Genomic DNA, 144,179 nt, shown 5'->3' with positions numbered 1-144,179 from the left:
AGTGCCTTTTCAGTGATCATATTTCATAGCTTTTCCCATCACTTCTTTATGTTTAACTCTTTGAGTCATGCCCCTAGTCCAGACCTCTCTTCATTCTTAGTGCTGGATTTCCAATTTGCTTTCTAGATGTCCATGCCAGATACCCAGCTGTCACTACAAACTCAATGTTTCTAGGCTAAAATTTACTTTCCCTCCAAATCATCATTACTAGCTCTATAAATACATAATGAGCATCTAATACTCATCTTGTTCATGAAAACCATGCTTGTGTTCATTCAAATTTAATTTCCAGAATCATCTTTCCCTGGCACCTGTGATGTGGGAATCTCACACAGGCTATCCATGGTTCCATGCAGAGCACAGGGTGTAACAGTTAACATTTCCTAGGGGTTTACTAGGTGTCTTAATATTTCCTAAGATGCTCAATTCAGGACAACTTTAATCATTTTTTTTGTTGTTGTTGTTCTTTATTTCTCATTCTACCCCACACACATAGACACCGAACCCGGCAGGATTTTTCTCTAGTCTGGAGGATAAGGTATCCTCCTCTTTCCTAATTTGGTATCTCTCCCTTAAAGGTACAATTTCTAATATGATTTTTTCCTCAAACACTAACATCACTGCTTTGTTTGGAAGATGAAAGTGGAAACAACAGCAAAGGAAAAATTCTGCTAATAATATTACACTCTTCCTAGCTGTATTTTAACTTCCTATGCTTTACTATCTCATTAATAAAACAAGGATAGTTGTACCTAAGTGTCATAGTTATTATAAATATTAAATAAGAAAAATGAGTAAACAGCACTTATTAACCATTATCATTGTTACTCTTCCAATGGTCAAAGACTTCACCTTTACTATCTAGTTAACTGATGGCTATTTGTCACAAAAAGAATCCGGCAGAGAATGTGAATGTTTAGGAGGAAATATCAGTTATGAGTAGAGTTGCTACAAGGATCATCATCTTAATGCAAGTCCTATGATACTAGTTAATAGTACTCCTTGGGGTGGCAGGGGCACAATTGACTCTGGGCAGCTAGATGTCATAAAGCAATCCTGAAGGACTTGTCAGATGTCTTGATTAATTGCCATTTTTGAAGCAGAAGTAAGAGCATCACAAAACCGTGAACAAATACCAGCCTTCCAAATAAGCTCGTATCCAGCCCAGCTCCATGCCAGCCAAGGTACTCAGCTGTAAACCGGCAGTACTTAACTTGCCTTCTAAAGTCATAGAAGAGCTTAGCGGACCAGCAAATGATAACAATAAACAGCTACCCATGCATGAAACAAGAAATCAGAATTTTCTACTAGCATGCATGCTTAAGCTAGGAGAGGTGCCAGTCAATGAGCTTAAAAAGCAGGGGGGGGGGGCGGTTCTCAAGCAACTGCAAGATGGCATTTAGAATCTCCATCAAGACCTAGGGAAATATGCCCAGGATTTTACATAGCGGAGAGAAGCTATGGCTCTTAGAGACTCTGAGAAATGAGCTTCCTGCAATAAAGCAGGGCAATTAACCTAAAGCAGATTCTGGCTGCTAAGTATGGTAGAAATGCCTTTGTCTGATCAGGCAGAGACTTCCCTGGTGTGCTTCTGTTGGGATATTTCACAGAAATTTCAGTTGCATGGTTCAACAGCTCTCCTTGGCAGAAAGGATTCTAAAGGCCTCACTTATGTCCTGCAGAGCACAGAGCTAGGTTGAGAGAACCTGGGGGATTGATGGGAGTGGCTTTGGAAGAGAGACACCCCCCTCACCTGTGGAAAGTAGGGTGTGGCTCTGCTCTTCTCCAGATTCCGCATTGTGCTGACAGTTCAATTATTTACTGAAAGTGAAAAAAATGAAATGATGGTTTTAGCCCTCGATTAATGGGAAGGTAATGTTTTGTTAGAAAAGTCAGCTGCAGAGATTGGGTCTGAACATGGCTTTGGCTACTGCTACGAGGTTTTGATTTGGCTAATCACAGAGGTCTTCCTTGAATATTAACTAAGGATTCCAAGCAGAACAAATTCATTCCTGATGAAGTCTTGCAGCTGACAACGTGGAATAATTTGAATCAAAGACCTGTAAAATTTGATCAGGATGAAATTAAATGACTCTCCTGAAGTGGTTTGGCAAGTCTATTCTCACCAAGGCACTGCAGTGCAAGTGGGGAGGCAATGAAGGGCCATCATCATCTGCCATCTCACTCAGTGTCTTGCTGACAGGAGGGATTCTGAGGGTCTTGCCTTCTCTTTATTGCCATGTATGGCTCCATCATTTACAAGTGTCCAGACCTTTTTAGGATCCTTTAATGCTAAGACCAACTCTTAGGGGTGATGATACACTTACCTGTTTTGCCATCTTTACGGAATACCATTTCTTCTTATCTCTCTTACACTTTACAACTCATACAGTTTAAAGAGTACAAAACACATTGAGGGAAAATTGGAGGCTAGTAGAAAAAACCTCAGCCGCAAATTTGAACTGCACTGACCCCAAGATAGAATTAAGAATATATATATTTATTTATTTTGAGAGAGAGAGAGGGAGAGTGAGTGAGAGAGAGCAGGGGAGGGTCAGAGACAGGGAGAGAGAGAATCCCAAGTAGGCTCTGCACTGTCAGCACAGAGACAAGCCTGGGACTCGATCCCACGAACCATGAGATCATGACAAGAACTGAAATCAAGAGTTGGACACTTAACTGACTGAGCCACCCAGGCGCCCCAAGAGAGACTTTTTTTTTAAGTGGCCTTGGCAAAATATGCACTTCTATTCTCATGGCTTACTAGATAGACAATAATATCAGGCTTGGCCTTCTGAGATTAGGGTGGGGCTGGGGGATGGAGACAAACAAGGGACAAAGACTCCTCAAGTTCCAGTCTAGTGACTGTGAATTCTGCCCTAGAAAAGAAGTAACTTGTACCATGGTGATAAAATAATTTCTTTTGTGTTTGCAAGAATATGTTAGAAATCAATAGTAGAACATTTTATTATAAAAAGGTGGAACACGTGAGAAGTTTTTCTAATGTTATGGTTGGCTACTTTGTCTCTTAGACAAAAGACATGATAAGAGAAGTTTCTGAGAATTAAATAGAGGGCACAGCTAATCAAATTTTAGGGAATGTACATGGTGGTGAGGTGAGGGGTCAGGATGGCAGTTGTTTGCAAAAGAAAGTAAGATGGAAAAGAGGAGTAACCAAGAGAGATAATATAACAAAAAAATTACTGACTTTCAGAGAAATTAGGTGAACAGAAGATTTAATAGAGCTGTAAGGTAAAGGTGACCCAAAAAATCAGCATAAAAATTACTGCTTTTTTACAACAAACATAATATTTATATATATATATATATAAATATTATTAATCTTAAAATTTTTGTTTTCACTCTTATCTGGGTCCTGAGAAACTTAACAGAAGACCATGGGGGAGGGGAAGGAAAAAAAGTTAGAGAGAGAGGGAGCCAAACCATAAGAGACTCTTAAAAACTGAGAACAAACTGAGGGATGATGAGCAGTGGGAGGGAGGGGAGGGTGGGTGATGGGTATTGAGGAGAGCACCTGTTGGGATGAGCACTGGGTGTTGTATGGAAACCAATTTGCCAGTAAATTTCATATTAAAAAAATCTTAAATTTTTCAAAGCGGTTTTTAACAAAGCAAGTAATACTGCAAGATCTAGGAGTCAAATGCTTAGCTATTTATAGCAATGAACCCAAGTACTGAGTTGAAGTCACTTCAAGTAAGTCCTTCAGTAGGATCACTTCCATGTGTTCTTGAAGCATACAGAGTAACAATGTGGGCTAAGGTAGAGGCCACAGGCTGATAAAGTCTGAGGATTTGATACAGTAGTCCCCCCTTATATATGGAGTTTATGTTCTAAGACTCCCAGTAGATGCCTAATAGTATTGAACCTTATATATACTTTATTTGTTCTTATCTATACATACCTATGATGAAGTTTAATTTATAAATTAGGCACAGTAAGATATTAACAGCAATAACTAATAATAGAACAATTATAACAATATACTATAATAAAAGTTATATGCACATCTTCTCTCACACAAAATACTGTACTGTATTCACCCTTCTCTTGTGATGATGTGAGACTATAAGTGATGAAGTGAGATGAGGTGGGGTGAATGATTTAGTTACTATGACATAGCATTAGGATACCATTGACCCTTGGTGATCTGCTTTCACACTGTGGTTAAGCCAGGGTCAAAGAGACTGAGGAAAAGAAACCACAGAGAAGAGGGGACTACTGTATTTACTTACAAATACTTATGAGGATGGACATGTTTAATGTTTGAATCATTCTCTACATTCAGAGAGAATTCTTTTTTTTTAAGTTCATTTATTTTGAGAGAGAGAGAGAGAGAAAGAGAGAGCAAGTGCATGAATGAGTGGGGGAGGAACAGAGAGGAGGGAGAGAAAATCTCAAACACACTCCACACTGTCAGTGCAGAGCCCAACACAGAGCTCAATCTCATGACCACAAGATCACAACGACAAGATCATGACCTGAGCTGATATCAAGAATCAAAAGTCAGATTCTCAACAGATTGAGTCACCCAGGTTCCCCAAACTTCAAAGAGAATTCTTTTTTGGGGTTCCTGGGTGGCTCAGTTGGTTAAGTGTGGGATTGAGCCCCACATCAGGCTCTGCACTGACACTGTGGAGCCTGCTTGGGATCCTATCTCTCTCCCTCTCTCTCTGCCTTTACCCATCTCACGCTCGTTCTCTCTCTCTCAAAATAAATAAACTAAAAAAAAAAAAAAGAAGAGAAAATTCTTTTTAAGCTAGAAGAAGCTTTGTTCTTCTAAAACACTGCAAAAAAATTTCCAGTGTGGAAGAAAATCTTCCTTTTTTTCTTTTTCTTTTTTTTTTTTTAGGCAACTATCCATTCAGAGACAAGCTTAGGAATAAGGAAATTAGGTCAAGTCATGTGACATATTTTCTTTTCATGTTCATACCTTTGTTACTTTTTTTGTAGATGTAGTGGCCTGAGTAATGAAGTACAGGCTTTTCTCTACTACAACTCTACCCTATGGCTTAAATAATTTAAAAAAAAATTCTGCTTGGATACAATTTTATGAATAAATATATATATATATATATATATATATATATATATATATATACACACACATATATATATATATACACATATATACACACATATATATACACATATATAAACATGTATACATATTTCATATATTAAAAAACCTGCATATATACACATCTTTTTATGCACACACATATATATATACATATATATATATTTTAAATATGTATCTGTATATATATCTGTATATATCTGTATATATATTTCACAGCCATGTATATACAGATATATATACATGGCTGTGAAATATAATACTCATATAGGGGATACTGAATGAGAAAGTGTTTGTTCTGAGTCACATAGTACCTGAATACAAAAAAGAATTTTGTCTCTGAATCCTATGTCAGCATTGATTTAAAGGAGAGAAGGATGCTTTTAATAAGTTTGGAAGCAATTTTTTACATGTTATTATACTTAACAAATCACAGTTTTTCTTTCTATAATTTATTTAAAAATAAATTGTGGAAAAATGCTCTAAAAATGAACATGTTCTTTTAGACAAATTAGAAAACATTCCAAGTGCTATTCATGTAAAATGATAGGCCCATTTGTCTCTGATTTACTGGAATGAATATGACAAGTCACTTGATATTCCTTTAGCTTTAGAATATTCAGCCAAAAATTGAGATATTAGTCTTGATGTAATTCAGAGAATTGTTAATATATATCACTAATATCATATAGGTTTATAACATATTTTCCTGTATACATCATAATGGCAAAAATGAAAAAAAATATTTTGTTTTTCTGATGTTCTCATGTTGAATCCAGAAACAAAGAAATATTGACTTTTATAAAGATTCTGGATCCTTCAGAAAACAATCTGAATATTTTTAAGAAATTTCTATAGATTTTAAAAATCCCTAGCAATTTGAATGCAGCCTCCATCATACCTTCAGTCGTGATAAAACTGCCAATTTCACGGGGCATGTCTCTTCTCCTTGGTTTCTCATGTAACTGTTCACAGGCCCTTTCTTAAAACTTTCTTCCTTCAATTCCTGTGAAGTGGTACTTAGTGTTTTCTCCCACTGACTCATGCCTTCTTCATTTCCTGTTTCAGCTCCTCTTTTCCCTTCTGCCACATAAATGGGGCCTTCTGCCAAGTTTCCATTCTCTTTCTATGCTTTCTCCCTCAAGCTTTTCATATACTCTTATGGCTTCAAATATTATGACCAAGTGAAAAAAATTTAACCCATTTTTTTAGCAGCAGACCTTTCTTAGGTTTTAGTTGCTATCTCAGCTCACCATCCATAAACTGCATATATGCTTCCTATGTAATATTTCTGGCATCCAGCACTTTCTGATCACACAGCACTTGGGGAATATCCCTTCTTTGGCTCATTTGCTTCCATATTTTTCTCCTGAATACCAATCACCTCTCTAATTAAAACCTTTAGCTCCTGATCAATACATCCAATACACTCAACAGATTCTTTAATAGCTCCATGTTAATGTCAAAAAGCTGTAGCAATGCAACATTTTGTGCACAGAACTCTTGATTTACCACTCTCCCAATCTGATCCTTTTCTCGTTTTCTTTGCCTCAGTGAATTTGATGACTCTTCATCTTGTTTCACAAACCAGAAACATGGCAGTTATCCTGGATTCACCCCCATATGTAAGATGGTCAGATCCTCACTGTTGATTTATTCAAAGCTGCAGTCAGTCATCTTTCTCCATATTACACAGAGCACCTATTTCTTCCACATAAGCACTTTTCTTCTCGACTCTGTCTTCTTCACTACAGCTAGAATCAAGAGTCAGTTCCAAAAAAAAAAAAAAAAAAGGTTATTTTCTTTTTCTTCATTTATCTTAAATTGTACCATTCTTAAAATCTCAGCTTATAGCCCAATTTTTCTTCAAACCCTTTCATGATTCCCACTAGCCCTCAAATTTTATTTTAGTTTTTAAAGTAGCAGTGTGATGGCAAGTTATAAGCTTTGATTATATCCATCTCACAAATGTGAAATCTAAGGCTCAAAAAGAGAAATGATGTTCCCAAAATCACCTAATTAGTTTCTAATAGAGCAAGGCTTTGAAATCAGGTTATGTGACTTAAAATCCATTCTTATCTGCAGTACCACTTCCTTCAATGTTCAGACTTTTCTTTAACATATTAGTGTTACTAATATGACATTATTGTGTATTTCCATTCTTTCATAATCCTATCTGGTATAGAAACTCCTTGAGATTGGAACGGTTGCTTGATTCATTCATTAACAAATGTTTTTGTTGATTATATACCTGGTAAAACATGAAGACCTAGGAATACAGTGCTGACATACCAGATTTAGCAAATAAATACCTGTCTCCAGCATAAAATATTCTGTTTCAACAGATATTAATAATTATTTTTTTTATTAATTTTTTTAACGTTTATTTATTTTTGAGACAGAGAGATACAGAGCATGAACGGGGGAGGGTCAGAGAGAGGGAGACACAGAATCCGAAACAGGCTCCAGGCTCTGAGCTGTCAGCACAGAGCCCGACGCGGGGCTTGAACTCACGGACCGCGAGATCATGACCTGAGCTGAAGTCGGCCGCTTAACCGACTGAGCCACCCAGGCGCCCCAATATTAATAATTATTAACAAGCTATGAATATACTCTATTTTTTAACATTGTTAATAGTTTTCATTAGATATAGGACTTTATGAGTCTAGTTATTGGAATCTTGAAAATGTAACATAGTTGTTCAAGATATTTAGGTTTTAGAATATATAAATATTTTCTTTCAAAGGAATATCCTTGTAAAATTACCCAAAGCTGCAGCCAGTTTTTATACACCCTTTAAATATTTTTTAAAGGTTTATTTATATATTTTGAGAGAACGAGTGAGCATGAGCAGGGGAGGGGCAAAGAGTGGGATAAAGAGAGAATCCCAAGCAGGCTCCATGCTGTTAGCACAGAGCCCAACATGGGGCTCAGAATTCATGAACTAAGATCATGACCTAGGCTAAAATCAAGAATCGGAGACTTAGGGGCACCTGGGTGGCTCAGTCAATTGAGTGACTGACTTAGGCTCAGATCGTGAACTCACAGGTTTGTGAGTTTGAGCCCCACATTGGGCTCACTGCTGTCAGCAGAGAGTCCACTTCAGATTCTCCGCCCCCCCTCTCTCTGCCCCTCCCCCACTTATTCTCTCTCTCTCTCTCTCTCTCTCTCTCTGTCTCTGTCTCTCTCTCTCAAAAATAAACAAACATTTAAAAAAAGAAAAGAATCGGAGGTTTAACCGACTAAACAACCAAGTGGCTCTCATCCTTTAAATATAAAGTTCAGATAGATGATGTGTTTAGTAGTAGAGGAATTCACAGACTCGGTTTGGAAGTGATTACGTAAATAGGTGTTTATATTTGTGAGGTAATAGACATAGCTTTTCTGAGATTAATTAGAAAGTAGTGGGCTTCGATGGCTCAAATGTTCAAGAAAAACCACAACTGTTTAACTTGGAGAAAATACGAAGGTATGCTATTGCCTCCTAGATATTCTGAATGACCTAAGCTCCTCCTCCTGAACCCATTGCCCATGGGCAGCTGGGACAGAGCGAATGGTGTCAATCTAGGTGCTAAGCCCAGGTAGGGGGTATATACTAGCCCCAAATAGTTGATATATCTGGAACTTTGAATCTGTCTAGGAAGTTCAGCATAGGCTTGATGGCCAAACAATCCATGCTTCAAGACCAGATATTATGTTATATTACAAAAAAAAAAAAAAAAGTAGTCAAAAGTAGTCAGTGTGTCCAAAACAGTTGGTATGCTTATGCTGTCTGTCTGTCATTATTGTCTGTCTGTCCAAAGTGATCTACATTTCTGGGCTATGTATATGCATCACTAATATATCTAAATTGGTCAGTGTATTTGGGAGATATGTTTGCCTGGAGTTGTCAGTAATTCTGTCTTGGTCAGGTGTTATTAATGCATTTATGTTTCTTTTATACTTTAGTTTGCTATTTTGGAGGGAAGCCGCTCAAAGAAGGCCATTTCTTGATTGAAAATGAGTGTCAGGGTGAAGGTTAGGGGGAGTGGACTCCTTGGTGTCTGTAGGGAATCTGGTTCTAGCCATATTAACAATGCCCCTCAGACATGGCCAGTACTGCTGAGAAGTTGCTAAACTCCCATGGCAAAAGTAATGTGTGCTGCTATAACCAATATTAACCCAGGACACCTAAAAGTTGGAATGGGAAGCCAAGGCCACCTCAGAGATCAAGACCCAGTCTGAGCTCCTGGTAACCTAGCAGGCAGGGTTCCCGCTTAATCATCATCTATGAGTTTTTGCTGATTCTCAACCTCCTACAGTTATTTGTCTCTCAGAGTGACCTTGGCTTTTGCAGCCCTAACTACTGTCCTTTCCTTTAAGCTATTTTGTAAGAAGGCTTGTCTGCGTAAGCACAGCTAACTCGTGAACTAGTGTGACCACAGAAGCCAAATTTCCTAACTTTGAGTTCCGGCTTCACTCATCACTAATGTAGCCTGAGATTCCTCATCAGCAAAATGAGATGATATTAACACTAAAGACAAATAATGACTACATAAAGGTGTTTATGTATAATCCTTGGAAGTATACCTAGCACAGAGTAAGAGAAATTATGTTCCTTTATCTTAAAAAATAATGTAAGGATGATTTAAAAGTTGTATTTGGCTATGGTTTTCATAGAAAAAAAAGTGGGTTTTGTGTTAATTGCCTATTATTAGCTCAAAAAATACACTAAAGGCTTATATTATAGGAGATAGAAAGTGAGAGTGATATTTAAAGTGAGTTTTAAAAGGCCAGCATTACCTTGATTCCAAACAGACAAAAACCACACTAAAAAAGAGAATATGGGGTGCATGGGTGGCTCAGTTGGTTAAGCATCCGATTTGACTCAGGTCATGATCTTACAGTTTGTGTGTTCGAGACCCACGCCAGGCTCTGTGCTGACAGCTCAGAACCTGGAGCCTGATTCGGATTCTGTGTTTCCCTCTCTCTCTACCCGTCTACTGCTCATGCTCTGTCTGTCTGTCTCTCTCTCTCTGCAATAAGTAGACACTAATTTTTTTTTTAGAAAAAAAAATATCATCTATAGGCTTATATCCCTTATAAACATGGATGCAAAAATTATCAACAAAATACTATCAAGTGGAATCCAACAGTACATTAAACAGCATGATTAAGTGGGATTTATTCCTGGACTGCATGGGTGGTTCAATATTCACAAATCAATCAAGGTCATATATCACATTAATAAAAGAAAGGATAAGAACCATATCATCCTCTCAATACTTGCAGAAAAAGCACTGGACAAAATACAGTATCCTTTCTTGGCAAAAACTCTCAACAAGTAGGGAAGGAGGGAATGTACTCAAAGTCACAAAAGCCATATACCACAGCTAATATCATCCTCAATGGGAAAAATTGAGAGCTTTCCCTCTATGGTCAGGAACAAGACAAGTGCTGTCCTCTCTCACCATCATTATTTAACATAGTACTGGAAATTCTAATCTCAGCAATCAGACAACAAAGAGAAAAACAAGGCATCTAAAATGTCAAGGAAGAAGTCAAATTTTCATTATTCAAAAATTACATGATACTCTATATAGGAAACCCTAAAGACTTCACCAAAAAAATTCTATAACTGATACACAGATTCAGTAAAGTCATAGGATATAAAATAAATGTACAGAAATCTGTTGCTGTTGTATTTCTGTACACCAATAATGAAGCAGCATAAAGAGAAATCAAGGAATCAATTCCATTTACAATTATATGAAAAATAATGTGATACCTAGGAAAACCTAACCAAAGCTAAGAGGTAAAAGACCTGTATGCTGAAAACTATAGAACACTTATGAAATCAATTGAAAATGACACAAACAAATGGAAAAATATTCCATGCTTATGAATTGGAAGCACAAATATTGTTAAATGTTTATACTACCCAAAGCAATCTACAGATTTAAGACCATCCTTATTAAAATACCACCAGCATTCTTCATGGAACTATAACAAACACTCCTAAAATTTGTATGGAAACACAAAAAAACCATGCTCAGCCAAAGAAATCTTGAAAAAGAAAAACGGCTGGAGTCATTACAATCCCAAACTTCAAGCTATGTTACAAAGTGATAGTCATGAAGACAGTAGAGTACTGGTGCAAAAATAGACACTTGGATCAGTGGAACAGAATAGAAAACCCAGAAATGGACCCACACTACATGATAAATTAATAATCTTCAACAAAGCAAGACAGAATATTCAATGGAGAAAAGACAGTCTTTCAGCAAATGGGTTTGGGAAAACTGAACAGCAACATGCAGAAGAATGAAACTGGACCACTTCCTTACACCCTACTAAAAAATAAATTCAAAATGGATGGAAGACTGAAATGTGAGACAGGAAACTATCAAAATCCTTGAGGAAAACACAGTCAGCAACCTCTTTGACCTCAGCATTAGCAACTTCTTATTAGACACATCTCTGGAGGCAAGGGAAAGACAAGCAAAAATGGACGATTGGAACTTCATCAAGATAAAAAGTTCTGTACAGTAAAAGAAACAATCAACAAAACTAAAAGGCAGCCTACAGAATGGGAGAAGATATTTGTAAATGACATACCTGATAAAGGGTTGGTATCTAAAATCTATAAAGAACTTATCAAACTCAACACCCAAAAAACCAAATAAGCCAGTAAAGTAATGAGCTGAAGACATGAATAGGCATTTTTCCAAAGGAGACATTCAGATCGTTAACAGACACTCAACATCACTCATCCTCAGGGAAATACAAATCAAAATAATGGTGAGATATCACCTCACACCTTTCAGAATGGCTGAGAGTAACAACATAGGCAACAACAGATGTTGGCAAAGATGTGGAGATAGAGGCACCCTCTTAACTCTTGGTGGGAACACAAACTGGTGCAGCCACTCTGGAAGACATGATGGAGTTTCCTCAAAAAATTAAAAATGAAACTATCCCACAATCCAGAAATTTCACTACTAGGTATTTACCTAAAGGATACAAAAATACTGATTCAAAGGGGCACATGCATCCTGATGTTTATAGCAGCACTATCAACAGTAGCTAAAGTATGGAAAGAGCCCAAATGTCTATCAACTGATGAATGGATAAAGAAGAGGTGGGGTGCGTGTGTGTGTGTGTGGGGGGTGTACACACCCCCCACACACACACACAATGGAATATTACTCAGCCATCAAAAGAATGAAGTCTTGCCATTTGCAATGACTTGGATGGAAATGGAGTGTATTATGCTAAGTGAAATAAGTCAGACAGAGAAAGACAGATACCATATGATTTCACTCATATGTGGAATTTAAGGAACAAAACATATGAACGTGGGGTGGGGGAAAAAAGAGAGGGAAGCAAACCATAAGGGACTCTTAACTATAGAGAACAAACAGGGTTGATGGAGGAGAAGTGGGTGAGGGATGAGCTAAATGGGTGATGGGAATTAAGAAGGACACTTGGGGTATTGAGCACTGACTGTTATATGTAAGTGATGAATCAGTAAATTCTATTCTTGAAAGCAATATTACACTATATTTTAACTAAGCAGAATTTAAATAAAAATTGAAAAAAAATAAACTGAGTTTTAAGTGATGAGCAAGACTATGTCAAATTAAGGGGATGAGGGTTGACATGTAGAAAGAAAATAAATAGTATGTGGAAGTGAGACTGAACTTTTGTCTCTGTTTAGGCTTAAATCTCAGAGATTGGTGCATGGATTTCTGAGTGAGATGGGGAAGGTACATGGGACAAAAAAGGGAGGGCTTTGAAACAGAGGTTAAGGAGTCTTGAATTTGTCAGAAGGTTGATGGCTTTACAAACAAGGGGTGGATATCATTGGTTTTGTCTCTGAATCAGCTTCTGTGTGCAAATGGAGTAATAAAGGCATGGAGACCAGTACAAACTACTTTTAGTAGTATTGTAGCATCTCAGAATATTATATCAGCAAAGGGATTGGAAAGAAATCTCTGTATTCAAGAGGTATTTAGCCATTATAAGTAATGATATTTGGTTATTTGTAGGAAATAGATGACTACGTTTTGGCCTTAGTAACTAAGTGGATGATGATACCACTTGTTAAGGTGGGAAACTCGGAAGAGTAAAATGGGTAGAAACGGGGGGAAATGTTTAGCTTAAGTAGGTTAAACTCACCAATAAGCTGCTTGTCTATCTGAATTTGGAAGCAGGAGACAGTCTGGGTTGAAAGCTCGCTGAAAGGTGCTAGTGTAAAGGGACCACTGCCACTATGGGAGTGAGGAGGTGCCTGACAAGGGGAGGGTAATGGCAAGAAAAGAGCTGAGGACTGTGGCCTGCCCACAGTCAGGGCATCCTGCATGTGGCTGATATTCAGCAAGTCTAAAATTGATTCAGATTTGGAAACAAAAAATGAATATAATCCTCTCATCTCAATGGTCTTCTCCATGGAGAGGTAGATTTCTGCAAATTACATTTTTTTAAGTTTTTATTTAAATTCAAGTTAGTTAACACACAGTGTAATATTAGTTTCAGGTGTACGATATAGTGATTCAACACTTCCATACATCACCCTGTGTTCAACACAAGTGTGTTCCCCACTCCTCCAGTAACCATCGGTGTGTGCTCTATAGTTAAAAGTCTGTTTCTTGGCTTGCCTCCCTCTTTTTCCCCCTTTGTTTGTTTATTTCATATCTTAAATTACACATATGAGTGAATCATATGGCATTTGTCTTTCACTGACTGACTTATTTTTCTTAGCATAATACTTTCTAGCTCTATCATGTGGTTGCAAATGGCAAGATTTCATTCTTTTTGATGGCTGAGTAATAGTACAATGTATATTTATATTTGAATAAATACCTAGTAGTGCAATTGCTGGATTGTAGGCTATTTCTATTTTTAACTTTTTCAGGACTGTCCATACTGTTTTCCAGAGTGGCTGCACCAGTTTGCATTGCCACCAACAGGACAAGAGGGTTTGCCTTTTTCCACATCCTCACTAACACCTGTTATTTCTTGTGTGCCATTCTGACAGGTGTGAGGTGATATCTTATAGTAGTTTTGATTTGTATTTCTCTGATGATGAGTGATATGAAGCCTCTTCTCATGTGTCTCTTGGCCATCTGTATATCTCCTTTGGAAAAGATGTCTATTCATGTTTTCTGCTCATTTTTTAATTGGATTATTCATTTTTGGGGTGTTAGTTTGGTAAGTTCTTTATAGATTTTTTATAGGCCTCAGTTTCATTTACTTAATTTTTTATATATAATTTATTGTCAAATTGGTTTCCATACAACACCCAGTGCTCACCCCTTTATCAGATATGTCATTTGCAAATATCTTCTCCCATTCTTTAGGCTGCCTTTTAGTTTTGCTGATTTTTCTCCTTTGCTATACAGAAACTTTTTATCTTAATGAAGTTCCAATAGTTTATTTTTGTCTCAGGAGACATATATAAAGAAGTTGCTATGGCCAGTATCAAAGAAGTTACTGCTTCTGCTCTCCTCTAGTATTTTTATGGTTTCCTGTCTCATATTTAGGTCTTCCATCCATTTTGAATTTATTTTTGTGTATGGTGTAAGAAAGTGGTCCAGTTTCATTCTTCTGCATGTTGCTGTCCAGTTTTCCCAGCACCATTTGTTGAAAAGAGTCTTTTTGGGGCGGATATTTTGTCCAGCTTTGTTGAAGATTAATTGACCGTATAGTAGTAGGTTCACTTCTGAGTTTTCTATTCTATTCCTTTGATCTATGTGTCAGTTTTTGTTCCAGTATCATATTTTTTTGATCACTACAGCTTTGTGATATAGCTTGAGGTCCAGACTTGTGATTCCTCCAGCTTTGTTTTTCTTTTTCACGGTTGCTTTCACTATTCAGGGTCTTTTGTGGTTTCAAACAAATTTTAGGATTGTTTGTTATAGTTCTGTGAAAAATGCTGGTGGTATTTTGATAGAGATGTCATTAAATCTGTATATTGCTTTGGGTAGTATAAACATTTTAACAATATTTGTTCTTCTAATCTATGAGCATAGAATGTCTTTTCATTTCTTTGTGTCATCTTTGGTTTCTGTCATCAGTGTTGTATAGTTCAGAACATAGGTCTTTCACGTCTTTGGATAGGTTTATTCATAGGTATCTTATTGTTTTGGGTGCAATTGTAGATAGAATTGATTCCTTTATTTCTCTTTCTGAAGTTTCATTATTGGTGCATAGAAATACAACAGATTTCTTTATGTTGATTTTATATCGTACAACTCTGCTGAATTCATGTATCTTTTCTGGCATTTTTTTGGTGGAAAATTTAGGGTTTTCTACATACAATATCTTGTCATTTTTGAATGGTAAAAGTTTGACTTCTTCCTTGCCAAATTGGATGCGTTTTATTTCTTTTTGTTGTCTGAATGCTGTTGCTAGGACTTCTAGTACTATGTTGAATAACAGTGGCGAGAGTGGACATCCCTGTATTGTTCCTGATTATAGAGGAAAAGCTCTCAGTTTCCCCATTGAGGGAGCTGTGGGTTTTTTATATATGGCCTTTTTTATACTGAGGTATGTTCCCTGTAAACCTACTTTGTTGAGGGTTTTTACCATGAATGGATGTTGTACTTTGTCAAATGTTTTTTCTGCATCTATTAAAATTATCATATGGTTCTTATCCTTTCTTTTATTAATGTGATGTATTACATTGGTTGATTTGCAAATATTCAACCACCCTTGCATTCCAGCAATAAATCCCACTTGATCATGGTGAATGACTCTTTTAATGTATTTTTGGATCTGGTTTGCTAGTATTTTATTGAGAACTTTTGCATCCATGTTCATCAGGGATACTAGCTGTAGTTCTCTTTCAGTGCAATCTTTATCTAGTTTGGGAATCAAGGTAATGCTGGCCTCATAGAATGAACTTGGAAGTTTTCCTTCCTTTTCTATTTTTTTTTTTTTTTGTAATAATTTGAGAAGAATGAGTGTTAACTCTTCTTTAAATGTTTGGTAGGATTCACCTGTGAAGTCATCTAGCCCTGGACTTTGTTTTTTGGGAGGTTTTTTTTTTTTTTTTCTAATTATTGATTCAATTTCTTTGTTGGTTATTGGTCTTCTCAATTTTTCTATTTCTTGCTATTTCAGTTTTGGTAGTTTATATGCTTGTAAGAACTTATCTATTTCTTCTATGTTATCCAGTTTGTTGGCATGTGGTTTTTCATAATATTCTCTTATAATCATTTTTATTTCTGTGGTGTTGGTCTGTGAAATCACTAACACCGCAGAAATGCTAATTAAATTTTTTTAAATTTGGTATCAGCTATCAATTTGACTTGCTCTGTCCCTGTTGTGTAAGATTTAGCCTGTCATGGCCTCACTTCCTGCCATAGCTTTAATAGAAACACTCTGATGCTCTTCCCTGTGGCCTGGACCACAAGATTCTGGCACTGAGTACCACCAAGAGTGGCCATTTAGAGAAAATCTATCCTCTTAAAAATAATAAGCGTCTAATAGACTTGTTATTTAAAGCTTATTAAGAACTTACTATATAAATGAGTACTGAGAAAATGTCTTTTGCTTTTTGAGTATTGAAGTCGTGGAACAAGGAAAGTGGAAAGGAAAAAATAGTTCAAAATTCGTGGAAAATAGAGGAACATTATGTGAAACCAAAATGACAAGGCAGGTAGGCCCCTTAGGCCTGAAACAAAATGTTAATCACTGCCTTTGAGGCTATCCATATTGAAGAGATATTGATACCATGACCGTAACAACAAAGATTTATTTAATTGGAATCTAATATCTCACTGCACATTATTTTAATCCTCGTTCACATTACCTACATGTTAACATCTTTAAAAATTTTTTTTAGTGTTTATTTATTTTTGAGAGAGACAGACAGAGCGTGAGCTGGGGAGGAGCAGAGAGAGAGAGGGAGACACAGAATCTCAAGCATGCTCCAGGTTCTGAGCTGTCAGCACAGAGCCTGACACAGGGCTTGAACTCATGAACCATGAGATCATGACCTGAACTGAAGTCAGACAATTAACTGAGCCACCCAGGCAACCCATGTCTTTTAAAATTTTAGAAACAAATAATTAAAAAAAAAATTTTTTTTTACTGTTTATTTATTTTTGAGAGAGAGAGACAGAGACACAGACTGTGAGCAGGGGTAGGGCAGAGAGGGGGAGACACAAAATCCTAAGCAGGCTCCAGGCTCTGAGCTGTCAGCACAGAGCCCAACGCAGGGATGAACTCACGAACCATGAGATCATGACCAGAGCAGATGTCAGAAACTTAACCAACTGAGCCACCCAGGCGCCCTGAGAAATAAGTTGTTTTTTAAATCCTGTGAGTTTTTATAGGTGATCCCAGAGGATGGGTGGCCCATTGGTTATCCCAACAGAATCACACCATTCCCATATGATTATATCCTATCTGACCTGACTGCTTGCAGCAGAAAGGCCTCCTGCAAGAACTAGTCTACCCCCCAAAGCATCACTGAACAGTGTGCTCAGAGACACTTCCCCATCAAGGGTAGGTTCTTCTTACTGAATCACCTATTCAGGATCTCAGATCCTCAGGTACAATGAAATATAGCTTTGAAATGGTAGGTGACATTCTGCTGCTTATTGTGTTTTCACACAATGCTGCTCTTGATCATGTTGTCACTTCACATGAAGGGACCCAGATGGAGAATAAGTTGACTTTTGCTGTCTTCTCAGAAATGAACAAAAAATCTCTCTGGGAGAGTTGGATCTTGAATTTTCTATCTCGATTGAGCAATATTTCACCTGCCTGCAAACCTACCACATGCTACACGCTTTCCAATTGCCTTTAGACTTGCTAAATGCATTTATAGACTGAGAATGAGCAGTTGGAAAAATGTGGTAGATAAAATAAAGTCTTTTTCACACTGCCCCTTTTATTATTGTGTTATAAAAACCCAGGCTGAAAATAGATTGAGGTAGATTTATCTTTTAATGAAAATCACCAGGAGGTTGGAAGTCAAATATTCTTATCTTTTTCTCGCGTCTCCGAGGCAGGACTCGTTTGCAGTGCTGACCTCGCAGTACAGTTCTAGAGGGAACTACAATGATATTGTGGACTGACTTCCTTCAGAAGGGACTTTTAAAAGAGACAATGAAGCTAGCATGCCTCCTTTTAGACTCCGTTGTCCAGGCTTGTGCATGTCAGCTTTTCCGAGAGCAAAGGGCAGAAAAGTTCAGGAGCAATTGTCTCCAGCAGAAAGAAGCAAGTTCTCAGGACATTGTCAGGCAGCTGGCCTCAGCCGCTCTGGAGGCCTTCTGCTGCACTTATAGGCTTCAATGCCTACCTGAACTGCAGGTTGGAGGCTGGGCAGGTCCATCCCACTGGGTCCTTTCACACATTCCCGCTGTGGGGTCGCCTCACAGGGCAGCTGCCTAGTTAACTGCCCAGACCCCTTACCACATGGCGATGCACCTGCTGGTTCCTGCTGCCCTTGCGGCTTCCTGACTCCTGAATGGGACTCTCAGAAATCTGTCTAGTGTGAGAGTGATTTCACCAACTTTTTTTTGTCATAGTTTTTCAACTTACATAAGCCAGTGGGGAAATAATTCTGTGCTTCTTTGTGTTTTCACTTTCTTCTTGCATGGATTTCAAAGTTCATAACAGAGAAGAGAGAGGTTGGGTGTTGGTGTTGGGAGAAATGAAAGCAGAGGAAATCAGGAAAAGTAGGCAAGGGAAGAGAAGAGGTTGGGTGTTGGGAATGGGAGAAATGAAAGCAGAGGCAATAAGAAGAAGTAGGCAAGGGAATGGCATTTAAAGGAGATTGTTATCAGTCAGCATTTCAACAAATATCTGTGGAAAAATCACTCTGGGGGAATATAGTAATGAGAATTTAATGTCAAATGATTGTAATTTTATGCCTAAATACACTCAACATGACAAAGAATTCTCTTAATCTTAATTAGGAATAGGTGGGAGCATTTTAATTTTTTTCCACAAACTGCATAGCTCCTGGAACTAATTGCTTCCAAGAGCAATAGATAATAGAAAAACACGATTGCATCGTATGTTCTGAAGAACATAAATAGCATCCCACTGATTTCTTAACTCCCTGAACCGGAGAAGCATCTCAGTCTAGCTGGTAGTAATTAAAATTCCATATATCTATCTATCTAAATGGAAGGTTTTACATTTTATGTAATTACTGCACAATCACCTTACTATGAATGAATTCCATGTGCAAATGGCAAAACAAACTTGAAGAACTGATTTGGTTAAGTACTTTTATATCTATTACTCCTGAATAAAAGTCTCAATGAAATTGTATGCTGCTTAACATTTTAAGGAATTTTGTACTTTGATGAAACAAATATGTTTTCTATATAGATACGCTTGTCTGACCCTTGTGTATTTATAATAAAATCTACTCCTACCCTACTCGTGTCTTCCTTTTTTGTTTTATTTTTTAATGTGTATTTGTTTTTGAGAGAGAGAAAGGGTAGGGGCAGAGAGGGAGACACAGAATCCAAAGCAGGCTCCAGGCTCTGAGCTGTCAGCACAGAGCCCAATGTGGGGCTCAAACCCACAAACTGCAAGACCATGACCTGAGCGGAAGTCGAACACCTAACCAACTGAGCCACCCAGGCAACCTGTATCTTATTTATTTATTTATTTATTTATTTATTTATTTATTTATTATTTTTTTAATGTGAAATTTATTGTCAAATTGGTTTCCATACAACACCCAGTGCTCATCCCAAAAGGTGCCCTCCTCAATACCCATCACCCACCGACCCCCCCCCCACCCCTCATCAACCCTCAGTTTGTTCTCAGTTTTTAAGAGTCTCTTATGCTTTGGCTCTCTCCCTCTCTAACCTCTTTTTTTTTCTTCCCCTCCCCCATAGACTTCTGTTAAGTTTCTCAAGATCCACATAAGAGTGAAAACATATGGTATCTGTCTTTCTCTGTATGGCTTGTTTCACTTAACACTCTCCAGTTCCATCCACGTTGCTACAAAGGGCCATATTTCATTCTTTCTCATTGCCACGTAGTATTCCATTGTGTATATAAACCACAATTTCTTTATCCATTCGTCAGCTGATGGACATTTAGGTTTTTTCCATAATTTGGCTATTGTTGAGAGTGCTGCTATAAACATTGGGGTACACGTGCCCCTATGCATCAGTACTCCTGTATCCCTTGGGTAAATTCCTAGCAGTGCTATTGCTGGGTCATAGGGTAGGTCTATTTTTAATTTTCTGAGGAACCTCCACACTGTTTTCCAGAGTGGCTGCACCACTTTGCATTCCCACCAACAGTGCAAGAGGGTTCCCGTTTCTCCACATCCTCTCCAGCATCTACAGTCTCCTGATTTGTTCATTTTGGCCACTCTGACTGGCGTGAGGTGATATCTGAGTGTGGTTTTGGTTTGTATTTCTCTGATGAGGAGCGACGTTGAGCATCTTTTCATGTGCCTGTTGGCCATCTGGATGTCTTCTTTAGAGAAGTGTCTATTCATTTTCTGCCCATTTCTTCACTGGGTTATTTGTTTTTCGGGTGTGGAGTTTGGTGAGCTCTTTATAGACTTTGGATACTAGCCCTTTGTCCGATATGTCATTTGCAAATATCTTTTTCCATTCTGTTGGTTGCCTTTTAGTTTTGTTGATTGTTTCCTTTGCTGTGCAGAAGCTTTTTATCTTCATGAAGTCCCAATAGTTCATTTTTGCTTTCAATTCCCTTGCCCTTGGGGATGTGTCAAGTAAGAAATTGCTGCGGCTGAGGTTAGAGAGGTTTTTTCCACCAAAAGTCTGCTAGAACTGATACATGAATTCAGCAAAGTCGCAGGATACAAAATCAATGTACAGAAATCAGTTGCATTCTTATACACTAATAATGAAGCAACAGAAAGACAAATAAAGAAACTGATCCCATTCACAATTGCACCAAGAAGCATAAAATTTAATAAACCTAATCAAAGATGTAAAAGATCTGTATGCTGAAAACTATAGAAAGCTTATGAAGGAAATTGAAGAAGATATAAAGAAATGGAAAAACATTCCGTGCTCATGGATTGGAAGAATAAATATTGTTAAAATATCAATACTACCCAAAGCTATCTGCACATTCAATGCAATCCCAATCAAAATTGCACCAGCATTCTTCTTGAAGCTAGAACAAGCAATCCTAAAATTTGTATGGAACCACAAAAGACCCCGAATAGCCAAAGCAATATTGAAGAAGAAGACCAAAGTGGGAGGCATCATAATCCCAGATTTTAGCCCCTACTACAAAGCTGTAGTCATCAAGACAACATGGTATTGGCACAAAAACAGACACAGAGACCAATGGAATAGAACAGAAACCCCAGAACTAGACCCACAAAAGTATGACCAACTAATCTTTGACAAAGCAGGAAAGAACATCCAATAGAAAAAAGACAGTCTCTTTAACAAATGGTGCTGGGAGAACTGGACAGCAACATGCAGAAGAATGAAACTAGACCACTTTCTTATACCATTCACAAAAAGAAACTCAAAATGGATAAAGGACTTGAATGTGAGACAGGAAACCATCAAAACCCTAGAGGAGAAAGCAGGAAAAAACCTGTCTTCCTTTTTTAATGAGCCACAGAACTACTTGACGTCCAGTCAGGGAAACAAACTGTTTAGCCTTGCTAAACAAACTTGATTAAAATTAAACTCCTCTACTCATCTGAAATTGGCAGACCCTCCCTCAAAACATACTGGAGCCTCCCTGAAACCAAGCATTGTGTGAAGAAAGGAGGTTTCTTGGGGTAAAAAATGAAAAAGAAATGTTTCATTTCTTCCTCTTTCTTTAGTTTTCCCTAAGATACACTAACTTTATTCATTTGTGTCATGAAAATTATGTTCATAACTGGATCTGGTTGAAAAAGTTTACTTTAACTGTATTAGTTGAAAATATATGAAGATCTTTTCCTAGTAAAACTTATAATCGAGAATAACAAAATTAAAATTAGAAAAGAAACATAACCAAAACCATTCATGTGGGCACAGGTTTTTACATATGTGTAAATTGATGGGAAGTGCAGCACACTGTCCCCCAGTCTGAGAAGCATACCTATGTTCTTTCTTTAGTAGGAGTCCTATTTAAAAAAAGTTAGAAGACTCCTATGTTTTAGATACACTTGGAAGTGCATATCTAACATTATGAATGAAGATGAAATAGGTACTGCTGTGGTTAACAAACTTTATTTTGTCTTATTTGCATAGCAAAGTTGTGTAACCAAAATGAGAAAGTCTCTCTCTACTGTTTGTTGTTGTTTTGTTTGATAAGGTGACCTATGATAAATCGAAGTGACCAGTGGTACCATGAGATTGTTGAAAATGTTTGACAGAGAGGAGGCACTTTACAACCTTATATTAAAAGAGTGAACAAGTGAATGAATTTATCATTATCATTATGGCATAATAAACTTAGGAAAGTGTGAAAGGTGAGCTCAATATTTTAAAATTTGCAGCTTTTGATACTTTTTAAAAATGAGCATCCAATGTTATACTGAATTCCTATATATAAAGTTATGAATTTTAGTCATAAATAATGAGCTTGTTGAATTAGACATAGGATATTTTCCCACTTCAGTCTCTTTTTTGGCAATCAAAATTATGGACCTGAGTGTCCATGGTAACTCTAAATCTTCAAATATTTTTAAAATGTTTCTTCCCCAGGGCACCTAAGTGGTTCAGTCAGTTAAGCATATAAGCATAGCTCAGGTTATGATCTCACGGCTCTTGTGAGTTTGAGCCCCACGTCAGGGTCTTTGCTGTCAGCACAGAACCTGCTTCAGATCCTCTGTCCCCCTCTGTCTGTCCCTCTCCTGCTCATGTGAGTGCATACTCTCTCTCTTTCAAAAATAAAGAAACATTAAGAACCCCCCCCCCCCTCAAAAACTTCTGTTTGAGCACCTGCTATGTGCCATACAGTTTTAAATGCTGAGAAAAGTGAATAATAGAAGCAGGACCTTCTGCCTTCCCAAACTTAATATTCTAGAAAGAGAAGTAGAGAGTAAGTGAAAAGTAAGTAACATATAGGTATCAAATAGTGAAGAGTGTTGGGGGTAAAAAATAAGGCAGGAAAGTGAAATAGGTATAAATTTAATATAATTTAATAAAAAAGGCCCACTGAGACTGTGATATTTAGGAAAAGAACAGAAGATGAAGAGAAAGTGAGCCATAGAAGTATCCAGGTGTGGAGGGAACACACTTGTAGGACTGACTTTATGTCTAAATGAAATGGGAGGGGATGGGAATTTCCACTACTTGGATACCTGCATTTTATTTTGGCATCAAGATTCATTCGAATGTTAGTCTTCCAGAGCATGCGTTCAAAACAAGGTTAATCCCCATGACTTCCACATTCTCCCTGAGTCAGGAAGGAGGATCTTACTGTATTGTCATGTAACTGTCCATAATGTCAAACCTCTAATCGTATGAATATTTGATACAGGCATTGAGATAAAAGCCACAAAGATCAGGTCTAAATTAGACTCAGGAGGCCGAGATATATTTGTCATACTCATGATCATCCTGAAAATCCCAAAACAGGCTCCTCAGTGAGGTCACCTGATCACAAGGGCAGAGTAAAGAAGAGAGCAGGAGCTAATGTTTATGAGTCCGAACTTTGTTCTTAAAGCCAGAATTAGGACTCAACACCTGGTGTCTGACTGTTCAGAAAAGTCTGGAGGCCAAGGCCAAAGAAGGGAGCGCTAGCTTGGCAGCAGTAGCTCAGAATAAGAAAACCAGACTTCCTGCCCACTGAGCCCTGGAAGTCTAGATTTTAGAACAAGGCATTACTAAGGGCCCTGTGTCCTGGAACATCTACAAAGTCAGTATGGGCAAGTGGTTTTGTACCTAAAAAGTTGTCCATAACACCTCCCCTTGAGATGAAAAGACAGGCATTCTGTGTAATTGGCAGGTGGTTTCTAATTATTTTTTTTACTCATAATTGCAAATAAAGGAGTTTACATTATTTTTGTTTAATTCAAGTTGGTTAAATTCAGTGTCGTCTTGGCTTCAGGAGTAGAACCCAGTGATTCATCTCTCACATATGACACCCAGTGCTCATCTTAGAAAGTGTCCTCCTTAATGCCCATCACCCACTTAACCCATCCCCCACCTCCCTCCAGTAACCCTCAGTTTGTTCTCTGTATTTAAGAGTCTCCTGTGCTTTGCCTCCCTCTGTGTTTATATCTTATTTTTCCTTCCCTTCCCCTATGTTTATCTGTTGTGTTTCTTAAATTCCGCATATGAATGAAATCATATGATACCTTTCTTTCTCTGACTTATTTTTCTTAGCCTAATGCCCTTGAGTTCTATCAATGAATGAATAAAGAACATGTGGTTTATATATACACCACATTATATATATATATATATGTATATATATATATACATATATATATATATATATTAATGGAGTTCTATTTGGTGATGAAAAAGAAGGAGTTTAGATTTAAATACATGGTGGAACATCTTTTGTCCTTTCACTCAGAAAGGACAGGTGTTTGTGGCCTGAAGTTTTTGGCCAATGCTAGATTATTCACTAGGAAAACAGCCAGCATGATAGGAACACAGTTTTTGTTTTGTTTTGTTTTGTTTTGTTTTTTAAGAATTTGATAAGGGGCACCCGGGTGGCTTAGTTGGTTAGCCATCCAACTTCGACTCAGGTCATGATCTCACGGTTCGTGAGTTCAAGCCCCATAATGGGCTTTGTGCTGACATCTCAGAGTCTGGAGCCTGCTTCGGATTCTGTGTCTCCTCCTCTCTCTGCCCCTCCCCTGCTCATGCTCTGTCTCTCTCTGTCTCTCAATAATAAATAAACGTTAAAAAAATTTTAAAAAAAGAATTTGATAATTGATTTTAAAAATGGATAAACCCAAAATTGTTTACTTTGTAACAATTATTTTACTACATACTAGTGTTTCTATTTTTGATTATATATGGAAGCACACTTTACATTTTAAGGGTTAAGCTCTGTAAAGAATGTACTTCTTGCCTGGCTAGAGCTATGAGGTTTCTTTCTCAAGCTGTAAAGATTTCCATTGTGGACAACCAGGTGATATTAATATATAATGCCTATCAACAAGGTATTTTGAGATCCTGCAGATCAAATTTTGCATTGTAGCAATTTGTGGAATAAGAACAAGCTAATGCAGCATGAAGGAAACAGTTAAGCGACTTCTCTTGAGAATACAAATGAGACAGAAAAGATCTGGTCAACACTAATTGATGGCTAATAACTAACTCATTGCACATCTCTAGTACACTTATCATTTATTAAACGTCAAACGCTACATTGAGAAGATAATTTCCAACTCCATGAATTTTCGTCATTAATTACCATCTTTTTGTAAAATCAAATATATCCTCAACTGTAAGACTCTGTTACTTTAGGTGAAATTAAAACAAAACAAATCTTCCAATTACGCTATAAACACTAAATGCTAAGTAGCACTATGACTTTAGACTTGTTAGAATATTAAAATATGTTTGCCTTGGATTTAGTTAAATATAGTAGTTAAATAATTTGTGCATTAAAAGTATCACGGACGTACTATGTGTTGGATACTATGAGAGGCACCCTAGTCATAACAGAACTGGTACAGTACAATCTCTGTCCCCAAGCTGTCATCAGTTTGCAAAAGTAGATATAAAGTTAAATATGTAATAATAATAAAGTTTGGACAGTGCTTTGATATAGGAAATATGAATTGATGTTTGAGCTGGGACCCAAATGATAAATAGATTCTAGCCAGCTAATATGTAGTGGGTGTCAGGAAGGGTGTTCTAGCTAGGAGGAGTAAACCAGAGGAAATAGGAAAATGATGGTGCTAAAAAGTTTTAGTATGGCTAGAACATACTATTTGGGTCATAAAATTTAAGTGTCAAGAAATGTGATTAAAGAAACAAAAAGATACAAGTTCCTGAAGGGTTGATAAGCCAAGAGTAATAGAAAACTACACTGAAATCTGTAATAGCTATCATTTAATACAGTCAGGGTCCTAGCCACCCTGAGTGCATCTTCTCCTTGAAATACCCTGTTTCCTTTGGAGTGAAGTGGAATTAAATGTTTGTTGTAAGGAAAATGTTTACCTGGAGCATCAACCTGTAATTAAGAGAACTTTGTGACCTGAGACGTACAGGTGTGCACATAGAGTGCATCTTGACACATGCAGAGAAGCTTCGGCTCTGCATCTGGGAAGCTGGAGGCAGGATGTTGTCTGAAAATTATTCTTTCATCTGAATATTCCAACAGACGGGATTTTAAAATTTGCGTTCATGTAACAGAATACTAAATAGTAGTGAAAATGAATCAAATAGTGCTATATGTATCAACACCAATTTAGGCCATATCATACTAAGAGAAAAATCCAGTGGTAAAATGATACATAAAAGTATAATTCTACTTTTATTAAGTTTAAACCATGCATAATAAACTATACATTATTTAATAGTATAAATATATAAATTTATATATATTTATACCATGGAAAATCAAGGGTTCTATATTCTGTTTTGCTATGAACATATGTTAATATATATGTTAAGGTTTGTATATTTTGTTATGAGAAAATAGGTCTTTTACAATATTTCTTCCTATCAAGTACCTTCAGTGTATAGTATATCACAAATCCTTCTCCTATTTAATTAATTTTTGTCAGTCATCACATCTTAGCATATCTATGTGTCAGACTCTATGAGGGTATTACACTCTCTAGTTAACAGATAATTTGAAAATTAGAGATTTCAGAGCAAATAAGTGAGAGAGCCAGGACTAGACCAGCCTTTTTGTCTGTAGCCCTGAGCTTCTTCCTGCGTAGACACCACTGATTATTGACTATGAAAGCTCCCTCTGCCCCAAACTGTTAAAGAAGAACAGTCTTGAGCCCTGCTACCCAAGTCAATAGTCATTAGCCTTATGTTGCTATTGAACATTTTGGCAGCTATGAGTTCAGTATTTGGGGATGTGTCACTCTATGTGTCCCTGAAATTTCTTCCCCAAACATGGCTCCCTTTTTGATAAAACAAGCTTCCTTGAGGGGCACCTGGGTGGCTCAGTCAATTAGGTGTCCAACTTTAGCTCAGCTCATGATCTCTCATTTGGTGAGTTCAAGCCCCGTGTCTGGCTCTGTGCTGACAGCTCAGAGCTGGAGCCTGCTTCGGATTCTGTGTCTCCCTCGCTCTGCCCCTCCCCTGCTCATGCTCTGTCTCTCTCTGCCTCAAAAATAAATAAAAACTTTTTAAAAATTAAAAAAAAACAAGCTTCCTTGTTTGAGAGTTTTACCTTCTTTTGGAGCTGGGCTATTCACATAATAAGTTTTGGATTAGTCCTCAGCTTTCTCTTTTTCCCTTCTCAGAGGAAGAATACATCTGTGTGAACTCTCAGGGGGTCCCTTTCTTTATCTTTTTAGTTGACTGTTAATTAGCAATAGCCATTTGTTGTATTTTTCTAGAGTATCAGTTATGATGTTTAACAATAGTCATTTAATCCTATTTTTTCTTAAAACTGCTATTTCCCCTATACCTGTTATATGATACCAGTATACTATTTTGATTCACCAAATGATCCAGGATAGAACCTAAGTCAGTCTAGGGTGCATAAGTTATACTTATGGCACAGAATTCCATATCAATTATTTCTGTTGAACTATTGTTTATCCCTCAGCTCACATCTATGGCTTCCTAGAGGGTTCCCTCGGACCAACTGACAGAGAGGGAAAATTCAGGTCTAATTCTCTGATAAGTCAGCTTTAGTGGATTCTGAAAATGTACATCTGCTGTACTTCAGCACAATCCGAGCGTGGTCCTACAGGACAGTGGTAAGAGGGAACCCTCCCGGTGAGCAGAGTTGGGAGTAGTATGCTTGGTCATTCATTCTGTATCAAAGTGACACATGACTTAACTAGTTGAATAGGAACCTAGAAGGACAAAGATCGGAACATAGAAAAAAAGGAAGTCTGGAGTATTACTTTCAGATAGATTTAGATTATTGTGTATCTCATGTTTGACAGAGACAAAAAACCTCTGTCACAGAAGAATATGTCAACTACTAGGTGGACAAGATGACCCATCCTACTGATGAGCGTCAACTCATTTCTCAGCCAGTACAGTGTTTGTACAATGCACCCATGAACAAGTTGTCTGTGGTGGCTGAGATGGAACTATGCATGGGCCCAACAGTGTGGGTTCCTTCTCACTAAGGCTGAGTAACTATTGCCACTGCTGAATGTACAACCTATCAATTGTAGCAACCATTGTGGGCCCTCAATATGGTACACACTCAAGTTGAGCAATTTGAAGGCATATTGAAATGATACATGGTGAAGTTATTGGACCCTTTCAAATTAGATCCTTCAAGAGGAGACAATAATTTAAACTTAGCAGAATTAACATAATTCTGGGTATGGATTTGCTTTCCTACATTCAGTACTTCACCAACCTTATCATCCAGGGTCTTAAAAAACTCCTAATTCATTAGAATAGGATCATCAAAATTTCCTTGTACTAACAAGCCAATTTTATGGCAAACAAGGTGAGGTAATGCATGCATTTCCATTACCACTGACTCTACTTGTTTTACTCCACACTGTATCACCATAAAGTGTTAATGTGATAATAGAAGGACCTCTTAACTCCTCAGTAAAATGACAGCTCAGAGCTAAGACACCATGCAGTTTTGGTATGCTATCTTTTAAGATGTGTAATATCCATTAAACTAATGGCCAATATATAATGTTGTGTCCCTAACATCTAGACTTCCAGTCTTGTTATCAAGTAATAAAAGAACCATTGGTACTTTTCCTGTTCCTTTTCCTATTACTCCTGTCAGTCTATTTTAGAAATCTTTTTTTCTGGTATTCACAATTCAGACTCTGTTAGATGAGAAGTCTTGATTTCTAATGTGGGAATGTTTCTTCCAGCGGACACAATAAAGATCCCACTGAACCTGAAGCTAAGATTACTACCTCATTGAGTTGGGCTGCTCATGCCAATGCGTTATGATTTTGGCAGGGGAAATTGACCCTAAACTTGACAAAGAGATAGATTTGGTGCTATACAATGGGGAAGGAGGAGGTATGTCTGGGACCCAGATGATTCATGGGGTGTCTCTTGTTGCTTCAGTCCTCAGAAATAAATCTGAGTGGAAAATTGCAGCAATCAGAGTCCACCATGGATAAGTCAACTAAGTGCTCAAACTCCTTGAAGATTTGGGTCACCTCTTAGACAAGAAACCCACATTAGCTGAAGTGAGGGAATTCTAAGGAGATGATGAATACCAATTATGATTTGGAATGGTTTACAGATGATAGGACTAAAGTTGCCAAATTATTCCTCTTCTGTAAAGCTTACAGCCATCTGACAATTTGGATTGGTTATGGATTGGAATTAATGGAGGTTACCAGCCTATACAAGTGGTACATTAGATTAAATACCTTGTGCACTGCCTCATTTCGTCCCTGCCTCATGTCTCATGCTAGTAATTGATTTAGCAAACAATACTGCACAGACTGTGCCTAATATTAAGCATGCATTGCTTCTTGCATACTGCTTGGGTGCTTTTCTGGCACATGCCTTGGGACATCTGTGGGAGCTACCTGAGAATTCACTTATGCTAACCAAAAGTTCAGGAAGTTTATCACTCATGGAGAAACTCAATGGAGGATAGAGTCTGATGCATAATTGCTTCTTCTTTACATTCCTTGAATTTTGAGATGCTTCTAAATTTCCTCAGTCCAGGTGGGACTGAGCACTCAGTCTCCACAGAAACAATTTGAAAACACATCTTTATATAGTTCTCATCTTTCCTGTTATGCTTTCCCTACGTCTTACTCTATTCAGTCTGCTATAACAAAATATAATAGACTATGTGGCTTATGAATAATAAACTTTTCATCTTTACTTTTCATAGTTCTGGAGGGTGAGATATCCAAGAACAAAGCACCGCCAGATTAGGTGTCTGCTGAGGCCCTGCCTCCTGGTTCAAAGGCAGCCATCTTCTTGTTATGTAATCACATGGTGTAGAAGGTCAGGAAGCATTCTGGGGCCCTTCCTCTATAAGGACTAATCCCATTCATGATGGCTCCACCCTCATGATGTAATCACTTCCCAAAGTCCCCACCTCCAAATACCATTACATTGAGGATTAGATTTCAACATATGGATTTTGGAGGGACACAAGCATTCTGTCTCTGGCACCCTGTTTCCTCACTTCCACTCCCTCGGAACATGTGCCCAATACACTATTTGCATTAAAACCACTTTGAACTGTGTTTTAAAGGGAACCTATATTATGAATATGACATGAATATGCATATTTTTTCTCTGAATAGATTCCTTAAATTTGTTATCCCCACATATCCATACATGTGCCAGTTTAGAAAGCATCAGAATAGGTAAGATATCTAGAGGTGTAGAGATAAAAGAAGAGGGAAAAGGGGTGCCTGGGTGGCTCAGTTGGTTACATGAATGAGTCTTGATTTCGGGTCAGGTCATGGTCTCATGGTTGGTGAGTTCAAACCCCACCCCCATCCCCTATATTGGGCTCTGTGCTGACAGTGTGGAGCCTGCTTGGAATTCTCTATCTCTCTATCTCAAAAATAGATAGATAGATAGATAGATAGATAGATAGATAGATAGATAAAAAAAGAAATAGAGAACAGAAGAGTTCTGCCAACCCCCCACCCCCACCCCCCCACCCCCCCGCAGCCTGTATTACAACCACTGCCCTACACCATTGTCTCCTTCCCTATTCATGGGTGCTACAAGGCCATGCCCATGCTGCTGGCTGGCCAGGGCCAGAGCTGGAAGAAAGAAGTGGTGACCAAGGAAGCCTGGCTGCAGGACTCACTCAAGGCCTCCAGTTTGTATGGGCAGCCTCCTGAGTTTCAGGATGGAGATCTTATCCTGAACCAATCTAATGCCATCTGAAAGCTGCTCCCTTGGGCTCTATGAGAAAGACCAGTGGGAGATGACTCTGGTGTATGTGCTGAAAGACATTGTGGAGGATCTTTGCTGCAAATACCTTGTCTTTATCTACACAACTACAAGGCAGGCAAGGAGAAGTATATAAAGGCATGACCAGAGCACATGAAGGTTTTTGAGATCCCACTGTCCCAGAACCAGGGGGCCAGCCAGGCCTTCATCTCGGGCAACCAGATGTCCTTCGCAGACTACAACCTGCTGAACTTGCTGATTCACCAGGTCCTGGCCCCCAGCTGCCTGGACTCCTTCCCCCTGCTCTTGGCCTGTGTGGTGTCTGTCAGTGTCTGGCCCAAGCTCAGGCCTTCCCCTTCTCCTGACACACAAAGCTCCCCATCAACTGCATCAGGAAGAAGTGAGAACATGGGACACTCTCTGTACAGGGTGAGGGCTACCTGCCTTCCTGTCTCCAGGAACAATAAAATTTACAAGTGAGGCGGAAAAACAAATAAAAGAAGAAGACTGAAGAAAAATCCTCAGAAACACATTTTAGATAAGGACATAAAAACAGAAGCCCATGAAGCAAAGTGAGATCACTGAATGAGAGGTAATGAAAGAAGGCTCACATTCTGTATCTTGGAAAGTTTGACCAGGTATATTTTCAAATTCTGTGACCATCCCAAAATCAAACTTTAAAGTCATGATAATTTAGAAATGTATCAAAGTGATAAAAATAAATCATTGTTAAAAATCATTACTTGGAGATAAGTACAAGACTTTTTTTTAATGGTGCATTCCATCTAGCTGGAAACAAAGTAGATATTAATATTAACAGAGATATTTGGAAGTGGAGAATCTTATTCAGTGGATAATTTCAGTAGGTCTGCAGTTATTTGGCCTTGGTAGTAGGTATTTGATTTAGGGAGGACTTCAGTTTTATTTAAACTTATAATTCAAAAATGGTTCTGGTTAGGGGGCACCTAGGTGGCTGAGCTGGTTAAGCATCTGACTTTGGCTCAGGTCATGATCTCACAGTTTGTGGGTTCAAGCCCCCGTCGGGCTCTGTGCTGACAGCTCAGAGCCTGGAGCCTGCTTTGGATTCTGTGTCTCCTTCTCTCTGCCCCTCCCCTGCTCACACACTCTCTTAAAAATATACATTAAAAATTTTTTTTAAATGATTCTGGTTAGGAGTGGGGGTGAAAGTGATATAATGTCCATAAGCAGGAATTGAATTCCATTTTATGGGATAATAGTTTCTCAGACCCTACTGTTCAGATTACTAAAAAAAAAAAAAAAGAAAAGAAAAAAAAAAGAAAAATGCAGCTAGTTTGTGTTCTTTAGTTCTTTGATAGTGGAATATTGCTTGTCTTGATTTTACCACCTGACTATAAACCATGCCCCATGTAGCCTGTGTCCTCTGCCTGGCCTCCTTTTTGCTTCCTGAACTCTGTGGGAACTCTAGAAATAGAATACTTGTTACCGAAGGATCTGATTACTTATTTTCTTGTATGTCTCTTCCAAGGAAACCTCATGTTTAGTAGAGTGCCTAATAAGTAGTATTACTTCATAAATTTTGAATAAGCATAACCATTATAAGATGAAGTATTTTTAGATTTTACCTACCATGAAGATTTGCAAATACATACATATCAAATGAGTTTATAAACTCACATAAGAAAAACATGCCATCAGTGTCTACAAAATTAAATTGCCACATAAATGAATGCCTAGGATATTGATAAAAAGCACTAAGAACTATGAATACAGGCAATTATTATAACAATCCTCAAGATTGCATTACAGTGATGGTCATAGAAAAGCTGAGAATACTTAGTTTTCTTTTACCTAAACCTGTGTTTTAGCTTTGCAGAGCTCAGCAAATAAGGACTTAGAGTGCATTAAAGGCCCATATATATATTTTAATTTGACTTCTTGGCAGAGACTTAAGAAACATTTCTATTTATGTGCACATGGTAAATGCCAAACAGTTGAGCTTGCATCTACCATTATTGTTCTGTATCTGAGAGACAAATGATCTATTTGAACACAATGACCCTATGCCCAATCGTGGAGAAAACTAACATGGAACCCACAGTGAAACAACTCCAGTGTACGATCTTTCCGGGAAAACATCTGCTACCAACTGAGTGTGTTTACATTTTGGCAGCACTGAGAGATGTGCTCATAGACAGCGCATCTGTGTGGTGTTGGGAGGGTAGAGGTAGGGAAGTTGGGCCGGACAGACAGCAGAGAGCTTACTATAATACACTGAGTGTTTCTAGAAAATGCAAATTAGCACCTCATAGCATTTGTTTCTTCTTGTGCTGTTAATGCCTTCATGCTAACTAATTTGTTCCCATTGCCCAGAATGAGCAATAAAGTTAGGTCTGAGACTGCTCTTAAAAAATGTAGCCATGATCTGATTAATATTTTAGGGGAAAAAAAGAATAATTGTTAATGTAAAAATTAATATAGAAACTTTGTAGAATACGTTTCAAATATTTTTATATTTGAAAATATTATTAGATAATATTTTGATCTATGAGAAAAAGAACACTGAATAAATTAATTATCAACCTTTCTGCCTGCTGTTCCATGTTTTCTTCTCTGCACTGTTTGTTATGTTCTGAAGTATTATCCAAAGTGTGTTGTGTAGAACATAATTTCACACTTAATAGAAGTTATATGTAAAATTACCAGTGTCTTTTCACATAGAAATTCCTTTCTTTATTGTAAGATTTCTCAGATCCTTTACTATGTTGATATATTTTCTGAATCTCCAAGGGAGAGATACACAAAATTCTTATCCAAAGACCATATTTTTGTGGAACATGTCCTGGACTAGTATTCTCTGTGTTTACTTGAGAATTTCTGCTTTGGTAATTGAGTCAGAAATCAGCAATCTGGAAACAAAAAAGTAAAGAAAAAAAAAAAGAGAGAGAGAGAGCATGAGCTCTATATTGGCATTCAATTATTTCACATAACTTGTTTATTGAAGTTTCAGAAACTAAGCAACTAAGTAACTGAGATATATGTTTTAAGAATGAATCAAATATTGGGGTTCCTGGGTGACTCAGTGGTTAAGCAGTGACTCTTGACTTTGGCTCAGGTCATGATCTCACGGTTCGTAAGATCCAGCCCTGGGTCTGGCTCTGTGATGACAGCATGGAGCCTGTTTGGGATTCTCTTTCTGCCCCTCCCTCACCCATGCTGTCTGTCTGTCTGTCTCTTTCTCTCTCTCTCAAAATAAAGAAATAAATGTTAAAAATAAAAGAATGAATCAAACAATTTTATTCTTACATCCAAGATTGTTTTTCTTTCATGGGCTTGTGCATATTGAAACTAGTGAATAGGGGAAATCATTAAGCTGCCCCCTTAATTTGGAGTTTAATTACTCCTATGCTTATAAAGAGGACACTAGTAAAAAAGTTTTTAAAATATAGGAAATGCATGAACTTTGCCCTCTGCAGAACTTCAACCTTAAGATATTTCAGTAGTTGGTAATAGAGATGAATGAAACACCCAAATTCAATCAAATGTTTGCATAGGAATCTCATAATGAGAGTTTTATATAGCTGTAATGTACTAGATTTTGTGATACATAAAGTCAGATTCTAACATAAAAGTAATCAAACTTGCATGAAAAAAATATAGGAAGAGTTTGGACCAAGAATTGACAATGTTTATCCAACACCATCCAGGAGAGAGCTACTGACTTGGAAGACACAGAGGATGATTGCTCTATCTTGGGACAGGGATAGTTTATCAGACAGTCCCAACATCTAAATTATATACCCCTCCTATATACTTACTTATGCTTTTGATTTGTGTTCATTAAATAATAATTTCGTTAAATAAAAAGAGGCAGCATCAAATTGTGATGGGTAAGAATGTGGACACTGAAGTCAGACCACTTGGATTCAAATCCTGGTTCTTTCACTTCTAAGCTGTGTGACCCTCAGTGAATCACATAACCTCTCAATCTCATCTGTAAAACTGAAATATTGCCATATCCATCTTACAGCTTCACATCAGGTCTTATTTTATCCCAAGAATCAATAAGGATTACCCACGGTATATGGATCCTTATAAATAAAAAGTAATCATGTAAATACAAATAAGGTCTATATTCATTATCCATTGTTAATGGTTCTCTAGCAAATGCTTTACAAGTGCAGAATGATATAAAAGGGACCTCATGAGGAGCACCTAGGTGGCCCAGTCAGTTAAGCATCCAACTCTTGATTTCAGTTCAGGTCATGATCCCAGGACTGTGGGATTGCACCCACATGTCAGGCTTGCCTCTGGCCGTGGAGCCTATTTGGGATGCACACTCTCTGTCTCTCTGTCTCTCTCTCTCTCCCCCTTTGCCCCCTCCCCCACTCATGCACTTTATTGTATATAAAAATAATAAAAATAAAAACAAAAAACCCCAAAACCCCTGTTCCTTATAATGACAGATAAAGTGGAACCGAGGGCTTAAATGTAAGAGATAAGAGAAAAATTGGAAAAAAAAGGGGGGATTTAATTTATTTTACAATTTTACAAATGATAAAACAATTACACCCAATTGCTATACATAAACAATAGGAAACAGTGTTGAACAGAATGAACTTGACAGAATAAATCTCATCTTTCAATTCCACAAATGATTTAAGAAATACTCAGTAGCAATTATCCTGTGCAGCAGTGCTATCTCTGTAAACTCTTTTTTTTTCTCCTGCTATATACATTTGAAACACTTGTGCTTTTTGCCTACACAAAGAAACAGTATTTATTAAAAGGTGCTACTTAAATGGAGACACAGGGCCCGGAGCCACAATCTGAAAAGTCTAAGTCAAATACATTGCCAGCTTCAAAACTTTTTTTAATTTTTAATTTTTTTTTTCTTTTTTTAAGATTTGGCCATACTAGACCCTTATTGACACTCTAAGTATGAACAATAGAATTCAGTTATAAAGTAGATCCCTCTTCAGGTTAGTAACTGAAGTCTCAAAAGAACTTCTTTATTCTAAAGTGGTCTTATCTCCAGAGTGCTTAACAGCACAGCCTCTGAAGATGTTAGCATAACACAAATCTAGTGCGTGTATATTACAGACTCTGTGTATATAACACAGACACACATATATAACATTGTATATATGCATCACACATGTCTATTTGTACTATATAGATATATCTATAGCACATATATAATAAAATATCTATTTCTAGGTGGGCTTTATTTGGATTTTCTTTTGTCAGATATGCACAATAACCCTCTCTCACTCAATTTTCAAAACATTGGTAACTTGATAAGGTCTAATGAGGAAACTTTCAAACTTGTAGAGGTAACAACTAACAATACGTAACTCTTCCTACACCTCTTCCACAATTATAGATACCCCCAACAATAAGCACGTGAAAACAACTCTTATGAACCAAATACCACATTGTGTGCATTATGACTAACTGGCTCAATTAGAAATAAATTACTTTGTTCACCCTTTTCCTGTGGAGAAGTTTAATAACTAGTTGGTATGTACACTACCCATAGCATTATTTAAATAAATTTCTTATGTAAGCATATATGTAGAAATTCCCATTAGCGATTGATATACATTTCATATGATATACAATGCAGAAAGACATTTGAATGCCCAGCACCTTCTTTGAGACTCAAAAACTTCCACAGTAATTTCATCAGTCCCATGGGCAGAATCACTAGATTTGCCCGGAAAATCTGTTACTGATTCTTTTTTTTTTTTTTTTTTTTATTCGAGCAACATAATATTAAGTATAGAACAGGCTGGGTAATGGTGAAATTGTTTCCATGGCCTATTCGTGTCAACAGCACAGTAACAACCATGTTCTCTAAAGGACAAGCATCTTTCACAATCAGCTGCCTGAGCATTGCCAGGTACAGGGGTAAATTGTGAAAAAGAAACAAAAAATTAAAGCTGTGAACATATGATAGATAGTCTCAAAAGAAAAAAAAACTCAGATGTTTCAAGTACATATGTATAATTTTATTTTATCATGATCCCTTTTGGCCCTTATTGGTTAAACGGAATTCTTCTTCTTGCTATTAGTGATCTCCTTGCCTTATCCCTGTAAGAAGGCCACAGTAGATTGTGGAGGTGGTGGGGTGAATGGAAAGGTATACAATAGGGAATGAAATGGTCTTGTACAGTTTGTTTTCTTTGAACACTAAATACCTTTAATTGAATTCATTCTTGAGTATTGAAAGTTCCCTGAGATGAACAAAAGTAGTCTCAGTCGATACTGAAGCCCTTTTTATATGCTGAACATTTTCAGAACTGGGCAATTTATTTAGAGAACACAAAGTATAGGGTAACAAAGCAATGCAAAGCTAAAAAGGCACTACTCAATGCATCTATGAGATAAACATTAATGCACAAAACGATGAGTGGCTGGATGCTTTTGCTGTGGCCTTAAAATTGTTGAAATACATTTGTTGATAATGCAGTAAAAATGGCAAGGTTCCTTGCTGCTGCTTTGTAAGACAAACTTTTAATGAGCTCTGAGATGGACAGTACCTACCAGAATTTACTTGTGACTTCAAATTTTCTATTGAATTCAAATTAAAGACTACTCCAACAACTTACCCACAAATAGTAAAAATTAAGGTTCTATAAATCACCTACTTTGGATTTGTTACATAAATCAGACTTTTCAACTTTACATTCAAAACATGTGCCTAATTCTTCTAAGATTTCCATTAGGTAATAAGAGGTTAATGATAAAAGTGCATCATGTTCATAGCATTTTTAGATATGTATCTCCTTTATGCATTCTATTTTGTTTTCTTAGAGACACATGAATTCTAAAAAATAGGATTTTGAAACCCAAGGTTCTCTTATATTTTTAAAAATAATACCATGTATTATTAATATATTAAGAACTGTACTACTGTGGACATCCTTTTCTATGATTATATATATATATATATATATATATATATATATATATATAATCTCCATGATATTTATTCTTTTTTCAGACTGTCTTCCCTAAGAAACAAAACATACATGTTCCCCACACTATTTCTTCTCTTCTTACACTGCCTTCCCTAAGAAACAAGAGGTCATCTAAGGGTTTCAATCCAAGAGTAGAAGTGGGAACACAGCACTTCTGCTTTCTAAACAATTCACTGTCAGAATTACCTGCCGCTGAAGTAGAAGTTAACAGAAAACTGGCCCATTGGTCAATTCTATCACATGTTAAAACTTTTTGAATCACTTTATTAATAATTTCATGTGCTTCTTTGAAAACACATTAATGTAGTACTGTGAATAAATTTAACCACAGAGAAAATATTGGTCAATTTCATTCACTTGAAGTGCAAAATGCTGACACAGTTTCATTATTAAACCTCTTAAAAGTAATCATCCCTGTTTTGGAAACAGCATTCTATTAATCATGTTATTTCTGCACTAAGAAAACTTAACAGTAATGTAAAGAGAATGCCAATCTTTCCATTTGAGTAATAAGGGGAATATCAAAGAACTGGAAGTCAGATTTCAGCCCTATCAGTCTGACATTTATCCTAAAGGGCAAAATGCTTCCAGAAAATTATTATGAAATGTAAAAGTTATGGAAGTCTTCTTCAAATAAAAATAAAGTTTGAGTTTGAAAAATTCAACATATTTAAAGACAACTTCTGTATTAGTAGCATCATAATATATTAATATATTATTTTCATGAAAGGAGAATGGTTTGTTGTGTAGAAACATCAGTATAATCTTTGGTACCAAAAGTACTTTTTTTTTCCTGCTAATTTTACCATCTCAGATGACATTGAACATCTTTCCTTTAGAATGGCTCAAGATTACTGAGTGGCACAGTTTAGCTGGTACCTTCTACACCACTGGGAAAAACTCTGGAGGTTTAAAGTTGTGCAAAAAAAAAAACAAAAACGTTTTTACAAAGTCATTGTGTGATTGCTCTTTAAAAATATAAGAACTTTAAAAATGATTTCTTGAAGGTTATTTATCTCATTCATCTTTATCTCAGAAAGGATTTCTAAGCACCCAATACCCAAACCAAAAGAGATTCCAGAAGACAAAAACAAAAACAAAAACATAAAATTCATGATCAGACTCAGAGTCCTGACTGAAGGCATTTACTTGAGTTGTTTAATCTTATGGATTTCACTGCTCCAACTATTTACATCTTGATTTCTTCTGACAAGGATGGTTTAATCCCCAGGGCTGGGTTACTCTTCTAATGTGCTTGGCGTTGCCGTGGCAGCCCAACAGTGATGAACATATTTGCCTCATTAACTAATGACAAGTGCATTGTTGGATCTTGTAAACACTACTGATTATACATTCAAACTGTGTTCTTAGTGGAAGTGGCACTTACTAGGACCCTTGAAGTCGAAATATGTTTTTTAGAGCACTTTGCAGGTATTTCATCAGCTGGTAGCGGATTTCTCATAAATGTCCTTTATCACCTTTCGGATAATTGGTGGATACTGAAACTCAGTCTTGTTCTGGATCCTATTTTCAAATCTTAGGAAGCATCTTCAGAAAAGAAGTGCATATTCAGTTTGTTTGTATGTTTTCAAATGTGCTTTATTGCTTTACACACTTTCCTGTTGTTAGTTTCAGGGCTCCTCTATTATGTAGCACATTCAATGTTTTGAATTCTAATGGCATTCTGTGAGGACTTGCATTGGAAAAGTACCTATATTTTAAGTCATCGTAGTAATGGTATTTGACGGCTTTTCCATTCAAATCCTTAGGGAATGGCCAGAATCCATACAGGTGAATTTCATCACAGAATCTTGTGGCAAGTGTATACATGAGGAGACCTGTGCTGGGTCTTTTGATGGGAACTTTGTTTGTCAGCCAGTAACTGGAAAAGAAAACACACACACACACACACACAGAAGAGAAGAATTTAGAGGAACACACAACATACCCTACAGCAAAGTATACTATGTGGAATTAAAGTAAATCAAATTTGAAAAGTATCCTTATGAATAACAATCAAAAGATTCCTGAAGAAATATTTCTTAAGCATTTAGAAATTTAATCTCTTTATATTATTTTCTCTTATCCTTTATTTCCTTATTTTTGAGGTCATATAAATAAACAGGGGCCCTAGAAAGTATGTAAATATTACTGTAGAATCTCATATTCAAAATGAATTAGCACCAAATACATAATATACAGAATAGAATCTTCTCAGAAAGTGTTAAATACGACTATAAAAGACACAGTAATTGGGCAGAGATTGAGTAATTCTCCTAGAAAAAGAAAATTTGAAACTTTGCCCCTGGGTTTTTCAAAATCTCTGATATTTCAATTAAAAATCCAAACAAATGCTTCACTTGCATTATACTGACTTATTTCATTTCAATTGTCCAAATCCCATTTTACTAAAGCTAATTAAAAATGTTGCCTCAACCCACAGAACAACGACATAAAACAAATAACATATGAACATAAACAGTTCACCACTTATTCAGTTTAACACTTTGTTAAATAGGTAAAATAAATTTAATGCTGATAAGTATTTTATACTGTTCATTTTCAAAGGTGATAAAATACTCCAAAATGTTCAGATCCATCATTGTTGTCAAACTTTGTTCACCTGAAAAGCATGCAAATTCACAAGTTAATTATCACCCCTGGCAAAGAAGGGGGTTTCCAGTATTTCTTGGCATATTCATTATCTCATGTGGAACAGCTAAAAGAGGAAGGGTATAGATTTTCTTTAACTTTCAAAGTTGTCCAATTATAAATAAAATAAAGTTAATAATTCTTTTTTTTAATTTTTGTTTTTACTATTGTCTCTTATTTGGGGAAATATATACCCTGCCATCCAAATGTAAGGGCAAGATTATATAAAATTTTGGTCATTGCTGTGTTTAAACACTTGCCTTGGATTTACACAGTATTCTTTCCTTTGTCTTTTTTTTTTTTTAACTAATTTATGACGTTTTCCAGGGGACATCAAATACATCTAGACTACTGAATGCTGATCAAGAAATATTGGACTTTGAAACCTCCCTACAAACATCCAAAACAGGGAAAAGATACTTATCCATTATTGTTCCTCTTTTTTTCCCCTTCATTTCTCCCTCTCTGAACCAGGATTGACCTTTCACATCTTTTAGTTTTCTACTTGGGTAAAGGCCACGTGCTAAATGTTTTGAGCCATATGAAATGCACTATAGGTCTTTTGTAACAAAAGTTTTTTAAGAAAGCCTATTCTCAGTAAAGAACATTTGGAAGGAGTCTTCAAAGAAGATTATATAAGAACTTTCTCATAACACAAAGGTAGCTAATGAACAAAAACCATAGCGCATGCATTGTTGACATCATGAAGAAACCCAGATATTGATTCTGTGTGAGAAGTTTAGTTAAACTATGGTTTGAAGGTTTTGAAGAGACTGATCGAGACCAAAGCTGCCTCAGCTTTGAGAAAGCAGATGTTCTAGCATAGAATGATTCTTATTGGAAAATTTTGTAATGTGATCTGTGTGTGATTACAGATGTCAGTTGATGAAGTTGGTTAGTTTTAAAAAATGCATTTATTTATAAATTTTTAAAACAGGTGAAGCAAGTTCAAACTCAGTCAAAAAATGATTATTTCCACCAATGAATGTCAATGATTAGGAATAGTCTGACAATATGAAGTTTGTGCTGAACTATGTTATTTCTAAAGTGAGAAAAAAAAAGCTATCAGGAAATAGTATAATGCCATATTATTTATATGGGACTCCAAGGTCACATTATATGTGACTTCAAGAACACATTATAAATAAACACTTTGCATTTTCTAATTCTGGAAAGATTTCCTGAATATTCATTCAACTCTGATCATTCATAGACAAAATACCAAAGCAACTTTTTTATGTAATACAAATAAGCAATTATAGTGTTAGGGAAAAAAAAAAAAAAACGCTGATGGCAAAATTATTGGCCTAAATGTTTTAAAATAGTATCACAGATACATAGTAACTCAACCTTTTTTGATCCAAGGCACCCCATGTGATACCACAACAGAAAATCAGTGAAGTCATCTCCTTACCCTCAAACGCCTGACATCTAAAAGCTAGCAGGCAAAAGAGTATAGTGGAGACATCAGTACATCCAGAAGAAAACAATAGAAACATGTAATTTTGGGGACAATTCTCAAGTACGTGATGTGACTTCAGTGAGGTTTTTATGGAGGAAATAAATTTGTGAATTTTGGAATAGGAAAGATATACCTAGAATATTAATTAATTAATATTAATAAAAATTGTGTTTTGAAAACTAAACTCAGATCACAAAGCATCCTATTTGAAAGTAATGGGTAGAGAGGCTCTAGAAACTTGTTTCTTTAATCCATGCAGTTCAAGCACTGGTGTAAATACACTTTACTTTAGAAATTCTAAAACTGTCTGATGTTTGGCTTGAAACAATTTGAATAATTTCAAAGAAAATTAACTACCCATTTTCAGGATATTTTTGGAGAAAAAGAACAAAATAAATGCCATTTATCAAACAGACCTTACTAAATGGTGTCAACATGTAACAGATAAGTTGAAACAAAACCTTAAAGCAGTTGAGAACTAAGGCCAGAGTTAATAACATTCTGTGAAATTAAAAAACACAGGAGCCGATCCAAATATAGTCAGTAAGAATTTCCTATGCGCTTATTATAAATCTAATGTTGGGCCTGACATTGTATAGGCCAACATAAATTACCGATAATCAGTATTTGCCCAGGAGCACATTCCATATGTGAAGAGGACAAAAATGGATATTCTTTTTAAACTCTATTAGCACAATCAGTTAGATAATATCTGCCAACTTTACAAGCCAAAATCCAGAGAACAATTTTAAAATCCATATCACACAGTATCTACTTATATACAAGCTGACATTTAAAGACCACAAATTTCTTATAAAGAGTTAATCAAAAATAGAATGTTAACTTAAATTTTAAATCCTAATTAGGAAGATATTGAACTGAAAATAATGCATTTATAAAATAATGAACTATTTATATTCTAATTCAGGATAAGCTGTTCTAATTTTTATCTCAAATTCATTTCTCTTGTAATTTCAAATTTGGCAATATTTTCAATTCAGCAAATAATCTAGTTTCTCTGTATGTATTTCTTTTTATAGAAATTGATATTTTTCATCACAAAATCAATGCAGCTTCCCTGTAGAAAATATGAAGAAAAAAATGAGGAATAAAATATTACTTATAAGTCAACTACATGCAGATAACTACTGTTATAATGTGCTGCATCCTCTTGTTTCTCTGACTGTTTTAGTCTTAATATATCATTCATAGACATACATAGAATATTTTTTCACCAGCTAGGCTAAGTTTTATTTCAGATACTATTAATTCCCTCTCTCCTTTCCTCCTTCTCTTCCTTTCTGCTTTAATGTTGTAATACTCTGTCTTGTTGTATGAAACAAACTCACCCTGGATTTTATTGAACATTTCTAAGTTTTTATTTTTTTAAGTTTATTTATTTTGAGAGAGAGAGGGAGAGCAAGTGGGGGAGGGGCAGAGCCAGAGGGGGAAAGAGAGAATCTGAAGCTGACAGAGCAGAGTCCCACATGGGGCTCATTCCCATTAACCATGAAATCATGACCTGAACCAAAACTGAGTCAGATGCTTAACCAACTGAGCCATCCAGGTGCCCTGAACATTTCTAACTTTTTATACATGCAGTAGCCTCCATAGGTCTCACTACTTCCCACCATGGAAGCTCAGTTCTTGCTAAGCCAGGTGTCTTACCTACTCTTCCTCCAACATATCCATTGTTCTTATTTCAAACAAACTTAGCAGTTGCAATGTCTCTATCCACCAAATCTGTGTCACAAGAAGTGCGTATGAATCTGTGATATCATATATCAATGCCTGAGCCCTTGGGCAAGCTACTACTTCTCTTCCTTGGGCCTTGATTAATAATATTAAGCGTGTAAGGTTGTCATGATAATGTAAGAGAGATAGTATGTGTGGAAATCATAGCAGAAAGCTTGACACATAGTAAGTAATACTAGTTGAATTTTAACATCCTCCAGAAAAACCCACTCTTCATTCCAGCTCACACTTCTCTCTTAATGCCTTCTGTCACTATATGTTCCCTGTGGTCATGTCATTTAACCTCAGTGGGCATGTTTCCTTAGTTGAGAAACAAAAGCATTTGATTGTGTGGCTTTGGAGTTTCCTTCATCTGTAAGATTCCATTGGTGTTTCACATCTTCTGTCTCCATGAAACTGCACACTGCCTGAAACTGTGTGAAACACTCTTGGTCCTGCTGTGCTACCTGCTCCTCATTCTGTTCTCTTTCGCTTTTTTCAGGTTTGAATATACTGAAAAGCAAAGAAAGTACTTATAGTAGTTTTGACATTAAAGCCAGCAATAGGTTAGATTTTTATCTCATATTAAAATTGGGTAATGATCACCTGATAAGCCAAAATATATTATTTCAAGCAACCAACATTTTCTAAATAAAAGAAAAAAACCTTATCATCAACAGCATTCCACATTTGATACACTCATGACAGTTCACACTCAACATTTTGGCAAACAAGGAATATTAATTAGTGTTTATATTTAAACAAAAAAGTGTAGAAGTTTAGAAGTAATAGGTATTTTTTCCTCTTAAGAGGAAAAATCAAAAATCAAAAACATGGAAATTTCTATATAAATATACAATAGAATATAAAAATATATAATAAAAATATGCATAAAATATAGATAATATATATTATATATGGTATAATATATATATTAAAATATCCTAGAATATAAAGTATGGAATCCCACTGTTCCAGTTTTAATGTTATATTATATGCAAAGTTTCCATTCATGAGCCCAGTGATTCTTTTATCTGGAATGCAATATTGAAGTATATAGCATGAGGTGCTTGTTCACACTACTTCTCCTCTCATATTTATCTTCCCACAACTGAGCTTTGTGCTTGTTTCCCAGAAAGATTCTGTTAAGTTTAGGTAAATAATATGGCTTCTGGGTCTGAAATGTCTACAGAAATTTGAAGTATTGTTTAAAAATTATCTTTCCAGGGGTGCCTGGGTGGCTCAGTCGATTGAGTGTCTGACTTCGGCTCAGGTCATGATCTCACAGTTGGTGAGCTCGAGCCCTGTGTTGGGCTCTGTGCTGACAGCTCAGAGCCTGGAACCAGCTTCTGATTCTGTGTCTCCCTCTCACTCTGCCCCTCCCCTGCTCATGCTCTCTCTCTCTCAAAAATAAATAAACATTAAAAAAATTTAAAAATTAGCTTTCCATAATTCATCTTTGCAGAAGATGTTGGCATTGCCCCAATTCTGTACTCCATGCCTCCAAACTAATTTTTAATAATATCTGAATATTATATATGAGTTTTTGAATATTCTGTCCTTCATACTTGTTAATATGTTGGTTCATTCTTAGAAAGAGTACATGTGTATAGGCTGGCTAATATAACACTTAAAGCAATCATCCTTGGCATATTGAAATGGCATATCTCTGCTGTTTTGTTTTCAACTGTTCAAATTATCCTTCCATCATATTCCCAGTCTGCAATATGCTCCATCATGTGAATTTACTTTTTAAAGTATAGAAAACTTAATTTTGTTTTAAAGCTGTTTTGGTTAAGTTCATAATACCTCTTAAGATTATGAAATAGCCCATCTTTCTATAAAAGCAGGGTGGATGATCATTTCTTAAAAGAAAAGAAAAACAAAACAACACACAAAAAAAACCCACAAATAACAACAACAAAAAACTTCCAGCACTATACTCACAGAGAATAATTCAGTCCACCATAATTAATCCTTATGTTATTCCATTGAAAGAAAAAGTAATAGATGCTTAACTCTACCTTGATATGAAGCATATTTTAAGTTCTTAGGCAAGCTAGGAATAAAGTCAGGAATATAGACATAAGCAGTGGCATAAAAGGTAGCAATGGTAACACTAATTAATTGAGAGTGTATAAAGGACCAGAGACCATGTTAAGTACTCTACCTATATTGTTTTTCTCCTTTAATCCTCATCACAAACCCATGAATGGATGTTATTTCACAGATGGGGATATCGAGGCTTCACAGGTTAAATAACCAGTTTAAGGTCATGGAGATTGTAGGTGACAGACCGGGTTTTAAACCACCCCTATCTGGCTATGGTGATTTCAATTTAAACTAAAAATGAATGGGATTCTTTAGCTTCTCAAGAGAATTCAGCTTGGAACAGAAATTCCCCAGAACATTTTCAACATAGGGTTCATATGGGAAAAAATAAAGTTCTGTATGGTGTTTTGGTGATTAATAGTCTGGTGTCAATGGTGATGTATTTTACACATGTAGCTTTTTTGGCTTTTTTGTTTCTTTCAAAGGCAAATAAGAGCTGACCAGTATATAGGACCCACTTTTCCCATGAACACTCTCAAAATTGTTCCACGTCAGAAGACGATTTTGTAGTTTCAATATATAACTTACTTAACCACACTGCAAATGTCAAAGGCACTGACATTGTATCAAAGGGTAGGGATTTCCATGCAGATATGAATAAGCTTCTTAAAGTATTTTGACGTGTTATTAAAATGCAGGAATTCATAACCTCAATGGGTCAGTTTGTCAGTATTTTTTCTAGGTGCCCTTTGCATGCAGAGCTCTACATTATTATACTGACCTTCATAAACCTGACTCATCAGAGGCATAGAGTTTTCATGGCATGGAAAAAGGAATAGGGATACTAATTTAGGCCCAATAATCTCTATATTCTATTTGGTACCTATTTATGTTATTTGGTGTCCAACACAAGAATCGGGCTTTGACCTTAATTTTGAATTTCAGCCCTCTTTTTGCCTGGCCACATATGTAGTCTGGTTGAGCACAGATAGTGATATAAAACTCAAGATCTCCTCTTATTATATTGGTTTTGCCAAGTGTCTTATATTTTATCAGTGAACATATAACTCTTGTTATTGTAATGTTAGTTATTATATTTTATACTCAGAGTTTTAAAGTACTTTCACATGCTGCTCATAAAATCCTGTTATATATGCTACAGTATATGTTATCATTTCTACTGCGCAGAAGGTGCAGTGAAAAGCTCAGGAAGTAAATAATTTGTCTGATTTTGTTCAGCCAATATGCTATACATGGTGTGTTGGTAATTGTTTAACAGCCAGCAGTCACTAACCAGGGAGAAAGAGTTGCTGAGAAAGAGTTGCCTTTACCAATTTCTGTGGTGTAAATACTCCCATCACAGTTGATTTCAAGCTACTGACCTGACATCAGTGAACACTGAGTTGGGAACACAATCCACTCTTGCCAGCCAGTACCAGCTAGCTCCAGTACACCACTGGCTGGAGAACACATAGAAAATATTCTTCCTGACCTGTCTACCCATAAGGTCTGCACAAAAAAATTCAACATTAAGGAAGCTTACCTTAGAAAAATTTCCAGGCAATTATTTATTTATACCTCACTTGTAAAGAGAGAAGATGAGGGTATAGGTTGTATCTTTTTTAAAAAAAAATTACTTACTTATTTTGAGAGAGAGAGAGGGAGGGAGACAGCAAGCAGGAGTGGGGGGGTGGGGCAGAGAGAGAGGGAGAGAGAATCTCAAGCAGGATCTGCACTGTCAGCGCAGAGCCTGATGCAGGGCTCAAAATCACCAACCATGAGATCATGACCTGAGCCAAAATCAAGTCAGACTGCTTAACTGACTGAGCCACCCAGGTGCCCCTAATTTGCATTCAATAATGTAAGATAATAGAGAAATTTAACATTATTATATGATGAAAACAAAGATGAATGAGTCTTCTATTTTTATCTCTTAAATATGATATTTAGCACTGTCCTGGATATACAGTAGATAATTAATGAATGCATATTTAATTTATTCTTGCTGGTGTTTTAGAGATTTGTAGTGTTAATAAAATGGAACATACTCATGGTTTGGCAATCTCGGAGTAATAATATTTAATAGTGGGAAAAGCACTGGAAAAGTTGGAGTGCTGGCTTTGCTTTACCTTAAACTAACTACATGATCTTGGGCAAACAACTTAAATTTATTCAGCTTCAGTTTAGTCAACAATAAAATGAGATTTTTAATATGGTTCCTACTATATCTAAAACTCTCATTTTTAAAAGGTCACAATTTCTGAATTCAGATTGAGGAGCATGAGAGTTAATCTATTTGTAGCTGGAGTCTATGTTTTGCTTGTGGTGATTAACTACTCCTACTTTTATAATGTGTAATCTGATATCACATGCAGCTCATCTCTTCAATAATGTTATAGAGCCCTTTGATAAAATCACCCTGTTAAAAACTTTAATATCATTTCTAGTTCCCTATATTACTCGTATCTAGAGGTCGAAAATTCTTCTCTACATAAAAATTAATAAATTGTTTTTTGGTTATTTAAAAATTATAAAATTATCCATCACAATTTCAGAGATAAAGCTAATGGGAGAATAGTGTCCAAGAAAATGGAATCTTGCTGAGATGTGAGAAAAATTAAAAATAAACAAAGGGGATCCTTTAGACTTTATTCACCACAAAAGAAATGCAAATAGAATTTAAATGGATCACTCCAAAACTATATCACATGTTGATCTGATTTTGGTGAAGGAGAATTTAAAAAACAATTATAATATACAGATTAATTCTATATTAAATATATAAAAGATGGGGGTTCCTGGCTGGCTTAGTTGGTGGAGCATGTGATTCTTGATCTCAGGGTTTTGAGTTTGAACCCCACATTGGATGTACTTAAAGTCTTTAAAAAGTCTAAAAAAAAGAGTACTTAAAATATTTTAAAAGAAGTTATTAAAGATAATATATTTTGGAATTTCTCAAAGATAATGCTTAAAAACTTGAATTGGTGCATGGGGGCTGTGCCAAAAAAAAAAAAAAAAAAGTAGATGTAAAGCCACAGGTTTTAATGACCTTCTTTTTTTAACACAATTGAAGTCTGAAAGACAAACTGAAATTTATAATCTGAACTTGCAGAATGAGGAAGTAGTGGCATCCAAAAGGTGAAATACTGGAAACAGAAGGGGGATGGTCTTTTGAAACATGATGAAGGAGTTAAATAAGGTTACTGCTAAACAGCCTTATGTAGGATCCTCCTTATGAGATCACATTGCTTTCAGAAAAGCAAAAATTATGGAAACTTTTCATTTTTCCTATTAATATGAAAAGGAAACAATGAAATCATTTATCATAGGACATGGGGTCCTACAAGAAAAGAAAAAAAATAATTAAAAGCAAGTGGGGGTAGGTAATCTCAAAGCATATCAAAAATGGGTTAGATATTGAAAGATAAAAATGATAGCAGTATTTTATTCATGGAAATTTTTTCTCTACATAAACAACTTCCAAGAAGGCACTTAGAGATTGTATTTCCACATTCCCTAGGTAACATAAAGACAACTTCCTAATAAAAGTCCCTTTTACTATGATAAAATGTAAACAACTCTTCTAATGGTCTGATGTCCTTATTTTAGCTTGATGTGGACAATTTACAAATGGGTATGCCCAGTTTTCATCAATAAGTCAGGTTACATTAACCTTCCAAATAAGGATTGTGCTAAAATCTATTTCAAGAGCGGTCAAGACTAACTAATGTGATCCATAATCCATTTGATAATGTAAAATGCTTGCTAGCTAAGTATACAAACTAAACATCAGCCAAAGATCAGACTTCTCAAAGCCCAGTGAAGGAACAGAATCAAGATAGACATAAGCAAGTTCTAAGAAGTTCTTTAAAGCTTTCCCAGCAAGTATCAAAATAATCACATGTGGGGAGGTTAGTCAAATGTAGATCATTATTCTCTATATTTATTTCTGCCATAAAGTGTGCAATAGTGAAGGGACTGGCCATTTAGACAATTGCTTTGTCTGTGACATAAATTTATCACTCAATAAACAGCTTTCTATGAGCATATAAGTTGATAAAGGGGCTTCCAGCTGAGGGAAAAGCCCCATAAAGGAATATCACCAAGGCAACACCACTGATGCAGGCTTTGGGGTCTGCATTATATTCCAGAGCTGCCTTCACTAGAAATACTACCGTTGTAATTCTCCTCCACCATATTAATTAGGGGAAATTTTATATTCCTATCCCTGAAACTTTGAAGGGCTATAGGTGGTACATAATATTTTCATTAAGTCAAAATATTAATAAAGGCTTGTGTATTTTTCCCTCCAGATGCCATCTCTTTTTGATGAAACTCCAATCTGATGGAGTCAATGCTAATTTTCCTCCTTTTACTCTCTTTCAGCCTCACTGAATGCCAATCCCTTCAATACATTTTTAAGTAGAATAATTTAATTTATAAATCACATTTATAAACTAGTTGTTAAATGAAAGTCCACTAGTAAAAATAAAAATGAAACAAAACAATGTTCTTGCACTTCTGAGGAAATAAAACAATCAAATACAGCCGTAAAGACAACTACATTATGCAATATGCTATTCTTTGCAATGGAAAAGTATAAAAGTGAAAACAGTACTACAAAATCAAGCTACTGTGTGACTAACTGTACTTTAACTGAGATGTGCACTGTTGAAAGAATGAAGTTGTACGCCTTCATCATACCATATGAAAAGAAGAACTCAAAATAGATCATAGACCTCAATCCAAGAATTAAAACTCTAAAACTCTTAGAAGGAAATACAGGAATAAAGTACGATGACCTTAGGCAAAGCTTTTTGTCAGATAGCAACCAAAGAAAAATTAAATTGGATTTCATCACAATTATAAATTTTTGTGCTCCAAAAGATACCATCAAAATAGTAAAAAACTCATGGAAGAGAATATTTATGAATCAGATATCTGATAAGAGACTTGCATCAAAATTAATAAACTCCTATGAGTCAATAATAAAAATACAAAAACAAAACAAAACAAAAAAACCCCCTAAATTTTAAAATGAGCAAAGGCATAGGTATTTGTCTAAAGAAGATATACAAATGACCAATATGGATGGACAACATCATTAGCTATCACGGAAATGTGAGTCAAAACCACAATGAGATACTTTTTCATACCAACTAGGGTGGTTATAATAAAAAAGACAAATAATAGTAAGTATTGTCAAGGATATTATGGAATGGGACACTCATACATTGTTGGTGCCTGTACATGAGAGTAAAGTGGTATAGACCCTTTGGAAAACAGTCTGCAAGATCCTCAAAAGGTTAAACATGAAGTTATCATATACGTAGCAATTGTACTCTTAGCTAGAAGCTTCTTGTCTCAACCAAATTGAGTTATGCTTCTCTGAGCTCTCTTTTCAAGTAGGCCTTCTGTGTTCCTCAATGATTCTAGTGTTTAGCAAGAATCCTATTCAGTTAGTTCAGGTGAGAATCCCTCCACCTTTAATATCTGATTATCTGTGTTTCAGTTTCCTGATCTGTAAATTTGAGGCAAAACATCTTACCTTCTGGAATATTGGAGAAATTGGATGATCTCATACAAATAACAGTTCACTATAAATTATGAATTTTATGTACAAATGTATGTATATCATATTGATGCATATTAAGAAAGTCAGACACAGTACCTATGCACATACCTATAGAATATTCACTCAACTAGTGAATTTGAGTTTAGTGTAGTTCTTTTTTTTTTTTTTTTTTTTAAGAACTTCATGGATTATTGCCTGCATTATATACTAGGGCCAAATCATCTAACAAAACAAAACAAAACAAAAAGCCTAATAGTTACTTCTTTTAAATTTGATAAATTTTAACAAGCAGGGAGAAATGATCATAAGGTTTCCATCTAGAATGTGAACTATGCAGTTTAAATGAATGTAGCAATCATGAAATTCACAGAAGTTTAGAGGCACTGCCTAAGACAACCATTTATTTTATGTGATTTGTTTTATTTTAGTTTTACTGATATAATAGAAATTCAGGAATGAGAGTCAGGAAACTTTTTTCCTGACTCTTTGAATGAGAATGTAAGTTGATAGAGATAATTAGCTCAGACTTCATAACAATAAACTTATCAAGAGGGTGAAACATAACTTTCTTTAACATGGAAATGTAATTGAAATGGCTTTTTGTTTTTGTTGTTGGTGTTCAAGAGGAATATTTCCATAATAAAGAATCTGAAATCACTTGTCTGATGATTGATTCTACTTGGGAAAAAAAAATCTGAAGACAGGCAATCTGTGGGAGTTGGTTTACAAAGCATGTGTACAGTATTCTTGACCATCTGTTTCTCTTTGTGTTAGTACATTCATGTAATATCGTTTTGAATGCTGACTCCAATTTCATTTAAAAACCTCCTTCACGCACAATACATGAAAGAATACAGAAAGCAAGAGATGAAATATGGAGAATATATAGGTTCAGAAAAGAAGTATGCACTACTGGAGAATAAATTACATTTACATTTTGGAATAAAAGGATTAAGTTTAAATATTTTTAAAAATTTTTTAATTTTAATTTTTTTTTTTTTTTTAATTTTTCAGAGAGAGAGAGACAGAGTATGAGCAGGGGAGGGACAGAGAGAGAGGGAGACACAGAATACCAAACAGTCTCCAGGTTCTGAGCTGTCTTCACAGAGCCAGACCCTCAGCTTGAACTCAGGAACTGTGAGATCATGACCTGAGCCAAAGTTGGATGTCTAACCGAGTGAGCCACCCAGCGACCCCATGGATTAAGTTTCAAATATTAAAAAAGTTCACACTGGTGCACCTGGGTGGCTCAGTTGGTTATGTGTTCCACTCTTGATTTCAGCTCAGGCATGATCTCATGGTTCCTGGAATGGAGCCCCGAAATGCAGAGCCTGCTTGGGATTCTCTCTCTCTCTCTCTCTCTCTCTCTCTCTCTCTCTCTCTCTCTCCCCCTCCCCCACTCACACTCCCATTCTCCCCCTCCCTCTCAAAATAAATAAATAAACTGAAAAAAAAGTTCACACTGAATCTCTAATGGTCTTGCTTAACTAATAAAATACCTCTAAAATGTCTCAGTTGCTATCATAACATTCATACTTTCAAATAAAGAGGGTAAATGAAATGCTACACCAAAAAGCTGCAAATCATTAAAATTCATGGACACTCTGTTAGAGCAGTCCTGAGGGTCCTTCATTTTGTATTGGCATGAAAACAAGCCTTTCATCTTTGGCTTATCAGTTGTATATAAAAGCAAACTCAAGAGTTTAGGGACAAAGCTATATATCCAAGGAACATTTAATTATAGAATCTAAGAGAGAGAGAGAGAAAGAGAGAGAGAGAGAGAGAGAGAGAGAGAGAGAGCGCCAATGTAGGCCATCCTGTAGAGTTCCTTAATTAAATAAGAAAATATACCAAATGAGTTCCTGGAAATGGCTGCCTACATGTGAGACCTGATAAGATCCTTAACTAGCTTATTAAAGCCAGTGATTATTTCAACTGCAAACGGGGAAACAGGTGGATTTCTGGAGTGGTGTGGATGTAGAAGAGCTATAATAAATGTTACAATTCTTTTGATTGGGTTTAAGTCATACTATTTATTTTGAAATTCCAAATAAAACTAAAGAAGGACATGAGATTTGGCAGTTTTTAAAAGGGGCAAGGTTTAAAATAGCTTTAAGAATGGTCTATTAATTCTACCTAAAAATTTTTTATAATATTAACATTAAGCTTTCTCAGTTGGTAATGTTGAAATGTAGTAATAAGCATACAAATAAGAACATTGATGGCTGTCTTTCAAAGTTCACATTTTGGTTATTATATTCTGTCTGTAGCATATGGAGTTTCCAAATTCTGAAGTACTTAAGAATTCAGTTATCTAATCCAGACCAATTGCCAATTAGTTTGTCTCATAAACGTCAATTTAAAGAAAGCCAAAAATATTCACTATGATTGTTCTTCCCACAGCAAGAATTACCAGGTCAGAGAGAGGCTCTGGAAGGTGCACAGCGGTGACTGAACTCCAGGCATTAAGTGGTCCTTTAGGTCTGACAACTGGTTATGGTAAGGAAAATAATTTACAAGTGGAATATCAGTGTATAAATAAATGTGCAACCTATAGCTGTAGAATTAAAATTTAGCTGTCATAGGTAGATTTTTTTATCATCTTTTTTTTTAATAAAAGAGTATTTAACTAATTTATACCTTGTAGAGTATTTTCCCTAAAACTGAATTTCCAGTAAGGCTCAATTTAGGTTGACTATATTAAGGTCAAAAATATAATTGTAATCTGTATAATTTATATAAAATATAATTTGGCAGAGTAAACAAATCCTTGCCAGAAGTTTAGCTTATTCCCTTCCCTCTTAACATTTAATCGTGTTCTCCATTTCCCAAATTAGTTTTCTGTAGAGTTTTCTGACCAGAGACAAACACAGGCAACCTGATACATATACTAGTTAAATACCATCTCTTCAAAAGTTTATGGAAATTGAGTTGGTTTGTAATGACCTAGAACTATTTTTTATATGCGGTGCTCTAGACTAAAGAAATTGAAACTACACTACAATGCTAAGTGATGATCTTCCGGTTTTTATTGTTACACATTTTGGCCAGTTTCCTTGTTCCTGATCTTTTGCCCACACTTAAGAGCTGACTACATATTCCACTGTGGGAAAACACTGCTCCTTTTCAGACAGGACTTCTACATAAGTTTCAATTTCCAGTTGATTCATCAAAACAAAGCTGGTTCAGAAAGGGGAAAAATTACAAATTGCTTACATCTGTTCAACCTAAAACATTATTCATAATCTTCCAGGGATGATGTCTAAGCCATCTGGGGAATATGATAGGTGTTTGGGGAAAAAAATATCTGTCACAGTGCAATGGAGAAATGAAATGTGTGAAAGTCTCAAGGTTACCTCATGGTTCAGTGATGGCTTTCAGGTACTTTGCAACAGACAAGTTCTAAATTTCTATATATACAAACTAGAAACATTAATCTACTCAATTTTACACAGTAAGCATGAACATACTTGTAAAATAAATTAATGAATTGTTGGAATCAAGAGTTTCTGAGATAAGTGAAACAAATTTTACAGGTTATGATTAGGAAATAGGATATTTTGTTCTAATTTAAAAAGTAAATTTCTGAGCAACCAGCTGGCTCGGTTGGAAGAGCATGTGACTCTTGATTTTGGGGTCGTGAGTTTGAACCCCACATTGGGGGTGGAGATTACTTAAAATAAATAAATTTTAAAAAAGTGACTCTCTAGATATTATATACTAAGTATGACTATATAATACATATAGTTATGTGTTGCATATTATATGTACCATTTTATATAATATACCGATATGTTGAATACACATGTAAATAAGCACATACGATGCATATGTAAATGTATATCACTAGTTTGCTATGCAAATGTATATATACATGAACAAATCATAGATATGTTATAACTACCTAAATATCAGAATGCACAGTTCACAATATTGCCTTAAAATAAAAAATCGTTTGAGATGGCAAGACTTTTATGACTTGCAGTGTTAGTTGAATCAAATATTTTTCACATCTCCTTTTGCTGTTAGAAGGAAGTCTGTTGGTTGACAATGTGGATCTCTACAATCCCTAATAAAACTCTAGGATGAGGCATTTTTGTTATGAAACTTATTTCAGCCAGTTTTATCAAGAACATACTATATCCAATCAATCATTAATTTGTTACTTGACCCTGTTTCCTACTTTTCAGAAACTTTAAATAGTAAACTTACAAGAAAATAAATTTGCTCTAAAATTGATTTACTGCCACCGATTTGGGCACACCTGAGGGACCATATGTGTTAATTCCTTATTTGGAAAAACTTTTTAAAATTTTTTTTTTTAACGTTTATTTATTTTTGAGACAGAGAGAGACAGAGCATGAATGGGGGAGGGTCAGAGAAAGAGGGAGACACAGAATCGGAAGCAGGCTCTAGGCTCTGAGATGTCAGCACAGAGCCCGACGTGGGGCTCGAACTCACAGACCGTGAAATCATGACCTGAGCCGAAGTCGGATGCTTAACCGACCAAGCCACCCAGGCGCCCCATTATTTGGAAAATTTTTATATCATCACTAATCTTACTGAGCTTCTCTTGACATTAATGGAACAAGTTAGAGGTTTTCAAATTTTATTATAAACTTCCGTGTTAATGCTATAAATTTATAAAAATGTAGAATAGGATAAGTTCAGTATCAAGTAATAAATATAAAATACTTCTTTTAAATCTGGGTTATAGAACTGTCTCTTTTTCAGACATTCCATTGAAATATTTTGGGGAATCTAGATGAATTTTCATCTTTATTGAGGAAAGAGAAGGATATTAATGCCTAATTTAAATGTGTACGACTTCCAAATATTTCCTACCTCTCTCAAAAACAGACCAAGAGAAATAATGAACCAGTTTGCTTCCAGAAAATGCTTAGCAATCAAAGATGAGAAGAGGTACTGGGGTCACTTTCACCCATCTGCTTATTAAGTGTAGAGGATCCTGTTGAAAAAGTCACATCCAAATGTGACCAGAGCTGTACATTTGTATGCATTCCACCTTGGAAACAGTCGGAATGCTTTTCTCTGAAGACTTATGTATTTCAGTGACAGCTGCATTGCCACAATATGCTGAAGTGGCTCATTTTGACAGGTCACATCCTGGATTTCACATTTTGAATGGCAGCTGGGATTCCAGAGAGTTTTCTCACAGTGGGTGGGCTCTGTATTTAATCAGTAACAAGCTGCACTTGAGGCTACATGCCATTCTAAGAAGTCCAAGATGTACCAATGTCACTCTCATGGCTCTCACTGCTAAATAGCAGTGACATTCGTGGTAGCAATCTCTGTGACACTATGAGGACCGTGTGAAGTGCCTTTGAAGATCACAGATTTTCTGTGTCCCATTGCAACGCTCTTCCCTGATGCCATGGGCAGCATAAGCACCATGCGCACTGTGATAAACACCAGTTAAGTGGTTCAAATCTCAAACGGAATCTCTATCCACATCCATTTATCTATGTATATACAGATATATAAACCAAAGTGAAAAATCAGGCCCCTTAACTTACAGTTCTGAGACATCTTGCCAGTCAGAGCAAAGCTGTGACTGTAACAACAAAACATGAGTCCACTCCTGTTCACCGGAGGGTGAATTACCTGTCCCGGATGAGCACTTGCTTCCCTCCAGAGGTGAGTTTTCACTTTGTGAGTTCATTACCAACTGGGGCCTGCATAAACCAACCACTGTGCAAAACCCTAACGAGCTGATGGGTGATAAATTGATATGTCCTGACGTGAGGAATATTTCCCTCGGCTTTTCAGAGTCTCTTGTTTGTGCCAGGCCAGCAGATTTCAGGGCATTCACCCAGAGCACCTGAGAGAGCAATCCTTTGCTCTTCCTTCTGCAGGCTTGAAGCTCCAGGTTTTCTTTCTGAGATCTCAAAAAGCAATACCTCTTTGAAAACCTCTCTGAAAGTAGCTTATAATAGAATAAAAATTTTTTTGTGTTAGATGGGAATATAGGTTGAGTTTAAGATTTCTAAGCACATCTTTGCAAAAAGATTTCTCTCAGGCCAAAAGCATAGATTGTGCTGTAGATTGTGCTGTGCTGTAGATTGTGCTGTATCTCACTTGCAAGACTCTAGAGACATCTAAGGCCATGTTTCAGGATTAAATTTGCAGTTTGCCTGTTGAAAATCTAGGTGGAAAGCTCTAAAATTCTAATACAGGAGGATCAGCAGATTGCATGGGGCGTGGGAGATCCTTAGTCCACAGGTGTTGATTCAAGTCAAAAGAGGGCAAGGCCTTCAGTTAATAATGCTCTCTGATTGAACAAGGAGGAGTTCAGCTTTTTCAAAGACCCAGATTCCTGGGAAATGTTCTTAGCAAGTTTGAGACTGAGAAGAAGTTTCATTTGCTTAATTGTTACAGTCAGGAAAAGAACAAGGCCCTGTCAGGTGGCCTACTATGAAATGTCTATGAATTCTGATGCAGAAATATTTGAGCCCAGACACAGTGCTGTGATCCTCCGGTGGATAGTGTGGGAATAGGGATGTGTAAGTACAGGACTATTACCAAATCACAGATCTTTCCTCATGAAATGTGACTACCCTGCACGTAGAAATATCAGTGAACCCACCCCAAAGCCCTGCCATGCTCCATCTTCTCAGGATAATTACCAAAAGGATCCCAGTGAACAAAAGAACCAGGTGAGCTCCTGAGAGTTTTGTGAATCAAGGACTCTTTCCTAGCACTGTCCCTCTCTTCAAAACAATTATCTTTAGGCCTGATGCCCTCTCCTTTGTCTTTTTCCTTTCATAGATTAGAAATTTTACCTTAACCCTTACTGGGTGAGCTTGAAGAAGATATTTAACTGTGTTGTATCTCGCCTCATCGTCAGTAAAATGGGAATAATATTCACTTTATAGGATTGTTATAGAGATTAAATAAGTTAATATTTGTAAAGTGCTGCAAATAATGCCTCACACATAGCACTATACTATTTATTACTGAATAAAACAGCGAACGAGAGAGTATTAGCTTATTATCGCTAGCTCAGGGAAATCTTCCCTATTTTTCACCCATTTTTCCTTTGTACTACTTACCCAATTTTAATACAAATAATTTATCTAATCAATGTTCCCCTGCTACAGTGAAAACTCTGTGTCAATCAGGGTGGTATTTACCAATGTATCTCTACCAATTAACACTAGATCTGACACATAGAAATTGATCAATATATATTTATTGCAAAAATCCCCAATTAATAAAATCCATAAAAGCAGCAGGCAATAAGAAACCACATTTTTGTATCTCAATCAATTTCTAAGTTGGAAACTGTGCTTATGCAGCAAATATCTATATAAAACAAAGATTTTATTTTCCTTAATTCAGGTTACCCTTTCAAACTCTCAAGAGACCTATTTTATGTCTTCCAATATCTCTGGATGATAATATATGGTAATAATGCTTGTGAGTTTAGGCAAGCAGTCAAGGACACTTCATCCAGAATAACATGGCAAATCAATGTGTTATTTAGCCAGTTATCCTTTTGAATGGCTGCATTATATTTGTCTGTGTGCTTGTGTCAGCATAGACATATGGAAAGTATATGTGTGCAAATACAACCAAAATTAATCCCAAAAAAAGGTACAAATTATTTCCACAGAGGATTAAGTAAATAGTCATATCTATTTATACAGTCATACTTACATAGACTTCAAATCTAAATACTTTTCATTGTTTTTACTTAGGTTGTGATTTTATTATGTTAATTAGGTTAACTCTAACTTCAGTGTTTCAATAACAAATTGCTAAAATATAATAAAACCAACACATTACTTCTTAAAATTTAGACCCATAGTTTCTTAAAATAAATCCTACTGTGAATACATATAGGACTTGCTCTAAGTTTCTGCTGACAATAATATGAGTTGAAACTGAAGTTGCTGGTTTTTATCAGCGGATCATTATTTACATTATATAATTATATGTATCTGTGTAAATTAATTTTGGAAAGATTTCCCTCTTTTCCTCATTTAATGCTCCAGTCCTCCAGCAACCACTTAGTTTTGAAGGACTACTACTCACCAGATACAGTTTACCATCCTGGAGAAAGTGATAACCTCTACCCTGTAACTGAACACCCCATGAGCTGTTTACAAGTGAAGTAAGGAGATGTATATTATACCTTGGTGGTGTCAGATTAGGAAAAGTTCCAAAATCTGACTATAGAAATACTAGGATTATATCTTATGAAATAAAGCACTTCTCAATTCTACAATTTCCTACCTGGATTTTTGAACAAGTTCTTACTTTCTGAGCCTCAATTGTTCTCATCTTAAAAAGAGGCTTATAAAATCTATTTTTTATGAAGATTAAATGAGAAGGTAAATGCTCAGTCAATGGAGTTACTGTTATTGTTATTCCACTCCCCCCATGCAGACACCCAGATCTGCAGCATATCCACTCATCTCCCTTCAGCTTCATCACATTTACCTTTCCTTCATTTTCCACTATTTCTGCTCTACTACCTAAGCTTCCATCTTAGTCAGACTCTAGTTCTTAGCTGGATAAAGTGCTCCTAGATGAGTAAGGCCTGGTCATCACTAAGGGGGCCCCAAACAAATTATTTTATTTTAAGTGTTTATTTTTAAGAAAGAGAGAAAGCGTGCACAAGCAGGGAAGGGACAGAGAGAGGAGACAAAGGATCCAAAGCAGGCTCTGCACTGATAGCAGAGAGTTTGATGTGCGGGTCATATTCAGGAACTGTGAGACCATGACCTGAGCAGAAACCAAGAGTCAGACATTTAACTGACATAGCCACCCAGGTGCCCTACAAATCATTTTATTTTTAAAATTCTTCACATCTGACCCTTGATTTAACTTTTCTACATTTGTTTTTCTTTTGGAGTGGGGAATGATGGGTGACATAGAAATTCAGACATGATAGGAACCTATACATGTAAGTGAAAAATATTTGAGTCTCTCAGAATCTAGAACCATACTTTGTGTAGAATAATGATTCTGGTGGCACCTGGGTGCTCAGTTGGTTGAGCGTCAGCCTGGATCAGGTCATGATCTTGTGATTTGTGAGTTCAAGCCCCTCGTTGGGCTCTGTGATGACAGCTCAGAGCCTGGAGCCTTCTTCAGAGTCTGTCTCCGTCTCTCTCTGTCTCTCTCTGCCCCTCACCCATTCATGTTCTGCCTCTCTCTAGAAAATCAATAAACATTAAACAATTTTTTAAATAAATAAAAAAATAATTTTAATTCTGGCAAAGTCTTAGAATTTATCTATGAGTTCTAAACAGAATCTATTTTCATGTAACCACTATTTTTCTAAGTAGATACTTAATATAAATAACAAAGACTTCATATTTGGATAAATTAAATGTGTTGCATTCATTTATATTTAAAATAAGAGCTTTGATATGAATCAGTCCCTTCTTTCTTTCTTTCTTTCTTTCTTTCTTTCTTTCTTTCTTTCTTTCTTTCTTTTTGTTTTTTTTTGTTTTTTTGTTTTTTTTGCTTAACTCTACAGAGACGAGTTTTTCCTTTTGGGGCTATGTCGGGACACCACAGTTTTTGCAAGTATACCTAAAATGCAGCACTGTATATCTGGGACATATGCCTGAGGGAAGCCTTTCCAATTCTTAAAAAATATTGAGGATATTTCAGTATCACAGATGTTTCCTTATTGAAGATATTTCAGTATCACAGATGTTTCCTTTTCAAACATGCTTTGGACCCCAGCAACTGTAATAATAAGAAAGATTTGCTGTTCTCATCAATGAAGTGAAGGAAATTGTTATTTTCAAAGTGTGACTGTCTTTCAGTTAATATAGGTTAGTGCACTAACATGTATTGCAGCATTCTAAAAATTCAGTACACCTTTAGCTAACTCCCAAATCTTTCTGCTGCTTTCTCTTCTTGCTTTTATTAGTGTACTTTAGATCATCATTAATTTTCACACAGTTTAACAAACTAGCTTCTACAATATGCTTATAGTTTCCAGTTACCCAATACAACACTAATTTTAAGAAAGTACACTGTAGTCTTTCATTTCTTGCTCACAAACTTCTTATTGTCCTCTTTCAAAAGAATAAAGCTCCTTGTTACATCAATCAAGACTTTTTGGAATCTTACAGAGTCAAACTGTTTAGATAATTCTCTCAATGGTTTTACTCAGTTCTCTAGTTTTCCACTCTAATGATTTTGTTCATCCTCTCCTCCATTTGTCAAGCAAGTTTCAACTATACCACCTTATATCAAGGAAATCTTATCCATTATTCAGGGCCCCAGATGCCTTCTTTAAATGAAATATCTAATGATTTACCCTGATGCAAGTAATTCTTCCCTTTATAGCACATCATCATATTTATTCATTCTATATTTAATTAGGTGTTGCTACTATGCTATGAATCCAGAGGCAAATAAGGTAAATTCTCTGTTCTCCTATCATTCAGAAATCTGCTTGGTTGTATTTGTCTTAGGTTTTATATACTCTTATTGGTTAACATATAACCTTGAGGCAAAGTTGAGAAGCCATGGAGGACAGAGATTAATAAACTAATTGATCTTTATGTCCCCAGGTCCTAACAGAGAACTTTGCATGTAGATAAAAACAATAAATCTTTGTCAAAGTGAAGTGAATTCCTAGTCTGTCATAAAATTCTGATTCATGATAAATGAGACAGTCTACTTGTTGATTTGTATTATTTCAGCTATTGTAAGTTGGTCTTTAAAATAATTTTACTGGTTTTATTGGGCTCCCAAATGAATACTTACTTCTCTTTCTCCTCCCCTTCCCATATGTTCATCTGTTTTGTTTCTTAAATTCTACATATGAGTGGAATCATATAGTATCACAAGAGACTCTTAATGACAGAGAACAAACTGAGGGCTGAGGGAGGAAGGTGGGTGGGAGACGGGCACTGAGGAGGGCACTTGTTGTGATGAGCACTGGGTGTTGTATGTAAGTGATGAATCATTGAATTTTACTCCTGAAACCAATATTGCACTATATATTAACTAAAATTTCAATACATGCATCAAAAAAAAAGACACACAAAAAGAATACCTAGTATAAAAAATTAAAAATTGTCTTTAATGTATGTCAATCATAAAATGAAAAGTACAGATATGGAATCAAGTTTCTTGGCTTTGATTCTGGCTTTGCTCTTTACCATTTGTGTAGACTTTAGCAAGTTACCTAACTAGTTACTTCCTCAGTTTCCTCATTTTTAGAATGGAAGTAAAAAAGGAACTAGCTCACAGAGTTGTTTACTTAGTGCGAAAATCACTTTTAATAATGATTGCCACACAGTAAGTGCTACGTGAGTGTCAGCTAATATTAGATAACAAAATGATTGCACAAAGGCATGTATTTATATGTGTCATTTTCTCTGCCTGAGACACTTCCTCCTTATTCCTGGCATGAACTGTAAAACATCAATTTCCCCAGAAGGTCTTTTTCTTTTAATCAGTCTCCCATTCTCACTTCTAGAAGTGACCCCTCCGTGCCCCAGCCAAACACACACACAGTATAGCACTTGTTATACCAGACTCCAACTTTCTGGTGGTGATATAATCATCCAAGTGAAGGTGATAATTGTGTCTATTTAACCCATATTTGCACCCCGGACCTAGCAAAGCACCTGGCACATAGCCTATTAAATGAATACATGAAAGAATTATAGAAAGCTGAAGTTTAGGAAATCATCTTAACCATGTAAGTACTAACATAATAATAATGCAGCTGCCTGTAAAACATGATCTAAATATTTTAATATATATTATGTGTATGTGTATATACTATTGCAGTCTATTTTTAATAAAATTAGAAAAGTCAAAAAATGGAAAAATAATAAAAGGAAATAGGACATGAAATCCCATAGTGACAAAAGGAACGATTGTTAGTTTGTGGGGCATGAAAAAGGGTAGAAGGGCTTAGGACTTAGCACTTCTTAAAACTTTACTTGGATATTAAATACAGTCACTTCATGCTTATCTATCTCATATAAAAAAATGTCCTTATTTGTGACAATACCTGCAATTTGGTATCCTATGGGGACATAGTTGCTGCCAGAGATTACTGTATGATTTATTTTAAGTTGATGGCTTTAAGTGATTTAAGTTGATTTATTTTAAGTTTGAATTTCTGAATGCTTAAAAAATATTTTTTCTGCCTTTTTAATTTAATTTTATTTTATATTTTGTTCTCATTCTCAAGTTGTTATGATGATGAAATTGATACATCCTCTTTGGATTAATTTTTTTCAAAGCCATAAAACATGAGAGAAATGGGAAGAAGTCTTTCAATTTATACTATTGAATTTATAGCTGTAGCATTTTTACATCCTAGACATGACCCTAATTTGGTCTTCTCAATTTGTACACAAAGTTCTCAATCCAAATTCTAAAGACACTCATAGGTTTAGATGTTTTAACAAGTGTTCATTTCATTAACTCAACAAAGTAACATTTCTCTCAGTTATGTGATATAATAAGAAGTATATTTAGTCTTTGTTTCCAGTCCCTGGCTCAGAGCTCCTAAAACCCTTGGGATTTCCTGAGTGATGGGAGTGTCTTTTATTACTCATAAAGAGTCCCTTTCACTTTCACCTGACTTTATGATAATGAGGTGACTTAACGTGTGGTGACTAAAGCTGGTGATTAAGGACAAGTCTTAGAGGGTGGGGACTGTCATCCCCACTCCTGACCTCCAGAAAGGGAGGACTAGAGATTAGGTTATAAAATCTCTTGAACAAGGAAAGTCAGAGAGCTTCCTGGTTGATGTATACACCAAGGTGCTGGAAGCTCCTAGCCATGTCCTTTCCATATTCTTCCACCTCCATCATACCTTGCCATATACCTCCCTTCCATTTGGCATTTCCTAAGTTATACTCCTTATGATAAAACAGTAATGGTAAGTAAAGTACTTTCCTAACTTGTGTGAGTTCTAGTAAATTATCAAACCCGAGGAAGCAGTTGTGGGAACCCTTGATTTATAGCCAGTCTGTTGGAAATACAGGTGGCTGGGGACCTGGGATTTTGTCTGAAGTGGAGGGTAGGCATATGGGCCTGAGCCCTTTAACTTGTGGGATCTAAAGCTAAATCCATGTAGATTGTGTGAAAATTGAATCGAATTGTTGGACAACCAGTTGGTGTCCAGAGAATTGCTTGTTGGTATCAGAAAACACCCCAGAGATTACCATACGCAAAAGTCAGTTGTTTGTGGAAATGTTAGATCTTCTGACAGACAAGCATGGTTTGCTATTTTGAAAGATATTGCTATTTTTTTTCAAACATAACCAAATTATGTGGGAAAATATGTGGAAAAAAGCATTGATTTTCTCAAATCCTTTTTTTTTCTAGTCCCAACCAATGTGGCCACCTGAAACTGGAACACATACAGTGTTATAGAAAGTAAACACCGGATGATTTACTTTATGGTGTGTTGATATTACTAGTGGTTGAAATAAGTTTCATATTCATTCATACTAGATTTTGCATCAGAAGCTCTACTTGTCACTTGTGCAAAGTTTAAAATTAAGTTTAGAACAGAAAAAGTTGCTACGGCACTATATTTGCCAATTAGCCTTTCAGAAATAACATAGTAAAAGACAATAGAGATTTACCAACAACTGATGCAGAGTTGATATATCTGCCAAGTTTGGAATGGAGGTATTTCCCCTTTGGTGGATGCATTAGAAATATTCATCCATTTTATTATTCACCAGAATGGAATGATAAACATCAGTTTACTTCAAACCAAATTGAGAGAAAGATAAACTTGAATGGCTGGAGTAGAGTGCTTTCTGATACCAGGGCAACATATAAGATGTAATTACTGGGTCTGCGATAAGTTTTTCTACCAAAGTTTTGAATAATTCAATGTATTTTATTAGGAGCAATCACTATTAATGTAAATAAACCAACAGAAAGGTGGGGAATGAGGGGTGCCTAGAGAGATGGGAATACCTGGAGAAAGAAATGAGCTTTTCTTAATTACCCACAGGGTAATTTATTGAACCTGTTTTTTCAGTGATGCATTAGTTAGTGCTAAGCCTTTTTTAGCACTTACAATGTGCTGGGCACTGTTCTATATGCTTTACATATAATTCAAATGATCTTCTCATCAGCCCTATGAGGTACTTACTCTTAATAACCCCATTTTACAGGTTAGAAATGTGAAGCATCATGAGAATAATGAATTGGCCCAAAGTCACCGTGTTGTAAGCTGTGGAACTGGGAATTAACCTATCTGCCTCCAGAGAATGTGCCCGAAAAATTAGGTTGCCCTGAATCTCAGTAATGCTATTAATTTCGTCATGCCATTTTTAGTTGGCATTACATTAATTTCAAATCTTTAAATTACTAAAAAGTAAAATGTGACTGAGGTTCCAATATTCCATTTTATAACTTTTTTGGGTATTATTCTGAGATTAGTTATTAGTTGTGTTACATTAACTAATTAAAAAAACAGAAATAGAAACACTTCTAAAATCTAACAAAGAAGGTTACCATGTTTTTCTCAGTTAAATATATGGTACTCCTTACTACATGTCACCCAGGATTAAACAACTTCCAGTTTTCCATGGCAAGTGTTAAATTCCATGTTGACTTCCACTTGCCAAGTCAGTTATCATTCCTTATATCTGAGGGGGACAAATAATTTTTAGAAATAAAAACTAATTTAGTCAATCAACTTGAACTACACATAATTAGAAAAAATGCTAGAAACGTATTCTATCATCTCCAGATTCTATTTTTACCTAGATTTGGCAGAAATAACACTGATGCTTAGGAAAGAATAAAATCCATCAGAGAAAACTTCTCTGTGCTAACATTTAAATGAAACACTTTTGAGATTTACCTTCCAATTCCAGGTAAAAATACTCCCATGCCAGTTATTATCACTATTGACTTTACTCATAGGCACTCTAAAGAAGTCTAGGGAATTTTCTCATTAGTGCTAAAACACACATAGACACACACACACACACACACACACACACACTAAAGCTGAAGGAAATAAGAAACTATTTTTATTATTAGCTCTACTTTCCACTTTCACAATCTGAGTTATCATAGCTGTCAGAGGTGCTTCTTTTACAAAGAAGGAAACCAAAAGACAAATGACAAATGATAGATAGGTAGATAGGTAAATAGCTAGATTACTAGCTAGCTGGCTAGATAGATTCCTGTAGCTTTTTTTCCATACAGCACTTTCTCTTTAAATTTCAGTAAAACACATTAAATAATCAGCCAATACATAGCTTAGTCTTATGCACCCATTTCTACTCCTAAATTCTGTCTTGAGGATCATTTTAGAATATGAGAACACAGGTGATTTTACTTTTCTCTGCTGTTATTTAAAAAAAAAAATTTTAATGTTTGTTTTTGAGAGAGTGAGAGAGAGCACAAGCAGGGAAGGGGCAGAGAGAGAGGTAGATACAGAATTCTAAGCAGGCTCCGGGCTCTGAGCTGTCAGCACAGAGCCTGAAATGGGGCTCAAACTCACAAGCCATGAGATCATGACCTGAGCTGAAATCGGACACTCAACCTACTGAACCACCCAGACGCCCCTCTGATGTTATTTTCCATACACTCACCCCAAACTCAAAGTCCTAACCCTCTCCAAACTATTGAGTAAAGAGATAATTTACTTTATGTTTTAGGTGAAAAACTAATAAATAATAAAGGATAGAATTCAACAACTGTTCCAAGTGATTCTCCCAGTGCAACACACACACACACACACACACACACACACACACACACACACACACTTCCATTTTGCCAGTCTTTTTTAGACAGTAGATAAAGTAAGTAGGGTACCAGGTCCTGTGAGCATCAGCAACCTTTCACTAGTATTTGAACGTTTATCTCCAAATCTTATCCTTCCTCCCTTTCCCTAAATCAGATGTTACATTTGCCTGTTTCCATATTGCTTCTTTCAACCAGAAAAGAAAAATAATGGAAACAAATGACACAGATTCACCATCTATAACATTTAATAATTCTGTGGCTCTGGGTAACTCTTTTTCTTGCATATTTCAGATGTACTGGTTGTAGTAGAACTGTGTTCAACTATGGGAAGGAATTTAAGAGATTTTAGATGAAACATCCATTATTTTATCTTGCCAAAAACAGCTCTCCAAAGTCAGTTTTCTTGACAAAATCATTCTCTTCAATTATAGGATTAAAACTGCTAGAGAATAATGATGAACGGTGTCTTATGTATTGTGAAAGGTTCTAATTCTCTCCTAATGAGATACTTTTTTATTTTGGAATGAGGAAGAAACAATATTTCAGTTTCTTAAAACATGTCTGAAATAGATACCTGAGAGTTACAATAACATGTCACAAGTGAAGAGAATTTTTTTTTCTAAAACTCTGAACTGCTACTTTTCACCCACATGAGTTTTTTTTGTTTTGTTTTGTTTTGTTTTGTTTTTCTGTATAGAAATGAATATTAATTGGGCCACCTAGGTGGCATTGAGCATCGGACTCTTGATTTCAGCTCAGGTAATGATCTCACAGTTCTTGAGCTCCAGCCCCACATCAGGCTCAGTGCTGATAGCAAGGAGCCTGCTTGGGATTCTCTCTCTCTTCCCTCTGCCCCTCCCCCACTCTCTTTCATGCATACAAGAGCTCTATCTCTCTCTCAAAATAATAAACATTAAAAAAAGAAATGAATCTTACTCTGTATTAATAATTAATTCAATTAGTTCAATAAAATATTGCATTAGAGTTCTGAAATTAGATATAAAATTAGATATTCATTAACTGGAATAGACACATACATATTTTTCTTTGTGTATGTTTAGCTATTACCAAAGCAAATGACTTAATATAATTTTGCTTTCTCAGATAAGTTATTATCATTTTTCCTAATATAATTTGGATTTTGGGTTAAGTAGTTAGGAAATCAAAATTTTCCAATTATGTAAGTAAACATGTTTCATTTTTTTAAGTTTATTTATTTTTGAGAGAGAGAGAGAGAGAGAATGCACAAGTGGGGCAAGGGCAGAGAGAGAGGGAATCCCAAGCAGGCTCCTTGTTGTCCAATGCAGGACTTGAAATCATGAATGGTGAAATCGTCACCTAAACCAAAATCAAGAGTTAGACGTTTAACCAACTGAGCTATGCAGGTGCCCCATAAGTAAACATGTTTCTCATCTGTGAGAGTCAATAGCAATCCACTAAGTTTCTAATAAAATGGAAAATTTTAACTCCTGAAAAAAAGGTTTTAAGCATTTATAATACAGAAATTAGAATATAAGAATTTTGCTGTATCATAACTATTATTAATGAGATTAGGAGTTCTTACATTTTAGAAAAAAATGATGAATGTGTAAGTCAAAAATAATGGACACAAATATTCATTTCTGACAAATATCATAAAATCTGAAAGCTATTCAAAAGCATTTAGCCAGGCCAAACTCAATTCCAGGGCAAAGAAGTCGAGTATTTTTCTGTAGTCAATAACATTTAGAGACTTCACGTTAGGGATTATTATATAAAATATATGCTATGCCTGCTTATTTTTATTAGTATAGTAAATAAAAGTTATTGATTTTGCTTTTATGTATATCACTCTTGTTAGTGCATTTGCATTAGCCAATCTAAACTGCAATAGTAGATATAACAAAAAGAGAATATTCTAATAAATGAGACAGACATTTCTGACAGTGTGATAGTAAAGATTTTGTTAATAGCCTGTATGTTAATAGCTTGAATTTTTCTATAATATACACAAGAATTTCTTTGAATCACATACTTAGTCTGGCGGGCTGGAGCTGGTTCTTACTGATTCACCAAGGCCATTGTTAAATCTTCTTGAATTTTATAAATTGGCTGACATCTCATCATTAGCTTGAAATTGGACATGGTGGGAGTATTTACACTATACTCCAGTTTTGTTTGTTTCCCCAGAGAGCTGATTCTTAAAAAGTTATTAGCACACACACTTCTTGGAAAGAATCTGCATCAGTGAAATACTGTGTAATTTTCTACAACTATTTCAGAATCAATTTCTTGAACTAGTGAAAAGAGCATAACATTTGGTATCAAAAGATATGTTTGAGACAGGTTGCTTAGAGTCTTAGGATGTCACTTAACCTGCCTAAATATTCTTCTTTTTTTTTTTAACATTTATTTATTTTTGAGAGACAGAGAGGGACAGAGTATGAGCAGGGGAGGGGCAGAGAGAGAGGAAGACACAGAATTCGAAGCAGGCTGCAGGCTCCGAGATATCAGCCCAAAGGCCGACGTGGGGCCCGAACTCACAAACTGCGAGATCATGACCTGAGCCAAAGTCAGACGCTTAACCAACTGAGCCACCCAGGCACCCCCCAAATATTCTTTAATGTCATTATTTTTAATGAGATCTTTGAGTAGATGACATGCAAAGTCTTCTCCAGTTCTAATACTATCTGAATCAATTACCATGTATGTTTGTATCTCATTCTCTTCCCAAAAGGTAGAGTAATGAAACAAATGGTTGAGAGATGAATAAAGCAGAAAACTATGATCAGTAAGTCAGGCTTATTGTCAGAATGGAAGAGACAAAGGGTTATGTAGATTGTGAAGAACTGGACAACAATGCCTAGACTATAGAAGACAGAACAACTCAGCTGTGGCTCATAGTTATCATGAGGCTATAAAGGTCTGATATTGCCAGATCTTCCTATTTTTTAAAGAATCAACAAAAAATGAAAGTTTTATTTGAAAGCTCATGGTTATAAAACGTTGGCAACAAACTTCATTTTTAAGTATCTGTGGTGTTAAACAGGTCAGTGGACTGGAATCAATTGTTAGTCATGAATTTGCTACCCCTATTCTCTAATCAGGAAGGGGAACAGAAATAGCAATAGGGTGTTTCTAGAAGAGAAGTGAAAGAAATCAGGGAATTTAATAAAGACCAATGTAATATTACACATACTACATACACATGCCTACAAATAAATAAGTGCCAAAGAAACACTATAAACAACATATTTTAAAATTTTGTTTTGGCCGGAAAGAATATCTAAATCGTACTTTTCTCATTCTAATCCAAACATTAATAACTGAAGGAGTTAGTAACAGGGAGCAACCAGAGTAAAAGAATCTGTTAAATTAAATATTGAATTAAAAGTCAAAGTATTGCAAGTCACTTGGTTATGTATCTGTAAGAAGGCAATTTGTTCAATCCAAATTTAAAATAAAGACTTAATATGAAGACTTAAGTGTAGAGACTGAAGTGTAAGTCATCAACATTGTAGTCACTTAGAATGTATTCTCTGGCACTTTTCTCAGGTATATCCTTACGCATATTTGCTTTGTATACAATAATAAATATGTACAATAGAAAAAATAATTACTAGGTAATTTCAGCAAATTGTGAAGCAGCAACATTCTGATTCTGATGCTGTGCTGTCCACACTAAACTCCCCAGAAAAACTAAGCCATGTTGACAAAGTTTTCTCTAAAAACATTATTTATTCCTCTAAACTTTCACCAACTTAGAATGCTCAAGAATTGATATTCAGTTTTGATACAAATTTCAATTGTTCTCTAGCCAACTACATATTTTAAGGTTCTTTAATGGCTTTCAAATTTCATTTAAAATAAAATAATTCAAATTTAGATGGCATGAGATTCACAAATAATATGGCACACCATCAATCAATTTTCTAGAAGAGATCTTGATTTGCTCCGCAGATGTCAGCTGAAAGCCTGAGTAGATAAATGAACTTAAATACAATGAAATGCTCAGAACTCAGCTATAGGAATTGTGTTATCTCTTTTTGAGTTGAATAATAAATGGAATTCTATTTTAGAATTACTTAAAAACTTATGTCTAAAGTTTGGGATAAAAATCCTTAGCTAGATAGGCAGTTTATTTAAGTGTTTCCTCTTCTTCTTTGTGAAAAATAATCTTTTTATCTCTGGCCAGGAAACACAAGCCAGAAACAGCTCAAGATATGTGGTAAGTTATATAAATAGGAATGCATTCACTTTCTGAATACCATTTTGGCAAAGTACAAGGCTATATAAATTAATAGGTATACCTATAGGTATATAGGTATAGGTACCTATATAATATTAATAGGTAATATTACATTGAAAACCAATACATCAAAAAGGAATTATAAAATAGCACAAAAACTGTTATAATAATATAAAGCTATGCTCTTCTATGGAGATAATGGTGGAAAGTGAGCTGCTCCTATTATCAGTGATTCTGGCTTGCTACTGAGTATCTTACTTGATGGGACTCTGGGCCTCAATACCTTGCTCTGTAAAAGAAGAGGTTTATCTAGTTTACATCAAATGGCCACTAAAATTAATACATGTTAATTAGCTATGGATAATATATTTATATACTTTTTTGTCCAAGTTTTTATTTAGATTCCAGCTAGTTAATACACAGTGCAATATTAGTTTCAGATGTACAATATAGCGATTCGACACTTCCATACAACACCTGGTGCTCATCACAAGTGCCTTCCTTAATACCCATCATCTATTTCCCCCATCCCCCACCCACCTCCCTGTCCACTGACTAATGAATGGATAAAGATATATATATAGATATATAGATAGATAGATATAGATATATATGCACACACAATGGAATATATTTATATACTTTTATGACAATCATATCATTTAAATATTTTCCTGCAACTAAAATCTGTTTTAAATATTCCTGATCCCTTACTTATATATTATGTTATTATGATTTTATCAGTGAGACACACAAAAAAATTGTCTGATGCATGAAATGAGAATTTTCAATGGTTTTCTAATGGGTTTAGGTTTTTCTAAGCAATTATGAATTTCTTCACACCTTTTTCAACATTTCCAAATATTTTATACTTATTTTAGGGAGGACCTGAGTGGTATCTTTAAAGAAACAGCTTGATGAACATAAATAAATACATGGCAAATTTACAGGTAAAGACAGGGGATTTTCAAAGACACTATAAAACATCTTTCAATGTGTTACTGTAATGGAATAAAAGCACAAGTTATGAAAATGTTCTGTAATATCACCATCAGAACAGCTTGGTTAGAAAGTCCCCAGTCAAACCTAAGTGTTAAAAGGTCCAGAGCATTGAAGAGGAATGTCAAATTCCCCAAGCAGTTCATGTCATCATGAGTCACAATGTTTGGGCAATGCAAAGTTATTTCCTAACACTCTAACTGCTAAAGAGGAAACCTCATGCTTCCATCATCTCCCAGCCAGTCAGAGAAGTGTCCTGTAGAATAGCTTTATTGTCTCTGGATCTCTTTGTTGAGGGTCAGCCTCATTTGCTCTTGTAACAGTCTTGTCCTTAGTTTCTTAACGACATATAAGAAAACCAATCTCCAAAGTTTTCCAATTACAGAGATAAAAAAAAAAAAAACCCAAAAAACAAAACAAAGCAAAAAAAAAAAAAAAAAAACCAACAAAAAATGAAGATAGTTTGTCCAGCGTGTCACCTTTCTCTTTCATAATTGCTTCTTCCTGTTTATTCTTGTAAACCCCACCCCCCCACCTAATCTACTTGCAGTCACAGTATGCCTCCTCATTGTCATATTCAGTGTCTCACACACAGTGAGAAATCCAAGGACTTCGTTCCTTTGCACACCAAGTTAAATGAGAAAAATGGAATAAGGGAAATGTCAAACCCACCATATATCATGGTGGAGAAAGAGGAGAGATTCATAAATCTATTTGAACATAATTTTGTTCTATCACTTTGAATTATTTCTAAACAGGTTACTCATTTCAGTAGTTGTATAACTGTTTCCTTTTATCATCTTCCATCCCTTTCTAGAATAAATTTTAGCATGTAGAAGCATTGTTTGGATCCTGAAGCTCTTTGTAAATCAGGACTCTATTACCATTCTTTTTTTTTAATCAAGCTGTAGGTAGAGGTATCATGTTTAGGTCTTTCAAAAGAGGACTATTTTGCAGTAGGTAACTCTGATACAACTTGTAAGTAGGCAGTACTGTGAATTATTGGTATATACTCTCAGTTGACTTTTAATCCTGCTTGGAAACTCTTCTGTGTGTTTCTACTCAGTGATCCCACTCACATCCCACTGAAGGTATTCCAAGCACTTGCCAAATTACATTCCCAAATTACCTTGTCCCTTCCTTACATAAAACCCTGGACTATGAAAGTGGGGATTTCCTCCCTTGCGGGAGCCCATGCTTAGATATCCTCTTTGCAGCCCCAGACGTAGCCCAGCCCTGGCCAGATAAATATTCCTGAATGAGCAAATGTGCAGAAACACTATCTATTCATTTTTTCCAAATGTGGAGTTATGTGATTTAAAGTATTTTGCTGCTTCAAAACAAACTTTTTAATGCAAAATTCTGAATCTGATTTTTTATTCCGTCGAATAGGACTACCATGCTTTGTGTATTACTACAATATTTGTATGAAACATATTCTGCGTTTATTATTTTCTGTAAAATAATCAGCTTACTAGTTTTGAAACTGACAGCAATTTTGCTGTAGGCATCTGGTCTAGGCAAAAAAGAAACAGAGAAAATATTTGCCAGCTGAATAAACTACAAAATATGTTTAGTAGCACTGATTCTTCCTAGTAGTGACTTTTATTAATGGGAACCTACAGATGGATTGACTACACACATATGGATTATACAAAGAATCAAGTTCTTTTATTTTTTTTATGTGATGACTATCAACAAGCAAAAACAAAGAGTTTGGGGAAGGTGCCCACATCCTACCCCGACATTGCTTCCTTAATTTTTATTATTTTAAAATGATTACTGTCAAACATTTATAAGATGGTGCAATTTTCTCAAGCACTACCGAAAAACATATATTTTAATGTAAGATCAGCTTGTCACATTGTGAAAATTTTATATGTGGCTATAAAATAATTTTTGCAGAAAGTTTACGGAGTTCTACTGAGAGGAGTAAGATCAATGGAATAAAATGCAAAATCATAAGTAACTGCAGGTAATAATTTTACTTTGAGTAAGATCCACTGGGGGAAAGGAAGAGCAAAAAAAGGAGTTACTATTAAACGAAATTATCAAAAATATTAACTGTGTAATATAGAGTCCCTTGCATTTTAGATTATGTAAAGGTTATCTAGATGTCACATGATTGTTTTAGCTATTAAATTTCATTCAAGTTTTTAACTGGCACAACTATCATTGGATATCTGAACTCAGTTACTTGGAACTACAGCTTAATTAATTTTGGCAAATTGCCCTGAAATGTTATAAAGACCAAGGAAGCTGAGTCTATATAATTCATTCAATGGAATCTATACAAGCTAGGTACCTAAGAATTCCTAATTTCTTTATTACACTATCACTTTATGACTTTATTTTTTTACAGAAGGACAAATGGATTCTTCCATTGCTTTTACTATCCCTAGAGTGACATCAAAGGACAGTATTTTCTTCAAGAGCATGCTTCAAATGAGTAATGAGAGAATGAGGCAAGCAATATGAACCATACTTTTTTCATGACAACAATTTAGTGTTGAGAATGAAAATGTTATGCTGCCCGAAACAAAAGCAATTTGTTTTTGGTGAGAAATTAATGATAGCAACCGCCAGCCCATTCTCTCTGCAAGGCATTCCATTTGACCATCAACATGGTCATTGGATGATGGTTTGGAGGATAAAAGTGGAGGCAGGATAGAATGGAGTGATTATAACTGAGTTCTTCATACACTAGCATTTGACTGACATTTTGTCCAGAAAAACCTTAATCAGGGAATGAGCTCTTGGGCTGCAAATTCATGTGAAAACAAGCAGGCATTTACCCAATGAAAGAGCAGTGACTTGTCACAATTTTTGGTGCTGACCTTGACTGCAGTGCCTAACTTCATGATCCAGCTGGATAAAGATGCAAAGTAAGGAGCAACAGGAGGAAAAAATCAGCAGTACTGCTGCACCCACGGCTTTTCCACTTCTCACTCCCCAGATTTCCCACGTCTATTCTTTGGGCCTTTATGATTACTTTTCTTTATTCCCAACAACTTATTTACCATTAGTTAAGAATTAGCTATCAGTTATATATACCTTAATGTTTATCTAAGCTACTTTATCCTCTCTCTCCTGAGTATTTGAAGTGTAGGTGGTTATTTCTTATTGAAACTAAAATCTGTTCAAACTATATAGACGTAAGGTCTTTCAAAGGATGAGAAAGCCTTCATGGAATGTACAAAACTTCTACCATTTACACAGGACCCTAACTTACTGACAAGGAGTAACAATGGTGTATCAGAAGGCTAAAGTTGTGTGTGTGTGTGTGTGTGTGTGTGTGTGTGTGTGTTGCCTTTTTTTTTAAATCAAGTTTTTAATTTTAATTCCAGTATAGTTAACATACAGTGTTACCTTAGTTTTAGGTGTACAATATGCCGAAGGCTAAGGTTCTTAAGATATGATAGAAATTATCTTTTCTTAAGAACTGAGAAAATACTGAGGTGCCTAGGTGGCTCAGTTGGTTAAGTATCTGACTCTTTATTTCAGCTCACTCATGATCTCACAGTTCATGAGATGGAGTCCTGGTCTGGCTCTGCACTGACAGCACAGAGCCTTCTTTTTATTCTCTCTCTCTCCCTCTCTCTCTGCCCCTCCCCTGCTCATTCTCTCTCTCTCAAAATAAATTAAAAGAAAAATAACTGAGAAAATATTTTAGGATTTTACTTTCACTTAGGCCCCTGAAGTGGCAGTACCAGCATAATATCATTTGGAGGAAATGATTGTGACAATGAACACTGAAAACAAGTGTAAGAATTTACAACTTATATAATGTGATTTGATTGGTTCTCAAAATAAGCTGTTGAACAATATTTCCCACAGTTGTCAACAAATATATTGAGTTTAAATACAGTCTTCAGAAAACCATATTGAACCACAAGCCCTATCTTGAAGGGAGAGTGCACTCACTCACTAATGCATAAAAAGGAACGTCATTCAGCATATTACTGGGGGACAGAAAATAGGTCTGGCTGTTTGGGATGGACCTCAGTGAGCGCAAGCTGGTAGAGTTATCAGACTGACCTCTGCAGTGTGGTTTACCTTCCTACCACTGAATACTGGTTTTTACTGGGACTCCATAATTTTTCCTTCTTCTCTTGTTTCTCTGAATATTTTCCTTGACTTATTTCATCCATGGATTGTGAAAATGTAAATGTTTTATTTACTAGACATCAATCCCAGACATAGAAAATAGAGTTTCTAGCCTGCTCCTGGCTAACATGCTTTCCAATTCTTGGTTTTTATATAAACCCATAACTAGAAGGAATTTTTAAAAGGACTTTAAAAAATATTTTAAAATCAATCCCTTATTCTGGTACAATATGTTTACTCATTCACCCAGATTTTTAAATAATTTGGGGGTAAGAATGATGAGAAGAGAAAAAAAGGAGAGATGACCCTTCCTTTGATCCCTTGCCAAAAGTGCCTTTGAAATATGCAACAGATATGTCAATAACTTTTTTTCCTACATGAAAAGTCTAGTGCTCAAGCCCCAAGTCTTTTTCCTTTATTTTTTAAGCGTTTATTCATTTTTGAGAGACAGAGAGACAGAAAGTGAATGGGGGAGGGGCAGAGAGAAAGGAAGACACAGAATCCAAAGCATCAAGTCTTTTGCATTATTCTCTTCTCATATATTGCTGGTATCTTGGTACCAGCTGGCATTTCAAATATCTAAGCCATAATTTGGAAGTTGCAGCTGAGACTGTGATAATCTATTAAAAAATGTTAGGAGCTAGGGTTAGCTGACTGACAATGATCAATCGTATGCAAACACCTGATCAAGTAGGTTGAAGGAGTTCAAGATAAACCACATCTAAATTATTCTAAGGAAATAAGAAACTATAAATTTTTAAAAGATTTATGGAGTAGTTGATTCAATAACCTTCCTTGGCAAACTCAGTATCTAGTCATGCTCACTGTTTAAACATTATTATATATTTGCTTTTTATCTTAAATGGACAATTATTTTAGTGTATATAAGAAATCTTGGAATGCAATAAAGTCCCAGTCACCTGGACTTAAATTAGAATAGCTTTATGAAGAATAATTCAATACATAGTTTGCATATTGATGAGTGTTCCTCTTTTCTTTCCTGAAAGGTCAGAGAAACAAGGGAATTTCTAAGGTAATTTATATAGTTTCTACCACTCATTACAGGATTGGGGTTTGAAAGTAGAAAGGGAATAAACAACCAAAAGCATGTACTGACTATAAGCTATGAAATAAATTTATGAATTTTTCCTGTAGCTCTTAAATATAGCAGTATAAACATTTGTTCTGAATACTAAATTTCAGTCTTGGAATTTAAAAATGTTGAAAATCAATTTATTTCCCTGGCTAAAGCATTTAAAATAGCCTTTTTTCTTCTAGAAAACACTATAATAAATCAATCTATTAAAAAATCATATATATATATATGATTTTATATATATATATGATTATATATATATATATACATCTATATGTATATATATATATATATATATATATATATATATATATATATGGATTTTGAAAGATAATGCTCAAGGTAATAATCAAGAGACACTAAGTTATGAAATTATAGAATTAGGGCAACTTTCTTAGTTTTTCAGGATGAATTTATAGATGTTCATTCTAGATGTTCCCAAGTGTCTCACTTCATTATTATGGTTCATTTACTTTTTAATCAGAACTTAGTCTAACAGTTTTATTCTAACAATACCTTAGGCAGGTACAATTTAGTAAGCATTGATTTACAATTATGTGGGTACTGGGCACAAGTTGGTTCTTCACATATACCAGTTGATTAATTAATACATTGCTGGGAAAACAAGCTATCTCTATGGAGATTCAAGCCTTCCTTATTGGCAGGGTTTCCCTCTGCTTCAAAATAAGCTGCATGGTAAATAGGATTTCCAGTGATACCCAGATTGATTAAAAAATTGCTTCCTCCATCCAGCCTGCTGCCCTGCTTCTTTGATTGCTCTAAAGAACTAACCCTGATTCAAACTTCAAAGTCTTTCTACAGAACAATTTTGCCCTTTTTCATGACTCAACTTTCTACGCCTCTGCACCTGTGCCCCAACCCCCATCATAATGAATATAGGCTTTCATCCTTTCTCTTAGTTATATGAAGAGATAGATAAATAAGTATTTGCACTTATGAAATTTATAACATAGAGAACAAAGGGAACAATAAAATACATTCTGATTACTGTTAGAGGCACACATCCTTTGTAAAGAAAATACAGAGAAAAGACTCCCAAGTCAATCTCTGAATAAGGGACAAGAGTGAAGAAAGAATGGAAATGATCCAGGAGGAGAAAAGAAAAAAAAATGCATACCAAGGGGAAAAAAAACAGGATGGGTCATTGTCACTGACCACCATGAAGGCTTCCCCACTCCTCAAAAGCCATTCTAGATACTTTGCAGAACCTTTTAGTCTCAATGAGAGAGAAATATGTTGGCCAAGGGCAGCCTAGAAGCTCTGCTTCCCACAGGTTCCTTTGTGAGCCATATACCTGTGAATCATTTCTCAGATACAAGCCATTTATATTTTCACATTCCACAATGAAATATAAATGACATGAGCTGCTAGGAAACAATACTTTAACACAAGGGTAACTGGATTATGATTTCAGGAAACACTGCAGTTCCAGAAGGACAAACATCCGCATTCCCAGCAAAGAAAGAAACATTTCATCATGGAAATATCATGAGGTTTAAAATACCCAGTATGCAGTGTTTAGCTAATCAAAAACATTAAAGATGCATGTTTTTTTAAATAAATATTACAGCTGTGTTGCTCATTGGTCAAAATAGAAACCATTTGGAAATGTTTTTGGCATAAGATTAAATTTAAAACAAGCCATTTTCAGAAAACATTTGGAGTGAATGTCACGATCTTCAGTTGTTTCTTAAAATTACTTTTCCTTGTGTGACTTTGAGTTGGTTCAATATTCCAAAACAATCCATTTGAATTACAGTGATGAACTCATATTTCCTACCAATGGTCTATTTCAGTCTCTATTTTTACTGGGAACTCCATTGGGAGCCTGGTCTGATTCAAATTCTGAAAGCTCATGTCATTTACATGAATTTAGCCTGCAGAAGATCACCCTAATTTTAATTAGCCTTTTATCTTTAGATTCATTTAAAGTTGAAAGATTTTCATGTCTGAAAAACGAGTGTAGTAACTAAAATCTGAGCAGTGGTATTTTTGTGTCAGTCTTAAAACTGGAAAAAAAGTGATGCTAAAAGATGTGTGAAGATAAAACCTTTTAATTTGTTAGGAACCACATTAAAAAATCATACATTGTATATGTTAACTAACTTGAATTTAGATAAAATCTTGAAAGAAAAAATAAAAAGATAAATAAAAATTTAAAAACTCATACATTGTTATATATACAGTGGAATATTATGCAGACATTGAAAGGATGATATTGTGCCATTTGCAACATGGGTAAACCTAGAGAGTAGTAGGCTAAGTGAAATAACTCAGACTAAGAAAGACAAATATATGATTCGCTCATATGCAGAATCTAAGAAAAACAACTGAATAAACAAACAAACAAAAAGCAGAATTAGACCTATAAATAGAACAAACTAATGGTTACCAGAGAGGAAGGAGGTGGGTGGATAGACAAAATGGGTGAAGGGGAGTAGAAAATACAGGCTTCCCATTATGGAATGTTCATGGGAACAAAAAGCATAGCATAGGGAATACAGTTGATGATATTCTTCTTTTTTTTTTGATGTTTATTTATTTTTGAAAGGGAGAGAGAGAGCGCGCGCATGAGCGGGGTGGGGCAGAGAGAGAGGAGGACAGAGGATCCCAAGTGGGCTCTGTGCAACAGGCTGGATACAGGGCTCAAACTCACCAACCGTGACATCATGACCTGAGCCAAAGTCGAAGCTTAACTGACTGAGACACCCAGGTGCCCCTAATCAGTGATATTCTAATAGTGTTGTATGGTGACAGGTGGTAGCTACACTTGTGGTGAGCACAGCATAATGTATAGGGAAGTGGAATCACTATGTTGTACATAGAAACTAATGTTAACATTGTGTATCAACTATATTCAAATAAAAAAAAATTAAGGAAAAATATCATACATTGTAACAAATTAACTGTGTGCTGCTTTTCTTTTAATAGAAAGATATACTTGACTAATGAAAAATTTAGAACATCAGCTACACAGAAAAGACATGTCACTTGATTTAATTTCTGCAAGTCTTGTTATTCCTTCCTACATTTAAATGCACACGCTAGAAATTATGACCCTGATCATTAAATTGTGAATGAAGTACTCACAACCTGCTAGTTTATGGGTTGCCTACCAAAAGAAAACCTAAATGATCCAGCAAAACCCCAGGAAACTTAAGAGGGTATATTAAGTGATATCCCATTGTTAAACTTCATTTTATGTAATGACAAAAATGAAGAAATAAGTATACTGCTTATGAAGTATGCAGATTAATTTATTATATTCTGAATAAGAGGAAATAATTCAAAAGTTAGTCACTTCCAGTAATAGTGTAAAAGAGTACTTATCCTCCCAACACAAGATGAAATTACTAAGAATAAATTCAAGATAGCACAACAAATGCCAACACAGTAAATATAAAGTGGGAAACTTTTGCCATATGTTAAGCATGACAAAATCAATTTTTCAAAATCCTAAGTGATGACAAGTTGCATATGAATGTATCATTATAAGGAAAGTGTATTGGTACTGTCTGACATGCAAAAAGTCCAACAAACAACTTGCATGGGATACTATTAGTATATCATATGTTATATAATTGCTCATAATAGTGTATTATATTGTATATCACATACTGTGTTAAGTGTATACAAAATATTAATAGTATATTAAATATTGTTATATGTTGTGTGTATATGTAGCAGTATATATTATTTTTATTTTTCCTGTATGCAATATATAAACACTACTCCAGAAGTAATTTTACATAATTTGCATTTATAGAAAGAGCTATGCTTTTTATTTTTTTTAAACGTTTATTTATTTTTGAGACAGAGACAGACAGAGCATGAACGGGGGAGGGTCAGAGAGAGAGAGGGAGACACAGAATCGGAAACAGGCTCCAGGCTCCGAGCTGTCAGCACAGAGCCCGACGTGGGGCTTGAACTCATGAACCGCGAGATCATGACCTTAGCCGAAGTCGGACGCTTAACCGACCGAGCCACCCAGGCGCCCCAAGAGCTATGCTTTTTAAACAGGTTAATAATTTTCGAAATTTAAAGAAAGAACAAATTCAATAGGATAAATGGCTCCCTAACAAACATATATCCCTATATCTTCTATATCTATATCTATATCATCTATAACTATACCATCTATATCTATACTCATCTATATACACAGACTTACACATATTTGTGTGTATATGTGTGTGTACATGTTTGTGTGTGTGTGTATGTCTTTTACCAGCAACAAGAAACATTTAGATGGAGGTGGGTTAGCTTAATTATGGTCTTGAAAAATATAAAGAATATTTAAATTCCAAGAGAAATGACTTTGAAGCAGGAATATTTTAGTAAGCTACCTCAATTATTATGTTGATTAAGTTAAACAAAGCTTTTTATTTAGGTTGATAGATGACATTTCTTTTTTTTTTTTTTTTTTTTTTTTTTTAATTTTTTTTTCAACGTTTTTTATTTATTTTTGGGACAGAGAGAGACAGAGCTGAACGGGGGAGGGGCAGAGAGAGAGGGAGACACAGAATCGGAAACAGGCTCCAGGCTCCGAGCCATCAGCCCAGAGCCTGACGCGGGGCTCGAACTCACGGACCGCGAGATCGTGACCTGGCTGAAGTCTGACGCTTAACCGACTGCGCCACCCAGGCGCCCCAATAGATGACATTTCTGAGGATGTTTGTAAATATTAAGTACAAATGTGTATTGTGTTGTTTTGAATATTCACTTAAGCAACAACAGTTAAAGCACAGGACCAGTGAAACTCAGCACTCAAAAGAACCTAAATGGTTATTTATGTCACTTCCCACATTTTAAAAGATACAAATCTGAGTCTGAAGGATATAAATAGTCTTGTCCATGGACAGAATAGTTTTATTTTGACCTTTCTTGTATATTAAACTCCTAAATAATTCTTGAAAATTCTCTAAGCCAGAATTCTCAGTTTGGATCAATGTAGAGACAAGTTTTCAAAAGAATAAGAATATTTTTTCAGAACCTGCAAAATACATCTGTTAACTCTAATTTGAGAAACTCTGCTATAGGTCATAGGGTATACCAGGCATTTCAAATGAAAGTTCTTAATTCCAAGCTATTTTAATGCATTCATTAGTCAATTTTACTCACACTTGTACATTTCTTTTGTAGTTTTTAAATTATCCTTTAAATAAGAAACATTTGGAAAATTTGTTAACTATAAGGGTAGCATATATATTCTCCACTAAAAGATAAAAAAAACAGATATCATAGATAGAACTCATAAAAAATTTTTAAAATCTACATGAACTGAATTTATCTTTCCCTTAATCATTTTGGTGAAGATGTTTACAAATTGTTGGATAACTTTAGAATTACCATCTATGAAGGTAACACATAGAACATTATCAACTTTTATTAATCTCAATATTAACCAGTCCTTAATCTAAGTGTTTATCTTGATTAATACAAAGTATTTTTATCAACTTAAAGAGAGTATAGTCTCTATTATATGAATATTGATATTAAAACAAATAATTAGGGTATGATGACAAAATAGGACAAACATTTTTTTTGTTGTAGTAGAACTGAAACAATAAACTAATGGATGATATAAATTTATAAAATAATTTGGACTTGAATATTTAAATTTTGACTTAAATACTTTAATGCTTCATAATAATTGTCAGAGGCAAAGGATTCAAATATAAATGTTTGAATATATTTTCCAGAATGATTGCAACAAATCTAAAGGTTTTTTTTTTTTTTTATGTTTATTTATATTTGAGAGAGAGACAGAGCACGAGTGGGGAGGGGCAGAGAGAGATGGAGACAGAATTCGAAGCAGATCCCAGGCTCTGAGCTGTCAGTACAAAGCCTGACACAGGAGCCATGAGATCATGACCTGAGCTGAAGTCAGACATTCTAACCAACTGAGAGCCACCCCAGCGCCCCTAAAAAAAACAACTAAAGTTTAAATCAATTATGCTCTTAAATATAAATATCTGAATAGAGGTAAGAGAATTCTAATTAAGATACCAGAGAATAGAGATAAGATCCCAAGGAACAAACTCCCTAAAGTAAAAACTTAAAAAAAAAAAAAAAAAAAAAAAGAGGCAGAAGACTATATATCATTCTAAGCAAGAACTGGAAATTTGTATATAACATTTTTATGCATATAAAATATAATTTTAAAATACACTTATTTATCTATCTAATCTCTTTCCTTGGAGAATTCTTTAAAAAAAAACATTTTTATGTTTATTCATTTTTGAAAGACAGAGACAGAGCACAAGCACTGGTGGAGTGGGCAGAGAGAGACGGGGCGCTGGGGGTGGGGGTGGGGGTGGGGGGCGGTGGGGAGGGGACACACAGAATCTGAAGCAGGCTCCAGGCTCCAAGCTGTCAGCACGGAGCCTGACGCGGGGCTCGAACTCACCAACCGCAAGATCATGACCTGAGCCGAAGTCGGATGCTCAACCAACTGAGCCACCCAGGTGCCCCTTTTCTTGGAGAATTCTTAAGAAACTATCAGGGGTGCACAGGTGGCCCAGTCAGTTAAGCATTCGACTCTTGATTTTATTTAGCTCAGGTCATGATCTCGTAGTTCATGAGTTTGAGCCCACATTGGGCTTGGCACTGACAGTGTGAAACCTGCTTGGGATTCTCTCTCTCTCTCTCTCTCTCTCTCTCTCTCTCTCTCTCCCTCCCTCTCTCTCTCTCTGTGTCTCTGTTCTTCTCACACTCTCTCTCACTCTCTCTCTCTCTCTCAAAAATAAATAAATGAACTTAAAATTATCTATAGCACTTGGTAGTGGAACTGAGGGTTTACTTTTTCATGCTGATTTGTTTTTACCATGTTAATAAATGAGAAAATAAAGTATAACCATCCCATTGTATAAAACAGCACTTGGCTATTGTGCATCAAATTATAGTAATTATAAAAATAGGACTTTTTTGACTAACACTAAATATTTTATAAAAATATATTTTGATATGTCATATAATAATTTAAAATTGTATCTTAAACTAGTCCATGGGTTAAATGTTTGTTTCAGTATATTATGTGTTGTACATTGACAATTTTATTATAAATGTAATAGAACCTTGAATTTTTTATATCTTGTCACATTTTTAAAGTTTCAGCAAGTCATTTTGAAGTTTCAAAATCCCCTCTTTATTCTTAAAGTCTTATGAAAATTATTCCTCTTTCATAAGGAAAACTGCAAAATAATTATAAAAATATGTAGTCATGTGTAGCTTTTGAAGAAATACCAGAGAAAAGCTTGCAACTCCACACCAGTTTAATGCATTCAGGTATTGTCTTAAATTTGTAAATATATCTTTTATTTGTCCCCATTAGATTACCCTTTCATTATTTTGTAAGATTGTTTTAAAATTATAATCTAGTTATCCTTTTGTCCTTACATTTTATTTAACATGGCTTGGGAAGAATGACCATTCATTAAAACATAATCTAAGAATCTCTTTGAGTTTTATGATTGAGGTTATATTTTTGGGGCTTTATAAAAAAAAATCCCGACAATTGAATAGACGTTTGAAGTTGGTAAGCCATCATAATTTTCAGCGAGGAAAAAGTTTAAATAATGATGCTTGACAATATGAAAACTAAATGATTCTCATTGTGTTCAGGAACCTTTTGCTTTCCAAATCACTTAAACTCTCTACTTGTAATTGCAGTGCTTGGAAGGCCCTTTGCATACACAGTGATTACATGCACACTAAACTGCGTGCTTTTACTAGGTGTTCTAAACTTTTTATGAGAGACAACAAACTCCAGGAATCAACAGAGGCTATGAAATTCTCTAAACTATTTTCCTGAACTTTATTAACCACAGTGTTTCAGAGAGATGTAAAACAGATACTTAAAGAACAGATCTTTGGGGAGTTTGCTCATGCTTTCATATCATGTGAATCTGTTTCATCAGTATTCACACTTCCTTATTTTCTTCCAGAGTTCCAGTAGCTTTGCAGAATATAAACATTATGTTGAAATGCTACATTGCATGCATTAATGTGTTCATTTCATTAATTCCATAAATGAAGTCACCTTTCACATATACCACCTGTACAAATTTCCAATGGGATTTGAAGAGTGAAAGGCACCTCTAGAACTACTTCTTTATATCCTGGGTCACAGTTTAGAATTCAATCGTTTGACATCTGAAGGGGGAGCACATAGATGGATGAGTAGTACAGTAGCAAGGTGAGTTCTTCATGGAGAATTCAAAACAATTCTTGTGAAAAACATCTAAAGCATAGTAATCTAAAGAAAGTATACCATTAACTTCACCAGTGGTCAGAAGTTTGGCCTTGTTAATCTTTGGAATAAAATGCTTAGGTGAAATAGTTTATAATCGTTATGGAAGGAATGTGGATAAAACAAAATATGAGTATTGATGAACTAGTTATTAAAAGGTTCTGCACTTTCTATATATTTTTTAATGTTTATTTATTTTTGAGAGAGAGAAAGATACAGAGCATGATTGCTGGAGGGGCAGAGAGAGAGGGAGACACAGAATCCGAAACAGGCTCCAGGCTCTGAGCTGTCAGCACAGAGCCCAACATGGGGCTTGAACTCATGAACCGTGAGATCATGACCTAAGCTGCAGTTAAACACTTAACCACTGAGCCACCCAGCCTCCCCCCTGCACTTTCTATATTAAAAAAAAATCTGTTAAAAGGGGCACGTGGGTGGCTCAGTCAGTTAAGCCTCCGACTTTTGGTTTTGGCTTAAGTCATGATCTCACGGGTTCATGAGTTTTAAGCCCCACGCTGCCGCACAGAGCCTGCTTGGGATTCTCTCTCTCTCTCCCTTTCTGTCTGCCCCTTCACTGCTCATCCTCTCAACCTCTCCCAATATAAATAAATAAATTTTAAAAGTCTGTAAAAAGCTTATGTGAATCCACAGCTATTAATCATGCACAATTCCATTTAGATTCTAATTTATTGAAAATGCTCCGTTTCAACCATACCTTTTATTTTGTGCTTTGCCACTTAGAGTGAATGAAGAAATATACAACAGAATTTAGGGAACAAACTATTAATTGCAAAGTTTATATGGAGAGACAAAAGACCAGAATAGTCAACACAATATTAATGGGGAAAAAGAAAGTCAGAGGACTGACACTCCCTAACTTCAAGATTTACCATAAAGCTAGCAAAATCAGGACAGCATATAGTCAACTAATGTTTCGGAAAGAAGCAAAGATAATATAACAGAGGAAAGGTAGTCTTTTTTTTTTTTTTTTTTTTTTTTTAAGATTCTCCTGGCACCATCTTGCACTGGAAATTGCTGGGAGGACCCAGGCTGTGCATGCAACCAGACTTCACTCCTGCCCTTCAATATATACCCCACAGGCTCCCCAAAGATAATCTTTTCAACAGATGGTGCTAGAATAACTAGACAACCACATATAAAGAAAAGAATCTAGGCACAGACCTTATACCCATCACAAAAAATAACTCAAAATGGATTGTAGATCTAAATGTGAAATGCAAATCTATATAATTCTTAGAAGATAACATAGAAGAAAATCAAGACAACTTTGGGTTTGGCAGTGACTTTTTCGATATATAACCAAAGGCATGATCCATGAAAGAAATAATTGATAAGCTGGTCTTCATTAAAAATAAAAACTTATGCTCTTTTGACACTTGTCAAAATAATGAAAAGACAAGCCACGGATTGGGAGCAAATATTTGCAAAAGACCTACTTGGTCAAGGAACGTTATCCAAAATATACAAAAACCTCTTAAACTCAGCAATAAGAAAACCAACAACCTGACTAAAATATGGGCCCAACACCTCAATACACCTCTCACTGAAAAAGAGATAAAGACCACAAATATGCATATTAAAAGATGCCCCACATCATTAGGTCATCAGAGAAATGCAAACTAAAACAACAATGAAATATCACTACGCTAACGATTAGAATGGCCCAAATCCAGAACACTGAAAGCACAGCTGTGAGGATGTGGAGGAACAGGAACTCTCATTCATTACTGTGGAGAATATAAAATGGTACAACCAGTTCGGAAGACAGTTTGGCAATTTCTCACAAAACTCAACATACCCCTATCATAAGATCCAGCAATAATACTCCTTGGTATTTACCCAAATGAGTTGAAAATTATGTCCACCACAAAACCTGCACACAGATGTGTACAACAGCTTTATTCATAAATGTCAAAACTTGGAAGCAACAAGTGAATGAATAAACTGGTACATCCAGACAATGCAAGATTGTTCAGCACTAAAGAGAATGATCTGTCAAGGCATGAAAAGACATGGAGGAATTTTACACGCTTATTGCTAAGCACAAGAAGCCAATCTGAAAAGGCTTACTATATGATTCCTACTATATGACATTCAAGAAAAAGCAAAACTATAGACACAGTAAAAACAAACAGAAGCAAACAAAAAATGTTCTTACCATGAATTAATGGGGAGGAATGGATGAATAGGACTTTTAGGTGAGTAAAACTACTCCGTATGATACTATAATGGAGGATACATGTTATTACCCATTTGTCAAAACCCACAGAATGTACAAACTAAGAGTGAACTGCAGTGTAAACTATGGACTTTGGGTGATAATGTTGTGTCCATGTAGGTTCATCAGTTGTAACCAATGTACGGCTCTGGTACAAGATGTTGATAGTGGGGCTATGCATATGTGGGGGCAGGGAGCATATGGGAAGTCTCTGTACCACCCTCTCAATTTTGCTGTGAACCTAAAACTGCTCCGAAAATAGTCTATTAAAATGGTACTAATTCAGAGTAATCTTAAATTTTATTAGTTTCCTATAATCAAAGAGTATTTACTTCAAAACATTTGTTTTTGGATCTTAAGAAACTATCACTGGAGTGTGTATGAATATTTCTATGTGTGTGTCAGAGTGTATGTGTCTTCGTGTGTGTTTAAGATAAGACAATAAGACAGTGTTATCTTTAATATTTTCTCACACTCAAATGATACTCAACATTAACATATCAAAAAATAAGATGCGTTCTTAGCACAATGCTTTATAAAGTTATCCTGTTAAAAATACTTTTGTTTTTCCTTCAGAGTCAAACTGTAATTACCAGGAATCTTTGTAATTAAAAAAAACACCTATCCTCCAAATGAATGTATTTTATCTTACTTTGTTGAAGCTTCATGTCAAACATCAAAAGAGTGAATGTTGAATAACCATGATTTAGTTATAAGAATGCAATTTAATTGTGTGAAGAATAACACAATCCAAGAAACTGTCTCGAGCCTTAAACAAGGAAACGGTAGGTAAATCCTGGAAGGAAAGTATCACAGTAACAAAACAAAATGAAAACACCTTAGCCCAGTCCCAATTACAGTATATGAAGCAAACTATTTTTAATTCTGGGTTTGGAAACTTTTTTCTTTTAGAACTTCTATCCATTGTATTTAATTGGTCCCTTGAACTTGCCCTTCCCTCCCATGGCCACTAATTATGCCCCACATTTTTATCATCTTGCGAGTATATTAATCAAAAAGTCTAATTGGTCTTCATACTCCTAGCACCTCTTCTTGCCAATTCAGAGTCTGGTGTTACAAGACTTACTCTCCTAAATTCACACATATAACTGTGCTTTAAAATAAAATTGATTCTTTTCCCAATCAAATCACAAGTTATTTTTCCAACCTTGTATTCCAATGCTTTACACTGGACTCCATTACTCCTCAACTTTACCTTGTTCTTAATTACATCATTGTCTCGGTTCACTCTAATAATGCAATAACATTTCCTTCTGTTTGGTTTTCTCTGTCACCCTCTCTCTCTCTGTCTCTGTCCTGTTTCTCTCTTTCTCTTTCTATCCCTGATAAATAGCTATTCTGTTTTTTATGTCTGGTTGAAATGTTAGACTTTTAAGTGTTCTTTGCTAACATGAGAAACAAACTCTACACTCCTGACAATATACCCTCTTACCATTCGTTTAAGTACTAGCCAGTTGTATACATACATCTGTTTCTGCTATAAAGCCTATGCATTCCTTTAAAGAAGTAATCAGACTTCTTCATTTTTCTATCTCCAATATCTGGCATTCAGTAGATATTCAATAAATACACATTACTGCTTATCTTTGTGTTATATATTTTACACATTTATATGTGTGCATGACTGAACTTGGCCTTTTGGCCACTTGCCACTTTTATATAAAGTCTATTTCTTGGTTTTACATCTGAGCCTGTATTAATAAAAGGGAAATGTTAACCTAATTCATAAAATTGGAATCTATGGCTTTTGGAGGGAAGCATCAGGGCATGTTATCTCATCCAGCCTTCTCTATCTCTAGTAGACCTCTTAACTACAGAAGGGACTTAATTGCTCCTTAAATATATCTAACATTTATGCTTCCACAATATCGCCCAGTAGCCATTTAGCACTTCTGTTGGTAGTTTTCTTACCCCAAATTCATCAACTTTACCATGAATTCTTATTACTCTTTAACATGGCAAAACATAAAAACCAGTAGTATGCTCATGACTAGACATGAATAGATGCTAAGTTCAAATATTTGCTTTTTTTAAGGAAGAGAATGAGCTTTAAGATAACATAGCACATAAACAAAATGCAAGTTGCTGAATAGCGTACCCATTATAAAAAAGGAGAAACATGTATCCATTGGAAGCTTTTCCTGAAGCTCCCTCCTGTCTAGGGAAAACATTTAGTTATGTGTTCCATTGTGCCAAGGACAGACTGGTCCTTTCCAGACACTTACCCTCTGACAGCATGAATAAGTCTCAATGATGGATAGGCAGTTCGCACTTTCAGTTTGTTCTTAAGGATTAATGCATTAACCCACTCCACGTGCTTCTCTCCTCCTTTGACCATGAAAGCAGGGATCCAAAGGACACTGTCATTCAGCATGGAAAGTCTATGCACAAATTTTTCTCTGTCACTCTCATTCCGAAAGCCTCCAAATGCTCTTTGTACAACTGATGGATTCATGGTAATAAAATCTGATTTAGTTCCCACATCTGCAGCAAACTCCACCACAGGGGCTAGATTACACCTGAAGAGGAAAAAAATTAATGGACAAATGAAAAATTAATATGAAACATTAACTCCTAAAACAGTGTACATAAAAAGAAGAATGGGGAACAAGGATTTTTTTTCCTACCATGTTAGAAAAATAAGATAATCTGCCTGATAAAATTATATTTTCAGTAAGTTATCACATATTCAGGAATATTATCTTCAATAAGGATGTGCTCTCCTAGTATAGGGCTCAAACTGTCATTGATATTAATTCGGCCTGTTGTCTAAGAATACTCTTTGTTGCTATCTTCATAAAACCACATGATATGAATTCCTAATAGTTGAATTTATGATGGTAAATTCACAAAAGCTCAGCTGCCGTGCAGTAGGCAACCTAAAACCACATGCTGTTCTCTAAGTAAGTAAAACACACATTAGACTTGATATTCTAATTCCACACCACTTGTCAAACTTAGGTCATTTTAATAACTTTATAAACATAATTAAGTGAAGGTGGCTTTTCTGTATCCTGAGGTCCAGTAAAAGTACAATTTGCTATAGCATTTTCCACAACCATATTCTTAATTGCCCTCTACAGCCCTAAATGGGAAAGAAATGTAAGAAAAGTGGAATTATTACATTTAATATGCCTTTTTGAGATATTAAACAATTCAGAAAAGCCCTTATTATCAAATATCTTTCTGTTCCTTTTGAGCACATCATCAAAATGCACATTTTTTCCCCCTGCTATCAGGCCGCATATGCTTTGTGGAGGAGGGACAGAATTCCATGTCCTGTTCTCCCCACTGAAGCTCCAGGGTCTCACAAAGTGCCTGCACCTGATTTCATTCTTACATCGCAAGAAAGCTTTGAAAGCTTTGAAAAGCACCTTGAATTTTGTCTTTAATCAAATTTTGATGCTTCTTTGATCCTATCACATAGGTGTTTGGATACTTGACTTAAAAATAGTTTTAAAATGTTTTTCATTTTCTAAAAAACGTTAATTTGTACGTGAAAAGTTAGATATTTAACAAGTAATAGTTTGATGATAATTTATAAAAAAATCATTTGAATCTATTCAATCTACCCCTTCAAGAAAACACACACACAGTACATACACGCAATTTCTTCTTTTATTTTTCTTCCCTAATATCAGCCTTTAAAGAAAAGGGGAAATAAACTGATTTCCTCTTTCTGTATTTTTGTGGGTTATACTGCATTATGAAAATTTCTCACATTTCCCTTCCTTGTGCTCTTTGCCACTTTAATTTAATTCTCAAACAAGTCACATTTAATTAAAGGGTGAAGTGTGTGCTCCACTATTTAAAATACTGGCTTGTATATCCTTCCTTTCCTTATCTCTCTTAATTAATATATCTTATTACTTGCTAGATCTCTGACACCATTTAGCTACCATAAGGAACAACTCACACAATTCAGCAAAGTTTGTATTATTTAGGATGAGCTCCTCAGAGAAAACAAATAAAAAATAACACATCATATTGTTTAGAAAATATTTTTTTCAAGTTATATATATTTAATTATACCCACTACAGTGTGTGACATTTATTTGTCTTTAGCCATGATCCATGCACTATATGAGATTAGATATTATTCATTCTCATCACAGTAAGAATATTATGGATGCCATCATAATATTATGAAGAATATTATGAAAGGAATAGCTACATGTGAACAGAAGCCAAAATGGACATCTTACTGTGGAACTCACTGTAGGTTGAGGACATAATTATTTTTCAAGTCCTAAACTGTGTTTCATACCAACTTTAAAAATAGTTAAAATTCTAACCAAGTTGATTGCAAGATGAATTTGAATACTTCAGGGAACATGCATTCTGAACGTCAGTATTACAGATACTTCTCCTTCCTCAGGTAAAAATAGACAATGCTTGTTAATGTTACAGTTAACATAATATGTCTTCCCCATCAAATTCCTCAGCTATTCTTTTCAGAGGATTTCTACTGTAGAAAAACAACATCTCTACTTCATTTTTTCTATAATTGTTAAAATTACCAGAGCCAACCGAGTTAGAAAAAAAAATACCATTCTACTGCATTATCTTTTCAGGGGAAAAATGTCACTTCCTTTATGATTTACATTACTTTTTCTTATCACAGATTTAAAAACACCCATACTGGAGCACCTGGGTGGCTCAGGTGGTTAAGCGCCTGACTCTTGATTTCAGCTCAGGTCATGATCTCAGAGTTCATGGGATCAAGTCCCACATTGGGCTGTGCTGGCAGTGCAGAGCCTGCTCTGGAATCTCTCTCCCTCCCTGTCTGCCCCTCCCTTGCTTGTGCTCTGTCTTTCTCTCTCTCTCAAAATAAATACATAACTATAAAAAAAATTAAATATTCCTAGTCCCATGTTGGCCAACATTTTTTTTTTAGGATTTTAGAATTGACTTTTAGAATTGACTCAGCATGTTTCTTAAACATAAATGTATGGCCATGTGTCTTTTAAGAACTAATAGATTCATCAGTGATGTTGGGTGTTGAAAAACAGGTACTTTCCAGTAGGAAGCAAAAGTAAACTTAGAGAATAAGAATATTTTTTGAGAATAGGGTTGATCTAGGAGACCAGCCAATGTATATGATGCAAGGAATGCTAACTGATTGTACTGTTCACTAAAAAAGCAGGAGGAGATGAAAGAGTAATTGATTCACATGAACTCTATTGTAAAGTTTTTATTACCTAAGCACAGTGTAACCAGGCTTGTGAGGGATGGAAATAGAAGCACTGAAAATAGCACAACAGAAGGACACATCATAAAATATAATCTACATTAGCTCTAGGAGTCCAGTATATTCATTTTCCTTGGAGTGACTATGTCTGGTTTTTCACTGGAAGGAAAGACTAACATCGTGTCCACATGTGGTCAGTAAATTAACTACTCTGTGGTTGAGTCAGATATTTAGTCATATAATTAGCTGAATGCCACATAATCGGGGCAAGCATTATAAAACCCAAAATAACCAACCAGCTGTGTTGCACTCCCACAATTCAGTAGACTTGTTGTGAACTGCATAGTGTTACTAGTAGCAATACTGCTGACTGAGCAAGATTATGAATAGATCTGCAATCAAACATTCTGCATCTTTCTTTTTTCTAAAATCTTCTGAGGGATTATAATACTCAAAAGTATCCAGAATGTGTAGCAAGCATTTATGAATTAACACATTATTTTTCATTTAATTCTTAATCTCATAAAACTGATCAGTGGCCAATTTTTAAATGAAGGATTTCTGTGAGTCAAAACTACTGAGTACATAAGAATATTAATACACTCAAACTCTATTTCTTTAACCAGATTAAATTTTGTGTACTACCTGACTATTTTTGACATATCAAAAACATGAAAACAGGTATTCAGAATTAGGTATGTTGGCCAAACTCCCTGTATACTCTAAGCTACCCAATTTTAAATTTATTTGTGTTTATTTTCCATCATTAAAAACCTGCAGGAATGTGTACTCTAGACCTCTAAAATTTCTTCTTGACCTCACACCAGATGTGATTGCCTCTCAACATTCCTTTTATATAGAACTGAAAATACTTTCATTTCTTTCAATGCTATAGAAAATGTTTTAAATTAATTTTAATTTTAACTCATTTAATTTTTTAAGGAAAAAACTCTTATTTCATGTGTAACACCTCAGGATCACAGAATTCCCTAGGGACATGTCTTTTAATTTGTCAATATTCTCTGCATGTCCTTTAAGTAATAGCTCAATAGTCTAAGCAACTAGAAGTTCCCCATTTCAACAGCTCAGCAGATTTGTCTTGAGAGTTCATTTTTCAAATACTATACTATATTCAAATACTCAGAACTCTTTTCCCAGCTATTTTACTATTTGTGCTATTTTCAAATTATATAATCTGGCCAAAAAATAATCTTGACCATTATTGTTAGTAATACCCATAAGATAAGGTTCATTCATTTAGCTGTGCGTTTATTCATCCCAGGGGTTGTGTTATACACTTATGCTAGCTATAGAACTAGTCATCCACAATACTAAAGTAAAATAGTGTGTGCTGTGATACAGGAGGTTGCTAATCACTTCTTTAAATGAATAACATAGATTAATGAGCAGAAAACAACAACGAGTGGATTATAGACCAAATTGTATTCTTTTTTACCATTTAATGTTCAAACAAGTTCCAAACACATGATTAACATCTTTTTTGCTCTCTTGGCCAGTCCCATTGTGTGTGTTTCTACACACACAGGTATCAACACTGTTGATACACAGATATCAACACTGAAATATCTCAACCCAAACTATCATTACCAAGGGAACCATGTTTGTCAACAGACTATGAAATGTGAGATAACCTCTTCTCTTTTCTGCCCTCAAAGGAAGCTTATGGTTCATATCCGCTCCCATCCTGCTTTTGAGTTGAAGAGCCAAGAGAACAAAGAATCTCTGATACCTATTTCTTTCTTTCTTTTCTTTTCTTCTTCTTTTTTTTTTTTTTTAGGTTTTGTGGTTAACCTCTCCAAATGGCTAGAGGAAGCTAAAACTTGCAACCTATCAGTCAGTCTTGCTGACTTTGTTGAGTGACTGTAGTAAGCCCTGAAAAGACCTAAAGCCAATAATTTTTGCAATATTTTATGGTAAGGAATAATATTAGCTCTACTCAGAGATGAGAAACTAAGGACAAAATGGTTAAGAAACATGTCCAAGGACATAGTGCATATAAAAGAAAAGCACAACTGTCTTAGAATGATTCAGGATAGCGGTTTTAATTGACACTATTTATACATGTGATTTCTTTCAGAATCAGAGAAAATGTCAATATATTCATCCTTCATCCCAACCTTCCTATAGAAGAAAGTGCAGACTCCCAGGACTTAAGCATATTATACAAGTCCATTCAGCCATATGTTCCCCAAATCCTGAGAAGTTATTAAACAAAGCGTTTTATGTATCTCAACCATAAGAATAATATTTATATTTCACATCTCTTGAAGGAGAGGATTTTCAGAATGTCGATAAAATAATTAAGTATCAAACTGACATGACATTTTGAAATTTGAATCATAGGATTAACAGTTAATTTATATGTTGCATACCATCATGTAGTAAACAAAGTGTAAGAAATAGAGATGAAACATCATGTTGAAGATTTGCGTTTCAGTGTGATGGATGCACACAGAAATACACAATCACACATACACATATCACATTTTATGCTTGATCAGATAACAATTAATGGAATCCTCAATTTGACAGAAATAAAAACAAATGACACTTATGTTGTGAAAATAACTAAGTGACAAAACAGAAGAGGAAACTTTTTCACAAACCCAGATTTGTTTACATTACTGGCAAGGGTGGGAAAAACAGTGCCATATTATTTCCAGGGAAATCACAGAATTGAAAAAAAATTCAAACTCATTCTAAAATACAAAAATGAGAGGGGCGCCTGGGTGGCTCAGTTGGTTGAGCGTCGGACTTCAGCTCAGGTCACGGATCTCGCGGTCCATGAGTTCGAGCCCCGCGTCGGGCTCTGGGCTGATGGCTCAGAGCCTGGAGCCTGCTTCCAATTCTGTGTCTCCCTCTCTCTCTACCCCATCCCCGTTCATGCTCTGTCTCTGTCTCAAAAATAAATAACCGTTAAAAAAATTAAAAAAAAAAAAATGAGAGCACCTGGGTGGCTCGATTGTTCAATTGCCTGACTTCAGCTCAGGTCATGATCTCACAGTTTGTGGGTTCAAGCTCCGCATCAGACTCTGTGCTGACAGCTTGGAGCTTGGAGCTGGAGCCTGCTTCAGATTCTGTGTCTCCCTCTCTCTGTGCCCCTCCCAGCTCGCACTTTGTCTCTTTCTCTCTCTCTCTCTCAAAAATAAATAACATTTAAAAAAAATTGATACCGAGAATTACGTTAGGCTATATTATTCCCACACTTCTGCCAAATCCAAAATGGAGTCATTGTTATATTATCAAATAATATATTAATAATATATATTAATAATATATTTAATAATATATTAAATATGCATGCAGTATGTATGCAATTTTGGCTTAAACTTTACGAATAAAAAGTATTTGGCTTAGTTTCTGCCCTCAATCATCTTTTTTTTTTAATGTTTATTTATTTCTGAGAGAGACACACAGAGAGAGAAAGAGAGAGAGACAGAGACAGAGAGAGAGAGAGAAAGAGAGAAGCTGGGGAGGGGCAGAGAGAGAGGGAGACACAGAATCCAAAGCAGGCTCCAGGCCCTGAGCTGTCAGCATAGAGCCCAACGAGGGGCTTCAACTCACGAGTCGTGAGATTATGACCTGAGCCAAAATTGGACACTTAACTGAATGAGCCACCCAGGCGACCCCCTCAGCCATCTTTTTAAGAGTAGTTATGTGGGCATTGGTGTTCACATCCCAACCTGCATGGCCTTGGGCAAGTTACTCAAACTCTCTGAGATCCAACTTTTTCTATAAATGATGCTACTAACACTGATTAAAATGCTATGAGAAAATTGAAACAAAATATCTGAATTTCATCTTAGAATTGTTTGCTTAGAATTGGTAATAAATATTAGCTTATGGTAATCATTTTTTTATATGCCCTTTCCTTTTGCAACCTATTATGAGAGATAAAAGGAATGCATGTAGGCAAATTAAAGAGCATGTAGATAGAAAAAACTTACTGAACAACAGTGTGGGGAAAAAAGATTGACTGATAGCACATGTGATAAACCATTTTGGCTGGAGTTGAGCCACTCTTCCCCCTCCCCCCTCCAAAAAGAAACGAATTAGGATTTAAATGGTTGACTCAGTGGTTGATTAAAAATGACTTGAATATTAGACAAAACAAATCTAACTTCATAGGCAATATGAAAACTATTCAAGCTCATAAACATGGCTAAATGTACTTAAGAGAATAGGACACATATATGCAGGAAAAACTAGAATAAAGTTCTACAATTAGGACTTTGACACAATTCTTAAATAAAGTAGTGAAGGTCTTTTATTACTACAGCAAGAAGATTAATAGCTAAGTTTTATTTAGCATTGATTGTGTGGTAGAAATTGTTCTATTTGCCTTTTTTTTTTGCTGTTTTCCTCATAATAATTTCATAAGACAGGCACTCTCATTATGTTTCTCCATTGATGAAGTAACTGAGTCATTGTAAGTTGTATAAATTTACAAAGCTTGTAAAGAGTAAGGCAGGTTTTAAGCTCTGAAACATTGTGCATCAATTAAGTCCTGTGTATGAAAAGGAAGAACTAGACAAACGAATTTAGATATCTTTGTCACAAGTTCAGTTGCACCTGAATGTGATAGAGCTGTATCTTTGATCATCCCAGTAACTTCACTGATTCACACATCTGATCTGAAGGTCTGGTTGGCCAAAGGAAGCGAGAAAGTTACATCCTTCCTCACTCTTCTGTAAACACTCCTCACCAAAGGTGGGGTCTTGGATGGGAGAAGATAACTACCCAGGCATGTGGAGATTACTCCTTGGCAGGGATATATAAACAGCTGTGTTCCTCTGAAAAACAATCAAAGCAAGTAAACATGAAAAGGAATGTGAAGGGGAAAAAATATGCAGATTATGGAAGAAAGGTGAGGCAATTAAAAGTAGAAGGGCATCCTGGTGGCTCAGTGAGTTAGGCATCCAACTTTGGCCCAGATCATGATCTCACGATTCGTGGGTTCCAGCCCCTCATGGAGCTCTGCATTGACTGTGCAGAGCCTGCTCAGGATCCTCTCTCTCTACTCTTCGGTTGCTCTTGCTCTCTCTCACTCTCTCTCTCTTAAAAAAATAAGTAAGTAAGCTTTAAAAAAGTATATATACAGAGACTAAGGAAGGAAAGGGAGGGAGGGAGGAAGGAAGGAATAAAAGGAAGGAAGAAAAGAAGGCAGCGGGCTGGTGGTGACATTTATTTATTTATTTATTTATTTATTTATTTATTTATTTATTTTAAAGTTTATTTATTTTGAGGGAGTAACAGAGAGAGAGGGTGAGAATGAGAATCCCAAGCAAATTCTGCACTCACAGCACGGGGCTCAAACCCACAAGCCCATGAGATCATGACCTGACCCGAAATCAAGGGTCAGACATTCAACTGACTGAGCCACCCAGGCACCCCTAGTGGTGCCATTTAAAAGCACAAGACTAAAATTCAAGTTGAGACTCTATGTTAACATCAGTGGACTACATTCTCTTCTGTAAAATAAGGAAATTGTCTCAGGAGAGAATGAGATGTACAGTCTACTCAATGAGTTTAATTTTGAAAGAAATACACTGAACTGTTTAGATGTTCAGTTTCTTTCTCTTCTGGGGACTTCTTTCTCATAAAAAAGTGTTCTCATTATGAAAAACTAATATGAACAAGAGGTATTGTTGGAAGGAAAAATCTCCTGGATTTTAAAATAATGAAAGGATACTGAAAAGATCTCACAACAATATAGAGAATACTAGAAGGCTATTAGTAACGGTAACAAATTTAAATGTAATATAAAATACAAATATCTCCTCTTATATAAAGCATTGGTTTAAAAATAAGGCCTATTCCAGTGGAAAAAAATAAAAATAAAAATAAAAATAAGGCCTAAAAAGTATAGACTCACTCGAAGACTTCAGCTTACACAGGTATCTTGACTCAATGGGCCTCTGCCTAGACTCTCACCATGAAATCTAGCATATGAATAGACAAGAGTCTGGGAAATCAGGTGACAGTCAAAGCTTTTCACTCTGATTCCACATTTTTAATCAATCTCTGACATTGATCATTCTTCTTGGAGCCTGCTTAACTTTGAGTAGTATGAATACTTACAAATCATCACCTATTTTTCAAGAAAAGAGGAAAAAACTGGAGGAGCGATAAAAGGAACTATAGGAGAATTAAAAGGGGAAAGTAAGGCATCAGAAGGGTAATGACTTACAAATATATTTTTCTCAATTAAAAAATAAACTCTCACAGCCTCCGGTTGTCAATGCACAGTAATGTGCAATAAGTAACTTAGAAGGAAAGAATTTTAATTGCTGTCCTCTATCTGGGGCCTGACAATATATTTATAAAAGTTCATAAACCTCCTGAGCATTGTTAAAAACTTGTCATTATACGAAACAGATTTTAAAGGAATTTAAAAATGATTTATTAATGTCAGCCTTTATCACAATTAAGAATTTGCATGTGATTGTTTTTTCACAAAAGTAAATATGTAATGTATATATTTATATACATACATATGTATATATGTATATATACATATATACATACGTATGTATACATACATACATATATATATGTATACAGTAATATTTATTTGAATTACTGTAAATGTTACTTCTTGGAATTGCATATAGAATGAATCCTAAGCATACCCTCAAAATGCTTCCTTTGTAATTAAAAAAACATCATTTTTATTTTTCTGAAGACGGTGTAAAGAGAAAATGCTGGCCATTGTTGAGAAATTCCCTGTTCATTATCTTGGGTAAAAATTCATGACTGGGGAATGTTTAAGACATGGGAGTGGGAAACCAAGCAAGAATACTTAGAATATATTTTCAGGTACTCTTGTCATAATCAGGGGACTGGACCACCCTAGTGATCAATGGTTGCTAAGCAGTTACTACTGTTTTAAAGACGGAAGAACTGATTAAGCATGAAATGTATGTCCTTAAAAGTTACGTTGTGCATTAAAAAGAAGGAAACAGGATTCACGAAATATTATAGTTGATATTTTAATCACCCAAGCCAGAAAACCAAGGCAGAAAAACTGTAACTTCTTCTCATTGTAATTCATGGTGTTAATAAACAATGTACACTATGGTCATTACAGAGGCTGTGGGAAACACATCTGAGTTTGCTAATTTTTAGTGATTATACTATAAACTTGTCACAACAACATAGCTTTGACATTTAATTTTCTTGTTTAAGAAAAGAAAAAAAAATTGATTTGTCATTATAAGTTATGAATATATTTTTTCATTTTTTTTGAAAGTACAACCAAGGGTTGAAAAATAATTTCTAACTTAGTATATATGATTTATTCCACACTAGGCCCTGAAAAGACAGTTGGTAGTATGCTCAGAGGATTTAGGCATTCTGGTACCAATCAAGTATTCAGAAAAATTGTCATATTATGAGTGAATAAAAATGAATGTTTTATTTTCTGATATAACAAAGTAGGCCAAGGCAACTTCACATTCATTAAATCATATTTATTCTAAGTAGAACTTCCTTATAGTCTGTTTTAGTAGAAAATCACATTTTAACTTGGCAGAAAGGCCTTGATCTCCATATTTCTTTCATCCTCCATATCTGATTCAGAAAGTTCCTCTCAGAAAATCTCTCCTGAATAGGGGTGCATGGGTGGCTCAGTCAGTTAAGTGTTTGACTTTGGCTCAGGTCATGATCTTGTGGTTTGGGAATTTGAGCCCAACGTCGGACTCTGTGCTGACAGCTCAGAGCCTGGTGTCTGCTTTGGATTCTGTGTCTCCTTCTTTCTCTGTTCCTCCCCCACTCGCATTTCTCTCTCTCTCTCTCTCTCTCTCTCTCTCTCTCTCTCTCTCTCTCTCTCAAAAATAAACATAAAAAAAAGAAAATCTCTCTTTAGTATATTCTTTCTTCTCTATTCCTATTGATATTTTGTCAGCTTAGTCACCACCATGTTTCTTTGGACTTTTGTTGCAATGATTTGTTAATTAATTATTTTTTAAACTACTAGCTAGACCCAGTGGTGGATCATGAATTATATTTGGGGTCACTGATCATCATTTTTAAAGAATGTGAAAGAAGAGAATGAAAATATGAGAAAATGACAGTGTTTCTTGCACATAATTTTATGAAAATTTGTTGAAGGTTTGTGTGTGTGTGTGTGTGTGGCCTATGTAGTAACAGCCATGGAAGCAGTAGTAGGAGTATATCATGATGTAAGTTGTATTTCTTACTTTGCATCTTTATTAAACAGAATTGAAAAACATTGCTCTCCAGTTTTTTAACACAAAGACTCCAATTTTATTATTCTGTTTCAAGGATGTTATCATCTTATTGAAATGCACCTTTGATCACATTTTTATCCTAACCAAAAATTCTTCGCTGATATCAGTCCAGGGCTTTCATACATTGTCCCTACCCTTTTCAGAATTTTATTTCTATAAGCCCATTGCTTATCTTAAATCTGAGATAAGGCTTCAGACTACTCCATATATATCTTTTATATGTCCCTTTATTTATGATGAGGTCTCGTCCTGAAATGACCTCCCTCTCCAATACACTCTAGCCTCTAATCCAAAAAAGTTGTGTTTGTTCTTACAAGTCAAAGGTTAATATCCATTGCAATGCTTTACAGTATTTCTTTGGCAGGAAAAATCACTGTCCCTCTACTGTTCTAAAATATTTACTAGTACCTTTATTCAACCACATTTGAAAAGTTATCATATTTACTTGCTTATATAGTGTTGATATCTTTAATGAAATTAGTAGAGCTAACCATAATAATAATGAGAGTTACTCTGTGTATCTTGTGTATGTGAACTGAGAACCTGTGTACAGCTATTTGATATCTCAGTCTTCTAATAGCACTGCTGATGCTCTAAACCATGTCCTGAAAACATGCAGAACTGGGTCAGAGGTTAACGTAACTTTGGAAAATGGGCAATTTTGTTTGAATATATTTCCTCATTTAAAGGGGACAGGCTCTTCTGGGCTTCTGATGGTACATGCCAAAGAAAACAAATCTACTACCTGGATTGGGCCCTCAGGGTGTCTTGTGAGCTCTGCACCAAATCTTCTGATACCTGTACAGTTGCTTCAATTTTTATTTTTAACATGTTAGTTCTCTTAAACATGTTACAGATGTCCCATTAGACATTTGATAAAATGTGTTTAGAGAGATGAGCTCAAGAAAACAAAGGGTGCGGTACCAATAAATATGTGTTAAGCTGTATTAAGATGTGTTAAGAATGACTGCTTTTACTTTGTTTTAACTGAAAGTGTTAAAATGTTTAACTGTCAGAAACTGTGCTAACTAAAATAGACCAATATTGGAAAAAATCATCCTTTTAAGTTGGAATTATTTAAACTGAAACAAGAAATGTGACCTGTTCCACTGATGTATCTAGTTTAGGTAACTAGTGTTTTCAGCAAGCAGAGCAATTCATTCAAAACGAGTTAGGAAGATAGGAGAAGCTCTAAAGACGGATAAAATTTTTTCACTCTGATGTTTTAAAATACCCATAAGTCTGAATTTACCCATAAGAAGAATTAGTACATAGGGATGGTAAGTAGAAACAAGAAACTACCAGTATTCAGCATTCTTCCAATTGTTAGGACCCCACCCCCTTTATTTTATTAAAATATAACAAGTTTCAGTTGGTGGTTTGTAAAAATGAAACTCCCACTTCTCTCTTACCCGGATAGTGTTCTTTTTTTAATTGAACACCACATAAAATATTGAGATAAGCTTAAAAGCCTATTATGTATTAAAATTGACAAAGACTTAGAAATATCCTTATCAGGTAACTAAAGAATAGATCAAAAATATTGTAAATATAAAAGGCACCAAATTAAGTATTCCAAATATTAGTAGTTTTCTTTTTTTAATTTTTTCAATATTTATTTATTTATTTTAAAAATGTTTTTAATGTTTATTTATTATTGAGAGACAGAAAGACACAGAGCATGAGCAGGGGAGGGTTAGAGAGAAGGGGGAGACACAGAATCCGAAGTACGCTCCAGGCTCTGAGCTGTCAGCACCGAGCCTGATGCAGGGCTCAAACTCACAAACTGCGAGATCATGACATGAGCCGAAGTTGGTCGCCCAACCGACTGAGCCACGCAGGCACCCAAATGTTTATTTATCTTTGAGAGACAGAGAAAGGCAGACCATGAGGAGGGAAGGGGCAGAGAGAGAGGGAGACACAGAATTCAAAGCAGGCTCCAGGCTCTGAGCTGTCAGCACAGAGCCTGACACGGGGCTTGAACGAACGAACCATGAGATCATGACCTGGGCTGAAGTCAGACGCCCAACCGACTGAGCCACCCAGGCGCCCCAATAGTTTTCTTAAGATACATATAGAAAATCATGCTTGGGGAATTTGAAAAATTAAAGTGAAGGGCAAGGCATACATATATACATGTTAAAAAATTAAGGATGATTATCAGTGATCTTGATCATTGGGACTAAAAAGCATGAAAAGCACATTCACACGATACTTTGATAAGATGATGAAAACAAAGATTAAGGACAATAATAACCATAAAAATACAATATTCTTGGAAATGAAATTATTTTTCCTGTTCCAAATAGAACTGTATTAAAACTTAGTTTCATTCATTTGTATAATTAATTCCTTCTGTCTCACTGGCAGCAATACTTTGTTCCTAGCTCTATTACTATTGCTACTTTACTATTTTTTTTATTCCTCTCCATGTCTATCTTCTCCATTGGACTGCAAACTCCAAACAGATTAGACCGTGTAATTTATCTTTATTTCCCTAATATCTACTGCAGTCTCTCAGGATTTGGCATATAGTGGCTGCTTGATAATTATTTGTTGAATGAAATAATACTTGTTGAAATTATGTGACAACAAATTCATAGAATGACTGCTTTTACTTTTAAACTTTAAATACATGTTTCTATCTTTTGAAATAATGACAATTAAGAGCCATATATTTATGCAAAAGATTATACCATTACTCAAAAAATTATGGGACTCTAATATTGAATTTCCTTCCTGAACAAGTTATGGATCACAGTAGAAAAATCATTCTCAATTATTTATGAGATCACCATGCTTTTGATGCAAGACCAATTTCTTCAGTCTGATCATCTGCACAATTCATTAAATATAATAACAACTACTAGTTATAACCTTTTTTCAGATGCTATATATAAGTTGTTCAAATCTTAAAGAACATTCACATAATTGAGTTATCTATAATCATGTTTTTAAAAAGAGGGGGGAGAAAGCTTCAGTTTACATAGCTTCAGATCTGGGATTTAAACCCAACTTTGAATATAAAACACTACAAATTCAACAAACAGTAGCTACACTTGTGAGCATGGCATAATGTATAAACTTGTTGAATCACTATGTTGAACACCTGAAAGTAATCTAACATTATGTGTCTACTATACTTCAAATAAATAAATAAATAAGTTGGCCCAAAATGAAACTGAAGTAAATAAAACAAAACAACAACAAAACTACAAACCTAAAATTTAGTGCACAATACCAAAGCTTCAAATGATTTTGATTATCCAAAACACATTGTCCCCCGCCCCCACCCCCCGTCTCCCTCCGCCCCTCACACACACGCGCGCGCGCACACACACACACACACACACACACACACACACACACAATGCTTGTCACTAATGAGAAAATACACAAAACTATAGGCTACAAAACTCTATAAGTTACCCTAGCCCTAACTCTAGCCTTATTTTATTTTATTTTTTTAATGTTTATTAATATTTAGGGGCGCCTGTGTGACTCAGTGGGTTGAGCGTCCGACTTCAGCTCAGGTCATGATCTCGCAGTCTGTGAGTTCGAGCCCTGCATCGGTCTCTGTGCTGGCAGCTCAGAGCCTGGAGCCTGCTTCGGATTCTGTGTCTCCCTCTCTCTCTGCCCCTAACCCACTTACATCCTGTCTCTGTCTCTCTCAAAAATAAATAAACATTAAAAAAAATGTTTTTTTAATGTTTATTATTATTTATTTTTGACAAAGAGAGAGACAGAGCATGAGCAGGGGAGGGGCAGAGAGAGAGGGAGACACAGAATCCGAAGCAGGCTCCAGGCTCTGAGCTGCCAGCACAGAGACCGATGCAGGGCTCGAACTCACAGACTGCGAGATCATGACCTGAGCTGAAGTCGGACGCTCAACCCACTGAGTCACACAGGCGCCCCTCTAGCCTTATTTTATGCTCAAAATCACTCAGGTACTATTACAACTGAGCCCAACTCTTCAGATTGCCAGGATATCATCTTTCTCACCTATCTCCAGATTTTTAACCACTTTTTTAAAATATAATTTATTGTCAAATTGGTTTCCATACAACACCCAGTGCTCATCCCAACAAGTGCCCTCCTCAATGTCCATCACCCACTTTAACCTTCTTTTTAAAAGTAAAATGGTTTTGTTCCCAACTTTAAAACAGTATTTGCATTCACTGCATGGGGAAATGCATACACACACACACACACACACACACACACACACACACACTATCACTACCAAAAACAGAAGTTAAGCTAACTCAAACGTAAAACACTTTTAAGTTTCCCTCTAAAAGATAGTCACTGTTAACATTTGGTACCATACTGACTGCCAATATTCTAAGAAAAAAATATTTCCAGTAATGGCGTAAGTCAAACAACATACTGAAAAGACTACATTCTGTAGTTCCCAGAATTTTGGTGGATGCCAGTAAAGTAGATATGGGAAGTGGGAGGTCTGATCTCTTAGAAGAATGTCAGGGTCCTTTCCCCAAAACTATACTAAATGATGTTGATGTAAAACAACTTCTCTTCCTTTTGATGATACTTGTATTTACTAGTTCTTCTTTATTTATTTTCTGTGTACCATGACTTCCCAAGGCCTTGACCTTATCATATTTACCAAAACCTGTATGAATCATTAAAAATTAGTTTTGTTTTTCTTTGCCTAAGAAGTGATACTCTTCTCTTAATTTTGAGTCTAACATTTGCTTGAGTACATCAGGAAGAAAGGCAACACTCCTGGACCAAAGGAAACAAAAGCCAGATTACAGGATGCAATATTAAGTGGACAATATTATTTCCACAAATTGACTGATGAGAAGCAAATTTATTCATAAAACATGGCAACCAGAAGGAAAAAAAAATTGAAACAACAGTGCAAGTTGACAGAACCTATTTGAAAGGTGTCTATTGAATCATAAGAAAATAAAGTCATAGAGTTTCAGAGCCAGAAAGAAATTTATGAGACCATCTAGTTCAACTGACTCATTTGGTATATTGGAAACCTAAAACCCAAAGTGATTTACATTACTTGTTCAAAGTCACACAGCTATATTTAATGCCGATGCCAGCAGGAGGATCCAGGTTTCTGAACTCTCGAATGACTATTATTTCAATTATACTTCAATGGAGAAAATGTACTGCTTAGCAACAATGACCATTTAACTGCAAATATTTACATCTTCTGTGTACCTAGGACACAGATGTAATTTTCACATCATGAATATACTACAAATACATTAATCCTAAACCATCAGAAGAAAGATTTACATTTACTGAATAAATAATTTGTACTTGAATTTATATCAGCCAAGTTCACACATTATCTCATTCTACTTCTATACCCACAAAAAATAGAAGATAAGGATGATTTTCTTTACATTAAATGTGAAGAAACCATGGCTTACAGAAGTAAATAGATCATTTGAGACTGAATATATATATATTAAATGGAAAGGCTAGGACTTGAAATCAGATCTATCTGATTTAAAGATTTATCTCATTGATGAAGGTGTTAACTCTCTTGAGAGAAAAGGTCTTCAGTTTCCCCCTCATTTATCTGGCCTTAGGATATTTTGGGATACTTTTTGCACACACTAAATAGATATTAAAATAAAGGAATTTCTAGGGTTCCTGGGTGGCTCGGTTAGTTAATCATCTGACTATATCATGGCTCAGGTCATGATCTTGCAGTTGACCAGTATGAGCCCTGCATTGGCTCTGCACTGACAGTGTGGAGCCTGCTTGGGATTCTCTCTCCCCCTCTCTCTCTCTGCCTCTCCCCCAACCGCTCTCTCTTTCTCTCTCTCTCTCTCTCTCAAAATAATTTAAAGGGCCACTGGGTGGCTCAGTAGGTGAAGCATCTGACTTCCACTCAGGTCATGATCTCATTGTTTGTGGGTTCGAGGCCCACATCAGTCTCCATGCTGACAGCTCAGAGACTGGAGTCTGCTTCGGATTCTGTCTCCCTCTCTCTCTGCCCCTCCCCTGCTCACACTCTGTCTCTCTGTCTCTCTCTCCCTCTCTATCTCAAAAATAAACATTAAAAAAATTTAGAAAAGGGAATGCCCCACAAAATGGTCCATAGATCATAACTGGAGAAACTGCTCAACACTATAAATTCAGATTGGTGTTTCTTTTGTATTTCTGTGATTTTTTAAATTGTTCTTCCCACCTTATTGAGATATAGTTGGCATATAATATTGTGTAGGTTGAAGGTATACAACATGATGATTATATAAATACAAATGTGTGTGTGTGTGTGTGTATATATATATATATATACGTATATATATACATGTATATATATATATACATGTATATATATATATATATATATATATATATATATATATATATAACTGCCAAAACAAAGATTATTAAAATATCCATCATCTCACATAGTTACCATTTCGTGTGTGTGAGGTTTTATTTGTTGTTGGATTTGTTTTGTTAGCCTACTTTGAAGAATGGCTGGTGCCTTGTGGAAATATCAGACATTAAAACGGCATTCCTCATTCTTTTTTTTTTCATGATAAGTTATCAAAATTTGAAATTTACCCTAATAAAAACAATCTGTCACTGGTTTTCATGTCTCAGAGTAAACATACAACTGAAGACCTCTTGATCTAGTACAGCACAAACTGTTATTTCTAATTAAAAAATATAAGTGTTTCCAATCTTAATTTAAAAATAAAATATTAAGCTTTGAGTAGGAGAGAAAAAAGCTCTATTGTTGCTTCCTTCCCTTACTGTGTGTACTCAGGAAAGTCACTCAAACTCTTTTTTTCCCTATGGAAAAACAGTTTGTCAACCTAAGCCTAAGTAACTCAGAAGAACCAATAGGAATCAGTTTAGTTTCTTCAAGATTCATTTTTTGTCATCCAAAAAAAAGTCACATTTTAAAACATAGCACATTCATATTTATTATCATTTTCCTTTCCATTTAGTATACAGTCCATATCATTCCTTTATTTTCTTTATTTGCCTTCCACTCTAGCTCCACTGTCACTATCTTACTTTGGCCTCATTATCTCTACCTTTTAGACTTAGTCGTATCATTTTTATCCCTCTCTAATTTATCTATTACCTAGAAATCTTCCTGTAATTTAAACTGGCCATGTCATTCCTCTACTGAGTGGCTTTACAGACTACCTGCAAAATGAAGTCCAAGCTCCTTAGCAAGGCACCAGGGACCCTGTGTTACCTGTCTCTCAGCCTCCTTCTCCAGCCTCACCTGCTTCCATTGACCCATACAAACTTCTATTCTAGCATGCTGAAACGCCCCCACAGGCCTGGAAATGCCACTTTCTTCCACACTCAGGTCCCTCTGTGCATAATGGATCCAGTTGGGACTTGGTCTCACTCTCCTTTCTCTCCTTTCTATATTAACCTTCTCAGTCAACTCAAGTGCTACTTCCCTCAGGAAATCATCCTTGACCATCAGCTTATGTCTCCTCTCTGCCTCACCACAAGTGCTTACTTCTCTGTATAACTCTCATAAAGCAATGCGCACATTTTTGATCGTTACTTTATTTCCTACACTGGACTGTAATCACCTCAAACTTAGAGACTTACTCCCCATTTTTGTATCTCCACTTCCTGTTAAGTAGGCAGATAAAAAAATGAAGGTGTTAATGAATAAATTATAAGAAAGATCAAAGCTATGCTATGCATCACTTGAAACAATAGGTGCTGAAAGTTTGTATTTGATTTTGGAGTAGATATTTTGGGCCTATGTCTATTACAGATGAGTTTGCTAGTTGAAAAATAACAAATACTTTAAACCCAAAACTGAAGCCATATTTTGAAAATCTATAGAAGGACTGATCAACTGTCCATTTGCTAATGCTCAACTCATATCAGGAAATGATAATCTCCACAACATTTTATATTAATATGAATTATATCAACTTTCTCTGTCCTATGAGTTGGATTTAATCACATTTTGCCTCCTCTAGTAACTTCCTTATTCAGTTCTCTTCCTGTTTTTATCTTTGATTTATTTATTATCATGGTCCTTTAATCTGTAAATATGCTATGCTTATATACCTCAAAGTATATCCCACTTCTGCTTACAACAACAATAAAACCCACACAAGAAAAAACAAACCAACAAACTCTAAGGAACTTCCTTGAACTACAGGATGCTATGTAAATCCTTAATAGGGTATAATGATCCTTCATCTTATAAGCCCAACATACCTGGACAATTTCCTCTTCCACATTGTTTCTCATTTTGAACCTAATAGTTCAATGGTCCCAAAAACCTCTACCTAACCGAAGATCATGGAAAGTATTTGTCTTTATGCTTACTGGTCTCTTTGCCTTAGATTCCTGTTTTCCACTTGTTGAACGACAAATCATCTAGATGTACCATGATTGACTTATGCTTTTTTTCATGCATACATGTTATACAATTCCTTGATACTTAAGCAATTGTTTATGTTTGGATAGATTCCTATAACTGCAAATAGTAAATAAAGGAATACACTATTTGTAAGTTTTGGTAGACATTATCAAGCTGATTTTTTTCAAGTAATTGTATCAATTTATGTACTTGAAAGCATTTCACAGGAGTTCCAGTATCAACACAACTTCGCACTGAATATGAAGAGTTTTAAAAGTCCTTGCCAGACTGATAGATGAAAAATTGTATCTGTTTATAATAATGTGTTTTTAGAAAATGGGCTATGCATTGTAAGTCAAATTTCTAAAACTTAAAATAGTTAATCATTGTCATTTCCATTAAAAAAATGATCTCTTCTAGATAAAGTCTTTTTATCCAAGGAATGATGTCGTTAGGAAAAAAAAAAGTCAGACTTTCACCTCAGATCACAATCCACAAGAAGTCCATATTTGGTTTTATGTTAAATTTTAAAATTCATAAATAATTATATAAAATGGAAATTCTGCTCTCTACCCAGAACATGAATTGTATGATTAAATCAATAGAAATCATACAGATAATTAGTTTTGTAAAAACTATAAAATTTCAAGACCCAAAATATGAATAAAATATTAAGTAAAAATATGGTAGGAAATATATGGAGTAAATATTGCATATGCAATGGAACTATCCCTAAAATATAAAATATAAAGTGGTTATTTTAATCAAAAAGAATGTTTTAAAGTTTATTTATTTTTGAGAGAGAGAGACAGAGACAGAGCATGAGTGGGAAGGGGCAGAGAGAGAGGGAGACAGAATCTGAAGTAGGCTCCAGGCTCTGAGCTGGAGTAAATTATGTGCTGTCAGCATAGAGTCCAATGTGAGGCTTCAACACACAAACTACCAAATCATGACCCAAGCCAAAGTCGGACTCTCAACTGAGTAAGTCACCCAGGCACTCCTGATAAAAAAAAAAAAGTTTTTAAGTCTTTCCAATGCCTTGGACCTGACTCATTACCAGAAACTTAGCTGTTTGCAGTTAACACATTTGAGTTAAGGACAAACATATTCTCTGTGAAGGTGGAGGGGAAAGAATTAAGGCCATTTTCATGAACATTGAGAAAAGCAGAAATATTTTTCTCTCCTAGAAAAGAGTCTATTTTGCTGTAAGAGTTACATGCATAGAAGGGCAAGAGGATGATTTAAAGTTTGCCATAAATTACCCACTAGTGGAGAATCAAGAACTGACTAGGTTATGAAAATGCATTGTATCAGTCAAGGGGAATAAATTCCTCCATCTTCTTCTTTTTTAAAGACATATTATCCCTTCCTTTAGGAAACTAGATCATCATAAAGTAAAACATTTTTATCTGATTGCCTCAGTTTCCTGAAGAAATATGTATCTTCACTACAATTATTTCTAATATTATGTACTCAGATTTTACAGATGCTCCTATCTAAGAAGTGTTCCTGTCTGTGTCTTTGCCTTTCATATTTATGTTATTCAGTGTCAACTATATACATATTTGATGAATTTGGAGAGAGTTTATCTTCTTGTATATATCAGACAATGAGAATTTGCATTTCTAGTCAATCTCCATGTCTATTGGGAAATGCACTGACAAATTTAATTTTCAACTACAACACTTAAACATGATGTGTTTTAGTATCATTCATCATTAATTATTTTTATAGTTTATGCATTTCTTTACTATATTTCCCAGCTGACACTATAAAAACACTTTGAAATGATAGGCATATATTATTATTATCACTGAACAGTGGAAAAATTAGACATTTGTTTAATATTATGCTTCTATTAGCAGGAACCCAGCTTTTTGACATCTAGGATATTTCACTATACTATCCTTCATATTTCTGTATTTTCTTCTTAATTGTAAGTGTTTCAATGACTTTTACTTATATATGACTCTTCTTAACATACTAATTTTGAAATCCAGTGTTGTATGAGCTCTAAGACAACAATACATCAATACATGAACACAAACTGTATTTTTCTTAAGTCCTACATTAATTCTTTCATTCAATAAATATATAGCATATACTTCAGTATATCAATTTTGGTGCTAGATCCTGAAGATACAGGCTAAATAAATTAGACATATTGGGAGTTCCAGCTTACCTAGAGCTTAGTGTCTACATATACTGAGATGTCCAATACATCTCAAACCTTAAAGCACATAAGAACCACCTGAGCACTGTGCCAAATGCACATTCTGACTCAACAGGTCTGCTGCAAATTCTGAAATTCTGTATTTCTAACACGCTTCCAGGTTATGACAGCATTGGTAGTTCAGAAGTACAATTTGAACAGCAAGGATTTACTTATATAAATATGTATGTATAAATATATGTAGGTAGGTAGGTAGGTAGGTAGGTAGGTAGATAGGTAGATAGATAGATAGATAGATAGATAGATAGATAGATAGATAGATAATTTTAACTGACCTCTCATTGCTGATTTTATATTTTAAGGAAAAAAATGAACCAAGAGGAAATTAGGAGAGAGTTGGTTGAGCATGTCAGGAACCAAGGATGATGATTAACAAAGGAGAAACTGAGCAAATACAAGATAGTTGTCTAGACTGGAGGGAAGATGGGGGCAGTATAAAATGGAGAAAAAAGAGGTACAAGGAAAGGAATAAATAAACAAAATTAAATTTGAAATTCCAACTAGCCTGAACAGAACAAAAGGTGTTTTACAGCCCTCAGTTAACCATTTCTTAAACACTTCACTCTTACTTGCTATTCCTAGCATCTCTGTTTAAGCACATTGAAGAGCAGCATATGATGGTCAAAAATATCAGTTGCTGTTTGCAACTGTTAATTTACTCCTCTCTCAGAGTCTTCCACATGATGTCAAAGTGGTACAGAGCAGACCATATTTATTTTATCAGACTGGACACAGTCTCCCTTCTATAAAAACCCAGTAGGGACAGGTTGCCTCACATTTCCTTCAATCCCCAGATATTGAAGGAAAAGGAAAGAATACACCAGCGCTTTCCCACACCTAGGTGAGGTGAGAAGAATAGGGTAGATGGACTGAGGATTTGTTCTCCACCATCTCTCAGTATCAGTATTAAGAATTATCTGAAATTTCTGTTGTCATCAGAAAACTACTAAGTTCATGAAATTCTTGAGTAAAGACAAATATTAGAATGTACTGTTTTGTAAGTTCACAGGGGTGTAAATTATGTGAAAAACTTAAAAAAATAACTGAAGGAAAATTTAAAAGCACTTTAAATATTGCAAAATCCAAAGCAATTTTCACCACTAAATAGTTATATACTTTAAAATATACAATGTTATAATAATTTTACAACTACATGAAGTTAAAAAAAAAGACTTAAAAGATACTTTTAAACAGATTGTGTAAAAGTAGCTTTATAAACCTGTTTTCCTTTGCCTATGATGATATAAAATGATACATACTGTCTTCTAATTCTTGAAATTCTTGAAATTTTACAGCATACTTTTAGATATGTATGTGTGGAATGAACGGGGCAGAGATTTTGTAGAGGCAATTCTATCACTCTGTGGGCTCTGTGAGTAGGTAAATTGTAATACCTTAAGTAAAGATAAATACTTTATACAATGATCTCAGCTTCTAAATTAAAAAAACAAAAGCATAGAAAGCATATACCTTCTTTCAATATCATCTACAATGAACTCGGCTTGTACTCCTGAATTCTATACTGGGCAAATGTTTTCCTGTGCAGTGTTGATTCTCTCTCCAATATTTAGCATATGTCAGGCCACCCAAAGAAAAAATATAAAAAGTTAATATCAATAGGATAATTTATTTAATGCTTACCAGTTTTTTAAACTTAATGATGAAGGTTCTAGTGATATCATTATTCTTCTTCATGTGATATTAAAGAGCTATCAAAATTAAATTTGGCTCAGAGAAAGTACTATTAGGATTGTTCCATAGATTGTACATAAAGTCTAAAAGTGGGTCCAACTACCTTACAGTATAACTATAGTAGAAGTCACCATGCCCTTTAGACTGAGTTGAATATTGTTCCATATCTTGTGAAAGTGATTGAGTCTATTGAAGGCTTGGTTATTTCTATAAGTTGTGTAGCTGTTTGGTATGTTCTGTTTAGTGTATGTTGGGCTGTGAGAGTTTGTGGCACTATACTAATGCCTTGTAATGCTCTATGATATCTTCTTATAATGTATTGTATGTGATATCTAAAGGTTAGTCACCTATCTAGAATTCTTATGGAATATTTCAATATATCAAAGACTTCACATAAAATTCTGAGTTTGACCAGTCTCATTCAGTATAGGAAGCATACCTTATTCTCTTTCAAATATGTTGTATTGTTCTGCACAACTTGAACTAATGGAGCTGACCACAGACAAATATTTTAAATTTACCATGTGTGTTTAGAGATGTCTCATTTCAGGGATTATTTCTGACCCCACACAGAAGGAATGCAAGAAGGAATGTATAGGTAATCATTTCTATAACTGTGCTCCACTCAAGACTGGCCTGAGTGGCATGGTTGGCCACAACAGGTTTGTTGTATGAATAAACTAATGTAGTAAGTTACTGATACTTTTGAGAAAATAATTACAGTTTACTTTTTAACACATTTTCATTTTACATGACAATTAGCATCATACCAAACACATATGTTCGATGAGTAGAATTATAGTTAATGTGGCACCTGGATGGAGAAGAATTTTAGAGAATTATTTGTGGAAACCTCTAAATTTACTGGTTCTATAAATACCGGTACAAAGGAGTGTTTCACAATTTTAAAATCACATATATTTTTCCTTCTTTTGTCTACAGACATCTTTTAAAATGATGTTAGCAGTGTAACAGTAGCCCACTGAATATTTGGAATGTCTTTTTATTAATTAATAAAACAAAGCTATCATTAAGCCTAAAATTATACTTCTCTTCACTTAAAAATGCCATAGATATAGATTTTATTTGAAGAGAAGAAGAGTTATCCCAGACAGGAAAAGAAAATATTGGAGATAAAATCATACATCCCATAGAATTCTTTTGTATAGATCCTGGTCTGTGCCAACTCTATGGATGCAGAGGCACGTAAGAGAAAGTCATAGTTTCTTATGGTTTCAAGATAACAAATCCAGAGTATTCAAAATGCTTAGATCTGAAGAAGTAGATGTAATGAATAATATTAAAATATTTCCTTTCCTGCCATTTGTGACGTGGATTGAAATTGAAGGTATTATACTAAGTGAAATAAGAGAAACACAAATACTGTATGATATCATTTATATGTGGAATCTGTTATTTAAGTGCATTTTCCTGTTACTTAAGTACATGTAAATATGAGACATAGATTTTATACATAAATTCCATATCTAGTCAGGCATTAGGGAATCCAAACTAGGCTTTAATTGATTTTCGTTTTTTTTTTTTTTTTTTTTTTTTTTACTTGAAGCATCACAAAGACCAGGGCTTTTACTTTGTGTAATATCCCACTGAAACCATCATTTAATTTAATTAGTTAAGTGATGATACAAACTTCCACTAAGGGAGTATTTTGGGGTTTTTTTGTTTGTTTGTTTGTTTTTGTTTTTGTTTAAGGGAATATTTCTTTTAAGACAAGAAAGGCATGACAATGTGTGTGTCTTTGTATTTATGTACAACTACCACTATACGGGCAAACATACAAATGGTCACTTTTCACAGGCTAATTTTAAAATACTTATGTGAGGTATTAAAAATAACATTTTCTGGGGTACCTGGGTGGCTCAGGTCGGTTGAGCAGCTGACTTTGGCTCAGGTCATGATCTCATGGGCGCTGGGTTCGAGCTCCACATCGGGCTCTGTGCTGACCGCTCAGAGCCTGGAGCCTGCTTTGGATGCTGTGTCTCCCTCTCTCTCTGCCCCTCCCCAACTTGCGCTCTACCTCTGTCTCTCAAAAATGAATACACGTTAAAAAACAATAATAATAAAATAAAATAATAAAAAATAATATTCTCCAAAATTATACTTCACAGGTCAATGATGCCACGTGTATGCACCATATACCCTCCTCCCCCCAATAGGACAACAGCTTAGAACAAGAGATTCCTGTTGCCATATAATAATACACTTATACATCATTAAACAAAAAAAAAACCATTTTATTTCTTTAAAGTCTTTCTGAAAAAAACTAAAAGTGAAGCTTAAAATTTAATTAATGTCAACTGAAGATTTTATCTAAAAATAATATTTGGTTTATAAAGCTTGAGGTTAAGTTGAACATAATACTTCTATGTATGTGATCTTTGAGGAGTCACTGAACTAATCAGTGGCCTCTGCAAGCAGACCAGGCATAATTTATCTCTCTCTTAACAAACTTACTAACAGGAAAAGTGGGAAACAAATAAACAACCTGGGAACACAGGCTATGCATGCAATCAAATGACCAACACCATCTGTAGATATGCAGATATATGTGCAGTAGGTATCTAGGAAGGTGAGATATTTGAAAGATTCTAAAGATTGTTACCAAAATTTGTAACAACTTCAACCAGCTTGATATGGATAGAAAACTAATTCAAGGAATGAGTCTCCCATTGAGTTTTAAAGCAAAAGTCCTTTGTGGTATTCTAGAGTAAAAGAAACATATGTACAGTAAAAAAAAAAAAAAGACACACATACTCAGAGAAGGAAAAGGTATTTGGCACATAGATGATGTGGCAGAACTCCATGAGAAAGGCAAGAGCTTTAGGAAAGATTGAAGTTTGGTTTAGTGATATGTCATTGAAAACTATTGCGTCCATGAGACTCAAAGGAATGAATTCTCCAAACAGCTATTATTACACAACCAAGATTGTTTTCCTGCAGAGATTATTTCTTTCCAATCATAAGTGGACTTTGGCTAAAGTTTTCCTTATAAAACCAGAAACCTAATCCAGGGCTGCATTGCCCTAGTACATACTATTATCTAGAATATTCCAACTTCTATTTTTGGAAACTAGTAAAAACTTCGGGGTAGCAGAAGAAAATAAAAATAATTATAGTGATAATTTTCATGACTTCATTAAGATCATTATCCTAATTTTTTTACACTTCTTGGTAACTCCATAACACTGTTATAAGCTTATAGAATTGGTCATTATTTTGCTCTTGTAAAATAAGTTTTAAAAATAAAATAGCGGGGCACCTGGGCAGCTCAGTTGGTTAAGCATCTGACTCTTGAATTCAACTCAGGTCATGATCTCAGGGTCCTGAGATTGAGCCCCACATCAGGCTCCATGCTGAGAGTGGAGACTGCTTAAGATTCATTCTCTCTCTCTCTCTCTCTCTCTCTCTCTCTCTCTCTCTCTCTCCCCCCCTCTCGCTCTCGCTCTTTCTCTCTCCCTGTGCCTCTCTCTCTCTCTCTCTCTCTCTCTCAAAAATAAATATATAAATAAATAAATATTAAAATAATCATAGCTCAAAAAAGTATAATTAACCTCATGAAGTTCTGTTCCTAAAATCACTCCCCCATTTGCAAATGCTCAAAACCAATAAGTGACTTGCAACAAGGAGATAATAAAGTTCTGGAGATACAATGCACAGCACCATGGTTATAGTGAACAATACTGTACTATAGACTTCAAAGTTGCTAGAACACTCAATCGTTTTCACTATAAGAAAGAAGTGGCAATTATATGAACTGGCAGAGGTGTTAAGACAACAGTCTTAATTTCAATCAAAGGTGAGGCTGAACCTAATAAGTTATATAGATCCCAGTGCTAAAGCTTAGAGGGATGTAAGAACAAGGATTTCAGTCACAGGTGATCCTGTATTCCTCCAGTATTAACCAAACTTGAAAATTCTTCTCTTTACATTGCAACAATTTCCACTTATGCTATAAATCTTTATTTCTTTATTATTCCTGTCCTCTGATTTTCAGTCTCTTTAGAAATTCTAGAAGCCTTAGTTTCTTCTTCACAACCATACTTCACACAGACTTCAGTGGTTGTAGCTCATTACCTCCACTTCCAATTTAAATTTCCCTTTTTCTTTCCCAATTTAAATTTCCAATTTTTCTTTCCCTTATTAAATTTTTTTTTACCTCTCTTTGGATATATATATTTTTGTATATCTACATGTTGACAGAGTTTTTTCTCCCCCTCAATCCAATCAATCTTTGACCATGCATCCAATTGAGAAAAAGTAAGATAATAAAGTAAAATGTTTGTAGTTCTATTCATTGTTATGAAATGTATTCACCTGATAGTGTGCTATTATGATTTTTCATGGCCATTATTACTTTATGAAAACATTGCTGCCAATTTATGATTAATACTTATATAATTATATTTATTTTTAAGGCTATATTTCAAAGAAATATCTATACTTTTATCTTTCAAAATCTATACTTTTACAGGCTGAATTCCAGCATAACTTTAGGTTTTCAACATAGCAAATTGGTATGCTTTCCTATGTTGACATTGAGCTATTTCATATTTAAACATACATACTTCATTCATTCAGAAAATTTTTTCTGAACAACTAAAACAAGCCAACAAATATGTTCAGATGCATGAACTGGAAATTAAAAACCAGTACCTATGATGTCATCACAATCCCATTTCTATGGCTGTTTGTTTCACCTAAGGTTAACCAAACACATGACTCATCAAACATCTGCTCACCATCAGTGAAAAACAGGGATGTTTAATTATGTGAGAAAACTCAAAAACTAAAGCATACTAACATACACAAATATATAGAGTACTGCAATGAAGGCAATTTGTTGAAAGATATCAAATGTAACCTCGCTTATGTACTTTTTGAAAATTTGCTTTATAAACTTGTTATGTTCTTAGAATCTGCTAAATAATTGTCATTACAAGGGTAAAATTGCTTACATCTATTACATCATTACATAGATGTTCATAATCTTTATGAATAAATAATATAATTTCTTATATATAAAAAGGATTATAAAATTAATGACTAATTAACCAATAATTAACTATTATTTATATTAGTGAATTAATTAATTAACATTAATTAATTGATATCAAGGAAAATGATTAATAAAAGTCAGTTTCTGTGTATTAAATCTAATAAAATTGTCAACTGGCAAAAAAAAAGCTGGTGTGACACTGCTACAATAAGATCGCCTTTTCTTTCAATGACACAATAATTTTAACTTCATTTTCCAGGGTAAATGTAAATTTGGAAACTATGCAGAAAAACAAAGCATACATAAATATTTGTTTGATTTTTCAATAATCCTTAATATTGATACTAGACTTACACTCTTCTGTCAGTTTTCTGTTCCTTAGTAAAACATCTTTGAAGAAATTACAATCTTTAGGAACAAAAGAAAGCTCACCTTATTACAAAGTTGTGACTGTCAATCTCCTTTCCACATTCACTATCGAGCAGAATGCCAGAATTTCCAACAACTGCACAGGTCTTAAATCTGCGATTTTTCATTGGTGACACTTCAGGTAGGAGGCTGTGAAGATCCTGAGAAATATTTAGTGTCCGACGCCTGTCGAGTACATAGTGTATGACATCACCAGGCTTAAAACTGCTCTTGACCACTGAGACATCTCGTTCTGCATCTAGGAAACGAAGAATGTTCTTCCTATATGTGAAATACAAAGTCTTCCATTAATGACAACATAGCCGAGAACTGGTGATATGCACAAAGTAACGGGTAATAAAATATAAATTGGTAAATTACTAATCTTAAATTGTCAGGTGGTAATTAAAACAACCAAATAAGTGAATTCTATTGAAATTGAATTTGTCCTTAAAAAGTCATTTGCACATACATTCTCAATGATTTGTCAAATAAATATAGTATACACATCTATTTATAGAGTGAAAAAAGGTCCCCATCTATCAAAAGATATAGAAAAAATAATTTATTCTGCTGCAGGCACTCTGGAAAACAAAAGGGAGTTTCCTCAGAAAGTTAAAAATACAACTACCCTATAATCCAGCAATTGCACAACTAGGTTTTACCTAAAGGATACAAAAATACTAATTTGAAGGGACACATGTACCCCAATGTCTATAGCAGCATTATCAACAATAGCCAAATTATGGAAAGAGCCCAAATGTCCCTCAATTGATGAATGGATAACGAAGATGTGGCACTTATATGCAATGGAATATTACTCAGCCATCAAAAAGAATGAAATCTTGCCATTGGCAACAGTGTGGTTGGAGCTACAGTGTATTATGCTAAGCAAAGCAAGTCAGTCAAAGAAAGACAAATACCGTATGATTTCACTCATATGTGGAATTTAAGAAACAAAACAGATGAACATGGGGGGATGGAAACAAGAAAAGAGGGAGGTAAACCATACGAGGCTCTTTTTTAACTATAGAAAACAAACTGAGGGTTGCTGGAATAAAGGTAGGTGGGGGATTGGCTAAATGGGTGATGGGTATTAAGGAGGCCACTTGTTGGGATGAGTACTGGGTGTTACATGTAAGTGATAAATCACTAAATTCTACTCCTGAAACCTATATTACACTATATGTTAACTAGAATTTAAATAAAAATTTGAAAAAGGCCAAAAAGAAAATTTTATTAAATAAAACAAAAATGCTGTGACTTGACTTTGCCTAACTACATATTCTGCTAGCTTTAGTTAATTTTCTATAGTCATATTGTTTTGTTTCGTGTTCTGTAGTTAAGGTAAATAGAAATAACTTAAAATGGTTTGGAATTATACCTTACTTAACTGTATTAAAAGGATTAAACTTCCCAATAAAACTATACATTAACTCAAATCATGTATATATTATAATTATTTGTAGAAGGGTTAAAACTACACTGTATGAAAGTTTTCTTTCAAGAATCCAGGAAGAAAGATGGGTACATTAGAGGAAAAAAAATGGATAGATAAAATAACTCACTATGCATGGCAGAGATAGCTAATAGTTCCTTAGTGATCTTCCTTGCTATCTTGCTTTTAGTATTTGAATTTTCTAAGTTTTGCTCAGGCATAAGAATCCTCAGCTAAAACATTTCCAAGTTTACAAACCCAAGCGCAGATGGGTTTGGTCATGCGAGTTAGTTTTCTTACATGGGATATGGGTGGATCATGTGCGTGGCTATACAAGAGAGAAATAAAATCTCAACTTGTTTGATCCACTGTATTTTAAGGTTTCTCTTTTGTATTATGGAAGCTTAGCCTATTCCATACGAAATAAAGAAATTTATAACAGATTCAAAGGTGCTGTATAAACAAATATGTATATCCTAAGTTAGACGATAAAAAAAATAAAGGTATAGCTGGCTTTTGATATAATCAAAACTCTTATCTGCAGTAACCTGGGAGTTATATCCTACATATAATAAGCCTGTTGCTCTTGGAAAAATGGTTAAAAAGTGTTTCATGTTGTTTTATGTTGGTTGCTCCTTTTAGGAAGGCACTAAGACAAAGTCAGCCAAGTGGCAAGTTGAGATGGAAATGGCAATGACCTGTATGTAAACTGTGTGAGTTTGGTAATTGGGACCTCCAAAATGTTTCAAATACCCCAATTATCAAAAGACACAACTATAAATCAGAGCCATCCCAGGAGCAAGAGTCATTGCCTTCCCACCAAATTTATAGATTCAAATGACTTGGGAGGGAAATTGAGGGAAAGGATGGTGAAGCTAGAATAATTAGAGGAGAGTCAGAGGCTGAACTGTTCAGAAGAAATCTCTGGGTGTGGTTATTTATACAAGGAATTAACTATAAGGAAATGGCCCAGGAGTCTAGCATGTTTTTGAGGGAATTTTATTTCTAAAGAAATGATAAGCCTGCCTACAGACGTCTGAGATCACTCAATCCTCAAGCTACCAAACATACACCAGCCAGAAGCAATCTGAGAAACTCTCTCCAAGATTGGAAGTTGGATATAATTTACTGAAGTGCTCTTATTATAAGCTTGTATTCTCAGAGTGCTAAAAACAATGCCATTATTGTAACATTTAAGATATGACAGACATGTTTTCCTTTAGTGCTGTTACGGTTTAAGCTCTAACACATTTGTAAATTTTATTACTGAGCACAATGTGACCTCCTCCCACTACTCAACCAAAAGGGCAATTCTCCATATCACACTTACAAGCCAGAAGCATGAATAGCAAGGAGGGATGAAAAATAACTAACTCAAATCTTCCTTTTTGTTTTACTTTGGTTTGCTTTAAATAGGTGCCAGTTTAATGTCTTATTAGAAAACCAGTTGACTGAAAACTTTGGCCAGGTTTGATACACAAGGGATATAACCATTAATTCTCTGGAAAAGAAAATATTTTTTGAATTTTTGCTCCAATCAGAATATCATGTTCATAATTAGAATTTATACAGGAAAAACCTTTATAAATGCCCTATAAATGAAATTTAAAAATTAATAAAAATGCTATCAAGCACCATAACAGTTCATCTTAACTAAGTACAGATTATATGTGAAGACAATTGCTAGTGAAATCAGCAACTATAGGGTATATGAATTACAGAAAATTAAGAAGTCTTTCATTATGTTAAGAACATATAATTCTTCACAAAAGTTAACTATCACCAAGAACAGCAATCCATAGAAACTTTTGTACATACTTACTGACATTTGTTTGTTTAGAGAAAAGTTTTAGTAATGCCTGACACCTGTATTTCAAAAAAAAAATTCTCATTTCCTGTGAAAATGACAAGGCTGGCTCTAAAATAAAAACTGCACGGATGTGGTCAAATCACCAAACTAGATTATCATTTTCCTTTGAACATAATTTAAAGGGGATGTTGTAGATATGTGAAGATGTAACTCACAAGTGGTGAAGTGTTTCAAATGTGAAGTAAATAGACCAGAGAACAAGATTTGAAAGAAGACTAACTGGGAAATCCAAAAAGCAAAATCCCTTTACTCAAGAAAAAGTTACCACTTACGTTCTTGTCAACTGATGGGGACTTTCCAATTAACAGCACCGTTGCTGTGTTATAGAGACTTCGCAGCAAAATGTTTTATTCTTTATTTTTTTTTTCAGGGCACAAAGCTACTGTATTTGGACACAGTTTGCTACATACACAGAAAAGCTCAATACGCGTTTCCAGCCAGCCCAACCCCGAGCACTGCAAAATATTTTAAACACAGGTCTTTTACATTCCTCAGTATAATAGAACATCTTTAATTTGTTCACTTTTAGGGAAAATTGATATTAAAAACGAATAATAAGAGTTCAGAGAAATTTCAAAATATAACACATTGTCTAACACTTGAGATACATGACATAATTATTAAATGCAGATAATCCTATGTGTTCTTCCAATGCTCTTGTATAGGCTGAACAATTGTTTATTTTGTTAGTATAGTATTTGTCTTTTTATTCATTTTATTTTTTTAATGTTTACTTATTTATTTTCTTTTTCTTAATGTTTATTTATTTTTGAGAGACAGAGAGGGAGAGGAAGGAAGTGAGGGGCAGAGAGAGAATCTGAAGCAGGCTCTGCACTGTCAGTACAGACCCTGACACGGAGGCTGAAAACCATGAATTGTGAGATGTGACCTGAGCCAAAGTACAATCTGAGTGAGCCAAAGTACAACACTTAACAGACTGAGTTACCCAGGCGCCCCATGTTTACTTATTTATTTTGAAAGAGAGAGACAGAGCATGCACACAAGGCACAGAGAGAGAGAGAGAGGGAAGACAGAATCCCAACCAGTCTCCGTGCTAACAGCACAGAGGCCAATGTGGGGATCGAACTCACTAACCATGAGATCATGAACCAACCCGAAATCAAGAGTGGGAGGTAAACGACTGAGCCACCCAGGTGTCCTTATTTGCTTTTTTTAAACTGGGAAAAGGGGGAAAGGAAACCTTGAATGTCTGCAGTATGTCCTTTTTCTAATATTGAACTAAACTTTTCTATTTTAGGGCTTACATCTATGCATGGAACATTATTTTAGCTCAGAATCCTGGTGTAGGATCCAAGAAAAATTGAAAATAATTATTATGAGTGAATAATATCGTGACTTCAATGCTTAATAACTTCTTCTTTTTTTTTTTTTTTTTTTGCAAACAGTATGGAAAGGTTATGTTTTTCTCCCTAGCACGCTATAGGCATTTTTTTTTTTAGATTATAGATGTAATGGACTATAAAAACTTCTGTAGATTTGCTAAATCTAGTTGTTATTCAGACTGTAAATCTCTGAAAAAAAAGAAAAAAACTAATGCCTAAGTATAATTAACTAAATGCCATTGGAAGCATGAAAAATTCTTATGCTGAACTGAAACAACACTTTATCACCAAGAACATATATGCTTTTGCTCAGATAATTGACATGCATAAAAACAGCAGATTCAACAAAATGATTTCAGCAGGAGAGAGACAAATTATTCCTAATACTTTTTCTTAATATGCAGTCAAGTTATTCCCAGATACTTAAAACAAGGGGTCATGTTTTCTGCATGTGACTGAATAGAGCAACAACAGAAAAGATTCCTGACAGGTCTTCAACTGTCGTTTTGTGACCATAATGTAACTTTTGAAGCAAAAACCTAAATTCAGTAACTGTTTTGATGATAAAGATAACTGAAGGAGTCTGAAAATATGTTTCACTTTCAGTGAGACTAAAAATCTTAGTCATAAAGATTATGTTTTGTTAGGCAATCCTGGTTTAAACTGAAAGGCTGGTTGAGACTGTTAAACTGACAGGAATAGATTCTATACAGAAACTTTTCAACTGAATTTTCAACTAGAACTTCCCTTTCAACAACACACATCACTTGAAATAGCAGCTGCAGAGTTCCAGAGAGTTAATTTACTAAACATTGTTTTCACTTGTGTAATGTTAAATATAGCTAACCTATCACCAGGTGCCACTCTTTCTTCTCTGTAGGTTTCTTGTCAACAACAAGCATACGTGCTGTGGCAACTAAAATTTAATCTAAATGACACTGTTGACTCCATCAGAGATTATTGTTAAGACGAATCTTACAGCTGGAACGCATCACAAGTTGAGAAGCAAATTAGGTTATAAAAAGAATCAGTTTTTGTAAACTTTTGACTTTAACCAAAAATCACTGAATTGAATCAATTGTTACTAATGTGGTTTATTAAAAAAATTAAAAGGTTAAGAAATGCTAAGTGTTTCATTATGCCTACAAAAATGCAGAGAGAACACACAAATTTTTGTCTCAAAGATTATTTTCACAAGGCAATGTTTTTCAAAGCACTGAAAGAACATAATTAGCTTGTTATAGGACTTCTGAGCTTAGGGTCCCAACTGATACAGAAAGATATTCTAGCATCAAAGAAAAATCCTCCAGAGCCAGGCAAAATTGTCTCAAAATGCTTGAAGAAAAGCATTTTTTTAGCTTAATTTACACCTCAGATGGTCATTTGATTATTTGGCACAGCATTTAGCAATATGAATGAATAATATATTTTATTATTTTGGAGCAAAAGAACCCTCCACTATGTGTATTCCATAAAGACTACATTTTTAGTATGAAAATAGAGTTCCCCCCCCCCCCACAAATTGTTTTAATAATAAGAGATCTGGTACCAGTTGGACAGAACTAGCTTTGAAGTTTGAGCAACAAACAAGCTGTGTGACCCAAAATGTGCTCCTCTGGTTACTTACTGAACAAAGTATGTAGAAGAATTTTATGTGGACTTTGCTCTAAAGTAAATGAATGCATGAAACAGTGAATTATTTTTGATAGGTAAGCATATATAAATGTGCAATTATGTTTAGTTAACCTGCAAGCTTGACCTTTTTAAAAACCTTGATGTCTGACAATGCTAAGAGTTGAAAATATTATTTCAAACTAATCATGATGTTTTTAATCTTTCCCGATAAGTTGCTGACCTTGTACCTCTCTATATGTCCACATTTGGTATTGTAATTCTTTAGGTTTCTATTCAACCTATGAAAAATGAGGGGAAAAAAAACAACCCAAAGATGTAAAAAAAGGTCAAGTCATCAGTGTCGGACATGATCAAATAATCTCTCAGTACAATGTTTATGGATTTACTCACAAACACCTGATGTATCTTAAATGTATCATTTCTTGGCTTACACTAACAAAGAACAAACAACTACCAATGAAATCAAGTCCTTAACCAAAGTAATTATTTTAATTGTGAAATTAGCTGTGGAATGTATAAACTCTTCTAAATACTGATGAATTTTCAAAGTACAATGAAGGTGGAGCCATCTCTCTTAGAAAACTCCCCAGAGGTACAGTTGTTTGATGAACATATATAAATCAATTCTTAATGTGCTTATGAAAGTAGCAGAATATATATATATATATATAGCTGGAAAAATTAGTAATAAGAAAGAAAATCATGTCTACTAATGTAGGGAAAAACAATTTATCTTTAGTGACTGCTTCACATGTTAATGCAAATAGATAAATAATTTATTAGGAATGTCACAAGAGCATTATAAATGTAATGAGATTTTTAAAGTTAGAAAGATTTGTAAGCATGGTTTAATCATGTAAGATCAAAAATGATTAGTTGTAATATCCTAATCAAAACTTCAAAGTAGAATTTTAAAAACACTTGTAAAATATGTCCATACCCACTCACAGACACCAAGTAATATGGTTCTTCATAAATGTTATACATGCAGGGAAGAAATAAAGAAATTTAATAATCCAAAATAGTTTATGGTTAGTTTCTTGTACAACTTAAGAAAAACAAAAACTCCGCTAACAACCAGACATTTTCATAGTCTGAATTTTTTATTACAGGTGTCAAATTGATTAATACTCACTAGTTACTGCTACTATAGTCAATTTTAATTTTTATGAACTGTTTGCATGTTGTACAATAATGGTTTTACAGATTATTTCCTTGTAAGGAAGTGACAACTTTGTATGTATTATTCAATATTTGCTCAATGTTTTATTGTTTACTTCTTTATCTGTTACGGAGAATCATATGAAAAGAGTACTAACATTTCATACATATTATCATCTGTTATAACTGAAAACAGATTAATCGCCTTCAAAGATATGAACACAATCTTCATTAAACTGTAAAATTATAATAATGAATTTCTTCACTCAATTTATGGTTAATACCCTTAGTTTGAATATCTTAAAAATGGCAAAATGTATCTCTTTATCCTCATGGGAATCTATAGTATTCATTTTTGTATAGATACTAGAAAGGCATGGCCACGTATATTAATTAAACTATTGCTAATTACTTATTGAATTTACTTATTAGACTTTACCTTATCTGATATGTTATTTACATACTTAGATACATTAAAGTTTCTTATTTTACTTTACTTTCTTCCACTACTTTTCTTTTCTTTTTTTTTTAATTTTTTTTTTAACGTTTATTTATTTTTGAGACAGAGAGAGACAGAGCATGAACAGGGGAGGGGCAGAGCGAGAGGGAGACACAGAATCTGAAACAGGCTCCAGGCTCTGAGCTGTCAGCACAGACCCCGACGCGGGGCTCGAACTCACGGACCGCGAGATCATGACCTGAGCTGAAGTCGGACGCCCAACCGACCAAGCCACCCAGGCGCCCCTCCACTACTTTTCTTTACTTGATCTGTATATCCTTACCTAATTGGCCCCCTTCTTGCCCAATCTTTCAGTTTGAGAGTTCTTTTTGGGACACCTATAGATTAAATATTTCCTTTTTAAATCACCCATATTTCTGTTTTCCCAATCTACTTCCAAGAAGTAGTAATCCTTATTCTGTTCTAAACTAAAACACACCTGTATTTATGACCCTATGTAGTCCCATATTCTGTTGCTTTTTCCTCATATAATTATCCTTTTCAGGGTTTTTAATTTAAATGTGTGTATAGGAGTGTGAGATAGTGAGGAAGATACTAGATATGTACCAATAAAGAAATGAACCCCAGGTGTAAAAATGTTGAACTGCAGAGATCATGGCTACAGTCGGCCTCAGAAACTAGTTCTCAGGAGGAATACAGGCCCAGTCATCCAATTTTTCCTTTTCTCAAGAGTGTATGAAAATCTGTGCTTTTATAAGGAATCTCCTAATTTTAATATTGGTTTTGAGGGTTTTTATTTATACAGTTGAAATAAATCTTGCTTGCTGACCATATTCTACCCAGAAGACACCAACTTATAAACTGTCATCAGATTCTACTCATCTCCTCATTCTTATTATCTGCCCACAAATATACAAAACTTCCCCTAAACTAAAAGCAACCAAGCATACACTATTTGATATTGCCATGATTTCATTTCTGTTTCCCTCTCCTTATACTTCCAAAGCTTCAAGCAAAGTAGTCTAATGATTCCTACATTTCCCTGGCACCCATCTTTTAAAGAAATTTCCAGACAATCTTCCAAGTATATTTCAACATGTAGTGTCTTTGCTACAACTCATTTTAAGAATTGTTATGCATACTCTACAGATGAGTGTAGTAGACTCTTCCTTCAAGTTGGTCATAATCTATATTATATGTTGGTATGATCCAAGAAGCAAGTAGATAGAAACCCAACAAACAGATCAATGGCTTATCCTCTTAACCACTAACCTAGTCTTACAAAATCTGTGCAGGAATATCCAATCATTGAATAATTAGCATTTTGCCAATATAAAAATGCAATTATTTTATCATGTAAAGGATATTTCTTTGAAACTTTTAAAACGAGTTTGATTTACTGAAATGCTCTGATTTAAACATACCAACCAATATAGCTATGTAGGTGTAAAGACACATGATCTGCTTGCTTCCTCCATGCTTAGGAAGGTCTGGCCCTAAACTTCTTATTAGTTATAGGATTATACTAGAAGAAAATAAGATATAATAGATATATGCAGGCACTGAGATTGATTTCATGAGCTTGTTTCAGGTAAAATGCCAAAATCTTATAAAGAATAAAAAGTAAAGAATAAACCAGTACTCTAGAAAATGTACTTTCTGGGGCGCCTGGGTGGCGCAGTCGGTTAAGCGTCCGACTTCAGCCAGGTCACGATCTCGCGGTCCGTGAGTTCGAGCCCCGCGTCAGGCTCTGGGCTGATGGCTCGGAGCCTGGAGCCGGTTTCCGATTCTGTGTCTCCCTCTCTCTCTGCCCCTCCCCCGTTCATGCTCTGTCTCTCTCTGTCCCAAAAATAAATAAAAAACGTTGAAAAAAAAAAAAAGAAAATGTACTTTCTGAATTTTGCCAATTTAGGATATAATCATTGAGACTCTTATTACAGGGGCTCACATAGAAATATCTATTCATAGGGTAAAGCAAATTTACTTATAATAGTCAGCAAAATAGGAATTGAATAGGCTGTCCTTTCATCCAGTGTGCAAAAACACAAGATAGGGAAAAACTTATAAGGAAGTTAAAGGTAGGTTTCAAAATATATGTCCACCCTGACTAATAGAATAAAAAAAAGAAAAGCCTATTAAATATTAGTATTCTGTTGAATATTTTATTCCATTAAAATAGAGACAGTATATTCAAAACTCACACATTCATCCTTAAATTTCTGACTGCATAATGATTTCAGTTTTATGGCTTCATATCCTTCATTGATCAACATTAAGTAGAGCTGGTTCACTCTTTTATTAAAGTATTCATACTTAAACTATAAATCAAGCATTCAATATAAGTTTGCCAAGCCCAATGTATTCAAGAACATGATGTGAAATTTATTATGGCTTATTAAAGAAACCCACCTTATTTCCAGCACCAAAGAGGAATTGATTTTCCAACCTTCTACAGAGTGCTGGAAGATTGAAGAGCCAGCCTTTCGAATGATTTTATCAGAACTATTGACAAGTGATCGACTCAAACACAGTTCACCATCTCTGAAACAAAACAAAAATGCCAGTTATGTGAAAGTAAGAAACATTTTATCTAAGCAGCATAATACATAATTTGACTTAGATTACTGGTAACAAATTGTCGATACAACTTTTTTCTACATGTTAGAAATATGACATTGCTGAATGGTACTACAAGAATTAAGAGAATATGACTTTATCAGGGTAATCATTTACACTTATTCTTTTTGAAATAAAAACAGTTTGCCTATAAAGTCTTTTGTGGTGTTTAAAGAAAAAAAAATTCGTTTCAAACTCTGTCACCCCTCCCTGTTGTGTTTAGACAATAGAAACAGGAAGTTTGGCCAATTCTCCTGCATCTGTATAATTGTGACTCTCAAGATTGTAATTTTGTTTCCACAGAAGGCATACAGACACAATGGAAAGAAATTTTTTGGGGGGTAAGAAGACCTTGGAATACCAGGTGATCTGGACATGTTGGTGATTCTTTCACTTGCTAGCCTATATGTCCTTGGACAATATTCTCTTTCTAGGCCACAGCGGCCTTGCTTGATCTTGAAAATTGCAATAACATTATCTAATATGCAATGAATTTGTGACAGTGGGAGTCTGTATGTGAAAGTAACTTATAAAGCATTATTGACGTGCTAATTTCTAAAATTACATTGAGTCTCAAATCATCTCAACAATGAGACACTTTCCTGATAATTGTTGGTGGTAGGGAGACAGGGATTATAATAAGGAGAAAGAAAACTTATTCACTAGCCATTTTTACTGGTACTTTCTATTACATTATACACACATGTACACACACACACACACACACACACACACACACACAAAACAACTGGGCTACCCATTTCGGTCAATATTGTCAGGCAAGTACATAATGTGGCACGGTAGGTGCTGGTGGTAGTGCTGATAGTGACAGATACCCGTGAAAGTATTTGTGTCATTAGAACAGTTAAAACAGAATCAGTTTATTGTTCAAAAGACTATTTTCATGGCACTTTATAGCAGCTATAAACTGAGACTCAGAGAAACAAAATCCTACCTGTTTATTGTATAGCCCTTTCAGTATCTGCATTCATTTCTTTACATGTTACCTTTTACTTTTGTTTAAATCTCAAAAATATAGTTAAAAAGTTAGGCGATTATTTGTTCAGTCAAAAAGTGTAAATCTGTATTTATTAGCAGGCAATCCTCTCCCACTATCAATGGAAACATTGCCTGTGTAACAGCTGTTAGATGAATTCTGTAATTAGAGGCTTATAGTTTGGTATTTTGGTTTGCATTCTTTTTTAAACATGTAGTTCCAGTCTGAAGTAACTCAAAGTATCACATGCATCTACTCCCTGTGAAATTTAGAATTCTATAAAAATCAATATTTTAAACTATGCTGCTGATGAAAATGATGCACTTGCATGCCTATTCTTAGCTAACAATAATCATTTTATAGAGGTCATTTAAGATACTAGGAAATAGGGGTGACTGGGTGGCTTAGCTGGTTAAGCATCTGAGTCTTGGTTTTGGCTCAGGTCATGATCTCACAGTTCGTGGGATTAAGTCCGCATTGGGCTCTGTGCTGATGGTGTGGAGCTGCTTGGGATTCTCTGTCTTTGCCTCTCCCCCTCTTGCTCTCTGTCTCTCTCAAAATAAATAAATAAACTTTAAAAATATTTAAAAAGATGCTAGGAAACATGGGGTGCAATTTACTACTCAAAGGCCCAGAAGTCAATTTTTATGTTATATGTTTAACGATAATAACCTTATTTGAATGAGAATATGGATATATACAGAAGTTAACCTTCATACTTTAGGAAGTATACTTTCAAGAATATGGGCACAAACTCTCACCATTTTTAAGGCTAGGGATTTTTTGCCACTCTTTCTCTCATTAACTGGCTTGTTAATATCATCTTTTTCTAACCAGAGATTGCTATAATTATAACAATTGTTTTTACCCCCGATAAACCTTCATAGGAGAAGTAAAAATATATAAATGGTTAGGCATTTTTAAATATCTGTGGAAGATTGTTTCATTGACATGTAGCTAAAGGTACATTTTGCATGGCAAAATAATTGCTGTGATGTACCTAGTTGTATGGAGTCTTTTTCAGAACCTGTAGGATTAAAAAAAGTAATTTAAAAGTTTAAATCAGTTTTATACTAATGAAATACAACCACATTGCTCTGCTCTTTGAATAGTTTTCATTGAACTGGTGATAAGCCAAAATTCAGCTTTATTCCTGGAAAGAACTTTAAATGAAAATAGCTACAACCAGTCCCACTTCTTGAGGTCGATGGAATTTCTGTGTAAGAAGCCTAGGCTTAGTGCAATCTGAGGCTCTGGAGCAAATCTCTTTGTACAAAGTTAGATGGGCCCCAAGGGATGTTTCATTTGTGACCTTGGTAGTATTCTGTCTTAAAAAGGCTTTTCCTTCAATGCAAGGCATGAAGGATGTTGCTACCCTCTACTAGTGTTTCATTCCAGATCAAACATGATTACTAAACAGCAAACTGAAAATATCTTTTGCATAGGGCTATGTTCAGGAAGATTCAACATATACCTCTAAAGAGAAAAATCACAAAACACATTAAGGAAATAATGCAGCATAAAGCAACAGATATTATAAAGTATTGCTGCTTATATTGAGCTAAGAAAAACCTACTTACAAGATCGTCTATATGAAAGTAGTAATGGAAACTGATCATTAGTTATGTCACCAGTTTTTACAAATATTTTTCTCTTCAAAATATGAGTTGCCAGGCATCCCTACAACTTATTCTATTAACTCTGCAGTATATGACAAATATGATTAATTTTTTTGTTTTTTGAGATTAGGTCCCAAAAGACCTTCATTCAACCCTACTGAAAAGTCCTCATAACTTGGCTTTGGAGTAAATGTGCTCCCCACAGATTAGGTTAAATTTCCTCCTTAATACAAAATTATAAAAGTCATTCAAAAGAAAAGAACTTACACAAAAGTAAGCCTGAATAAAAACAGCAGGCAATTTTGTGTTTTCATTCCCTAAGTATCAAACAACTAAAAATAAAGATGAGATGTACTACCTTACCTACTGCTTAAGGTTTTAGTAGAATTCCAAATAAAGCACGTAAAGTGCAGATTCTGGGTTTCTTGATTTATTAGTGTGTTCTACCCTAGAACTAACTGGAACCAACTTTGCTGACAATGGTAAATATTCTATGAATGCTTATTTCCACTGTCAATAGTATCATGTTTCATTATTAATATGGGTGGGTGATCATTTAGTGAGACAGTCTAACATACATGGGCCAAAAGGAAATCTCTAGATGATAAGAAAATTAAGTTAGTGTCATTTGCGGTCAACTAGGAACACAGTATGTGGAAATTTTAAGAAGTCACAATCAAAACAAGTATTTGTATGATATTAAAGTGTATGCCACTCTTTCAAATACATTATCTTATTAAATGAGCACACCCACATGTTTTTACCTGTAGGACCCTTAAGTTAACACATTTCCAATTATACCTCCAAATGACAGAAAGCAAGTGAAATCATGGGCCAATTGTGAAGTAAGTGCCATTTTTCCCATTTAAAAAAAAAATGTCCGTCAAGAATAAACCACTTTATAGCCCCATGCCTTTTGAGTTAAACTTTACTAACTAGTCATCATACCAGGCAATTGATATGTTTTGTTTGCATGAAAGGTTAAATTTCCAATAATTACTTGACCTATTCTCAAAGAATTCCTTACAAAATCCATGCTTCTAGTATTCCTCTGGGGATATGAGAATGTGGATCGTAGGCAGGAAAGTTGTGCTGGTGTTCTCTTTCCTGCTGCATGGAATGACCGCTCAATGTTGTATGTAAGAACAACGCTGCGCTGACTCCAGATGGGACCTCCAGGTAAGAGAAGGGGGCGTGTAATAAAGAAAAGGTCTGCCTATTGCAAATGGTGGCAGGGAAGCTAAATAGGAGGGTGTTTTCTTGGTGGTGAGGGGTGGTTCCCTAAGGTACAAGGATTACGAAAGGCCCTTAATTGAATGTACTGCCCACTCTCAAAGTCACGCAGTGCCTCCCAAAGGGCAGACTGCCCGTTAACCTGACTTTTGAATATCAGTCGGGGCTCTGGGCTAAATCTCCACTCTAGTTCACTCATCTTAAAAATAGACCCTGTAAGTGGCTTAGGTTAGAAATAGAGTCACAGAGATCATTAGATCGTTGGGTGAGTCAACTCCTCCACTAGAAGCACTGTTGGGAAGTTAAAACGAAATCATGAGCTAGTTATCACAAGCTTTTCCACCGAACGTTTCATCTTGACGGAGAAGGGCAAGAGCGCTCAGCGGGACTGGCTGTGCCCGCATTCTCCCGGCAGCGCCAACTCTAGGGCGTCAGGGCAGCGGCCGCCGCGGCCGGGGCGCTGCAGGGCACGAGTGCAGGCGCGGCGCCGGCGCCCGCCTCTCGGCCCTGCCCCCGCACCGCCGTAATTGCGGGTTTTAATTAAGGAGGAGGAGTCCGGTTGCCGACTGAGCCGTAAAAGTGATTTTTTTTTTTTTTCCAAGAGGAGACCGGCTTCCTGCATTAAAGGCTTTCCCCTGCCTCCCACTCATTCTTGCACCCCCGCTGCAGCTCTCGCGGAGGAGGGGAGAATACCGGTGCGCACCTCGCTTCCTGTTTGATTAACTCACGCGCTCGCCTCACGCTTTCTCGGAGCAGCAGGGGAACGACCGCAGCTCCGCCCCAAGAGGGGGCCCGCGAAACCCAGCCGGGCTAGCCCAAGCGCGGCGCCCCTACCTGCGCCCCCTGCCCCTCGTCGGCGTCCTGTGCGGTGCCCACTGGCCGGCGGCGCCCAGGAAAGGGCCAAGGAGGAATGCTGCCCGGGAAATGTGGAGTGTCCCAGGTCGGTCATTTCCCTCGGCGGGACTCGGGGTGCGCTTCCCCATTCTGGCGGCGATTTAGGGAGGCCCGGAGAGGGCGCCTGGGCAGCACGGGGCGCCTCTTCTCGCCTCACGCGTCCTCCCCCTCCTGCTCGTCAGCGAGCCGAGGGCCTGAACCCTCAGAGTCCTGGCGAGGCTTGGCGGCTTTGTCTGGGCTCACGCGTCTGTTCGGAGCCCACCAGCCCGGAAGGGAACAAAGAGCCTCGACCCCCCGACGCCCAGCCTCCGCCTCTCCACCTCTCCCCCGCGCGCCGTTTATCACCTTCCCTAAGACCCCTTTGTCTGCCTGGGAAGCACAAGTCTGCCCGAGATGCCCACGTCCCCGCCCAAAGTCCTGCTTTCCTGACAATTGAGCTAGGCGGCGTTTTCAACCCACCCACTCCCTATGTAAACGACCTCATATAGTTAGGCTTTTCTTCTCTTCCCCAGAATAGACCTTTTACAGATTTGTGATGCATAAGGACCATCCAGCCCGTCAGCTTTCTCATTCCCTTCCAGTCCCTTTCGACTGTACTTCTGCTATCTTAGTTTCCGATGGAACAGAAGATTCTTTCTGTAAGTATAAGCCTGCATCTTGCTCACTTAAACACTCATTACTTAGGGAGGAGCAGGAATATTAAATGGAGTGCATGAAGTTTGTGTGTGTGTGTGTGTGTGCGTGTGTGTGTACGCGCGCGCGTGCGTGCACCTTTTAGCAGTCCCCCCCCCCACACACACACACACACGCGCGCGCACACACACGCAAAGACTCTTCGTTTTAATAACTGTCAGGGAACATAAAAATCAGGCTGGCATCTCTGCCAGCGTGGAGTTTCCGATAGCGGACGCCTCCGGATAAGGGAGGATTTCCGAAACAGGACTTTGAACAGAGTTGACAACCAGGGTCACATCCTCAGAAAACGCTTCCAAGATATGTAAGCAACACAAAGTTGCAGCCACCTCCTGGGTAAACTTCAAAGAAACAGAAGCCAGGGGAAGGGAGGAAGGAAGTGTGATATTTAGAGAACTTACTGGGGTGGGGGAAGCTTCTGAACTCATTTAGACAAACTAAAGAAATAGCAGAAATATAGTCTGTGAGAATCTACAGTACCCAGTTGCTAAAACTGTAACCATGACGCCCATGCGTTTTGCCACAGAAGAGCAAATAGGGAAGAATTCTTGGTTGTACTGGAGTTTCTAATTCAAACGATACACAGATCTACCCAACGAAAAGAAGAGTAAAGAATCAGTGGAGACACATCTCCTGCTCTCTGGGCTTTAACTTCAGTCTTTGAGGAAGCCAGGCTCTCTCCAGTATCTCCTTAGAGTGATGGGCAGAAAAAGAAGGACAGCCACATGGGAAATAAAGACACCTCTCCTGAGTTCTGCCCAGGGATTAAAAGGACAAAGGCACACGTTCTTTGTTGACACTTCTGCAGTGACTTCTTGGGCGTGCGAGCCCCGGCGCGAACACAACTGCCACCATCACCACACAGGGCAAGTTGAACTCCTACTGAGAGCACGCCGGGGAGAAGCACACACACCTCAACAACAGCCTTTGTTATTTAATTCATGAGACTAAACGCACAAAAGCTCATTATGAACACACACACTCTCCCAACCCTCACTCTCCCGTCTATATTCACATTTCATTTATGGCTTGACTTTATTATTATTATTATCATTATTATTATTATTATTGTTACATCCTGAAATGAAGCTTTGCATTTACCCGATGAGTTGCGTCTCCTGGTGCTCCTCAGTTCTTGCTATTTCTTTTGTCTTATAAAAGATCAGGAGCAGACTTATCGTGCAGATCGTCCACCTCTTCCTAATGGAGCGCATCTTGGGTGCCCGGGAAAGTCCTGGTTGCCCCAGCTCCCTCACCTTCTCTTGGGATAAAGGCTCCGTTTTGGGGAGATACAGTCGCCGGGGGAAATCTGTAAAATTCGAGGAGAGTGTGGAGCCGGGATCTCAGGAGCAGGTCGCAAGGGTCCTCCGCGGCCGAGCTCCCTCTGGTCCTTGAGCGCTGCCCAGCGCTCTGCCTCCTGGTTCGCGCCAGCCCTGCCCCGGTCGCTCCGCGCCTCCTCCCTGGGGCTCAGGTTTCTTCTCAGATGAGACACCTTGTGCATCGGAGGTGGCGGCCGCTTCTGCAGCTGGGTTCGGGGGCGTCACTGGCCCTTCCCTTTTCCTAGCAGGGAAATGATGAGCAAAACCAGCCAATCACCAGACTGAGGGGGCGGAGGCTGCGGTTGCCTCGCGTTGCTGTCGGCTGCTTGGAGAGTAACGTCGCCGGCGCTGCCTGCACAGTGCCGGGAGAGGAAGCTCACAAGCTCGCAGCCGTGTACACACACACACACACACACACCACACACACACACACACACACACACACACACACACACACACACACACCCGCGCACGCAAGCAATAGCAAGTCACACAACCCGGGGAGAACGCAGCGTGCCAGAAGGAAGTCAGGTTGCCCTCCTGGGAAACCTACGTATCAGCTCCCTGGACAAGCGCAGAGATAGTCTGTCCTTATCAGCGGGGAGAGGACACCTCAGCCAGGGACAGATTAGAGACGCATCTTGCTTGAGAGATGCTTCGTCCTGAGCAGGGCGGGGGGGGAGTGGGTTGCAAGGGGGTAGCTTCATCCAAGAGCCTTTCCTAAACATACACACGCGGACACACACACGCGAACGCGCATACACACGCCCTCCCGAGAAGAGTGAATCGAGGAAGGGAGGGGGAAGGAGGAGGAGGACGTTTAGTATTCGGTGCACAGCTCGATCTGGAAAGTACCCATACACACATGAACCAATTAGCCGATCGCCCACTCAGGGTGGGTGGTGGATGACCACCCCGATTTAGGATCTTGAAGGAAACAGATGACAGAAGTGTCATTAGGCGCTTTATGGATATTTATGTGACGCTTTTTCACTGCCATTTGGAAACTCCTCACGCAGGAGTCAAGGAAACTCCAATCCGCCTTAAACTTCACTGCGGAGAAACAGAATTTTGCGAAAAAGCAGCCACCAAGGACATCCTTTAAATGCAAGTACACCCAGACATAGGAGAAAGAAGGGGGAAAGGTAGGAGGATAGGAAGAAAGGAAAGAAGGAAGGGCACGTTCTTCCTCAAAAATTTCAGTGATGTGTGTTTAGCCTCTGATTTACACTCTCTCCTCCCTCCTACTGTTTTCCTTACTTCTGTTGTATTGTGTGGAAGGGGCACTTTGGAGTCCTAGTTAACCGTGAGTCTGAGTACTTCCTTTACTGTTCTTTGGCCTCGCCCTCACCAAGAGAGAAGCTTGCTGTTCTAGTTATATCCATGCCTTGGTTTGGTTTTGCCTCATGGCTAGTGGGATGGATGGGTCGGGAGGCACCCCTAGTGTGAGATCTTGCCCGGAAGCCAGGATTTACCCCATCTGTAAGAATAGGTTCCAAGTTCTCCGCTTTCTCCTCTCCCCACCCCACAGCCTCTCTCAATTGAATCACTTATTCTTTAGGGTTGTGCAGTGGCTCCAGCTGCCTTCCACTCTTGGCCCCTGGGGCTTATACCTCCCCAAGCCCGGAAATGGTGAGGCCCACCACCAGTCCTTGGGGGGAGCTGAGCAAGAAGGGGAGTTCTGAGTTACTAGTCCCCTAGCAGCTTAAAATAACAACGATAGCAGCCAGCACCTTTGCTTAAAATTCTGAGGTACCTGCCAATGTTTGCCATTCTTCGCCTAAGGTTTAAGAAGTTAAGAGCCTCTCAGTTCTCAAGCCTCTTATTCGCAGCAGAGTGAACTAAGGGGTTGGGTCTAAAATGCTCAAAGGAGCAAGTAATTATGAGTCTTTATTGACACTACAAGTGGCCCGCCGGGAGCCTTTGGAGTTTATTGATGTCTAGGCAAATCCCGCTAGCATCTCTATCACACTGACTTCTCAACTAGCGGAAACTGCAAGAATAAAACAGCTTCTTATTTAAGTTAAAAGGGAATTGGGGCAGAGAGGGAGTGGGCAGTGCATGGTTAGGATTCTATAGGTTAATTAATTAAATTCTTTAGGTTAACATTTGGTTTCTAAACAGTAAACAAATATGTTTTGGACTCAAAACGCTCGCTGATGGGAATGGAGTAATATGCATCACTTAATAAAATTTGTCCGACATAGTTTGGATCAATTAATATGGTCCAGGAAATCTGTGAGGACATGGGGACACAGTTGAATAAAATATAGCATCTAAGGAGGGAGGGAATTCATTCACTCAGAGGAGGTCAGATTGTAAAAGAATTAAGTTGCCATGTGGCACCATGGACTAATGCCAGCATTTTAAGTATCTCCTATCTGGGTGAGCTGCAGGGGAGCAGCAGGTGGAGTGGTTTTAAGTTGTTGGGAGCAAGGAAAGTGAACTTCCTGGAAGAGGGCACACATAAAGTGGGGTTTGCACATCTACCAGGGCAAGCCAGGCAGAGGAAGGATACAACACTGCAAACAAAGCAAGATTTTGTGCACTTCAGAGAATAAAATGCCAGTACTTTGGGGAACTTTGAAGTAGTTCAGTACTGTTAGAACATGGAGTGGGAAAGGAGAATAGTGACATAAGGTTTTAGTGTGATCATAATATTCTATAGCTTCACATCATCAAACTGTCTTCTCTAATAGGGAAGTTGCAACAAGAATATCTTCAAGAGGAAAGTGGGTTTAATTTATGTATTATGCCTCAAGTTAAATTAGGGGAAACTGTTCGTTTGGCCCAAACAAAACAAAGTAAACCCACCAAGAGTGAAATAAAAGAACACAAAGAACTAGTTACTGGAACACATAAGAAAATGTAAACATTGAGAGGAGGAAAAAAAAAGAACTCTTCAGTCATATAATGCTGCTATTTCTGCATTCATTAAGCATAACACCTTTTATATTGAGGTGAACACTTCTGAATGACTGATAATAGTTTTAGTGAGACTCAAGAGATTCCTCTTTCCCATAGTTGAACAATTTTGGTTTTAGAGTGTAATTTAGTGTCATTTGTTTAATATGATTAGATTCATGAAATATACATCCATAACAATTTGCCAGGTTAAAAAAAACACATAGGCCAACACTTAGGCCAAACTGAGGATAGTCTGATTCTTCTCAATATGCTATTAGGTACAAGAACCATAAACATAAATATTGAGTAAGAAATCTTATCCACATAAGAGTCTTTTGGACTCAACTCCTTCCATTAGCATGCCCCATTTGATGATCCTGAGATGTTAAAGATGTTTCTAAATTTCCCTTCTATCTTTGGACTGTAAGTTCTTCAATGAAGAGAACACATTTGTCTTTATTCAGCGCAATTCTGCAATTACACAGCACCTGATGAATAAATAATGCAAGTAATGGCAGCTGGTTTTAAAATGCTACTTTATCCTTTAACTTAATGTGAATCATGTTTTAATTGCTGGCTGTGCCCTCTGCTTTAGCTGGAAAGAAATGGGTATATACATGCAGTATCATAGTATAATAGCCTATGACATGCTTCAATCAGATATTTTTTAGAGTAGTTTTAGGTTTACAACACTATTGACCAGAAAGTACAGAGACTTCTCATATACCCTCCCCTCCAAATATGCACAACTTCCTCCACTATTAACGTCCCACACCAGAGCAGTACATTTGTTAAAATCAATGAAACTACACTGACATCATTGTCATCCAGACTCCATAGTTTACATTAGAGTTCACTCTTGGTCTTGTACGTTCCACAGGCTTTTACCGATGTATTATGTATAATGACCTGTATCCACCATTATAGTATCATACAGTTTTCACTGCCCTAAAGATCCTCTGTGCTCTGGCTATTCATGCCTGCTCCCCCAGCCCCAGGCAACCACTGATTTTTACTGTGTACATAGTTTTGCCTTTTCTAAAAGTCATATAGTTGGAATTATACAGAAAGCCCTTTCATATTGGTTTCATTCACTTAATGATATTCTTTAAAGATTCCTCCATATTTTTTTCATGGCTTGAAAGTTTTTTTGTTTTTGTTTTTGTTTTTTAACAGAGTAAAATTCCATTGTTTGGGTATATCACAGTTTATTTACTTAAATACCTGCTGGAGGACATGTCGGTTGTTTCCAAGTTTGTGAAATCATGAATAAAGTTGCTATAAACATCCATGTGCAGTTTGGGTAAATACCAAAGAGTACAGTTGCTGATAAGATAGATGGTAAGACTATGGTTCGCTTTATAAGAAACTTGTTCTTAGTGCTGAATTGTCTTCCAAGTGGCTGTACTATCTTCCATCCCACCAGCAAGGAATGAGAGTTTGTGTTTTTGTGTTGCTCAACATCTTCACCAGCATTTAGTATTTTCAGGTTTTTTGTTTGTTTGGGTTTTTTTTTTTTTTTTTTTGGATTTGGGGCATCATAATAGGTATATAGTGGTATCTCATTATTGTTTTAATTTGTATTTTCTTGATGAGGTATGATGTGAAACATCTTTTCATATGTCCATTTGCCATCTGTATATATTCTTTGGTGAGATGTCTTTTCAGATCTTTTGTCTATTTTAAAATTGGGTTGTTCTTACTGCTTAATTTAAAAGTTCTTTGTATATTTTGGATAACTGTCCTTTATCACATATTTTTTTGCAAATATTTTCTTCCACTTCATGGCTTGTTTCTCATTATCTCAACAGTGTCTTTCATAGAGAGGAAATTTTAAATTTTGATTAAGTCCATTTTATCAATGATTTCCTACATTGATCTAAAAAGTCTTCATCAGACTCAAGGTCATCTAGATTTTTTCATGTTTTATCCTCTGGAATTTTATAGTTTACCATTTTATTTTAGGCCTGTTAACTTCTGAGTTAAGTTTTGTGAAGAGTGTAGGGTATATGTCTAGATATTTTTTTTTTTTTTTTTTGCATATGGATGTCTAGTTGTTTCAGCACTCTTTGCTGAAAAGACCATCTTTTCTGCACTGTGGTATCTTTGCTCCTTTCTCAAAGATCAGTTGACTATACTTGCATGTGTCTATTTCTGAGCACTCTATCTGTTGCACTGATCTATTAGTCTATACTTTGACCAGTTTCACATTGTCTTGATTATTGTAGCTATATAATAAGTTTTGAAGTCTCAAAATGTCAATCCTCTGTCTTTGTTGTCCTCTAATACTGTGAGTCTTTTCTCTCTCCAAATAAATTTTATTTTTTTTTTAAATTTTTTTTTTCAACATTTTTTATTTATTTTTGGGACAGAGAGAGACAGAGCATGAACGGGGGAGGGGCAGAGAGAGAGGGAGACACAGAATCGGAAACAGGCTCCAGGCTCCGAGCCATCAGCCCAGAGCCTGACGCGGGGCTCGAACTCACAGACCGCGAGATCGTGACCTGGCCGAAGTCGGACGCTTAACCGACTGCGCCACCCAGGCGCCCCATCTCTCCAAATAAATTTTAGAATCGCTCTGTCAATATCCTCAAACTAACTTGCCAGGATTTTGATTGGAATTGGATCGAATCTGGAGAGCAAGTTGGGAAGAATTGACATCTTGACAATATTGAGTCTTCCTTTCTGTGAACATGGATCATCTCTTCATTTATTTACTTCTTCCTTGGTTCATTTCTTTTTTCACTCTTTGATTCAGAATTTGACATATTTTTGAATGTTTTTTTCATCTCAAATTCCAATTATTTCTTGCTATTAGAACCCATGACATTTTAATAATGGCAATATTGGTGGATTAGTCAATAATCTCCAGAGAAACAGAACCAATAACACGTGTGTCTATACTGGGAGAAAGAGATTATTTTAAGGAATTGATCATGTGTTGGTGGAGGCTGGCAATTCCCAAATCTACAGAGTAAGCTGGTAGTCTTGAGACTTGGGAAGAGGGAAGAGTTGATGCTGCAGCTAAAGTTTGAAGACATGTGAAGGCAGACATCCCTTTTGCTTGGGGAAACTCAGTCTGTTTTTTCTTAAAGCCTTCAGTTTATTGGATGAAGACCACCCATATTATGGAGGATAATCTGCTTTACTTATACTGATTTAAATGTTCCTAAAAAACAAAAAAATAAACAAACAAACAAAAAACACCTTCATTCATGGTAACATAAAAGATCTAGACCAGTTTTTGACCAAAAAACGAGCACCATGGGTACCATGACCTAATCAAGTTGGTACATAAAATCGTCACAGATGGGCTGGTTGAAGTTCTTGTTAATGATCTTAAAATACACTAAGAATTGTTCATATAAAGCCTTTTACCTATAAATCAATGATCAGGAAAAGCAAGAAGCGTATTAATGAGAAAAGTCAGCTTTTCGCCACTAGACAGCCCAATCTCTTTTATTTGGGGGGGGGGCGGTGATATCTAGTTTAAAAAATTATTCTAAATTAATTTATTTTGCCTATGTAAATATCCATAAAAGCTACACAGATTTTTTTCTATATGTATATTCATCAGCCTTCTGTTACTTTTGTTTTCATCCTTAATAATCAAATATAATAAGCTTACAACAGAAGGGTGACCTTGACTTTAAATGCAAGATACAATTTTGAATCTAGTATAATTTCTGGAACAGGATAAATCCCATCATAACCATTCTCAGTTCTTCCCCATTATCTAACCCATGGTACTTTATTATCCTTTGCATTTAGTACTTCATCTCTATTTAAATGTGAATGTCCTTAGAAGATACAATTCTTAAGTACTATTAGTCAAATATTCTTTAATTTATAATATTCATTTGCGATGTTCTGTAAAACATCTTTTAACTGCTACTAGTCAAATATACCCCAGTTTGGAATGGGTATTTCACTTGCTCACAACCAACATTTTAATTGTTTATAGACTCTTAACCCCTTTAGTTCTATAATACTAGCTCTTGCTACTTTTTTGTATTGCACAGACCCATGAAATGTCAAAATAAACAGACACACTATCCTACACATGTTTTGGGAAATCTTTGTTGATCTACATGATAACATGGCAATATTTTTTTTTGTGTGTTCTCCCAATGGTGAGGGGAGGAACTGAATGGTAAGAAGAGAGTAACTATCAGGCTAAATACTACACCAAACTGCTTTTCCATTGAATAGTGATCACTTACTAGATAATTTTCTATGTTGCTATTTAGAGAGTTTGTTGTTTAAGGTTATAATTTCTTTAATTTTTGTGAACTTTCTAAATGCCTCTCTTGTATCTGATTTAGATAGAATTTCTTCCTCCTGTCTTATTATCTTTCTTTTCTTATATTTCCCAGTGCAATTACCCACTTAGTTCTTCTTGAATGCAACTCAACTTCCTTTTATATAATTTTAAATTCACCATAATAAAAGCAAAGGAGAAAAAGCAGTATAAATTGTTCAAGGTTGAAAAATTATTAGTATATGTGTATATATACACATACACACACATCTCTGTAATTGCTTTTTATAGTTATAATAGTATACAATGAGTATCTCTGGAAAATATTGTTTCAGTGTACATAATTATAACATGGAACAGTCCTATGTAAATTGAAATTTGTGAAGCAGTCATTTTAAATGAT

At 35.7% G+C, this 144,179-nt stretch overlaps 1 protein-coding gene and 1 pseudogene across 1 annotated transcript; one reads left to right on the top strand and one right to left on the bottom strand.

Annotated features, from left to right (window-relative positions):
* Positions 1-30,784: 30,784 nt before the first annotated feature.
* On the top strand, positions 30,785-31,497 carry LOC131516980 (glutathione S-transferase P-like; annotated as a pseudogene).
* Positions 31,498-35,514: 4,017 nt separating this feature from the next.
* On the bottom strand, positions 35,515-136,849 carry ST8SIA4 (ST8 alpha-N-acetyl-neuraminide alpha-2,8-sialyltransferase 4). Its single transcript, XM_058726218.1, is given in 7 exon segments — positions 35,515-39,864; positions 90,386-90,679; positions 119,355-119,612; positions 129,647-129,778; positions 136,391-136,581; positions 136,583-136,675; positions 136,677-136,849. Coding segments are annotated over 7 exon segments (1,365 nt in total). The 5' UTR covers positions 136,791-136,849; the 3' UTR covers positions 35,515-39,581.
* Between the last annotated feature and the right edge of the window lie 7,330 nt (positions 136,850-144,179).

Source organism: Neofelis nebulosa, chromosome 1, assembly GCF_028018385.1.
Source record: "Neofelis nebulosa isolate mNeoNeb1 chromosome 1, mNeoNeb1.pri, whole genome shotgun sequence".
NCBI lineage: Eukaryota > Metazoa > Chordata > Mammalia > Carnivora > Felidae > Neofelis > Neofelis nebulosa.
The sequence above is the reverse complement of the archived record's forward strand: the minus strand, read 5'-3'. Positions and strand labels throughout refer to the sequence as shown.